Below are 144,179 nucleotides of genomic sequence, written 5' to 3' on the forward strand. Positions count from 1 at the left end.
ATGATTACAATTATTGGTGGTCTTTATTGGCCTGGAGATCGGCTTTAAGGCAAAGTGACTGAACATTCCAATTTTAGCACTGTTGCAATGTTTTTGGAAAATATTTGAAGCCTACTTAGTGCCTGGAATTACTTTTTGACAATTTTACAATTTACATAAATAACACACTATGCTCAAATAAACAGCAGTATGTGTTTTGTCCAAATAATTGGTACCAGATCTATGTGGCTATTCCTTTTAGAGGAGGAACCAGAAAATAACTTGTATATGTAACAAGTTCTGCCTGGCATTTTTATTAAAAGACTTTGCCTAGATGTGTATGCTAAGTTTAAAAATGCTCAAACAAGTGTAGCAATCAAGGACTGTTTACTGAAAAATTTCAATTCAGCTCCAAGGCCCTATACTTTAAAAACGAATTGATAAAATTTCTATCCACCCAAATGTAAAATCTGGTATGCATAGTATATATTTTAGATAACCCAATGATAAATGCTCCTTCTCATAGTTGGATCTATTACCACGCTTCTGAGAGTTTGTACTGTTTCCACCCATTGTGGGTGTTTTCGTTCTTCCTACCCCATTCTCCCATATCTAAAATGATTTGATATTACCACAGAGAGAAAAGACCTCTTTGTAATGACTGCTGCAGGTGTGCAGAACTAGTAACTCAAGCACGCACAGCTTTTGCAAGAAGAGTCTCTGAAAAATGAAATGTTATGTGGTTTTACTCTCCAGCATCTGCTAAATACAGATTGAGTAACACTATAAGCAAAATATAACAGGTAGTATATTATTTGTAAGAGAAAATCTGACCTTCAAAATATTGTCCCTTTCTACTTTAACCTTTAATCCTCTAAAACATCAGCTAACAAATATCTACTAGTCTAGTCCTCCATGGGATTGGACAAATCCTTTCTAGCCTACCCATAGCTTGGACGGTTATACAGTAGAATATAGTTGCATATTTTCTAATCTGGCATTTGTCTCTGTGTTCTGGAAGAAATTGCAAACAAAACGTTATTTAATCTTCTTAGATTTAAGCTGAATTTTACGCATATCTAAAAGAGGCTTATCCTTTTCTTTTTTTCCCAGAATCCTGACTCACATTTATCTGTTTAACAGTTATCAAGTTTTACTCAGTGCTGAACTCTATTTGTCAAGTAAATATACAATTTAGGAGTTGGAGAATTTGTAATATACATTTATTTCTGTACAAAATCCTCTTACATTAACATAATTCATTTTAGGACAAAATTAAATAAACACACTTTATGCCATCAGAATAATGATTTGTTTTTAATATGGAATGTTCCAGCCTACAAGCTTGCAACAGTCAAACTGTTTCAAAATCAAATCAACGGCTGTTTTTTCCATACTTCTGGCTGTACAGCTGGCAACTGACACAATTAGGTGGAAAAATGTTTGTTAAGGTATGCAATTTAATTTACTGCAATAAACATTTTATTATTGTAGTAGTAAAAAAAGTGCTTGAAAAATAATAATTTCCTAAAATGTTCATTATTAAATATTTAAACAAACTAAATACAGTTGAATAGTCTGATTTTTTTTTTTTTTTTCTGATATTGGGTATCTGTGAATATGACTGAATTCACCACAATTCACTGGAACTGGACCTTTTTTTATTAAACAAACTGCATGCTGACAGAGGAGTACAAATGGTCTATATACTAAGGTTTACAAACGCTGTTTTACTGGATTTAACGGAGGTTTATAATAATAGTAATTGGAACATGTGGTGCTGGAAGAGTCCCACTGACCATATTCTATGTTCTGATTGGAATTAAAAACAACTGCGATTAAAAACAAAACAATGCCCATGCTTAGCCTAAATTACAATACAGAGTTTGCTTTCTACTTGTCCAATTGTTCCTTAATTGTTTATTCTAATGGCTCTACTTATTTTATACCTCTAGAAGTTGCCAGCTACAAGGTCAGTACTAGGTTCTCCACTATTTTCTTTTTACACTGCTTGTCTGGGAATAAGTTGGTTAGGAGCCTTAGCGTTTGATATTATGCTCCATTACACATGTCTGCACATAATCGTCCATCTAATAATTAGATATGGGCCTCATTTTCCAAAAGAAAATGCATAAATCAAGGTGAAACCTCTATGAAATGCTTTTGTTACAGTAAGTAAGAGCCCCTTAATTTATCTGCTAAAGAATACACTTATGCACAGTACATATACTGCAGTGCCATTTTCTTTATCATCCATTGAAGGAATTGTAGAAATTCTTAAACAGTTGGGTTATACTGCTGTCTACAGGGGTAAGACACCGGCATACAAAAAAAAAAAAAATTGTAAGGCTCTGTATAGCCCCACCTCCAACTAGTTTTGCTAGTGTCCCAAGTGGCTGGATGCCCTTTCTTCAGCTCTGCTTAAAAAAGTATAACTATATTTTTATTGGCCTTTTTAATCTTATTTTTTCATTGTAATTTTTCCTCAGTCAAAATACTCGATACACCATAAACATTTTTTTCTTTGGTGACTTCTAAAATACTCTGACAAAGGTGCTTTCTGGATCATTGTAAGCTTGGTAACAGCTATGGAGGCTGTACCTGGAGCACACTGGACTGAATATGGAGGAGCTAGCCAGGAATATGATCTTTATACACAGCCACAGCCTCTGGTGTGACCCAGTCTCTGAAGACTCAAGTAGTGAGTAGGCCTCTAAACATGTTGAGGGTAGCCTAAAATGTGACCTTCAAGCACTGGATTCTGCATTTTGGAGCTTTTCTGACCACTCTGTACTGTGTTAGCTACAAAGCGCGCTCCAGGTTAAGAACCATGGTACAGCCTCTGGTGTGACCCAGCCTCTGAGCACTCAGTGAATAAGGCCATTGAAACTGAAGCACCAACAGCCATAATTGGTACAGTAAAGCTCTATTTAAAATTTACCACCACTATCATCTTACAGCAGTAATGGCTAAGGCAGAACTGAGTGCTAAAGTCATCCGCTAGCTGGAGTGTTCTTTCTCTCAACAGCCTAGAGAAAGCATGATTCCAATGCTGCTCCTGCTTCTGAAGCACCTCATTGACCATGCAGACTCTGGTCTCATTCAACTGTATGCCTACAATGACTTGGTCAACTCTGGCCACCTGTGATTATCATCAGCACCAGCTTCTTAGGTTTGTGAGTATACAAGGGCTTGCCTCAAAGACTGCCCCACTGTAACAAATTACATCAAACTATACTATTCTACTGCTTCTAGGGGTGATTTCTCTGTATGCCAGAAGCATGTCAGGACACCTAATATTATGTAGATACCAGGACCCCTAATATTATAAAGTCATTCTTATCAGAGTCTTTTTATGTCTTCAGACTTTTTGTCAGTTTGTAAGCAATTAATAGAGCAAATTGGTTGCAGAGGCTCTAAGCATGCTCAAATCTTAGTGTGCCCGAGGACCCTAATACCCTCTCTAATTCAGATTCACTCACAGCCTGCTCCTGAAGAAAATGTATTTAACAAAACAACATATGACTCAGGTTTACATAGAATGGTTTCTAACCTGATTGATGCTTCCACCTTGTTTTTTAAGGATCAGCCTGCTATTTCAGGCCTAGAGTCTTTTAGAGCTCTTATGACTGCAAATACCTTTCCAATATACTTAGTATTTAAAACAGTCCTCTATGAACACTGGAAACAAGCTATGGAAATTATGACACCTTCTGCCAATGTGGCAATTTATTGCTAAGTGGTCCCTACCCAACACAGATATTCCAGTCATACACCTTGATAAGAATACTGCTAAACAGATTGATGGGTTATTCTTACCTTTAGGGATTTCACCAAAGGACAGTCTGACTCCTGACTTAAGTCTCAGTTTGAGTTAACTCTGTGACTCTGACCCTGTTGGCAGTGACTATTATTTATGAAACAATAGGCTACATTCACGAAGATACACACTTCTCAGGGCCCTGGCAGAAGTGAGCAATGGCTGAGGAAAGCTCAGCAGAAGAGAAGCCAAACATTCTGGATCTGGTGGAGCACATGGTAAACTTATGAACAGCCTCATTTGTCTTAGCAGCTAATGCACTTTCATGTTTGGCATTTGTTTTTATCTGGATTTTTTGCCTTATTTCTGGTGCATACCCTGCTTGTGGCACATGCTTGTTCTGCATTAGATGGCTCATTTCTGCATGCTTAGACCCCTTTTAGCTGTACACTTCTGCTGTGTCCCTCACTGCTTGCTGCACACATGTTTCTGCTTGTTTGGTCAAAAATACCCAGTGTGAATGTTCAGCCTTTCTTCCTCATTTGTTTGGACTTTTCTTGTTAAGGTATTTACTCCTGCCCAAACAAACCTACTTCATATTTCTCCATCTAACTGTGCACAACTTTGTGATTCTCTTGTAGTTAAGGATGAATTATCCACAAAAAACACAGGAAGGATGGGCTTGGTAAAACCAGAAAAGTTTATGGTAAACAATAGGTGGTATTTTTACATGTCAAATATAAAAGTAATTAATCAGCAACTTAAAAGCATCTTTGTGTTTTTCATACTGCCTCAAAAACATTGTCCCAGAAGCAAGCCATCATGGAATCCACAGGTCGCCCAGCAAGTCTTGCTCACCTGGAAGGAACAAAAAGCAAGGTTAGTCTAAACCTCTGAGCATGTTAAAGTCAAACAAGTAAACCATGTTCTTAATGTCCTGTATAGACATGTGCAATTCATTTCGGTCCAAATCTAAATTCTGACAAATTTTTGGTTATTCGGATATTCCAGTGCATCCGAATTTCCGCATAACAATAATAATGAATTTTGTTAAAATTAGTTTTGTTTTTCTTTAGTTTATTCATTTTCTAACTAATTCCAAATTTTCAGAATATTTTGAATTTGAAACAGTTTAAAATGTATCAACCAATCCAAATTCTGTGTGAAGAATAGCTGGTTGTTAAGGAGCGGGTCGTGAAGCCGGCCGCCACATCCTCAACAATCGATAACTCATCAGCTGTGAGCAGGTTTTCCCACTGACAGCCTAATGTAAACAAAAGAATGCCTGCAATGAAAAATAAATATAAAAAAAACTGTATGGGCCCCCCCATCCATGTCAGGCCCTTCAGGTCTGGTATGGATTTTAAGGGGAACCCCATGGCAAAATAAAAAAAATGTAGAGGAGTCTCCCCCAAAATGCATACCAGACCCTTATCCGAGCATACAGCCCGGCACGCGCCCCCATCTTGAACCATACCAGGCCACATGCCCTAAACATGGGGGAGTGTTTTGCGGTGGGGGGCAAGGGCCTCTTCCCCACAACTCTGGCTGGTGGTTGTGGGGTCTGCGAGTGGGGGGCTTTTTGGGAACAGATCCCGGCCCTGCCCCTTAATGAATGAGTAGGGGTACATTGTACCCCTACTTATTAAAAAATAAACAAGAAAAAAAGACAGTTTTTGACAATTACTTTATTGTAAAAAACAAAAACAATGTCCCCCTAAGTAAATCCAATGTCAATCACAATGAACGCCACAGCCAACCCATGCTCCTTAGTTATTTAAAAACTGTTAGACGGCGGAGCTGTCAGGCGGTGGGAGCCTTCATCGGGTGCGGACCTCTCTTTTCTTTTTGGGTTGGTGGCAGCGTTCATCATGATTGATGCTGGATTTACTTCAGGGGACATGGTTTATATTTTTTATAACAAAGGAATTGTCAAAAACTGTCTGTGTTTTTATTTTTTTTTTTACACTTTTTTTGGTGAATGAGTACAATATACCCCATACTCATTCACATAGGGGGAGGGGCGGGATCTGGGGCTTCAAATAAGCTACCTGCTCGCAGACCCCAGCAACCACCGACCAGGGTTGTATGGAAGAGGCCCTTGTCCTCATCAACATAGGGACAAGGTGCTTTGGAGGCGGCAGAGCCACTCTACTCCAAAGCACTCCCCCCATGTTGAAGGCATGTAGCCTGGTATGATTCAGGATGGGAGTGACGCTCGCTAATCCCCCTCCTTTCCTGACCTGCTGAGCTGCATGCTCAGATAAGGGTCTGGTATGGATTTTGGGGGAGACTCCATGCTATTTTTTAAAAAATTTTGACGCAAAGGGCCTGCTATGGATGGGGGGGCAACACTGTTTTTTTCCTTTATTTTTCATTGTCAGCATTCTTTTGTTTACATTCAACTGTCAGTGGGGAATCTGGTCCACTCCTTAACAACCAGCTATTCTTCACACAGAATTTGGATCGCTCAATACATTTTCAACTGATTCAAATTTGAATCATTCTGAAAATTTTAAATTCAGTAACAAAACTAAATGAGACTAAACCGAAACAAATTCACAAAATAAAATTAGTAACATAACAAATTTATCCATAACGAAACACATTTTTCCATTCTGCACATGTCTATCTAGTCCTCTAAATCTCTCAGCAGATTTGTCATTGGCACGTTTCCACCATCTTGGCAAGTGACAAAGAAGATGAGTCTCAAAGGCCAACTATTCAAGAGAGAAGTAAACACTATTTAACTCTGAACCAAGTCAACTACACAGCTAGCAGTACAGAAGTGGATGATGAAGATGCTGACCAAACTTACATGCCCTGTGTGGAGGAACCCTCAACTGACAGCAGTGATGCTTGCACGAAGACCGCTCTCTCAAGATACAAGAAAAGCAACATAATGAAAGTTCCGGTGACAGCAGTTTTGAGCAAAAAGCCAATAGCCCTAACAAGAGGAAATCTTCAGATGGTCGACAACAAAATCTGAAGTTCACATATGCAGAGAATGTGGCATTGGTTGAGAATTTGGCTGCTGTGTTTGACAAGTCGGTGGTTCTCCACATGCTTAAGGGTGACCAAGCCTGGAAGAAAAAGCAGTGGAAAAAAATTATAAGAGCTGTAAATGCAGTGGGTGTAGCACCCCGTAGTGAACTTAATGTGAAAAAGACATAACAAGACACCAAGGGCAACATCAAGAGGAAAATGGCATTGATAAGGAAGGCAGGTTAGTCTGATGATGTGTACTGACATTAGAAAGCATGACTACAGATGTCTTGAATTTGTCTCAAGTAAATGGCACTTCATCTTTTCTACTGTACATCTTACTGTAGATGTCTAACTTGTTTGCATCATTGCTTATCTCTTTTCTTCTAGACAAAAAACTGGTGGCAGATTACAAGCTTCTGTTGAGATGTTGGACTATGAAAAAATGTTGGTGCCTTCAATCCATGAAGAGACAGTTTTAGGGCTGGCCAAAGGTTTCGATACCTTGCGCAACAAGAGAGGTAAGTAAATTATGTTCACAAATATTCTAGATGCTTGTTCAATTTTGATGCTGGGTTCTCCCAGGCACTCCTATTGTATGCTGGCAGGAGGAAATCCCCCCTCCTTTAGAATACAATGCTCTTTAGACAAACTTTCCCTAGAGGTGAACATAGAGCATGTTTGGCGAGCGCTGGATTTATCATGGACTAAATGTTCAAGATGGGGAGGACATGGGCCATCTTTGACTTAATCAGTATCTGTTCTCTTGCAGATGACCCCACAGAGAAAGGAAACATCTTACTATTTTCTGAAGCAGCAGATGTTCAAGATCTAGGCTTCTCTGCATCTGACAAGAATGATGACATCAACCAGTCTCAAGACCAGGAGCCTAATGACAGTGTTGAGGTAGTCAATCTTCTGCCACCATCTTCAAGTTGCCAAAATAAAGAAATCTATTTAAGTCAAAGTGTAGCAGATGCTAACACCAATTTGGGAGGTGCACATACTATATGTTGTACACGTAATTTGGACCGAGAACAACTTGTTTATGAGCAACAGAAGAGTGAGAGGTTCCTCCAGGCACAGATAGAACATCCTGAAATCTTAGGGGGTCATTTAAAGCCCATTGAAGACTAAATTAGGGGCATGAAGGCATGAATGCAGGAATTGTTTGCAAGTAAAACAGACTATCACCAAAAGAAACTTGACTTACGCAGACAGTGGCTTAACAAGTCTTCTGGTGTTTATCCACCACCTAATTTTGCCTCTCCCTCTGCTGTTGCCTTTTTTTTTATAAAGTTAAGTTCTAGCCACCAGTTTTTTGCATAATGTGTCTTTTTTATATGTGACTTTTGTATTGCACTGCAAGAAATTGTAACTTAAAGGTTTTTTTTTTTGTATTTTTTTGGATACAGCAGACAGGGGTTAGAATATCTGTCCTTTTTTTGCTGTCTGTGCCCTGTTAGGAAGATTCCCTCTGTTTATTAGGGATGAGCCGAACACCAGAACATGCGAACAGGCAAAACGAACAGTAGAACCCTATTAAAGTCCATGGGACACGAACATCAAAAGTGCTCATTTTAAAGGCTTGTATGCAAGTTATTGCCATAAAAAGTGTATGGGGACCTGGGTACTGCCCCAGGGCACTTGTATCAATGCAAAAAAAAAGTTTTTAAATTGACTGTTTTTTCAGGAGCTGTGATTTTATTAATGCTTAATGTGAAACAATAAAAATTAAATATTCCTTTAAATATCTGTGCAGTGTATAGAACAGTGCCGCAGCAAAATTACATTTCTAAAGGAAAAATGTAATTTAAACTTACTTGCGGGTCCCGGCAATATAAATTAAAAATTAAGGAAAAAATCTACGTGGGTTCCCCCCCAAAATCCATACCAGACCCTTATCCGAGCATGCAGCCCAGAGGACAGGATGGGTGGGCGAGCCCCCCCCCTCCTGAACCATACCAGGCCACATGCCCTTAACATGCTTTGGGGTCTTTGTCCCCATGTTGATGGGGACAAGGAACTCCTCCCGACAACCCTGGCCATTGGTGTTGAGGGCAAGTGGGATGGTATGATTCAGGAGGGGGACTCTCGATTGCTAAGGGTCTGGTATGGATTTTGGGGGGGACCCCATGCCAATTTTTTTTTACATTTTGGCATGGAGTTCCCCTTAAAAACTATGCCAGACCCAAAGGGCCTGGTATGGATTTTGGGGGGACCCCATGCCATTTCTTTTCTTAATTCTGTCATAGGGTTCCCCCTAACCACTTCAATGCACTGTATTATATACTCTGCACTGACTGCACTGTATAAATATATATACTAGAGTGCCTGCACTGTATATATAGTCTACACTGAATGCACTATATATATATATATATATATATATATATATATATACACACACATATATACTATAAATCCAATCTAGCTCAAGTTATTTCAATCTCTCCATGTTATCACACTACATACGGCCGCCGTGTAAGTAGCCTTATATAGTGTGGTGGGACATGAACTTAGCCCCCTGAGCCACGATTGGCCAAAGGCACCTTGCCTTTGGCCAATCATATCTCTCCAGGCAGATCGCACTGTGATTGGACAAAGCATGCAGGTCAGGTGCATGCTTTGGCCAATCAGCAGCCGTCAATGCACTGCGATTTCGCAGTGCATTATGAGGCGCTCTGTGGCACTCGAATTTGGCGCAAATGCCTCATATGTTCGGAAAACTAGGAAAGGAGGGACCAAATGTGAAAACACCACATCCCAAATATTTAGGCAAATGAAAAAAATGGGCTTTGAGGTAACCAACCTCGGGGTTTATATCTTAAATATCAAATCAAGAATCTAGGTAAAACAAAATTTATTTATTTAGACAATGTTAAAAAAAATCACAAGACATGATTCGGTACAAAAAATTCGTAAAATTCAGTGAAATATCACAAGAAATACCACTTTTTTCAACATGTTTCGCTCATTGGAGCTTCTTCAGGAGACTTTTCATGTGGCATCATATTAGACTAGAAATTACGAAAATACATAAAGTAAATACTTGAGTTTAGATACAGACCCATAAATCCAATGTGCATCAATTATTATCATAATGATACAAAGGCATATAAATGGTATAATAGATAGAAATTTAAATATTAAATGAGAGGACATACAAAAAAATATATAAATAAATATGTAGTACATACCTAGATTCTTGATGATTTGATATTTAAGATAATAAGAAAATAATAAACACAATTAAAGTCCCAAGGTTGGTTACCTCAAAGCCCATTTTTTTCATTTGCCTCATATGTTCAGTTTGTTTGCGAATAAACACCCGATGTTCGAGTCGAATTTACGTTCGATTTGAACATCGGGACCATCCCTACTCTATATTTCTAATGTTTGTCCTTATCAGTGAGAGTAAAAGGACTCTAAAAGCCTAAACTTTGTTTTGTCATCCAAACAATAGAGAGCGAATCTCAACAACGGGACCCAGATGGGGAAAACAGACTGATGTGGGTTTTAGCACTACATTACTGTATCCAAAATGAAAAAAAAATGGTTTTGCCCTTAGTTACACATTCAAGTCCTTTGGGATGCTCTTTTTGTAATTGCTGTATGCGGTGTGCTTGCCACATGTGTGCTTTTTGGATATGGAGAATAGGCATTGACTGCAATTTACTAAAACTGGACCACAGAGAATCAGGTGCAGCTGGTCATACTAACCAATCAGCTTCTACATTAAGCTTGTTCTATGAAGCTTGAACACCTGTATGTGCTGCAGCTTTAGTACATCTCCAACATTGCCATTCTAGACAATGTTGAGCCTAGTTCTTGAGCCTAAACATCGCCTCATCATTAAGATGAGGTGATGTTTAGCAGTGAGTATCAAAGTGGGGTGGGACATTTACATTTCTTTGGCATATACTTCAAGACTAAATACAGTGGATTTGCACAGTTCTGCTTTAACACTGTTGTTTGACCTAATAATATTATTGCTGGCTAACATATTGCTTTTATCTTTTTATTTCTTTGTTTTTGTAAGCAAACATACAAGAATGGTTTTGTGTGGTGTATATTTTCACCTAAGATATCTCCAAAGATCAGTACATATCACATATGTTCAAGCAAGGGCTCAGAACTTCAACACAAGCTGCTGAAACAAGCAGCTTGTGTTGAAGTGAGAGGGTTACAGTCCAGCCTGATATGGGGCCACTTTCTGTGTTCCTTTGTAACAACCACAGCCTTTTCACTACATGGTAAGATATACAGAATAAGAATTGATGCATACCTTGAAAAATAGCTTTGTATGAAGCGCTGTCAGACTTGATGGCCACGCTCATTATGATAGGATTCAGGGATTGGTGGAATAGGGTCCCCATCCAGGAGCATTCCTGCGCGCGATGGGCTAAGTTAGGAAGGACGCAGCAGGCCGAAAACATGTCATCAACAATTCAGGGCTGTAGCGCAGAAATCCACCAGATAGTGAGATGCAGTGGAACCTGCTTTTAAGAACCCCAAAGGTCCGCTCAATGACACGTCTTGTCTGGTTGAGCACCTCAAGAATGCTGTTAGCAACCAGGGCAGACAAGGATAGCCAAAATCACCTACAATACAGTTTCAACATGCTATTTTTCTAGCAGCAATAGTGTATCTTGATGAGTGGATAATAACAGTAACATTTCTTCACTACATCTTGTTTTTCATTTCTGAACATGATTGTAATGTGAAGGCCTTAGGCCATATATAAAGTGGCTTAGTTGGAAATGGTACACCAGGTTGAGTATCTGGTTTAGCCATTTCTTAAATAGCCAAGGCCTAAAATCTGCTGTGTATATTTTGTGTGCAAGGTGTGAGGAGTGAACACAGTGGTGTGCCAGGTGTGAGGAGTGAGCATATACTTTCATGTATGATGTATGTGGCAAGTATTGAGACATATTTGGTACTAAAAGTTTTTCTTACCAAGAATCCAGCCTCTGGTTATACTATTAATGTCAAAATGGTGGTAGAGCTGTGATTGCCTTAATATGTAGGCATCGTGGACAGATCAGGGGCGGATCCAGAGTCTAGTCTCGGGAGGGGCACTGCCAGAAAATAAATTTTTTTGGGGTACATTTATCGGGGAAATGGCTGGTGTTGGCGCTTCAATCATCACGGCACCATGGTTGTTATGGTGTCAGGATGATTGAAGCGCATTATTACCATAATTACATTGTTATAAAAAATTAAATAGTTTAACTCACCATAATGCAGAATCAGTGGGAGCCCCGAGTGTGTCACTTGCCACGTCACCTGTCACTAGATGCAGATTGTCACTTGCCACGTCGCCTGTCACCAGATGCAGATTGTCACTTGCCACGACGCCTGCCACGTTACAGATTGTCATTTGCCATGTCACTTGCCATGTCGCCTGCCACTGTGCGGATTGTCACTTGCCACGTCGCCTGCCACGTTGCGGATTGTCACTTGCCACGTCGCCTGTCACCAGATGCAGATTGTCACTTGCCACGTTGCCTGCCACGTTGCGGATTGTCACTTGCCACGTCGCCTGTCACCAGATGCAGATTTTCACTTGCCACGTTGCGGATTGTCACTTGCCATGTCACTTGCCACGTAGCCTGCCACATGTTGCGGATTGTCACTTGCCACGTCGCCTGTCACTTGCCACCTGCTAAGGTGGTCTCTTGTGTCCCAGAGACAGGCAGCAGAGAGATGATGTAATCTCTCTGCTGCCGCAGCTGCCTGCATGGAGGGGGGGAAGTTGAACTGCAGGGATGCAGGGCGGGCACCGAGAGATGATGTCATCTCTCTGCTCCCCCGCCCACCGGCTCCCTGATTGGTCAGCAGGCAGCAGCCCGCCCACAAACACATTGAGCGGCGGCTCTCCCTCGCCTATGGAGCCGCCCGGCGGCTCCCTCACTTACTCCCTCATTCACCGAGCCGCCTAGCGCCTCCTTCAGTCACCGAGCCGCCCAGCGGCTCTCTTAGTCATGGAGCCGCCCAGCGGCTCTCTTAGTCACGGAGCCGCCCAGCGGCTCTCTCAGTCACCAAGCCGCCCAGCGGCTCCCCCAGTCACCGAGCCGCCCAGCGGCTCCTTCAGTCACCGAGCCGCCCAGCGGCTCTCTTAATCACGGAGCCGCCCAGCGGCTCTCTCAGTCACGGAGCCGCCCAGCGGCTCTCTCAGTCACCGAGCCGCCCAGCGGCTCTCTCAGTCACCGAGCCGCCCAGCGGCTCTCTCATTCACGGAGCCGCCCGGCGGCTCTCTCACACACCCTGCTCTCAGTCACCTGCATTTCTCGGAGGGGGCAATTGCCCCGTTGCCCCCCCCCTGGATCCGCCCCTGGGACAGATCCTGGGAAGCCGGTGACGACATTTCTGATGAACATATTTGCATCACAGACAACCTGTATATTTAGTGAGTGGTACCCCTTTCTATTGCGATAGATGTGTTCTTTATCAGAGGGGGCAATATCATGACACCCTTGACATTGGGAATCCTAGCTACTGCATAGAAATCGTTCTTAATCTGATTCCACTTCTGATGTGTGGTAGCCAGGTAGGTATATTTGGGGGCAATTTGCCTGAAACCCTACAGGGCCTTAGCAAGAGAACAGGAGAAAGATGGCTGTGATACCCCCACCACCTCTCCCACTACCATCTGATAGGAGGCCAGAAAGTGCAGGACAGTCAGCAGCTTGGTTGAGGGTGGTATGGCATTAATGCGCAGTGTGGTGGACTGCAGAAAAGGTCTTAATTACCCAAAGAGAAGCATAATGAGGTCCTTAGATAGATGAAATTTAGAGAGCACTTCTGCTTCAGGAAAATCATCCAGTAAGGTGCGCTGCTTAAAGGAGCTTGGACGCATGACAACCATCCTTCTTCTCCTCGCCCTTCCTAGAATGGCCTGAAAATCCAACAAATTAGCCTCAAATCGCTCTATTAGGGATGTAGGGGAGAACAATGCAATGTATAGCTGGAAAATTAGGTTATACTAGCCAAATGCTCATTAGATTGTGATTTGATGCCACTTTTTAAACATTTCCATGCCTTGTCCATTCAGGTGTGATGATGAAAGTCATCACTTCCTTCATTACCGCATACCTGGACCACTACTTAATTACTGCATGCATTTATTTATTTCCATGTGTGAATTGAGTTTAACGCCTTTTCATACAGAATTTACCGAGTGTTATTAACGTTTTTCAGGAAATACCGCAAAACGGCATAGTGAATTGACTGTTGCAGAATCGTATGCAATATTTAGGAAAAATGTGTCCGAACACCTAAACACAGCATGCAAGATGCATTTGTGAATGGAGCCCAATGTCACTATGGATCCTTCCATCTCAAAGGACAAACCTTCATGTCCTAGAGTTTTTGAAACAAAGGCTTGGAGCCCTGCGCTTCAGCTGTGATGGCCTCTTACAAGCATCCATACTTGTGTCTCACATTGGTGTGATGTCTGTTCGTATGTGTAAGGCACTTTGGCTACATACCTAGGACATCAAGGATTTGTACAAGGAACAAGGAACATCTGATTTTCTTGTCCTATAAAGATAAGTTTATCTTTGGACCTGCCCTTGGTAACGTCATTCCTGATGCTACTGGTGTTCTGAATATATGCCTTCTTCAATGCAGGTGATCTGTGGATAGGACAGAAGAACATCTACTACTGCAGTAGCACCTTGAAAGTAAGCAGGGCCTACCTCCCACTCATGATACAGATTGTGAAGCCAGAAGCCCTCTATCCCATCTGCTCAACCTTCTGCATGAAGATGCAGCTCCAAGTTATTAAGTAAGGACCTGTTTGTTCATCCTACTGGCTCTCTTAGATACTTTACCTCCTTATATACATAGTTACATAGTAGGTGAGGTTGATAAAAGACACAAGTCCATCTAGTCCAACCTATGTGTGTGATTACTTAGGCTTCCACCTGTAGCTTCTCCTTTATACCCATTCATTTCCCACAACCTGTGATCTTTGATTCCTACTCTGACAGGAGCCTATCTTTGGCAATAGTGTCCAATTCAAACTCATAGTCCTTGCTTCAGAAGAGTACTTTTCCATCATGGATGAATGCACTTCTTGTAGTACTTCATTCTTATCAGCCTTAGCCCTCTCCTGAGGAATCGAGGCCTCTCTTGAAGAGAGTCAGTTCCTAGATTTTCATTTTCAGTTTGTACAGGCTGAGAGTTCTATCATCTACAATACCTGTCTAGATATGAATTACCATCCTTTTGGGGGATTGTTTAAGGAATTCTCATTTACCATGGTCTTAGACATTTTTTGATCTGCACCTGTGAGTTAAGGGGTCTGAAATTTGAAGGCACCAAGCTACTCTGGATGATATCAGCTGGACTCTGACTAGAACAGGTATGGTCCTTCATCCTGGAAAGACTCCCCTATTGGAGATATCCTCTTGACTAATCCTTGAGCCAAACTCTCCAGAAGAGACCGTTCTGAATTTGTTTTTGTTGGGGGATTCCCCTGTGGAACGTTTTTTTTTATCTGACCTCTGCTGCACCTTCAGAAAAGATTTAAGTTCTCCCTTTGCATTACATTAGGTGACCTACTCCCTATGCTGGACAGTTTTGATTGACCACACTTTCTTTCCTAGAGTCAAGATGTTAGCTTTCAGATCCTTTCTTCTAATGATCCCCACTTTGTACAGTGAGGTTTCTGCACGCATGCACCTCTTTTCTTGCCCGCAAGGAAATGTTGATTATTAGATTGTCCTGTAGGGTCAATCCTGGAGGGTCAGCAACCAGGAAACACTGTTACCCTGCTACAACCCCCCCCCCTTTTACCCCAAGTGGGATGGGCTTGGAATTTAAACAATGATGGCTTTTAAATTCTTGGATATAATCACTTTAAGAAATTAGTTATCTATCAGGTAACATCCTTTCTTATCATGGATCTCCATGTCCTTGATGTCTAGAGTTAGGAGTGTTCAACCTAAGTCTTGGGCTGTTGTTGTTCTGTCAGTCCAAACTTTCTTTCCCCAAAGTAAAGGGTTAGGTATGCTAGGCTTAAGCATTTTCTGTAGTTGTCCAAATGTTTTTTTTGCTATTGGAAATATGGTTGTGTGGTGCTGCTTAGAGATCTGTTATTTCCTTAGGACTTGGCCCAGGAAACATTTATTTTATGTTAACCACATTAAATGTTGGTTGAGTTTCCCCCATTTAAGTAGTGTGTTGTTTTACCTAGTGTTGGCTGGTCCTGGCCTATAGGTCTTTGAGGTAATAGTTTTTCCCCTTAGTAGTGATAATTTCTCCCAGTCTGGAGAACTATGTTCACCCTAGAAGTCCACCCATTGGTCATAGAAATTTTCATATTGGCTGGCCCTTCTTCATCTAGTGTTATTTCAGGTGTTGATTCCTTCAGACACGCTTGTAGTATGATCTCCACATACTGTATGTTAGATCTCTTAGAGGGGAATTTATTAAAACCAGAGCAGCCAGAACCAGGAGTGCATGGTATCCAATCAGCTTTGATCTTTCATTTTCAAAGCTTAACTGAACAAGCTGAAGCTGATTGGTTGCCATGCATAGCTGCTCCAGATTCTAGTTTTTCGAGTTTTGATAAATTCCCACCATAGCCAGGGGTGTATTTCACGCGAGGCAAACAAGGTGTTTGCTTTGGGCGGCATTTTTCATGGGGGCACCATCGCTCCCAGCCTGGTTAACCATTTATCCAGCACAGCAGACCATGGTGACAGGCAACAGGGCCAGGACTAGGGGGTGTGGAAGGGGCAGAAGCTAGGGGTGTAACAATTTACTGGAGGAGGGGCGTGGCACAAGTGAAGTGCAGCATACATTCAGCGCCTGTGCTAAAGTCTCCTGGCTGAAGATGCACAGACACAAAGCAGAGCTGCAGCAGGGGCCTGAGTGTGCTTCTGCACCTGGGACCAGTCTAAACTACTGTACATACATTGCATTTTCTGTCAGGAGGAGATCACTGACAGGTGACTTCTAGTCTGGCCTCTGACGTGACGTCATTCAGATGGGACAGGAAGGGAGAGTGGCACCGATGCTGATAAACTGAAGTAAGAGCTAAGTAATAAAACTTTGCAGCAGCAGATCCTGCTTGTATGCTGTGGTATATGGAGAATGTGGGGCCGGAGGAGCTCTGTGTACTAGAGGGCTAAGGGGTGGGTAAGCTCTGTTCTGGGGTTGGGAGGAAAGGGAGAGCACTGTGTACTGGTGGGCTAGGGGTGGTTGGAGTTCTGTAGTGGGGGGGGGGAGGGGGAGCTTGGGAGTGGGGGAAGCTCTGTGTACTGGGGGGAGAATGGGGGGTGAGGCACCTCACAGCTCACCAGCACTAAATCACTTCACTCCCCCTGCCCACCCCATCGAAAACCATTCTTAGTGACACTGCAACTATTGCTGCTTAGCTATTAAGCAACAGTAGTTGCAGTGTCACTTAGACTGCTTTTCTATGGGGTGGGCAGGAGAACTGGAGTGATTCGGTGCTTGTGTGCTTTGAGGTCATGCTCCTCCTGCAAAGGTCCTGCCCACATAGCATCATGCTGATGTACACATTCTCTGGCAGAAAGTTGGGCACCCCAGCTGTAGCACAAATAAGACCTACATTAAAGTAGAACTTTAGTCCTTAGCTGTAAAATGAGCGAACAGGAAGGAATTTTAATGCAGAAGAGACATGCTTTTGTCTCTTCTGCATTAAAGTTACTTGCCTGCCTGTCCATTGCTATACAGTATTCCACGCACGCCCTCCGTGAAGCCCACTCTGCTCTATGGGCGATCGGATGTAAAAGAACTCTGCTGTCCGTTTACACCCAACTGCGATCTGATCCAATCCGCCCAGATGGAGGGGAACAGATCCCCTTCCGTTTGTTTTAGCAGACTGTATTGGATTGGTGATTACACCCGCTGCTCCATAGAGGAGATTGGAGGGTCCAATTGGGTCCACCTGAAAAACAGACTGGCAAATCCAATTGGACTTCTCATGTGAAAGGAAGTGGTGAGACAAATTTAGATGGGGAGTCGCTCGATTTTAGTCTTGCCTAGGGCAGCACGAAACCAAAATACACCACTGACCATAGCTGCAATTGTCCACCCCTCAGTTGCACTGTTAGACTGTTCAAAAATTTTGATAAACCCTGTGCCTCTTAATGGATGATAAAGATGATAAGATGTTTGTAGTTACCATAAATTCTTTTTCTTGAAAGCAAGTCAGGGAAACAGGCCTCATCCTTCTCTGTTATTTTTTGTATAAGAAGGAGAGATCATATCTCATTCCAGCTGCCCCACATGTACCTGTCATATACTATCTTCCCAAAGTGCATAAGAATCCTATACAACTTCCCAGACGGCCAATTATTAGTGGCATTGACTCGCTAACTTTGAGAATTGGGAAGTATGTAGATTAATTTTTACAGTCACGTATTCCTAAAATTCCCTCTTATTTAAAGGACACTACCCCTACCCTGAATCTCTTGCAGGAAGTGGAATGGAAGGAGAACTACATCCTAGCTACTAAATGACCACATGGTTAGTTTTGAAACCAATCTCATCAGCAAGAAGTCGGGCAAATTTGAGAGGGACAGATTAGACTATCTGTATGGGCGTGAATTTGAATGGAAAAGACCTACTGATGGCGATGGCTCTCCTACACAAAATCCAAAATCACTCCCTCGAAATGACATGTGCCCCATGAGTCCTCCACGCCACACGAAACACAACACCAACAAGGGCAACACCACAAGTCAGAGATCACACAGAAACTCTCAACCACAAAAACATCCAAATAACGTTCAAGGGAAAAGGAAAGAGGGGTATCTTCTGACCCGGTGAGACCACCAGATGACAGCAGCCTACAATCCTTCATCCCACAACGACAAAAATAAATGGGCTAAAAAATTAGACAGAGAAAATGGCCGAACTCCATCATCAGGAGCCAAAGCCCAGCAAACACAAGGACATACTAATGACTCTGCCACCACTTCTACAAAAAGCATGAACCACACTCTACCGCCAGGTACCAACACAACCGACTATCACACCAGCCAGCAGATGAACAATACACCTACCCAGCTAAAACCGATGGAAAACACACTACCTTGTATTTTTTTAGAAGCGGGAGCTGTGGGAAGCTGGAACCCCACGGCTCAACAAGAAACCCCTCTGGAAATTCAACAGAGGTTGGTGAGAAAAAGAGAAGATGGAGAAGAAGAGGTCGACGGGGAGTAAAGAGCAACAAAAAGAGGGAAAAGATAACTCCAACACACACTACAATTAAGATCTTTAATCTATCTAGTTCAGTCTTCGATGACACAGAACTCAATATTCTTCGTAAGGGTCTCAACTTTGCCCCTAAAAACCCCCCAAACCTTTTTGAGATCTTTGTGGACCTAAATAGGTACACGAGAAATCTTACGATAAAAAAGGTATTTCGCCCTTTGCGAATCACCCTCTGAAGCACCATCCTCATCCGAAAGTACTCCATATGACAACATTGCACTAAATACGGACAACGCACTCCAAAATTTAGAGAGTCTATTTCAGGAGGGAGCCTGCTAGGACTATGAAACAGAACCGGAACTCTTAGCCCTCATGGAAAAACAGATCACACACAGCGACTTCAAACCCAAGTCTTCCTTCCATCCCCATTGGGCAAAAGGAAAATTCATTCCAATCTTCTATGAGACAGTGCTAGATGAAATTAAAAGGATCTGTCAAAAAAAAACTGCTTCAGTGACAAATCCGTAAACATAAGGATCACAAAGTCCCCAAAGAAATCCTTAAGAAATTCCAGGACAGAGAAGACATCATTATCAGGCAAGTCGACAAATACGGTGGTCTAGTAATCCAAAATCGAGATGACTATTTGGCAGAGGCCTTGAGACTCCTTGGGGATATCGACACATATGAGAAATTCCCTGCTGATCCACTACCATCTTTTTCAACCTCCCTTGAAGTCCTACTAAATCAAGCTAGGGAAAATGGAGTCATCACGAAAAGCAAATTCCTCTTCCTAAACAAACAGCATCCACTAACTCCCCACTTCTACCACATCCCCAAGATTCATAAGAACCAGACAAATCCACCAGGCAGACCCATTATTGCTGGGATCGACAGCCTAACTACCAATCTAGGTTGTTACATTGACCACTTCCTACAAGACTTAGTAACACAACTACCATCGTACGTAAAAGATTCTGGACATATGCTCGACATCCTTTCATCATTCTCATGGCAACCGCATTTTAAATGGCTCTCATTGGATGTCTCTTCTCTCTACACCTCCATTGAACACAAATATGGCATAGAAGCAGCCAAATACTTTCTTTCCAAGAGTGACATACACCCTTTACAGACCAAATTTCTCCTCGACTCCATCGAATTTTGCCTCACCCACAACTACTTCTCCTTTGTGGGTGAGTTCTTTCTTCAAACCAGGGGGACTGCTATGGGAGCAAAATTTGCCCCTAGCTAAGCAAATCTTTTCATGGGCATGTGGGAAGACCTGTTCATCTGGGCCAACAACCCCTTCAAAGATCAACTTGCCCTCTACACCAGATACATTGATACATCATTTGGAACGGATCAAATACGGATCTAAACAAATTTCTGGAACACTGCAACTCCAATCCATATGGTATCTCCTTTACCCATGTGGTCGACAACACATCACTCATCTTTTTGGATCTAGACCTGCAAATCGATGAAGGAGGCATGATTATGTATAAAACCCATTTCAAACCCAGTGCTGGAAATTCCTACCTCCATGCCAAAAGCCACCACCATCCCAAGTGGATCCACAACATACCCTACGGGCAATTCTGCAGGCTAAAGAAAACCTGCACTAAAAGAAGCGGCTATTAAAAGCAAGGGTCCATTCTAAAAAAGAAATTTCTCGAGAAGGGTTATGAAGAATCTCTCATCAAACAAGCTTTCTATAAATATTGGACACAGTACGACGAACATCCCTCAGTCACTATGGCAATGAAGGCCAACAAAAGAAGTCAAAACAAGCGTACTACTGACAGAAATGTCTCTAACTCCATCAGATTCAGTACACAGTATAATACCAAAGCATTCGACATACAGAGAGTTATCGAGAAGAATTGGAACATTCTCAAGCAAGATCCCATCCTCAACCTAGTTCTACCATCCAAACTGGTAGTTGTGTTTTGAAAATCAAAAGACCTTAGAAGTCTAATAGCTCCAAGCAGAGCACGAAAACCTCAGAGCTAAACTAAGACCCCCACTGGCCATTGGACATCCATCTTTGACCAGAAGGGCAACTACAAATGTGGAACCAAAAACTGTGGAGCCTTTGCCTTTATGGCACACCGTAAAAAATAAATCATGGGGTCCGATGGCCAGAACCACAAAATCAAACAGTTCATCAACTGTGGCACCACCTATCTAGTCTATGTCCTAATCTGTCCATGCGGCCTTCTGTATGTTGGGCGCACAACACAAGATTCAGCGAACATAAATGCAGCATTATCAATAGCAACATGTACCATCAGTCCATTAAAAATAAGAAAAGCCACAGCTATTCAGTACCTAGGAATTTCAGAGAACATCATAATGGCAACCCAACAGGCCTCAAAGTGTTTGGCATTGAAGCCATCAAAAAAGACACTGATAATGGGAGGAGATTTAGAAAACTTTGTAAACAAGAATCATTCTGGATTTTCACTTTTGGGTCAATGGTTCCCGATGGAATGAATGAAGATTTAGAAATCCACAGGTCTATCTAGATGCAGGATCATTACCATCATGCTTTGCCAACATCCCCTCCCCCTATTCCCCCCCCCTCAGAGTCATCCCCCCTCCCCCCAGTCCCTGTGTTCCTTTCCCTCCCCCCCTCCCGAGTATCATCACCAATTATCATTCCACCATACGGTATACCCTCTATACTTCTGTCCCTGCAGTCTAAGCACACCACCTCTCCCTACATCATTTACTTCTGCCGCATTTACACAACCAATATAGCGTACTACGTAATACCACTGTTTTACCTTATAATTATATCACATAGCTATACTATATTTACATTACATCATTGTACACAGTAAAATTGGTTGTAACAATGGCCATTTTAACTCCTTTATACGTCTATGTTGCAAGCACACTTGAGGGTGTGTGTGTGGCTCTGTGCATCTGATACCTGCACGTCACACGTGTGTCAGTGCACTGAACACAGATCCCCCTGTGCTTGAAACCACTCCTCCACCCTCCTCTGAGCCGTCCTCCTCTCTATGCTCTTCCCGGGGGCTAGCTGATGTGAGTCGCATGAGCCTGCCGTCTATCACGACGGCTCAGCTCATGCACGGGAAGATCTCTGTCAGCCCACCCTACCCTGGGAGCCGACAGGTGTCATACTAGTGCCCCTTAGAATGCACGACCACGCCCACTCACACGATGGCGTGCATTCCAATGGCAGGCCACACCCACCCCCTCTTGCTGGCTACTCTCACTCCCAGCCCGCCCCCAGACCCGCCCCCCAGAGACTTTTAAACCCTCCAGTACATCCTCATCACAATACTTGCCTATCCCAGGCAGTAAGACACATCTTGTTCAGGTATCCACAGCTGCAGCTACCTTAAGGACACCTCCTCCCCCCTCCAACTTCCAGGATCACACGGCTCTTTACCCCGAAGGACTTTTACAGACTGCAGCTGCTCCTACATACCCACTGGAGACAGGTCAGTTGCAAGGTCTCCCCACCAACTTTGTACCTCCCTTATCCTGTCAATCCACCAGTGTCCTAAGGGACCCCCCTTCAGGTTGCACTCCGTTTCTCCCTTGCTCATCTTCTGTTTTCACTACAGGCACATCTGACAGCCAAGTACCACCACAAAGGAAAATACAATTATATACATTCTTATTACATTTGTAGATAGGTGCGATCCCTCATCAGTCTACCTGTCTGCCACTTCCATTTTTGGCTACCAGTACCACTATATTCCTGTACTTCCACAGCCTACATGCACCCTCATACTCCAACGCATTCACTTCCGTCACTTTCTGCCATCATGCTGCATAAACTGTATATTCCCACCCCACTGTTATGACATGTCTTCAACATAGGCACATGATATGTGTTTATAGGTGGGCTCTATCTTTATATGTATATTTATATATTTCTGTGTGTATATGAATATATCTATGTTTTTTGCACAACTACACGGTCATTTCTGTGCCTCCAGATGTGCTTTCTGTGAGCATTGGCATACATCCACACTTTGTTCCTGCACATCGATTCATGTGCTGGCAGAGATGTCTTTACACGCATGCGCATGTCCTTTGTACAGAAGCACAACTGGTTACACCATGTGGCGAAAAAAGCGTTTCTTAGCGTTTCTCTGTGCATTTTACATCATTCACTTATGTCCCCTCTTTATATATATATTTATATATTTTTATCTAGAATCTCATATTTTTTGTTTCAATGTCTACTACCTATCATTAATTCCCTGTATTGATATGGTATCTTTTATTATTTTAAGTCTACACATCTGACCTTTTTTAATGTATTTTTAATGTAAATTTATTTTACGTCTCCAGTCTGTAGTGTAAGGTATATACTTGCCATGTGCTCCATAGTATACTGTTCTGATCTGTATTCCACCTAGAACGCCTGGACGTGGACTGGTATGGAACTTAGAATAACTAATTATCCATCACAGGACATACCCTCCTACTAGCCACTCCTTCCCATGTACACATGTCGGCCTACTGGCCCATACAGACTGTGCTCCTGTTCTCCTGGTTCTGATGAAGAGGTTACCCTTGAAACGCGTCAGCCTTTTTAAATACCTGCCTCAACATGGGCATACCCCAATTTTAATTTTTTTAGTGCCTATTTTGTTACCTGTTTTTATGCAACGTAGTATTTGTATGATTCAATATTTATATGTTTGTATTCCTTATACATGATTAAACCATACATGTCTTGATGTAAGCGTCTGATCACGCGCCCTCCATCCACCTCCTACTAAACAGTCTTTTCCAGACCACCCCTGGTCAGTTAAGGCAGCGGGACACGCTTTACCATCTCCTCCAGTCCTTCCACTTTCTACAATATTACCCTTTCCTTACAACTAACGGCCTCACAAGCGCAGGAGTATTTCTCACCATACCCTGTCTACATTTTACATCCTAGCTACCACTGATGTAGCTTCTCTGTACACAATTATTCCCCATAATCTGGGTTTAGAAGCAGTGGGGTATTACCTTGACAGAGAGGGTTCTTTGCCGATAAAACAAAGGGATTATATTATCCAGTGACTTGATTTGCCATACGACATAATTTCTCTTGGTTTGGTGGTTCTTTCTTTTTACAGAAAGAACCATGGCAGCCAAATTTGCCCCTAGTAAGGCCAATTTTTTTATGGCCAAATGGGAGGAGGATGTCATCTTTAGTAACTGCCGACCTCAGTTGGTGTTTTGGTGAAGGTTCATCGATGACATTCTCCCCCTATAGGATGGAGACCTTGGTTCCCTCAAATCATTTATTCAGGTTCTCAATGAGAACAACAGGGGTATAAAATTGGACTTTACTGCCAGTGATCAACAGGTCTCCTTTTTGGATTTAAACTTAGTTGTTGAGGGGGATAAAATACTTACCACGACACATTTTAAAGAAACCGACTGGAACAGTTTCATTTCGGTGGATAGTTGCCACCAAGCCTCTTGGCTTAAGGCCCTGCCTAAAAGCAAGTTCATGCGCTTGAAGTGGAACTGCTCCCTTAAAAAGGATTATTTTTCACAAGCACACAAACTAAGGTCCTGCTTTTTGGACAAGGGTTACAATGGGAATATGTTGGATTCTACCATCAGAGAAGTAGGACTTATAGAGAGAGTGCTCATTTTGAGTGGTACCAATAGAAGGGGAGGTTCAGATGAATCCTTCAAAAGTTCCTTTATTACCTCTTACTCAACCCAACATTTTATACTGAAAAGGATTATCAAAATGCATTGATGGCATTCTGGGATTCCAGAACAACCCCCATATCATCTTTAGGGTGTACCTTCTTTTTCGGGTAGGATGTGAACCGTTTTATCAATAATAATTAACTTAGTCCACCCTCCCTCCTTTTAGATTTTTTCACATTACACGTTTAGTAAATTTGATGTTTTTAGCGCTGTACTTTGCTTTTTGGGATATATTGTATTGGTTATGATCTACTAACCTGTGCTAGCAACTTTTCAATGGTATACACATTTTTTTATATTTTGGTCTAAGCACAGATTTTTTTGGATTTATATTGTTTGTACTGCTTGCACACAAAACTGAAGTATGGCAGGATTATAGGGGAGCTGGATTAATGTTTATTGTTTACCAGTGTCTGAACCTCCTGTAAGCAGCAGTATAACCCGACTGTTAGAATTTCTACAAACCTCTATGTTTCCAATGGATTTGAAGAAAAATATATTATGGGAGGTACAAAAATCTTATTTTTGCAGTGTGCATTTAACATTTAAATAACACTGGCCTTGCATCATATTATCAGATTCAGTGAACTAAGTAATCTATACGATAAGGTTCTGTCTTAAACAAAAACACAGAAATGAAACAAGCACCCTCTATATTCTCTAATTTAAGATAGGTGCACTCAACAAAAGAAAGGGCTGCTAAAAGCAAAATGCATGCAATGTACTCTTGAAGCAAATATCGCAGCTCAAATATGGGTATTTATCAGTACAACATGCATTTGTAAGTAGCAGCTTGTAAAATTATGCACATTTGCACTGTGATATATGCACTATAGTTTTTTGTATTATATGACTTTTTACTTTCACTTTTAGTAATATCAGGGCATACAACTGGTGCAATAGTTTCTGCCTAAAATGTACATGCAAAATAACTAGCAGATATCAAAGAGACCCAAAGATAGCTGAGAAAATCCCATTTTTATTTATATATGCCCCCAATTGATGTACATTCAAAAGCTGAAGTTTACACAACTTAGCAAACCCCATTTGGTAGTGAATATCCTCCATGTATACTGTATCTGATGCATGGGACTCCACATGAATCGTAAATATGGTAAGAATATGACTGAGTTGTTCATCTTAGTTCACAGAGGCATTAATGTGACAACATACTGTACATGTACATTTTCCTTAGGAAATTATATAAAACATTATATTTCTTCTCATTAAGGGGCTCCCTTTTTAATTCTAAATGACTAGAAATGCCATATTCCACTAACACATCTGTATCTGAATCCTCTCTTACAGTAAAAATGTATTATTTACTCCCTCAGAACAAGCAAGCATCCTATGGATAACATTTCTGTCTATAGTCCTTCCATGTCATAGCTCAAAATCGGACTGTTTTCAGCTGAATAACATCTCCTACATCTCAACAACTTTTAAATGAGCCACATAAACCTGGGGATCAAAGGCACCTACATCCCGATAAAACATAATTTGCAAATAGCACGAAAAGGGATTTTATTGGTGCCATAACACACAAATTTGTAAAAACTTGAATTTTTATTTCAACATAATTTTAAATGGGCAATACAGTTGCTCCAAAATGTTAAAAATGTTATATGCAATCTCAAATACAGATTTTGTTATGTTGTTAACAATGGTTGTTGCTTTCCATTTTTTTTTTGTTATGTTGTTAACAATGGTTGTTGCTTTACATTTTTTGCTTATCTGCGTCTTCAGGAGCTGCAAAGCATATATGTATAGTCACAACATCTGTATTCACAAAATTCACTAAATAGGCCCTGCCAAGAATCCCTAAAGTTGGTAAAAAGGAGGAGCCACCTCCATTGGTGTTAAAAGACTGAAGGGAGAGCAGATCAGGGCCAAAATTACGCTTGAATTGATGCCTACTGTATGGCGGGGGATCCGATGCACGTCGCGATAGCGGGAATGAGAGCCACAATGGGGATCTGTCAATGTAAACAGATTCTGACAGGGGAGTTAGAGAGAGATCTGCTGTTCCTAGTGATTAGGAACAGCGATCTCTCTCCTCCTCCAGTCAGCCCAGCCCCATACAGTTAGAAACACTCTCAGGGAACACACTAAACCCCTTACCTGCCAGTGACATTTATACAGTAATCAGTGGCTATTTTTAGCTCTGATCTCTGTATAAATGTCAATGTTCCCAAAAATTGTCAAAAGCATTTGATCTGTCTGCCGCAATGTTGCAGTCCTGCTAAAAATTGAAGATCACCACCATGTATTTGAAGCCGGCGATCACCCACTAGGAGAAATCAGGTCTTCACCTTCACTGGTCCAGGGATTTGAAATCCCATGGCTTTCGCTCTTCTTCTCCCCCCTGACAGGACGGGTTAGGCGGGTTCTGATTGGTCGTGCCATCCACATGAGGGCGTCGACCAATTAGAATGCCTCCTATACATAACTTTATAAGGTACGTTTAGGAGATTAAGCCACAGGGGATTGCCGGATTCAGGTACAGCGGGACCGGGGGATGGGGAGGGGGCTGAGTGTAAGTTCACCTTACAGATTTTCTGTAAGGGTGAACTTACCCTTTAACTTATATGCTAGTGTGAGTGGATCTCCCAAGCTAGTCTTGCTGGTATTACATACCATATTAATCTTGTTAATTAAAGTGGATGTAAACCCTCACATATACCCAGGGAAGTGAATAGCCTCAGATGATACAGAAAAAAACACAGCAATAACCCAGCGCCAATGGTAGACTATCTGGAGAGCTCTAAACAGGACATGTGGTATATGACTTGTATATTTACCTTGCCATGTACTAAGACATTTTGTATACATATAACATAACCTATACAAAAGAGTGGAGGGAGGAAAAAAGGACCACCCGTGCAGCTGGACCAACCGTAGCTGGTAGATACAGATCAAAACAGAGAAAAACAAATAAAGCCCAGCGCTCAGGATATATTAAAAGCAAACTGCAACAGTCATAAATCAATACAATAAAGTAGTTTAATAAACCAATAATGAGTGTGAACTGACAGTAATAACTACTGAATAATAAAACCACAATGTAGAAAACTGTTGCAGAAAACACCACAGTAACACAATATTAAAAAACCACAATGACACAATATTAAAAAGTTAAATGGTATAGCACTAAGTTTCAACATGTAGAAGGCACTTGCAGTAACAGACAGTCAGCCTTAGACCAACAGGAAACCAGCACGGGAGGTCCATCCAGAAAAATCCCCAACAGAAAACAATGGGCGAAATGGTGGAAGCGGAACACAGTACTTACAACAGAAGGCAATGGGTGGAATGATGGGAGCGGAAAGAAGTGGAGAGGAGAACACTCACAACTACCCCGTGGGTTGGGGAGTCTGGCACCGTGCAGGGAAGAGGCTGCTCTCCTCACGGCGGAGCTTTGGCTCAGTTTATGCCACAGTCATCCTACAGCTTGCTGGAGCCGGCGAGCTTCCCTGCACGGTGCCAGACTCCCCAACCCACGGGGTAGTTGTGAGTGTTCTCCTCTCCACTTCTTTCCGCTCCCATCATTCCACCCATTGCCTTCTGTTGTAAGTACTGTGTTCCGCTTCCACCATTTCTGTTGTTTTCTGTTGGGGATTTTTCTGGATGGATCTCCCGTGCTGGTCTCCTGTTGGTCTAAGGCTGACTGTCTGTTACTGCAAGTGCCTTCTACATGTTGAAACTTAGTGCTATACCATTTAACTTTTTAATATTGTGTCATTGTGGTTTTTTAATATTGTGTTACTGTGGTGTTTTCTGCAACAGTTTTCTACATTGTGGTTTTATTATTCAGTAGTTATCACTGTCAGTTCACACTCATTATTGGTTTATTAAACTACTTTATTGTATTGATTTATGACTGTTGCAGTTTGCTTTTAATATATCCTGAGCGCTGGGCTTTATTTGTTTTTCTCAGATGATACAGAGATGAAACAAATCTCCCTACATAAGTTTTACTTGTATATCTGCAGTCTTCCCTTTTCTACACTCTTTGAAAAGTGCAGATCATGTTAGAAATCTTTCTTCGTGATTCAGCAGTGAGTGGAGAGTCTGGGCTTACACTGTGTGTAAGCTGATTGGAGGAAAGGCAGACAACCCCCCTTCACTTAGGCAGAGGAACAAAGGAACTTGCAGAGCTGTTGTCTGAACAGAAAAGCTCTCTGCTTATCTATCACTCAGCTCCCTCCCCGACACAAGTTTTCAGCTACTGTTATCTCATGTGTTGGAGAACTTGTCAAAAATGACTCTGCTGATAACAAAGGAACGGAGCACCAGAGACAAACGGCACTCAGAGCTTTGGAGAGAGATAAGTAAATACTTCAGATATATATGCCTAGGTCAGATTTCATGAATGGGGTTAACAACCACTTTAAGGTACTAAACTGACCAGGCTCAAGAGGAAAGAGAGATTTAGACACATGTTTAAATCTACCCTTAATGAATGCATTATTTATTAGTAAAAGCTCTGCCTACTTCAATCTGCTGTATATAGAGCCTCATTACTTCCCCCTAGACTTAACCATTTAACCTTGCAGTTTCCTCCTCCCTCGCACTACAAGGGTAAGTATTGCCTAATTCCCCAGAAAGGGTAGTTTTATGTTATTATTCAGTTTTAAGCAAGTTGCAGTCAGATGGTTATGCTTTTTTTATATGTTAATCTAATTTGGTGTGTCTCGGCTGGGGTGGCATGTTCCTGCGCCTTCCCCTTCCCGCTAGATATGGAATTTCCATGCCCAACAGGTGGGAAGTTAACCTCATATGATGGGGTTGAGACAAATGTTGATACTGCGGACAGAGAAAACCATTTTTTCTCCTGTCCCCCAGAGCTCCTAACGGGCTCCTCTCTAAATGTTCCTCTTTCTTTTTTCCTTGCCAGTACTTACCTCCTTTCTCTTTCAGCCGCCTTCCGGGAGCCATGTCTCTACGCCGTTCAATCCAGGGACCACACTTCTCATTGGATGAATCTTGGAGTGCATTACAGGCGCTTCTCTGAGGTGAGTGACAGAGTATCTTGTGAGTGCCTTATCCCTCTGCTCAATGGCTGACAACACTCTGCCCTCTCCTCCTCTGCACATTGCCTCATACAATACGCAGGGGATGAACTCCCCGGTAAAGCACTGTAAAATTTTACAATCTATGCATTCCCATAAAATAGATGTCATCCTACTACAAGAGACAGACTTCCCATGGCAATATAACCCTTCTTTTCTACATGCCAAATATTCCACGTTCTTCCTTCCAAATGCTAAAGAAAAATCCAAGGGAGTGGCAATTCTAATCTCCAATAACTGTAAATTCACGCCCCAACTGGAACACAGGGACTCAGAGGGCAGATTTATTCTTGTAAAGGGCACTATAGATGACCAATTGTATACCTTTATTTCATACTATGCTCCCAATCAGGGCCAAGCTGCATTTTTCCAAGCGATGCTTAAGACCTTAGACCTCATGGTGGGAGGGACGGTAGTATATGGAGGTGACTGAAATACTGCCCTTGACCAAAGCCTTAAAATAGCCAAACTAATATTCCAGCACAGTTTAGTCGATGCGTGGAGAGAAATGAACCCAACCAAGAGGGATTACACGCACTTTTCGTACCTGCACCAATCCTACGCCAGGATTGATCACATATTCCTTTCCATAGTTAACATCCCAGCCATAGTCAAATCATACATAAGGGATATGGTGTGGTCGGACCATTCCATGGTTATTCTCACTCTAAAGAGAAAATCCAATAGCTCCACTCTCCGGCAATGGAGAGTTAACAAATCAATTCTCAGTGACCTGATTAGGGCTCTGGAAATAGAAAAGGCCATTAAGGAATACTTCCTCCTAAATAAAGTGGAGGGGGGTGTCAGCGGAAACTCTTTGGGCGGCCCATAAAGCCACCTATCCGGGGCAAACTAATTCAAATTTCCTCCCAAATTAAAAAGGTACGTTTAATAGATATTGATAGACTAGAAAAAGATTTTAAATGTATGAGAAATTTACATAAACAGGACCCCAAATAGGTTCCCACAGACAGACTAGAGGCAGCGCTCCTGGCCCTAAACCTAGCTCTCACAGCCAAAGCTGAAAAAAGAATTAGATGGAGCGGAGATAAATTTTACCACCAAAGAGATAAAATAGGCCATATATTAGCGACCAAATTGTCTCTCCAGCCACGACAGCACACCTTACCCAAAATATGAGTCCTGGGAGGGAATCACACTCTGAATTAACAACGCATCATGGAAACCTTCCATGAGTTTTATGGGAAATTATACAAAGCAGGGAGCAATGATAGCAAAGCCCATATGAATTCTTTCCTGTACTCACTCCCACTTCCTAAACTGGAAACCCGTCATAGGGATGAACTGGAGGCCCCCATATCAGTAGATGAAGTACTCTTTGTCATTAAAAACCTTAAACAGGGCTCCACCCCTGGTCCAGGTGGCTTCTCAACTCTGTATTACAAAACATTTGCACAAACTTTAGCACCGCATCTGGCATGCTTCTTTAACTCCAAAACCTCTGGGGACCCCCTGGATAGACAGCTTAATGTGGCTTTCATCTCCATGATTCCCAAACCAAAGACCCTGAAGAGGAGGAAACTACAGACCCATTTCCTAATCAACAACGATTTAAAGATCATGACCAAGATCCTAGCAAATCGCATGGTGTCCTTTATCGGTCTATATGTCCATAAGGACCAAGTGGGTCCATCCCATTTTCGACAGGGTCCTGTGTATCTGTATATCTATCCTGTATATCTTTACTACAATCGAGTTGGGCTGGGGAGAACAATTGAGAAGGACTGCTCATTACGATTGACCTCCAAAAAGCCTTTGATTCTGTCTCATGGCTTTATCTGTTCAACATTATGCACCGCTGGGGGTTTGGCCATAAGTTTCTGGGACTCATGGAGGTGCTCTATTCCTCCCCAGAAGCACGAGTACACCTTCAGGGATACTACTCGGAACTTAAAATAGCTAGAGGGACAAGACAGGGATGCCCCCTCTCACCCCTAATATTTGCAATAGCTATAGAAACCCTGGCGATAGCCATTCGCAACCATCCTAAGATCCAGGGGGTCAACTGTGGACAGCAGACACATAAATGTGCCTTGTTTGCAGACGACCTACTGCTGTTTGTCACATCACCAACCACCTCACTCCCAAACATCTGCAAATTTCTGGAGGACTTTACCAAGGCTTCGGGGTTACGGGTTATGGGTTAATCTCTCGAAGTCCCAAATTCTAAAACGTACCAGTCCCACACATGATTGCACAAAACCTTAAAAGCTTCTTCCTATTTGAATGGAGTGACACCACCATTCCATATCTGGGCACAGAACTCTCCCCGAAAATGTATCTACTTTACCAAGCTAACTTTCCCCCAATGTATAAAAAACTTGAAGCAGATCTCAAAGAGGCTGGGCGCTCCATAAACTGTCTTGGCTGGGGAGGATAAACGCGGTCAAAAGCGTTACTTCCCAAATTGCTCAGATCCCTCCCAATCCCTCTAAGGAAAGATCATCTAAGAACATTTCAAAGCAAAATCTTAAAATGTATCTGGGGTACCTCAGGATACCGTCTCTCGCAATGAACTTTGTTTAGACCAAGAACACAGGGAGAACTGAGGGTCCCTAACTTACTATGGTACTACCAAGTGGCACGCTTAGCACAATTATCGGTCATCTACTCGCGCCTGGAGAAACCTGATTGGGTGCATGTAGAGTGGCAAGCGGTCCCGACACACACGTTAGACTTCCTTCTCTTGTGCCCTCCAAGAGATCGCCAACCTATTATGTCTCCAGTGCTCTCACACTCTATATCCCTTTGGGATAGCCTGAAAGGCCGTTCCTTCCTCACTTTGGATATGCAACCGTTAGCACATATTTTACCCCAGATTCCCACCTCGAATAAACATTAAGGCCTTCAGATGGTGGTTGGATAAAGGGGTATATCGCATTGGACCCTACCTAACTCCCCTGGGCCCGATCTCGCTCAGCTATTGCAAAAATAAACTGGAAATGCCAGAATCAGAGCGGTATAGATTCCTACAAATCTGCCCCTTCTTACACTCCTTATGGAAGAATAAACCTGAACCCCCAAGATTGACAGCCTTCGAACAATGGTGTGGTCAGACCACAGAGCAGAGAGTGGTATCTCGGCTATCTATCTGTCGTTTGCATCAGATAACACTTTATTACCTTACATGCACACTTGGGATAGCGAACTCCAGGTCAGCTGGAATGCAGAAACCTGGCATAAAAACTTTTTTCGGGCCTACAAAGGCATACACAATAAAGCACTAATTGAAGCTAACCTCAAAGTAGTTACCAGGTGGTATCTAGTCCCAACAAGGCTGGCAAAAATGTTTCCTTCTTCCTCCCCGCTTTGTTTTAGAGGATGTGATTCTCAGGGTTCCATGCTCAATATCTGGTGGGAACGCCCGAAAATCAGAGGCTTCTGGAACAGAATTTTTCACATGATCCGCAAGGTAACAAGCTGCCAAATATCGAAAGACCCCTCGGTAGCACTGCTCAATGCACATGTACCCGACACCAATAGAGCTACCCGGGACTTAATCTTTTTAATATTTTTGGGTGCAAAATTATCCATAGCAAGAGTTTTAAGGAGTTGGGAGCCTGGTCACCAATCAGGCTGCCAAAAGAACATGAGGGCATTTGGACTATTGCGGTACAATAAAAATTAATATACAGAAATAGATAATCAGCAATAATATAAAAATTATACAGTTGATTTTATTGATGCGGAAAAAAATCAGCAATTACACGATAAAACATGACATAACAATACAGATATATAACCAGTAAAATCATTAGCCCCAAAGAGGAATTATACAGCGGAACGATTGATCACAGAATAAATTATCCTCGACTAGTTTCGCGGACCATATCTACTTCATCAGGAGTGATTCTGTAGATAGGTTTCAATCATGTCCCCGCAGACATCAGGCGCAGGAACATGACGTCGAAGAGTGATCTCCCGCGGCGACCCGGGGGAGCTATAAGCATGACAGATAAGGATCTGGTGCTGGTATAAGAATGAAGTGTTGCCGGGAGGGTACCACTTGAAAGGCAGATGCCGAAGTGTGGCCATCAAAAGTAATGCTAGGGACTGCCAGTGGGGGGTGGAAACAAATTAGAAGGTAACCACCCAACCCGGGGTACTAAAGACTGGCCACTACGTGTAATCCCGGGTATAGGAGTCCATAGCAAGAGCATGGAAACAACCAAAGGTTTTCTTTTCGGCTGCTAAAAGAAAAATTTCCTGGATAATGGCCCAAGAGAAAATGGTTGGTTCTTTGAAAGATACAGTTGCTAGGTTTGACCTGGAAACCCTGGGCGACATATATAGGAATTCCTGCATAAACATATGCACCATGTAAATGATGATGGAAAAAGCTTTCCAGACTACTTTCTTCTTTGCCTTCTTCTTTCTTTCCTTATAATATTTTTCTGGTGCACTCTCTAGTAGTGCATTTTAGTCTCCACTTTAGACCAAAAGAGCAAGGACCAATTTTACGGAGGTCTCTCTTATATGGCACTTATTGCACACAAGTAAGGCTCAATGATGCTATAATCTCGAACTGGTTGACCAAGTTTACTGTTTTATTTACTCTATATAAGAATTCTCACTTTTTTACATGTGATTGAGAGTTGAAGTTGCAATAGTGCCTAAGACCTATCTTTGCATGATGGCCTTGAGGCATTTCATGAGGCCTCTATGATTATCCTTCTATATATATCATCCTTGACATGTACTGCTTGTTCAAATTTTCATGTGCGGAAATTTTTGATTGTTATGTTTAATCATACTTTTAATAAAAACTTATTGAAAGACAAAAAAAAAAAAAAACAATAAAATTGCCATAAATCTATTCCCAAATTTGTAGATGCTATAAATTTTGCGCAAACCACTTAACATATGTATTTGGGATATTTGTTATATGAAAAATTAAAAAATATTGTGTTTTTTTTTTCAAAATTGTCGCTCTTCTTTTGTTTAAAGCACAAAAAATAAAAACTGCAGGGGTGATCAAATACTACCAAAAGAAAGCACTATTTGTGGGAGAAAAAGGTCGTCAAATTTGCCGTATCGCAAAAAATGGCCTGGTCAGGGAGAGGGTAAATTCTTCCGGGGCTGAAGAGGTTAAAAGGGTTCACATACTTTTTGTAAAAAATGTAAAACTAACTAACATTGTGAGAAAGCCACTGTAATGAGAAAAGATTACATTTTGCTAGATTCACATCCTCTACAGAACAGAGATCAGCACCAATTAAAAAGGATGGATAGGGGTTAAATTAAAGGAAATATGCTAAGGATCTGTTCACCTATAAAAAAAAATGTAAAATGTAAATGTTACACTGGGTGCCAACTATATGGTGGAATTAAAGAGTTACTAAAGATATACTTGAAACTATCAGTATAAAACGTAATACTATGACATTTCTTCTGCAGCTGTCAACTATGCAAAGCTATGTATACTGCAGCATAGCCTTGAGGTTTCCTTGACAACCAGCTTCACTACCTTGGTGACAATATCTTACAATATGATGTCAATGGACTAACAATATTATAAGCGGATGCCAAATGTTTTTCTTCAAAAGAAAGCAGGATACATTTGTTAGAGTCAATGTTTTATCCATGGCATTTGACACATTTATGTGTAACTCCACCTGTTCACCTAAATATTGTGATTTTCAATGTCATTTTTTTGTGTGTTTTTTTGCCCCCCTTGTCATATTTCAGACTCTGTTTTCTGAATTTTCTTAGCATAAACAGGTTTACATAAATACAGTATTTAGTACTTCGCTATGAATGGGAAGTAATGACTATAATAGTGTTCTTGCAAATTTAGGGAACATATATAACTAAATTGATAATACCATTGTGATTTTATTATTCTAAACCCCAATTTTGAAAAAAAAAAAAAAAACTAATAAAAGTTAGATGTATACAAAAAACGTCCCCTGGAAAACCCCCATATTCATCTTGTAACACAAATTTACAAACATTCCCCAATTCCACCTATCACATACAAATGCTAAAATAAAATGCCTCGGACAAATGTGCCTTAAAGTGGTCGTAAAGGCAAAAGGCTTTTCATCATTCTATGCATTAAAATAAAAAACCTTCTGTGTGCAGCAGCCCCCTCAGCCACCTAATACTTACCTGAGCTCCAGCTAGATCCAGCGACCTTGCAGGAGTGTCTTGGCTGCCCAGGACTCCCCTCTTCATTGGCTGAGACAGCAGTGTGGCGCCATGGGCTCCTGCTATTGCCAATCAAAGTCAGTCGGCCAATGAGAAGAGAAAGGGGGCCGGGCCTCGGCTGCATGTCTGAATGGACACAGGGAGCTGTGACTCGGCTCAGGTGCCCCCATAGCAAGCTGCTTGCTGTGGGGGCACTCAACAGGAGGGAGGGGCCAGGAGCACCAAAGTGGGACCTGAGCAGAGGAGGATCTGGGCTGCTCTTGCAAAACCAACTGCACACAGCAGTTACTGTAAGTATGACATGTTTGTTATTTTTAACTAAAAAAAACGAGACTTTACAATCACTTTAAGTAAGAACTATCTGCCCTTCCTATATATTAATATTTAATTTCAGAAAAGTCTTTACGTGGCTATAGACCAGGGGCGTAACTAGAAATCACAGGGCCCCATAGCAAAATGTTGTATGGGCCCCCCCTGCATACAGCCGCCCCCCCACAAATAAAATTAACTAATGCCATTGAAAAACAGATTACCACACCCATGTGGCACAGTACCCAGGCAACAACTTATATTAATTTTGAACAACAAAGTATACAGTATACTGTATGCAGCCCCTGAAGGACACACATTGCTGACCTCCAGCCTTCTAACCAATTTCTGTTCTGTTATATAAAATTAAATAGTTCAACTCACCATAATGCAGAATCAGTGGGAGCCCTGAGCGTGTCACTTGCCACCGTTGCCTGCCACCAGATGCAACTTGTCACGGAATGCCACTTGCCACATCACCTGCCACACGTTGCGTATTGTCCACTTGCCATGTCGCCTGCCACCAGATGCAGATTGTCACTTGTCACACGTTGTAGAATGTCACATGCCACATGTTGCCGATTGTCCACTTTCCACGTCCCGGATTGTCACTTGCCACGTCACCTGCCACACATTACGGATTGTCACTTGCCACGTCCCAGATTGTCACTTGCCACGTCACCTGCCACACATTACGGATTGTCACTTTCCACGTCACAGATTGTCACTTGCCACACATTACGGATTGTCACTTGCCACGTCACCTGCCACACATTACGGATTGTCACTTGCCATGTCCCAGATTGTCACTTGCCACGTCACCTGCCGCAATTACGGATTGTCACTTGCCACACATTACGGATTGTCACTTGCCACATCCCAGATTGTCACTTGCCACATCACCTGCCAGACATTACGGATTGTCACTTTCCACGTCACAGATTGTCACTTGCCACACATTACGGATTGTCACTTGCCACGTCGCCTGCCACATGTTACGGATTGTCACTTGCCACATCACGGATTGTCACTTGCCACACATTACGGATTGTCACTTGCTGTGTCACTTTCCTGCTGTGTCAGGCAGCAGATTATCAGTCAGGCAGCAGAGAGATAATGTCATCTCTCTGCTTCCCGAGGCTGCCTGCACATTGAAGGGGGAACTGCACTGCAGGGATGCAGGGAGGGCGCCGGGCAGTGAGAGATGATGTCATCTCTATGAGCCCCCACCTGCCAGCTCCCTGATTGGCCAGCCCACTCACACACGAGCCGCCCAGCTGTCTCAACAAGCAAGCCGCCTGACAGCCCTCAGAGCTCCGACGCGGAGCCGCCCACTCTCATCTACGGAGCTGCCCGCTCTCACCCACGGAGCCGCCTGTTCCCACCGGGCCCCACTTGGCTGCGGGCCCCATAGCGCCCGCGTGTGTCGCTATGGCGGTAGTTCCGCCACTGCTATAGACATACTAACGTGGGATTGGTTTCAGATATACATTTATTGCATTTTGGTTGCAGTGAAGCTGTATTTGTGCTTCATTGCCAAAAGTAAATATTGTATTAGTAGGGGAAGCATGGAGTAGTAGTGGTCTAGTGGAAGAGTGCTTTCTATTCATGTGTCACTATTATCTTCTGGAGTTAAAGTAGAAACTTTAGGCAAGACTTTTTTTTCATTTTGGATAGAGTAATCGAGGGTTATAACCCCTGTCAGATTTTGTTTCCCTCTGTATCCCATTGCAGAGATTTCCCTTCACTTCCTGTCCCATAACCAAACAGGAAGTGAGAGGAAATCCCTGAAAATGAAGGGAATCTCTTGGGGTCCCCCAGGTCACCTGAACTAGTGTACCCATTAAAAGATTTCCCCTCTTTTCCTTTTCTGGGGACACCTAAAAGTTGGATAATGGCAAATGGGACAAACAGAGAGGGTGAATCTCCCTAATGAAGACAGAGACAGCAATAAAAACTGACAAGCATTCTAATCGCTCTGCACTCTATCCAAAACTAAAAAAATATGTTTTGCCTTTAGTTATACTTTATATGCTCTCCAATGTTCATGTTTGTTATCTCCATACAATAGAGGGCGGTACCTATCTCCACAATAGGCTGATGGATATACCATATATGCTCAGTCAACTTTAAGATAATATGAGGGTGCAATAAGGACAGCTAAGATAGAACATGAAAGACACATAGCGGAGGAGAGCAACAAAAAATCCCAAGAAATTCTTTAATTATGTTCCTAATTTTTACTGACAGTATACTGATTGGAATGGTATCACCCGATTGGAGAAAAGCCAATGTAGCATGAATATTTAAAAAGGGCCCAAAATACATCCCTGGGAATTACAGACCAGTTAGCCTAACATCAATGAATGTGTATACTCTTGGAGGGGATGATAAGGGACTATATACAAGATTTTAGTAATGAGAACGGTATCATTAGCAGTAATCAGCATGGATTAATCAAGAATCGTTCTTGCCAAACTAATCTACTAACCTTCTATGAGGAGGTGAGTTGCCAGCTAGATAAAGGAAGGACGTGGTGTATCTGGATTTTGCAAAAGCATTTGACAGAGTTCCCCATAAACGTTTACTGTACAAAATAAGGTCCGTTGGCATGGACCATAGGGTGAGTGGGTGGGTGGATTAAAAACTGGCTACAAGGGAGAGTTCAGAGGGTGGTGATAAATGGGGAGTACTCGGAATGGTCAGTGGTGGGTAATGGGATCCCCCAGGGTTCTGTGCTGGGAGCAATTCTATTTAATTTGTTCATAAATGATCTGGAGGTTGGGGTAAACAGTTCAACCTCTGTATCTGCGGACGATACTAAGCTAAGCAGGGCAATAACTTCTCTGCAGGATGTGAAAACGAAAAAGATCTGAACAAATTAATAGGGTGGGCAACTACATGGCAAATGAGGTTCAATTTAGAAAAATGTAAAATAATGCATTTGGGTGGCAAAAATATGAATGAAATCTATACACTGGGGGGAGAACCTCTGGGGGAATCTAAGATGGAAAAGTCCATTAAATCCAACACATAGGTTGGATTTGATGGACTTGTGTCTTTTTTCAACCTCACCTACTACGTAACTATGTAACTATGAGGTGTGCTTAAAAAGTTTGGTGAATGGTCTGATATCTCAATGGCAACATGGGCCAGGTGCACGCACATGCACATGGTTATCCAGAGACACGTCAAAAAGCGTCACCTGCCGTGGAGTACACGTGACCATAAGGGTAAACCCGCTGTGGGCAGTTGAACATAGTCAGCGTGAGAGGTAGGGTTATAGTGCAATGGAGCAACGAGAGAACATCAACTTCTACTACAAATTGGGAAAAACAGTGACGGTTTATGAGGCACATGCCAACAGACTAACAGTAAGCAAAACAGATGGAAACCTCTGAAGATTTACCATGCTTTACCATGTGTGACCAGGATCCATCCTTTCTGCGAACCATTGTCACAGTGGATGAGACCTGGTGCTTCCAGTTTGATCCGGAATTCAAGTGACAGTTGATGTAATGGCACCCGCTGACTTCTTTCCGTTTCCCCGTCTGAAAAGCGACATGAAAGGCACATGTTTTGCGGATGTGTTGCAGCTATCCAAAATGTGTCACAGAAGTTCTGCAACCAATTCCTAAAGAGGCCTTTGCTGACAGTTTCCAGAAGCTTTATGAATGTTGCCAAAAGTGTGTTGTAAAGGATGGCGATTATTTTGAAGGCCAATAAAGGTATTTTGTTTGTATCTTCTGTTTTGTTTGTTTTCTGATACCATTCACCAAACTGTTTAGACACCCCTCGTATAAGCATTAACAATGTAATTTCAAAAATTGCATTAAAACTTTTTTTTTTTAAATGCAGCTCTCATTAAAAAAATATCTGGTGATCCTGCCATGAAGATCTTTGGGCACTCCCTGTTCTGGTCTGACAACTGTCTCCTAATTGTACTCTTGTGTTGTCATATTAACACATTTGCCCTTGTTCGAGACATCAGAGCCAACACACATTTTGCAAGCGTGGTCCACCATTGACACTCACATCAGAAAGCTGGTGCAGAGCAATAATGTGCAATTGACGTTAGAGAGAGTGCATGGACACAGTAATAGATCAGTAGTATTATATGTGTGTATGCAGTATATCTCAACTAAATGTCATCAATTTAGATTTTAAAATCCACGTGAATAATCAATCCCCCGTTCCTGCTGATCAAGGGCCTATTTAGACTATGTGTGGGTGTAATGCCCCGTACACACGATTGGACATTAATCAGACATTCCGACAACAAAATCCATGGATTTTTTCTGACGGATGTTGGCTCAAACTTGTCTTACATACACACGGTCACACAAAGTTGTCGGAATCTCCGAACATCAAGAACGCGGTGATGTACAACACATACGACGGGACTAGAAAAGGGACGTTCAATACCAAGTGCACCACCCTTTGGGCTCCTTCTGCTAATCTCGTGTTAGTAGAAGTTTAATGAGAGACAATTCCCGCTTTTCAGACTCGTGCTTTTGAGTCCATTACTGCTCTTCAGTTTGTGCTTGTGGGTTTGTATCTGGTTTTCAGTGCATGTAGTCAGTTCGTATCTGTTTTTTCAGTGCGTTCTTGTCCGCTCGTATCTGATTTTCAGCTTGCTCTTCTCAGGCCTTGCTGTTTTTCAGTGCGTTCTGTTCGTTCGTTCTGACCAGCCGACCGTTTTGAAGCCATGTTGCGGTTACGTACTCATCGTAGAGTTCGTGCTATGCAGGGGCTTGGTTTTGGGATTCTTACTTTGACCCAAGCCCAGTCCATGAACAGGGCGGGAGGAGGAGTTCATGCTTGAATTTTTTAAACTTCCTTTTATGTCCTTCATGCATATTTGCCTTCACTAACCTCCCCAGCATGCTATTCTGGGCCCATACACACCTAGCCTAATCACTTAACAATGTATTTTGGCAGCTCCATTGTAATGCTTTACCCTAAACACCTCCTAAAATGTGTACAAAAGTTATTTGTGTGCTTAAATTCATGCAGAGTGCCAGAGGCTTTTTTTTGGAGTCCCAAAATAATTTGTAACCCTCCCTCCCCCAACCGCTAAGTCAACCGATACCAATCCCCTATCTGCTGACTTTGCCAAACCCATACACACTATACCTACCTATTTTGTGTTCATATTTATAGATGAATTCACCAAAGCATGTAGTGAAAGGGCCTGCCTGAATACTTTCAAATGGTACTGTTTAAAGTTTTGTTCTCCTATTATCTTGATAGGTAATTGCAGAATGTAAAAATGTGCTTCCATTTGTACAGTGTGTATTTTTATTTTTTGTATTATGACACTTCTTACCTGTCCAGTGGGCTGCCAATAGTGTAAGTAAGGAGGGGCTGGTCAAAGTAACACACATTATGTATGCATTCAGCTCTCAATGAATTGTAGAGGGTTACCTGTCCAAAAAAACCCCCCCCCTCAAATTTTTACAATGGGTCATCAGAGGGGGTGAGGAATCTGATAAGTGGACCTTATACTTTTGTCTTTAAATACTCCTTCAAATAGATGTTATACTGATGTTGGCCAAGAATGTCTGTGTCTAATCTGCTTGCAGTGTTTATATGTGCAAAATTACTATTTTTTTTCTTGTTTGACTGCACAGTTTCCTTCAACGCCACAGGAATGGCAGACTGTGGCATCCCACTTTGCCGATCGTTGGGACTTTCCCAACTGTGGAGGGGCAATTGATGGGAAACATGTGCACATAGTTTCACCCCCCAACTCGGGGAAATACTATTATAACTATAGGGGGTTTAATAGTATTGTAATGTTGGCGGTGGTGTCGGCGACACATGAGTTCCTCTATGTGGATGTGGGGAAGAATGGCCGGATGTTTAATGGTGGAGTCATTGGCCAGACGGAGTTCTACAAGCATCTTGGGATGGGCTTGGGATTGCCACCTCCGGAAGAGAACATGGAAGGACTCCCGTTTGTCTTTGTTGCTGATGAAGCATTTGGGCTGGGTGAACATCTGATGAGGCCATTTCCCATGAGGACCCTCACCCCAGACCAGAGGGTTTTAAATTACCGGCTGGCCAGAGCCAGAAGAGTGGTGGAGAACGCTTTCGGGATAATGGCCAGCCAGTTCCGCCTATTTCTGACACCAATCCACATAGCGGAATATAAACTTAACCATATTGTGCTTGCCTGCTGCATTCTGCACAATTTTCTTTGAAAAAATGCAACAAAATATGTGGCCTCGGTTGGGACTGAGGCCGGCTTTCCTAATACGTCAACGCTGACGGCACTTGAAGCTGGCCATCCTGGCTTGCCCCCCCCAAAGCACCTGCGAAGTGAGAAAAATATCTGGAATTTTTTGCAGGTAGGAGGGCCATTGATATGCCAGCAAATGTCTGAGGCATTTTTTCAATAAATATTTTTTAGAATCTGAAATAATATTTAATTTGATTTACTGCTTGTGTTTCTTTTAGCTGTCTCCTAGGTTCTCCAATGGGCTTTTTTTTGCCCATTTTCTTCAAAAGTGCAAACGTAATTTCTTTGATACATGAGGTGAAAATCTCTTCTTCAGCGAAATATTATGTTGTGGGTCTGCCACACACACACCTTGTTTTTGTTGTTAATGTATGTAATGCATTAATGCTAAAAATATTCATAATTGTAAGCACCATGAAGTAATTTTTGGGAGTCATGAAAATGGCACGATTGTTGGAAATTATAAAGCACTGTGGGTGCTAGTTACTAAAGGAAAATCCACTTTGCACTGCAAGTGCACTTGAAACTGCACTGAAAGTGCACTTGTAGTGCAAAGTGGATTTGCCTTTAGTAAATAACCCCCATTGTCACTGTAAACACCAACTTACTCCAAAAAAATGCTTTTGAGCATTGAAATAAGAAGCCACACATTGTTGAGTCTAAAACTTTTTACTCAAAGCACATTCACATGTGTGTTTATAAAAGGGTTTTTGAACAAACCAACATCTTTGTTGTATAACATTATTTTTGTCACATTAATTAGAAATAGCCTTTTTTGGTTAACCACTGTACCCAAATGAAATTGTTATAATTTTTTCCCCACAAATAGAGCTTTCTTTTGATGGTATTTGATCACCTCTGCAGTTTTTATTTTTTGTGCTAAAAACAAAAGAAGAGTGACAAGTTATTTATTTTTTACTTTTTGCTATAATAAATATCCATTTTTTTTTTAGAAAACAAATTTTTTCCTCAATTTAGGCCGATATGTATTCTTCTACATATTTTTGGTAAAAAAAAAATCATAATAAGCGTATATTGATTGGTATGCGCAAAAGTTATAGCGTCTACAAAATAGGGAATAGATTTATAGCATTTTTATTATTATTTTTTTTTTTTTTACCAGTAATGGTGGCGATCTGCGATTATAATCCCGATTGCAATATTGTGGTGGACATATCGGATACTTTTGACACATTTTTGGGACCATTCACATTTCATTCATGCTATAAAAATGCATTGATTACTGTATAAATGTGACTGGCAGGGAAGGGGTTAACACTAGGGGGTGATTGAGGGGTTAATTATGTTTCCTAGGGAGTGATTCTAACTGTAGGGGGCGGGGCTCACAAGGAGAGGAGACCGATCGATCCTCTGAGAACACACCATCGGTCTCCTCTCCCTTGACAGGACGTGGATCTGTGTGTTTACACACACAGATCCACGGTCCTGCTCTGTTACCGGGCAATCGCGGGAGCCCGACGGACATTGTGGCCGCCAGGCACGCGCATTGGGTCCCCAGTGAAGCGGCGGGCATGCGCGAGTGCCGCCGGCAGCACGCGCGCCCCCTGGTGGACCGGGGAGGCAAGATATGACGCCCTCCCAGAATGAGAGCCGTGCCGCCTGGCCGTCATATGACAGCCGGCGGGCAGCAAGCAGTTAAACAGGCATGTTTCAAAGCATAACATACACAACTCAGGAACTTACAAAGTTCAACTTTGATAAAGTGAAGGCAATATCAGACATTAGTATGTCAAAACTGTATTGATCTTGCCTTCATCAGATGGGGTGATGTTACCCCTGTAAAAGCCAAATTTTGAAGATGCACACAAATTGAGGGTCAAAATAGGGATTTCCCTCCTGATCCCATGCCTAATGTCAACATATGCTAGCTCCCATCATGGGGGATCAATGGACGTGTTTTGGGGGTGCAACCCCTTCCTCTCAGCTACTTTAGTTGGGAGGAAGGGGTTGCACCCACAAAACGCTTACATTGATCTCCCGTGATGGCAGATAGCACATGTTGACACACTGTGTGCAATCTCCTCCGGTATCGGGACGTTCGTGGCTCCGGGCTTCGTCGTCCTCATTGCTGAGATGAGTCTCCGCCATGTGCTCTCTCTCCCCACTGTGCCGAAAGACAGGGGGTGGGGAATAGACTAGAAAAAACATCAGGGGCAGGCGCAGATTCACACATGCGCAGTGTATATAAAGTGTAACACGCATGCATCGTACGTACTATCTGTGAGCGGAGGACGAAGTAACGGAAGCGATGAAACCAAGGTACAATTTTAAGTTGGTGCATCACTGGCCCTATACTATTTATAGATTGAGGCCTATATTGGGTCAAGATTAGGAGAGTTTATCCTGACATTAGGGTTTGTCTTGTGTTGTGTCTTGCAGAGAAAATGGATGGGTTCAAAGACCACAGCTTTCTCCCAATCTTCATAGACAGGTACAGGGAGCTGCCCTGTCTGTGGCAGGTGAAACATCCACAATATTATAACAAAATAAAGAGGCAGGCAGCAATGAAGAAACTGCTGGAGTTGGTGAAGCCGCACGTCCCCATGGCAAACATTCCCTATTTAAAAACAAAAATTGGTTGTCTGAGGAGCACATATCTTAGGGAGCGCAGGAAGGTCCAGGATTCCCAGAGATCAGGAGCAGCAGCAGATGACATTTATGTACCCAGGCTGTGGTACTATGAGAGACTGAATTTTCTGTCAGACCAGACTGAAGTCAGGCCATTACTCTCCACTCTTCCTTCCACCCTTCCTTCCACGCTTCCTTCCCCCTTAGCTGAGGCTTCCGACATTCAACCTGGGCCTTCCAGCCAGGAAGAAGTGGAGGAGTCCAGCTTGAGCCAGGTATAGCATTGTTCAACATATTTCTTGTCAAAAAAGTTAATGATGTTAACTAGATGTTATTATTGATCACCAGTTGCTGATTTAATAAAGTGTTTTACATATCAATAGACAGTAGTGGCCAAAAATGATTTTGACAAGCATGAAAAATGCTGGGGTCAGAATGATAGTCTTTTCTATTTGTTAACATTTATTTTGCAACAGTCATGAGCTGAAAACTGTGTGTGATTGATGACCAAAAAACTAAAACTATGTCCCTTTTTCATACACAGGAAAGCCTCAGCCAGTAGGAGGCTGTGGAATGTGGCAGCCAGAAGGAGGCTGTGGAATGTGGCAGCCAGGAGGAGGCTGTGGAATGTGGCAGCCAGGAGGTGGCTGTGGAATGTGGCAGCCAGGAGGTGGCAGGGGCCCAGTAGCCTGACAGAATCACAGGTCCCTCCCCTCTGCCTTCCACCAAAAAGGCCCAGGAAGGGGAGGAACATGGAGGAGTCAGCGCTCAGGCTGATTGGGGAGGCTTCCGCAGCCCTCAGAATCACCCCCACTCTTCAAGAGGCCTTTGCCTCCATGGCTGCATGCAAACTGCAGGAAATGGAGGAGAGCCAATACCTCTTGTGTGAGGAAATCATGTACCTCACACTAAATAAGGGTTTAAGGGGCGAAATCACCAACAAAACCCACCTGTGTGGACCATCCTCCTCCTCCTTCTGCCATACCTCCAACACCTCAGCCACAGCCTGGGTCTAAGCCTGGAAGGAAGAGTGGAAGGAAGACAAGAAAATGATGGCCTGGGTTCAGTCTGGTCTGACAAAAGACACAGGCTGTTGTATGACCACAGCCTGGGGACATATATGTCATCTGCTGCTGTTCCTGATCTCTTGTAGTCTGGGACCAGATTGTGCTCACTATTATAAGGACTCCTCAGGCCACCAATTTTGACTGGCAAATAATTTATGTGTGCCCTTGGGTACAAAGGCTTCGCTAATTTCAGCTGTTTCTCCAGCGTTGCCTTCCTCTTTATTTGGTTATGACCCCTAATAAAGGGATATTTATTTTTCACAAATACTTGTGTTTTCCTTCAAAAAGGACAGTTTGTTTGTGAATAGGCAGGTGCATTTCAAAAATACAAAGTCAAATTAACAAGGGACACCCACACCAAACAACCTCCTTGAGGTTAAAAAATACAAGATAATAATGGTGTTGTGGTAACTTGACACACAAAACCCACCAAAAAATTAGGGAGATCACCAAAAAAAAAAAAAAATAAAACAGGATATTTTGATTATAAAAACAACCAAAAAAAAAATATTCTCTATAAAAACCAAAAAAAAAATTCTGGAGATCTGACGAAAATAAAACAAATTATATTCATGAAATCACAAGAAATAATAAAGAAATCAGTTTGTGAGAACTCTGTGTGAATATGAGCAGCAAAACAACTTCATTCTTCTAGCATTATAAAGAAGAAGAGAATGCGCTGCATTAAAAGATTTTAACATTTGCAGCGTGATGATTGTGCTACCTCAATTACGAATGGTAGTTTTACCAGAACGAGCGCTTCCGTCTCGTAATTTATTCTGAGCATGCGTAGCACTTTGTACGTCGGAATTGTGTACACGCGATCAGAATTTGAGCGAACTGATTTTGTTGTCGGAAAATTTGAGAACCAGATCTCAAATTTTGTGCGACGGAAATTCCGATGGAAATAGTCCGATGGAGCCTACACAACAAGCTCTGATCGCACATTTTACGCCGGAAAGTCCAAACGTGTGTACAGGGCATTACTGTGCTTTAAAGTTCACTGCATTAAGACAGCCGATTCATTTTTAAGATGCTGACATCACACCTTAATACACTAAAAAAACTTGACCATTATCTTTCCACTACACCACATAGCGTATGTGTGGGTTCCCTGCCTGCTACTATAATAGTGTAATTATTTGAGTACTTGGGTTCTGGGTAAAATTATTGTCATTACGATGCAGTGTAAATCACAGGATGATATTAATGAGCCCTTAAAATAAGATTCTTGTACTTATTGTTTTGTCAGTGCTGTCAATCAGCTGTCTTGAAGAGATCCTGTCACTTAAAAATACTGAAAGCTGCTGAAATGAATCTCAAAACCACCCCCCTGCTGTCCGCCGGTTGGTCCTCTGGCATATACCCCATCTAGGTGGCGGACATCTGAGGGGCAGCAGCGGGGGCATCTGAGAAACAGCGGTGGGGATCGGGCATCCAGGCATTCGCTGTTGCAACACACCTGGGTTGGCTATGGATGCATCTTCTGCGACCCGAGCACACCCTATTTTGAAGCCTATTAGAGCCTATGGCGCTAATTAGGTGCTTCAAAAAAAACCTGGCCGCTGTAACTCATGCACCCAGTGCCCTGAAAGGGGCAGGACAAATTGAACGGGGAGCGGCCGCGGCGGCCATGGATAGATTCATGCTATGCATGAATCTATCCATTGCATATAGGGGGTGGCGAGGAGAGAGGGGCCGCCCCTGATATACAGATATGGATATACTCTGCTTGGCTAAATTGTGATTGGGCATAGCGCACCCCCTCCTGCATTCCAGACTCCTATTAGCCATTGAGGCAACTCATCATAGCCTGAACTTCATATCTGTCAGCAGCTATTAGTGACAATCTCTTATAGACTCTTCTTCCATTTCAATGCACCCAAGAGGGCCCCTGAATGCACAGGACCCTAAACACTGGCACCACTCGGTGCAGCCATGTTTAACCACAGTCTGCCATAGATTTTGACAGGCTGTGGGGATGGATGCTTGCGCCTGTCCCTCCCACATGCACTAAAACACCTGAGTGGGAAATAATGCAGCTAAATGGCCCCTGTGTGCAAGGTGTCTTAAAGTTACCATGCACTTTAACGGCTTAAGGACCGCCCCACGTACATATACTGTGGCAGGGCGGCCCTTAAGCACAAAATCACATACCTTTACGTGATTCCCATGATCGGCTCTGGGGCGCGTGCGCATGCGGCGCTAATGCACCCACTTCCGCTGTGATTTGACACAGCGGGAGCCAATCAGCGGCTCTGGCAGCCACGACTAGCGATCATTCACAGGAGAGGCAGCACGGCAGACTGTCATTCTGCCAGAGGAAAATGGAGATCTTGTGTTTCTGCTAAGCTAACCCCTTCCCTGTCATTTATACAGTGACAGTGCATTTTTGTTTAGCTCTGATCACTGTATTGGTGTCACTGGTCCCCAAAAAGTGTCACTTAGTGTGAGATTTGTCTGCCGCAATGTCGCAGTCCCGCTAAGAATCACTGATCGCCACCATTACTAGCAAAAAAAAATCTAAAAAATAAAGTCCCTAAATCTATCCCAGACGTTATAACTTTTGTGCAAACCAGTCAATACACGCTTATTGGGATCTTTTAACCAAAAATAAGTAGCAGAATACATAATGGGCCTAAATTGATGAAGTAATTAGATTTTTTAATTTTTTTTTAACTGGATATGTTTTATAGCAGAAAGTAAAAAATACTGTTTTTTTTTTTTTCAAAATTGTTGGTATTTTTTTGTTTATAGAGCAAAAAATAAAAAGCGCAGAGGTGATATAATACCACCAAAAGAAAGCTCTTCATGGGGAAAAAAAGGACATCGATTTTATTTGGGTACAGCGTTGCACGTCCGCGCATTCAAGTCAGTTAACCACTTCAATACAGGGCATTTTCACCCCCCTTCCTGCCCAGACCAATTTTCAGCTTTCCGCGCTGTTACATTTTGAATGACAATTGTACCCATATGAAATTTTGATAATTTTTTTTTTTGCAAAACAGGGGCTGAAAAATTGGCCTGTAGGCACTGGTGCTGGTGCGACAACACTGCAATCCCTCACAGATACTCTAGTTGGAGCGCAGGAACAAGCCCTGCTGCAAAATATTGCATCAAAAATTGTAATTACATGCCACTGGGTCTTAGGCACTGGTGCTGGTGCCACAACACTGCAACCCCTCACAGATACTCTAGTTGGAGCGCAGGAACAAGCCCTGCTGCAAAGTATTGCATCAAAAATTGTAATTACATGCCCCTGTTAAACAGGGGCTGAAAAATTGGGCCTTAAGCACTGGTGCTGGTGCCACAACACTGCAACCCCTCACAAATACTCTAGTTGAGCGCAGCAACGAACCCTCCTTGCAAAATATTGCATCAAAAATTGTAATTACACGCCCCTGTTAAACAGGGGCTAAAAAATTGGGCCTTAGCCACTGGTGGCGGCGCCCAGAGGCAAAAATATTCTTACAAGCTATCAGCATGATCATTGAGGAGGAAGAGGATAGTCACTCAGCATAACAGGATAGTCACTCAGCATCAGCATAGGCAGTCTTGAAGGGATCTGACATTTCAAAAAAAATTATTCGGTTACATCAGCATCAGGTGCTTGGTAGCTGGTGGTGATCCAAGACTGATTCATTTTTATGAAGGTCAGTCGATCGACCGAGTCGGTAGACAAGCGCACCCTGTGATCGGTTACAAAACCTCCAGCAGCACTGAATGTGCGTTCCGAAAGAAAGTTCCGAAAAGAAGGAGTTTGTAACCTCCCAGTCTCTGGGAACACGTTGCACAGACCTTTCTGCAAGGCCTCCCGAAGATGTTTCATCGTCTGCTCTCTCTGCGACGGCAAGATAAGGTCCGCAACCTTACCCTTGTAACGTGGATCAAGGAGGGTTGGCAGCCAGTATTGATCCCTCTCCTTGATACCACGAATTCAAGGATCCTTCTGCAGGCTTTGCTGGATCAGGGAGGCCATGCAGCGTAGATTTGCTGAGGCATCCGGTCCGGAGTCCTCTGGGTCACTAAGGACGACATGAAAGAAATAATTACAAGGGGTGAATGGTGCTACCTAATGATAACGAGAATATTGCGGACACATTAACTGTGACTTTGTTTATGTGACATGTGCAAAAAGTCCATATATATAAATAATAGTCCATATAATATGCATATAAATGTCTTCAAATGATGTGACGTAAAATTGAAGAGTGACTTGAGTGCTCTCAATATCTTCTGGTGACACTGTGCTCCCCACCAGGGTTCCCACTCACCAGATCCAATAGCCCCCACAGGGGCAATGCGCATATAAATGCAATCAATGCGATTACTCCTCCATAGTTGTTTGCGATATCCAAGGTAAATATACGCCTTCAGATGAAATGTGGTATATTCTGTGGTTGGTTCCTCATAAAAGGAAGGAGATGTTGACTCTCATAGTGTAGTAAATCATTAGGAATTTATTAAAAAAACATCAGCGTAAAAAATATATAAAAAACACTTGACCAGTGTAGTCAAAATGACCCCCATGAATTAACTGTTATGCACCTAAACTCCAACCCACTTTAATATCCACTTATAATAATTGAGACCACACCTTGTTTTGGAGTATAAATGGCCATAACAGCTTTTATTAAACAAACCAACCAAATAACTCCACTATCAAATCAACATAAAACACATACCATAACATTTTTTCCCCAGTCCGTTGGTCTCTGACAGCGACCCACCTTGTTTACCCAATATGTATACCAAAAATATATATACCACCACGCACTGCGGGTACCATTTTGAAAACTGCTAGGCCTCCTGCTGTAGCCGCTCGGAGACACCCCCTTTCCCGCAGTGCCACCATCTCCTTATTCCATCCACCATGATGGAATACACCGGAGGGGCTGATCTTGCCGATGAGCCCCCCACCCCTTTTGGATTACCTACTTCTTACTGCCACCGTCAGAGACCAACAAGCAACTCTGCCACAGCCTGAAAGAGTGACCAACTTACTCTTAAAGACACCTCCACACCCACAGGGCCCTTTGAATCCCTTCCTGTAAGCCCAGTCTAGAGGTCAATCCTCACATCTGAAAGATGAACTCCATCCTTTATCAAATAGAGCCCAACACTGGTCTCTAATTCTTGATGCCTAATGACTAAACCTCCATTCTTAACCACGACCTCCCCACCACTTTGTTTATGTGTATGCATGTTGTCTGAATGCTAGTCACTGATCTAGCCCATCGCCAAACTGTCCGGGCAACTATGTCCGACCATAGCAGCAGAGTACCCGGAAAGTCAGTCTTTAACTGCAGAAAATTAGCCTTCATGTCTGCGATCAGCTCCCTGACTGGACGTACCCCCCAAGCCACTACCCCCTGCATGGATTACCAAAACATCGGGAGGTCTGTCCAACTTGCATATCACACCACTTCCCGAAATACTCTCTCCCACCTCATACCAGGCGTACCCAACCACCGCAAATAAGCTTCATTCCGCGAAATGCCCAATTCTAGCACACATAGAAATGACCGAGGATCCAAATGAGGCGTGTGGAACCTCCATCTGAAACGAGACGACAAAACATACAAGGTAGCAACACTCCAGCATATCCCCCACATACTGACAACCTCATTTAAAACACCCCGTAAATCCGGTTTACCTCCCCCTGTTCTCTCTCTTTAAAATTTTTTTTTTTTTAACCATCACTTCCGACCTAATATAGGTACGGAATCTCCTTGATTCCCACCTCCCGTTCCTTCGCAACGCCGCCTCATCCAACCCACATCTGGCAGCTTCAGTAGCCGCCCCTATGCGGAAGGAGTGTGAAGCGTATTGTTCCCCATCCAAGCCTGCCCTGAAAAGGCATTTGCTGAACACCAACATAAATTGTAATTTTTGATAAATAGGACCCATCTTTATGCCTTAGTCATAACATGCCAGCGAAGACACTGCAGTAAACAGTAAGACCTCATAGCTTGAGATACATACTGAACTCAACATCCCACATATGGCCCTCAGATTGGCAAACGTGACAGGCCATCTCATAACCAATCTCATGTGACCCCTCCGGAAAACCCCTTTTTCTTTTTTTTTTTAAAGCCTGTTTCACCCAAACTCTTTTGCTGTGTCCTCCTCCCCCATCAGTTTTAAAAATCCTGACAGGCCTGCCATCTTCCGCTCGATGGCAGAAACCGATCCCCCACGTTCCATGTTCCTAGACACAAAATACAAAACCCACAACCTTACCTCCGCCCTGTCCTTACCAATCCTGGCCTCCTGTACCATTAACAACCACTCCTTCCATACATTAGTGTAATGCGCCCACGTGGCTACACTCACTGACTGCCGAATCCAACCCGCGGTGACTCCAATGCCAGCTCCCAGATCCAATCCGTGCAAGGGACTCCCTTCTGCTCTGCGCCCGGGGTCAACTCTCTGAATCTATCCCACTGAAAGCGAGACCGTGCGTCAGCCAGTGTATTATACACTCCAAGTATGTGAACAGCATACAAGAAAATGTGCAATCCCAAGCACCTCAACACCAACCTACGCAATAGCCTTATTACAGGTGGTGATGACGCCGACATGCGGTTGATCACCTGGACCACTCCCCTGTTGGCACAATTCAGTCTCAATTTCATATTCCTACAAGCCTCACCCCCAAAGTTCCAACGCCGGTACTACTGGAAAGAGTTCCAGTAACACCAGGTTACGCGAACCCTGCCTCCACCCATACTTGCGGCCAAGGACCCGCACTCCACTGCCCTTAAAAAAAAAAAACGCCCCATAACCCGTAGATCCTGCCGCGTCTGTACTTAAATCCATGTCACAGTTACTCACCGGGCCCGACATCCACACTGATCTGCCGTTGTATGACTCCAGAAACTCATACCATACCTTCAAGTCCTCCCGGTGTTCCCTATTAAGCCTGACCAAATGCGTAGGTGCCTTGACCCCTACCGTAGCTGCTGACAGCCGTCGACAGAACACCCTCCCCATTGGGATTATCCTATAAGCGAAATTCAACTTACCTAGTAATGACTGCAAAGCCCTCAACTGGACTTACCGCAGTCTGTGGATCCCGCAAATTACTTTGTGTAAGTCCTCCAACTTACCTCTGGGCAGGCGACATTCCATTGCTTCAACGTCTACCACTATCCCCCAACAAACTGAGTTCCTTCGTCGGGGCTTCTGTTTATCCTCTGCTAAAGGCACTCCAAAAACCTGCCCGCGAAGTGCTGCAACGTGGATAGCAGAATCGCACACACGTCGGAGGCAGGGGGGCCCATGCGCAGAAAGTCATCCAAATAAAGTATGACCGAATCTAAGCCCGACACATCCCTAACCACCCACTCCAGAAATTAGCTAAATGCCTCGAACATGGCACCAGAAATGAAGCAACACATAGGTAAGCATTTGTCTACATAAAACTGTTCTTGCCAATAACAACCCAACAGCCGGAAACTATCCTGATGCACCGGAAGCAAGCGGAAGGCGTATTCTATGTCCGACTTGCCATCTGTGCCCCTTTTGCCATATTTCCTCACCCACCGTACTGTCACGTTGAATGACGTGTAAGACACAGTGCATGCTTCCGGATCAATAAAATCATTCACCGACCCCCCTTTGGAAATGACCAATGATGAATAAGTCGGAACTTGTTCGGTTTCTTCTTAGGCACCACCCCCAAGGTGAAACAACTAAATCCTGTATAGGTTTATCCGCAAACGGCCCCCCATCCGACCCAAAGCCACTTCCTTCGGCAATTTTTTCCCCCACTACCCCCCAGGTGTTCCAATGCAGCCTTCAAATTTCTTGTCAGTGGTGGAACCACTGCCCATGAACACGGTATGCGAAAACCTTCCCCAAACCCCGTGACCAATAGCCTCGCCGCTACCTTGTCCGGATACCTACTTAGAAAAGGCTGCCTCCTTTTCACCTTTTCCGGCGTCGTCCCTTTCATGTGCAGGCTCGCTGGGACGCTTCCCTTTTTTGAAGCATCGGGATGAAGGGTGGGCTCCCCCGCAACCTGACCACTCGTGCCTATACTTACAGGACCCCACAAATTTACAAGCCATCATTGAACCGCCAGCACACCCCCCACTTTTTTCCGGCCGCAAGTCCTGAGGTATTAGCACTCCCAGCCCCCTCTTGAAGAAACTGTGACGGGGTCCTCGCTGATGACATAAGTCGCATCCAGAGACTGATGTCCTTGTGGTCCCAGCGAAGGGAAGGACGAACCGCCCTGCGCTGGTAAAACTGCTCCTCGTACCGTAGCAAAGCCGAACCACCGTATACCCTGTGTGCCTCCCCGATTGCGTTCCTGTCCCAAAATAACGCCGAGCAATGCTCGGGGTTCTTGTCCCCAACTACACTTCCCATACTGGCAAATCCTGTAGCCAATTTGTAAATGTCCGCAGAATTAGTCTGTACCTCCTTTTTCTTCGTCCTCCTTGGAATTATCCGGTTTTACCCTATCCAGGTTAAATTTTTCCAGCAGCAATAGGGAAAATATCTCCACATACTCACCCTTGACAATCTTATCCCGAACCTCCTGCTTTAAGTGTGTTCCCAGTGGACCCTCAAAGCACACATATACCTCGCACTTCGCCGCATCCGCAATCCTCACCACATCCACTCTGGCCGTTGTTGCCGCCCCCTCTTTAGCCCCCCCTTTTTCTTGACCCGCTCCTTCTGCTGCCGCCCCCGAGGGGTCCGGCATCCTCTGCACCCTTACACTAGTCGCCATAGCACCTCTTTCCCCCATCCCGGTTACCGTTCCCATCCAAGGGGCCACCTGCGTCGGCTGTTCCTGTCCCAGTTCAAATCTACCCACCAAATTCTGCAATCCTTCCAATAAACCCTTCAATTGCGCCCCTGATCCAGAACTGGCCGGCCTGTGAGCCGCCAATTGCTGATCAGGCGCCCCCCCATTATCCCCACTGTACCCACTGTTACGAACCCTAATAAGTCCTGTAATGCATTAGTCAAAGATAAATCATTCCTCGACTCACCGGGCTGTCTGGGAGCTCGCCCCCACTGCCTCCGATTGGTCTCTCCTGCTGGCACTTGTTGTTCTTCGCCGTCGGACACCTCACCTTCGCGATCGCCCTGCTCCCTGACAGTTGGCGTTGTCAGCCCCCCGGGTGAAGAGGCCCCGGAAGCCGTGAAGATCTGATTGTATAAGGGCCGACTCTCTCCTGCCGCTATACTTCTTCCTGAACCGCCACTAGGAGGCGCCCTGGCTGCACACCGACCGGCCTGCTTGTGACCACCACTGCCATCCTTCTGTCCATGTGCCAGTCTGTTGGATAAGCCCCGCCCACTTGCAGCCTTGCTGGCCGCTCTAGTCCCCACTCCGGTGGCCACTGTGTCCTCACTACTCCCCCCCTTAGCCCCCCTGCCTGCTCTGCTGATCCCCTGTGTTAAACCCTTGCTCTGGGCCTGTGCAAACCCCGACGGGGAAGCGGCACTATAACGTCCCGTAGCCCCGCCCCCCGAAGTAGGCCTGCGGCGTGCGGACCGCCCGGGCCCTGTGTTATCCTGTGTTATCCTGTCGCTGTGTCCGCTTCGCTGGGGGCGCTGATCGGTCCCCCCGAGGGCTCCGTGCCGCGATGGCGGGCCAGGTGAAAAGCGTGCCGGAGGTCGCGACCTCCGCACGCGATGGGTCTCTTCCACTGTCCCTGATCCGCCCTCCTCATCCAATATCAGTGCCCCGGCTTGCCTCTTCAGCCAATCCGCTCCTCTCGTCACCGCCGCAGCCCTCAGCCTCGCCAGGATGGTGCCATGTCCGCCATGCTGATGCTGGAGGAGCAGTGAATAAAACTACCTCCTCCTGTGTCTTCTTTCTCTCCACTGCCCCTTCCTGGCTCCACCTCTCCCCTTAAGTAATGCCACTCCCCCTTTCACAAGTTCCTATCTTCCACCACCCTTCTTAGACACTCCCATTCCCCATTTCTAATTAACCCCTCTTGTGTCTCCTTCTCCACACTGTCATGCCTGGCCCTCCTTTATCATTCCTTCATCATTTTCACACCGGGCCTCACTGTATATAAAAAATAAATGTTGTAAGGAAAAGTCCCAGTATCGGCTTGTAGAGCTAACCAAAAGGTCCTCCAATTCACTAATGTGAATAGTGAATGTATGCTAGTGGAGATCAAGCCTAGTTTAAAAAAGGAAGGTGAACGCTAAGCCACACATTGGAGACAGCAGCTCCGCTTTGCATACCATCTGCGTTCCACTCATTTGTAAAACAGGAAATGACATAGCGTGCGTGGCGCCGTCGTACGCGTTTCGTCATAGACGTCCTCAGCGACGGTGCCAGCACGCCACGTACCACGTCATTATATGGAAGAGTCTCCATGCCTGTCCCGTCCCCCAATAGCAAGGCAGCCAATCACAACTGAAGGATAGGCGGGGCATTGGGTGTGCAACTCACAGTCCAGTGTCCGCAGTGCCTGCTAGTTATGAGAGGTGACAGTGAAGTACAATAAAGTTAAACTGTAATATCTTATAATAAACATCATGGTGGATTCTCACTAATAGGACATAGCCTAATAGATATATACATAGACCAACTTAAATAGTTCCATACTGACATATATTTACTTTGATACAAAGAGAAACCCCCTAGTGTGGGCAGTACATAACTACATTGCATACCATCCCGGATATTTGCCTACAAAATCACATAACTGAGTCCTTTGGATGCCAAGCCTAAAATATCATGGCCTAACTGACTGTAAAAGGGGGCTAAATCAGGATAATGTGTGTGTAGGTATTTAATTATAGCACAAAATATCCGTGATATGGAATATATGGCATACCTATTTTTACCTCATGTGCCCCCTAGTGGGGTAACTCAAGACTGCATGTTCTGCTATCATAGGCTCTTAAGATACACACATTAATAGCCCAAAACTGTACTGGACCTAGGCTATCATACCCGTCCCACCTAAATGGAAAGAAGGCTGTATCAGGATAGATATGCATGTAGATGGTAGATAAACATATAAAAACATAAATATAAATACAATGCAACCATTTGGAGGGAGTGTCTACCATGTCATCTGTGAACTAATATGTGATTTCTGTTACATAATCTCCTACTCCTAAAATGATATGCAAAAATATGCAGTGAATGGCTAACAGAGTATATAGGGGACACCCCATGTGTATTGTGAGAGGTCATAACACTACTAAATAAGGGACAAATGCTAACCAGGACATTAAGAACTGACTATAAGGTTAATGATAGTGGAGGGGTCCACTTATAAATGATTATTAAGAATGAGAGGTAAGGAAGTAAAAAATTGTTATTATTCACCCTCCCAAAAGATGTTTAAAGGGTAAGGGGCATGCCCATCATCAAACCCACTTAAGTTAACGATCCCAACCTTATAATAGGGTACTCATAGCTTTATCGCATTAATTGAGCCCAGGACATTTGTATTACAGTGCTCAAGGGTTAGCTATAAAGCAATTTAAATCGATGTCTATGTTGAGGCCCCTTGGGGCAAGGGACCCCAACCGGTATATCCAGGCAGTTTCATTTTGCGAAATACGTATGGTTTTATTACCACCTCTCCAGTGATCCCTAATGCAGGTATATCCAGGTATTCACCCAACAATTCAGTATTCTCCCGGTTGGGTGAATACCTGGATAAATTCCTCAAACCATTGGTGTGTAAGGGGAAATCCTACCTACGAGATAGTGCCCAACTTCTAGAGGAATTACAACAAATAGATGGAGCTCAGGATTACTTACTAGCTACTATAGATGTGAATTCTCTCTATACTAGTATTGTCCAAAAAGATGGAATATTGAGTGTAGAAAAAGCCCTTCACGAGCTTACCGCTATGAAGCAAGAACAGATCGATTTCATACTTGAAGGTCTACAGCTCGCCATGACATGCAACTACTTTTGGTATAATCAAGAATACTATGTCCAAACTAAAGGAGTTGCTATGAGCGCACGGTATGCCCCAAGTGTAGCCAATCTCCTGATGACCATGTGGGAAGAAGAGTATGTTTATGCTAAGAACATCCCCCAACTAAAGTTGTACTGCAGGTACATAGATGATCTTATTATATTATGGGATGGCACACCTGAAACCTTTGAAGATTTCCTGCAGAATTTAAATGTTAATAGGTATGGCCTTACTTCCACCGGAAAATGGAATTACCATAAGATTGAATATTTAGATCTTGAAATCTTAAAGAGGGGGAACAGTTTGCATACGAAAACTTATTTTAAGACAACGGACAGAAATGGGTATATCCCAATAACCAGCTGTCATTACCCCCAATGGAAGGGGAATATCCCCAAAGGCCAGCTTATTAGGCTGTGGAGGAACTGTGTTACAAGGGAGAACTACCTAGAACAAGCAGATATGTTGAGCGAGCGTTTCCTTGAGAAAGGATATAAGATAGATCAATTGGCCAAACTTAAGGCGAATGTAGCAAATATGGACCGGAACAATCTGTTCATCAAATCTAAAAAAGAGGAAAACAAACTAAATATGGCGTTTGTCACAGGGTTCAACACTCAATATAAGGAATTTGAACACATCTTAACCAAATACTGGCCTATCCTAAAAGAGGACCGGATTCTTGGAAACCTATTACCAAACAAACCTAAGGTGATATACAGAAAAGCTCCAACATTGAGGAACTACCTAGTTCACAATGCAATCAATCCACCCAGCTCCAAAAAAATCTTTCCGGACATGAATGGGTTCTACAAATGCCAATGATGCCTACCATGCAGGGTTAGCAAAAAACAACCCAGGAAAAAGGAAACCTTTAAATCCAAAACTGATCATAAAGAATACCGTATCAGGGAACTTATAACGTGCCAAAGCACACATGTAACTTACATTATAGAGTGCCCTTGCCAGTTACAATACATGGGCAGAACCACACGCTCTCCGTATGTACGTATAAGGGAGCACATCAAAAACATCAGGAAGGGGTTTCCAAAGCATCATCTCTCACGCCATTTCGATGTAGTCCATAATCGTGACCCTACCGGCCTAATTTTCTATGGAACTGACTGCATTAGGGATCAATGGAGAGCTGGTAATAAAACCATACGTATTTCGCAAAATGAAACTGCCTGGATATACCGGTTGGGGTCCCTTGCCCCAAGGGGCCTCAACATAGACATCGATTTAAATTGCGTTATAGCTAAAACTTGAGCACTGTAATAAAAATGTCCTGGGCTCAATTAATGCGATAAAGCTATGAGTACCCTATTATAAGGTTGGGATCGTTAACTTAAGTGGGTTTGATGATGGGCATGCCCCTTACCCTCTAAACATCTTTTGCGAGGGTGAATAATAACAATTTTTTACTTCCTTACCTCTCATTCTTAATAATCATTTATAAGTGGACCCCTCCACTATCATTAACCTTATAGTCAGTTCTTAATGTCCTGGTTAGCATTTGTCCCTTATTTAGTAGTGTTATGACCTCTCACAATACACATGGGGTGTCCCCTATATACTCTGTTAGCCATTCACTGCATATTTTTGCATATCATTTTAGGAGTAGGAGATTATGTAACAGAAATCACATATTAGTTCACAGATGACATGGTAGACACTCCCTCCAAATGGTTGCATTGTATTTATATTTATGTTTTTATATGTTTATCTACCATCTACATGCATATCTATCCCGATACAGCCTTCTTTCCATTTAGGTGGGACGGGTATGATAGCCTAGGTCCAGTACAGTTTTGGGCTATTAATGTGTGTATCTTAAGAGCCTATGATAGCAGAACATGCAGTCTCGAGTTGCCCCACTAGGGGGCACATGAGGTAAAAATAGGTATGCCATATATTCCATATCACGGATATTTCGTGCTATAATTAAATACCTACACACACATTATCCTGATTTAGCCCCCTTTTACAGTCAGTTAGGCCATGATATTTTAGGCTTGGCATCCAAAGGACTCAGTTATGAGATTTTGTAGGCAAATATCCGGGATGGTATGCAATGTAGTTATGTACTGCCCACACTAGGGGGGTTTCTCTTTGTATCAAAGTAAATATATGTCAGTATGGAACTATTTAAGTTGGTCTATGTATATATCTATTAGGCTATGTCCTATTAGTGAGAATCCACCATGATGTTTATTATAAGATAGCACAGTTTAACTTTATTGTACTTCACTGTCACCTCTCATAACTAGCAGGCACTGCGGACACTGGACTGTGAGTTGCACACCCGATGCTCCGCCTATCCTTCAGTTGTGATTGGCTGCCTTGCTATTGGGGGACGGGACAGGCATGGAGACTCTTCCATATAATGACGTGGTGCGTGGCGTACTGGCACCGTCGCTGAGGACGTCTATGACGAAACGCGTACGACAGCGCCACGCACGCTATGTCATTTCCTGTTTTACAAACGAGTGGAACGCAGATGGTACGCAAAGCGGAGCTGCTGTCTCCAATGTGCGGCTTATCGTTCACCTTCCTTTTTTAAACTAGGCTTGATCTCCACTAGCATACGTTCACTATTCACATTAGTGGATTGGAGGACCTTTTGGTTAGCTCTACAAGCCGGTTCTGGGACTTTTCCTTACAACATTTATTTTTTTATATACAGTGTTTTTTATATATTTTTTACGCTGATGTTTTTTTAATAAATTCCTAATGATTTACTACACTATGAGAGTCCACATCTCCTTCCTTTTATGAGGAACCAACCACAGAATATACCACATTTCATGTGAAGGCGGAAATTTACCTTGGATATCGCAAACAACTATGGAGGATTAATCGCATTGATTGCATCTATATGCGCATTGCCCCTGTGGGGGCTATTGGATCTGGTGAGTGGGGACCCTGGTTGGGAGCACAGAGTCACCAGAAGATATTGAGAGCACTCAAGTCACTATTCAATTTTACGTCACATCATTTGAAGAAATTTATATGCATATTATATAGACTATTACTTATATATATGGACTTTTTTGCACATGTCACATAAACAAAGTCACAGTCAATGTGTCCGCAATATTGCGGTCTTATATTGTTCACGGCACTTTTTAAGTTAGTTTAATTCTTATCTGTGTATTAGACCTACAGGTGATACCTTATGCATGTAGATCGTTTTATAAAGTCCTTTCCTCGAAGTAAGGTCATATAAGAACCAGAGTACGTGTAGCATGCCATTGCTCAGGGGCCATATATGCAGTGGTTGAGCCTTATGTCTATGTTTTTTAGCTCATATATATTCATCTACTTTGATGTTGGTGCACCACATGCCTGCATGCCACTGCAAGGTTACACACATATCTACCCATAACACGCTTGAATTTACTTATTGGGTTTGAGCCCATACATCTTTATTTCTATGTCTGTGCACTAAGTGGATGTATGCCACTGGAAGACTACACACATATATACCCTCAATACGTCTCAATCTCGTTATCATTAGGTAGCGCCAATCACCCCTTGTTATTATTTATTTCTGGTGTGGAGATCCCCTAGGGGAGCTCTATTAGGGGAGGCAGCAGACCTACGGTGTATCCTAAGCGCAATCTTGCACATTTGCTATACTAAGGACGACATGATGCGCAGCCACCTCCTCCCAGCCACGTACAAGTCCATGGGTTTCTTTGGACTGTAAATGATCCCTTAAAGATTGCTGCTGATGCTGAGTGCCAGGCTCCACCTCCATGCTGACACAATCCTCCTCTTCCTCCTCCTCCTCATCCTCGTCCTCTTCCTGTGTGATCGGCGGGCATAAATGGATCTGGATAAATCTGGATAAAGGGGGCCTTGAGAGCTAAGGAAGTCCTCCTCTTCCTGCCTCTGTTCTGCCTCAAGTGCCCTGTCCATTATTCCACGCAGCGTGAGCTCCAACAGGTGGACAAGGGGGGCAGTGTCACTGATGCATGCACTGTCACTGCTCACCATCCTTGTGGCCTCCTCAAATGGTGACAGGACAATGCATGCATCCCTGATCATGGCCCACTGGCGTAGAAAAAAAAAAAACAAGCTCTCTTGACCCTGTCCTGGTGCCATAGTCGCACAGGTACTCATTGATGGCCCTCTGCTGCATGTGCAGCCGCTGCAGCATGGCCAACGTTGAGTTCCACCTGGTGGGCATGTAACAGATTAGGCGGTTCTTGGGCAGGTTAAATTCCTTTTGGAGGTCAGCCAGCCGAGCACTGGCATTATATGACCGGCGGAAATGCGCACAGACTTTCCTGGCCTGCCTCAGGGCATCCTGTAAGCCCGGGTACCTGCCCAAGAACTGCTGCACCACCAAGTTAAGGACGTGAGCCAAACAGAGCACATGGATCATATGTCCCTGTCGGAGGGCGGAGAGGAGGTTGGTGCCATTGTCGCAAACCACCATTCCTGCCTTAAGTTGGCGTGGCGTCAACCACCTCTGAACCTGCCCCTGCAGAGCTGACAGAACCTCTGCCCCAGTGTGGCTCCTTTCCCCCAAGCACACCAGCTCAAGCACCGCATGGCATCTTTTGGCCTGCGTAGTTGCGTAGCCCCTTGAACACCTGCGGAGCACCGCTGGTTCTGAGGACAAAGCACAGGAAGAGGCCATGGAGGAAGAAGAAGAGGAGGGGGTGGAGGAGTGAGGTGTGTCAGAATCACCAGTAGTAGCATTTTGGAGGCATGGTGGCGGAACAACCTCCAACACTACTGCACCTTGTCCTGCATCCTTCCCAGCTGCCAGCAGAGTGACCCAATGCGCCGTGAAACTTAGGTAACGTCCCTGTCCATGCCTGCTGGGCCATGAGTCAGCGGTAATATGCACCTTGCCGCTGACCGCCCTGTCCAGCGAGGCATGGACATTGCCTTCCACATGCCAGTAGAGAGCCGGAATCGCCTTCCGTGAGTAAAAGTGGTGTTTGGGTACCTGTCACTGAGGAACTGCACATTCCACAAACTCACGGAAAGGGGCAGAGTCTACCAACTGAAAAGGTTGATTCCATTGAGCCGAGGGAAGAGGCCGGGTTGGCAGATGCTTTGCCAGACAAAGTACCCTGAGCATGGGTGAGAGAGGATGAGGAGGATGAGGACGGCTTGGTCATCCACTCGACCAAGTCTTCCGCATGTTGCGGCTCAACACGGCCAGCTGCCGAAAAAAAGGCCAAGCATGTCCCACGGCCACGTGCTGATGAGGATGCACCGTGTCCACGACCAGCACTGTTGCTTCTAGACACAGAGCCTGCTTGCCCTCTTTTATTGGCTTGTGACTGTCTGCCTCTCCTTGTTAGCCTTCCAGACATAATAATGGCCTGCAGTGAGATGTAGCTGCACTAAGCTGGGATATATATATATATATATATATATATATATATATATATATATATATATATACTGATACTGCAGCTAGCAAAATCAACTGCCTGCCTGTAGTATTATTAGTATGAGAACACCACCAATCTTCTATAGGTAGCTTTAGATGAACACTTTGCAGAGGTTGCACTACACTAACTCGTAGCTTTAGCTGAACACTGTGCAGAGGACGCACTACACTAACGTTTAAATAATGTAGCTGCCTGTGGTAATGATAGGATCAGGAAAACACCACCAGCCTTCTACAGGTAGCTTTAGCTGAACACTGTGCAGAGGACGCACTACACTAACGTTTAAATAATGTAGCTCCCTGCGGTAGTGATAGGATCAGGAAAACACCATCAACCTTCTACAGGTAGCTTTAGCTGAACACTGTGCAGAGCTCGCACTACAATAACTTGTATCTTTAGCTGAACACTGTGCAGAGGCCGCACTACACTAACTTGTAGCTTTAGCTGAACACTGTGCAGAGGTCACACTATACTAACTTGTGGCTTTAGCTGAACACTGTGCAGAGGTCACACTACACTAACTCGTAGCTTTAGCTGAACACTGTGCAGAGAACGCACTACACTAACGTTTAAATAATGTAGCTGCCTGCGGTAGTGATAGGATCAGAAAAACACCACCAATCTTCTACAGGTAGCTTTAGCTGAACACCGTGCAGAGGTCGCACTACACTAACTTGTAGCTTTAGCTGAACACTGTGCAGAGGTCGCACTACACTAACTTGTAGCTTTAGCTGAACACTGTGCAGAGGATGCACTACACTAACGTTTAAATAATGTAGCTACCTGCGGTAGTGATAGGATCAGGAAAACACCACCAACCTTCTACAGGTAGCTTTAGCTGAACACTGCAGAGGATGCACCACACTAACGTTTAAATAATGTAGCTGCCTGCGGTAGTGATAGGATCAGGAAAACACCTCCAACCTTCTACAGGTAGCTTTAACTGAACACTGTGCAGAGGTCGCACTACACTAACGTGTAAATAATGTAGCTGCCTGCGGTAGTGATAGGATCAGAAAAACACCACCAATCTTCTACAGGTAGCTTTAGCTGAACACTGTGCAGAGGTCGCACTACACTAACTTGTAGCTTTAGCTGAACACTGTGCAGAGGATGCACTACACTAACATTTGAATAATGTAGCTGCCTGCGGTATTGATAGGATCAGGAAAACACCACCAACCTTCTACAGGTAGCTTTAGCTGAACACTGTGCAGAGGACGCACTACACCTATGTTTAAATAATGTAGCTGCCTGCAGTAGTGATAGGATCAGGAAAATACCACCAACCTTCTACAGGTAGCTTTCACTGAACACTGTGCAGAGGTCGCATTACACTAACTTGTATCTTTAGCTGAACACAGTGCAGAGGTCGCACTACACTAACTTGTAGCTTTAGCTGAATACTGTGCAGACGTCGCACTACACTAACTTGTAGCTTTAGCTGAACCATGTGCAGAGGTCGCACTACACTAACTTGTAGCTTTAGCTGAACACTGTGCAGAGCACGCACTACACTAACTTGTAAATAATGTAGCTGCCTGCAGTAGTGATAGGATCAGAAAAACACCACCAATCTTCTACAGGTAGCTTTAGCTGAACACTGTGCAGAGGTTGCACTACACTAACTTGTAGCTTTAGCTGAACACTCTGCGAAGGTCGCACTACACTAACTTGTAGCTTTAGCTGAACACTGTGCAGAGGTCTCACTAAACTAACTTGAAGCTTTAGCTGAACACTGTGCAGAGGTCGCACTACACTAACTTGTAGCTTTAGCTGAACACTGTGCAGAGGTCGCACTACACTAACTTGTAGCTTTAGCTGAACACTGTGCAGAGGTCGCACTACACTAACTGGTAGCTTTAGCTGAACACTGTGCAGAGGTCGCACTACACTAACTTGTAGCTTTAGCTGAACACTGTGCAGAGAACGCACTACACTAACTTGTAAATAATGTAGCTGCCTGCGGTAGTGATAGGATCAGAAAAACACCACCAATCTTCTACAGCTAGCTTTAGCTGAACACTGTGCAGAGGACGCACTACACTAACTGTAAATACTGTATCTGCCTGACTGTGGTACTAATAGGATCAGAAGAACACCAGCAATTTTCTTCAGGTAGCTGTAAATACTGTAACAACACCTGCCTGCCTGTCAGTAGGAAGAGAATGACAAGAACAGATCTAGCTAAACTGAATACAGTGTATATATATATATATATATATATATATATATATATATATACACAAGCATATATATACACAATACACTGTAACTCACTCTAAGTGACTGACTGTCCTGCCTAATCTATCTAAATCAAATGACACTGTCTCTCAACGCCGGAACACACTACACAGGGCCGCCGTGCAGGCGGCCTTATATAGTGTGGGGTGTGTACTAAACCCCCTGAGCCATAATTGGCCAAAGCCACCCTGGCTTTGGCCAATTACAGCTCTCTGTACAGACGGTGCTGTGATTGGCCAAGCATGCGGGTCATAGTGCATGCTTGGCTAATCATCAGCCAGCAATGCACCGCGATGCCGCAGTGAATTATGGGCCGTGACGTGCCACTCGAATTTGGCGCAAACGGCCCATATCATTCGCAATTTGGCCAACAACCGAAAAGACGATGTTCGAGTCGAACATGAGTTCGACTCAAACATGAAGCTCATCCCTAGTGTTGAATTGTTTCCGAGCATGCGGTTTTTTTTGCGCATCGAAATTGCATACAGACGAACGGAATTTCCGATAGGAACTTTTTCCGACGGGAAAATAGAGAACTTGCTCTTAATCTTTTGCTGGCTGGAATTTCGCCAGCAAAAGTACAATGGAGCATACACATGGTCAGAATTTCTGACCAAAAGCTCACATCCGACTTTTGCTGGCGGAATTTCTGATCGTGTGTACGGGGCATAAGAGTTTTGTCTGGTACATAATTAATAGTGATGAGTGGACCAATTCACCTGAACCTGAATCTGGTTGGATAAACAGTTATGGGATACTTTAGGTCTCATATAAGTTTACGACTCCTAGCTGTCATTTACAGGAAGGCTGTATTTCAATTCAGATCAGCAAATGGGATTCCCAGTCATCAGCCACTCTTACTTTTCAACCTTCCCCCTCATGGTGGAGTGGATTTACAGGGTTTGCACAATAGAAGCTAGGCACAGCTGGGTCTGCAGAGTGAATATTTTGGAAGCAGGACTGAAGATATTTTTGTAGATGGCTGCCACTCAGGGGAGTTTACTAAATGTGAAATTATTGTTTAATTTATCTGTAGACAGCAGGATCCCCTGGTCACTGTTTATGAAGGAGTTGCATTTTGATTTTACCATTTAACATTTAATGTAACTAAATAGTATACTCAGGCATGGCCACATAATTTTCATCAGTGAGACCCTGGAGCAACAGTTTCACCAGAAAAAGTATGCATTTCAAAGTTTCTCAGAATGATCAGAGTGGGCAGGTAAATCTTGTTGTGTTGATATTTCTACATTCTTAATAATATCTACTCCTAAAATCTCCATTCATATAAAATAGATTTTATTTATGTTGTATCACCTTAAAAATGTAAAACTGTAACATCATATGGTGGTCTGTTCTTAAATTTGTAGGTATATAAAAAATAAATATAACTATATATACACACACACTGTATATCTGAATTATACAGTCCTACCTTTCTAACTGCAGATCTGCACAGAGGGAACAGGCTGAAGTTTACTCCAATTGCACCTCACTCCCTTTTGCCAGATCCCAGTAGATGAACCAAATTTGTGAACAACACTTTTGTACCAGAAACCACTTTATACAGGTAATATATTATTCAGCATCAGTCTCTACATCACAAGTTTTTCTAGAAAATTATTTGACCCACTTATTTTTATCTGCCAGGTATAAATGCATTCTCTAGTGGGTAACCAGTTATCTTGCATAACCCTGTACATCTTCAGCGCTTCTGTATGTTTAAGGAGGATATGATTATTGGTTATAAAGGCACAAGGTTTTTTTACCTTTAAGTGATATTAAAAACTTTCTTAAAAAAAAAATAAGCATGTCATACTCACCTGCTCTGCGCAGTGGTTTTGCACAGAGTAGCCCTTCCCTCCGGGTGAGTGCCCCCAGGGCAAGCAGGTTGCAATGGGGGCACCCAAGCACGCCAGATTGCTCTGAATGTCCACTCACACACAGAGCCACGGCTCGGCCCTTCCCCCTCTCTCTCACTCATGGGCTCACTGGCTGTGACTCCCACTGCTGTCTCAGCCAATGAGGAGGGAGAGTTCCCAGAGAGCCGAGGCTCTCTTGTACATTGCTGGATGGAGATGGGGATCAGGTAAGTATTAGGGGGGCTGGAGGGGCTGCTGCAGAGAAGGTTTTTTACCTTCATGCACAGGAAGCATGAAGGTAAAAAACCCTGAGCCTTTAGAACCACTTTAATACATTCTCTGCATTAATATTTAAAACCTTTAGCCATTTGCTAAAATCATTTAAGTTCATTTTTTTCCTCATTAATGTACACACAGCACCCCATATTGACAGAAAAACACAGAATTGTTGACATTTTTGCAGATTTATTAAAAAAGAAAAACTGAAATATCACATGGTCCTAAGTATTCAGACCCTTTGCCGTGACACTCATATATTTAACTCAGGTGCTGTCCATTTCTTCTGATCATCCTTGAGATGGTTCTACACCTTCATTTGAGTCCAGCTGTGTTTGATTATACTGATTGGACTTGATTAGGAAAGCCACACACCTGTCTATATAAGACCTTACAGCTCACAGTGCATGTCAGAGCAAATGAGAATCATGAGGTCAAAGGAACTGCCTGAAGAGCTCAGAGACAGAATTGTGGCAAGGCACAGATCTGGCCAAGGTTACAAAAAAAAATTCTGCTGCACTTAAGGTTCCTAGGTTCCTAAGAGCACAGTGGCCTCCATAATCCTTAAATGGAAGACGTTTGGGACGACCAGAACCCTTCCTAGAGCTGGCCTTCCAGCCAAACTGAGCTATTGGGGGAGAAGAGCCTTGGTGAGAGAGGTAAATAAGAACCTAAAGATCACTGTAGCTGAGCTCCAGAGATGCAGTTGGGAGATAGGAGAAAGTTGTAGAAAGTCAACCATCACTGCAGCCCTCCACTAGTCGGGGCTTTATGGCAGAGTGGTGCCGACAAAAGCCTCTCCTCAGTGAAAGACACATGAAAGCCTGCATGGAGTTTGCTAAAAAACACCTGAAGGACTCCAAGATGGTGAGAAATAAGATTCTCTGGTCTGACGAGACCAAGATAGAACTTTTTGGCCTTAATTCTAAGCAGTATGTGTGGAGAAAACCAGGCACTGCTCATCACCTGTTCAATACAGTCCCAATAGTGAAGCATGGTGGTGGCAGCATCATGCTGTGGGGTGTTTTTCAGCTGCAGGGACAGGACGACTGGTTGCAATCGAGGGAAAGATGATTGCGGCAGAGGATCCCCAAATCCAGGTGTGAAAAACTTGTTGCATCTTTCCCAAAAAGACTCATGGCTGTATTAGAACAAAAGGGTGCTTCTACCAAATACTGAGCAAAGGTTCTGAAAACTTAGGACCATGTGATATTTCAGTTTTTCTTTTTTAATAAATCTGCAAAAATGTCAACAATTCTGTGTTTTTCTGTCAATATGGGGTGCTGTGTGTACATTAATGAGGAAAAAATGAACTTAAACGATTTTAGCACATGGCTGCAATATAACAAAGGGTGAAAAACTTAAGGGGGTCTGAATACTTTCTGTCCCCACTGTATATATATATATATATATATATATATATATATATATACATACACAGTTCATTGCAAAAGTATTCACCCCCTTGGCTTTTTACCTATTTTGTTACATTACAGCCTTTAGTTCAATGTTTTTTGAATCTGAATTATATGTGATGGATCAGAACACAATAGTCTAAGTTGGTGAAGTAAAATTAGAAAAATAGATACATAAAACTATTTTTCAGAAATAGAAAACTGATAATTAGCATGTGCGTATGTATTCACCCCCTTTGTTATGAACAAAAGCCTCTGGGGCAACCAATTACCTTCAGAAGTCACATAATTAGTGAGATGATGTCCACCTGTGCGCAATCTAAGTCTCACATGATCTGTCATTACATATACACACCTTTTTGAAAGGCCCCAGAGGCTGCAACACCTAAGCAAGAGGCACCACTAACCAAACACTGCCATGAAGACCAAGGAACTCTCCAAACAAGTAAGGGACAATGTTATTGAGAAGTACAAGTCAGGGTTAGGTTATAAAAAATATCAAAGTCTTTGATGATCCCTAGGAGCACCATCAAATCTATCATAACCAAATGGAAAGAACATGGCACAACAGCAAACCTGCCAAGAGACGGCCTCATACCAAAACTCACGGACTGGGCAAGGAGGGCATTAATCAGAGGGGCAGCACAGAGACCTGAGGCAACCCTGGAGGAGCTGCAGAGTTCCACAGCAGAGACTATCTTTACATAGGACGACAATAAGCCGTGGGCTTTATGGCAGAGAGGCCAGAAGAAAACCATTACTTTCAGCAAAAACCAAAATGGCACGTTTTGAGTTTGCCAAAAGGCATGTGGGAGACTCCCAAAATGTATGGAGAAAGTTGCACTGGTCTGATGAGATTAAATTTAACTTTTTGGCCATCAAAGAAAACGCTATGTCTGTCGCAAACCCAACATATCACATCACCCAAAGAACACCATCCCCACAGTGAAACATGGTGGTGGCAGCATCATTCTGTAAGGATGTTTTTCAACAGTTGGGACTGGGAAACTGGTCAGAGTTGAGAGAAAGATGGATAGTGCTAAATACAGGGATATTCTTGAGCAAAACCTGTACCACTCTGTGTGTGATTTGAGGCTAGGATGGAGGTTCACCTTCCAGCAGGACAATGACCCCAAACACACAGCTAAAGCAAAACTTGAGTGGTTTAAGGGGAAACAAGTAAATGTGTTGGAATGGCCTAGTCAAAGCCCAGACCTCAGTCCAATAGAAAACCTGTGGTCAAACTTAAAGATTGCTGTTCACAAGTCACAAGTGCAAACCATTCAACTTGAAGGAGCTGGAGCAGTTTTGCAAGGAGAAATGGGCAAAAATCCCAGTGGTAAGATGTGGCAAGCTCATAGAGACTTATCCAAAGTGACTTGGAGCTGTAATAGCCGCAAAAGGTGGCTCTACAAAATATTTACTTTAGGGGATGAATAGTTATGCACATTGACTTTTTCTGTTATTTTGTCCTATTTGTTGTTTGCTTCATGATTAAAAAAAAAGACCTTCAAAGTTGTGGGCATGTTCTGTAAATTAAACGATGCAAATCCTCAAACAATCCATGTTAATTCCAGGTTATGAGGCAACAAAACACAAAAAATGCCGAGGGGGGTGAATACTTTTGCAAGGCACTTTATACACACACACACACACATATATATATATATATATATATATATATATATATATATATACACACGCTATATGACCAAAAGTATTAGGACGTCTGCCTTTACATGCACATGAACTTTAATAGCATCCCAGTCTGTGGGATTCAATATTGAGTTGGCCCACACTTTGCAGCTATAACAACTTCAACTATTCTGGGAAGGCTTTCCACAAGATTTTAGAAGTGTGTCTATGTGAATGTTTGACCATTCTTCCAGAAGTGCATTTGTGAGGTCAGGCACTGATGGATGTATGATGCATTAGGGTGAGGTCTGGACTCTGTGCAAGCCAGTCAAGTTCCTCCACCACAAACTCGCTCATCCATGTGTTTATGGACCTTGCTTTGTGCACGGGTCCAAATCATTTGGTGGAAGGGGGATTATGGTGTGGGGTTGTTTTCCAGGGGTTGGGCTTGGCCCCTTAGTTCCAGTGAAGGGAACTCTTAAGGCGTCAGCATACCAAGACGTTTTGGACAATGTCAAGCTCCCAACATTGTGGGAATAGTTTGGGTATGGCCCATTCCTGTTCCAGCGTGACTGTGCACCATTGCACAAATCAAAGTCTATAAAGACATGGATGAGCAAGTTTGGGGTGGAGGAACTTGATTGGCCTGCACAGATTCCTGACTTCAACATGATAGAACACCTTTGGGGTAAATTAGAGCGGAGAATGTGAGCCAGGTCTTCTCGTCCACCATCAGTGCTTGTCCTCACAAATGCGCTTCTGAAAGAATGTTCAAACAGTCCCATAGACACACTCCTAAACCTTGCGGACAGTCTTCCCAGAAGAGTTGAAGCTGATATAGCTGTATAGTGTGGGCCAACTCAATATTGAACCATACGGACTAAGACTGGGATGACATTTTTTTTTTTTAATAAATATAATTTGCTCTCGGTAGGGTGCGATCCACGGGGTCAACCCCAACTAGGCGAGGAACAAGGAAGTGAGAGCAAGTCTGCCCCAAAAAAGGCATTCGCTGCCTGAAAAAATATGGCTATGTAGGAGGAGAAGCGAGAAATAGAAAGATGCTAAGTGTAATTTTGAACTGGAGTTCAGAATTCCTTTAGTCTAATCTAGCTCAGTAACTTAGAATGTAGTGAAGCCAAAGCAGCTGCATGAAAGTCAGTAAATTAGCATTTTCAGAAGGAAAGTTCAGCAATGGCAGCCTACATGTTTCTTCTGTGAAAAGTTTCCTTTAATACGTACATTTCATTTGAAGCATGTTTTTTCAATACACAAAGTGAAGTATAGTAAACATATTTACAGATGTAAAAAGGCTCGAGAAAACTTAACTTTTTTTTTAAATTATCTTTGTATAATTTAAAACCTAATGTTAATAAAGAAAAAAATACTTCATTTTGAGATTGTCAAACCTTTGTGGCATATTTTTAAAGAGGTGAATATACAATTCACTATATATTTACTGCAGGTGAATGTTTCTGGTCAATTTGTTGTAATATACAATGACAGATTCAGCACCCGTGAATGTCACGTTTACTGCTTTATAAATATGCTCCTTAAATATAAGTAATTTTACATATTCAATACATATGGATCTTTTTTTATTAAGGTAGCGCAACAAACAATGGTTATGTGCCCAGAACAATAACCCATACCGCCCAGTATGATTTCAAGTATATGTAATCATAATCTTTAAAATCTCATATATCCTTGAGAGTGTCGTGAAGTAATTTACTATTTTTTTTTACTCTGGAGCCATTCAGACAGCCATCATGAATAGTTCTCATAATATCTCTAATAGGTGTATTTGCTAGGGCTGTCAGCGCCACCTAGTGGTCATAATGTGGTACTTTCTTGAAATAATTCAATCAAGAAAGTACAGCATCAGGCCCACTATTTGGAGCTGATAATCTTAGGAAATACACATATTAGGCACATTATGGGGATTATTTGTAATGGCTGTGCTATTTAGGTTTTACATTTAAATACAGGAGAAGAACATTGAAACATGGTTCATGTTTGTATATGTTTGTTCATTAGGAATTCCTACAACATCGAAATGAACCTTTAACCACTTCAGCCCCGGAAGGATTTACCCCCTTAATGACCAGGCCATTTTTGCGATACGGCACTGTGTTGTTTTAACTAACAATTGTGTGGTCGTGCGATGCTGTACCCAAATAAAATTTATGTCCTTTTTTTCCCAAAAATTGAGCTTTTTTTGGTGGCATTTGATCACCTCTGTGGTTTTTATTTTTTTCGTTGTAAACAAAAAAAAAAGACAATTTTGAAAAATATTTTTACTTTCTGCTATAAAACATTCCCAATAAAATCTTTAAAAAAAAAATCTAATTTCTTCATCAGTTTAGGCCAATATGTATTCTGCTACATATTTCTGGTAAAAAAAAAGCCCAATAAGCGAATATTGATTGGTTTGCGCAAAAGTTATAGCGTCTACAAAATAGGGGATAGAATTATGGCATTTATTATTATTATTTTTTTTTTTTTTACTAGTAATGGCGGCAATCAGCGATTTTTAGCAGGACTTCAACATTGCGGCGGACAGACAACTAACTGATATTTTTGACACTTTTTTTGAGGAACCTGTGACATTATTACAGTGATCAGTGCTAAAAATATGCACTGACATTGTACTAATGGCATTGGCAGGGAAGGGGTTAACATCAGGGGTGATCAAGGGGTTAACAGTTTTCCCTCAGTGTGTTTCTAACTGTATGGGGGATGGGCTGCCTGGGACAATGCACAGATTCATCTTCCTGTATAGCAGAAAGATAGGATCTCTGTGTGATCTCCGCTGTCAGAACGGAGATCTGCCTTGTTTACTGTGGCAGATCCCCATTCTGTCTCTGTGGGGAACGATCGCGGGCAGCCGCTAAGTGGCTCCGGTGGGGCGCGCGCCCACAGATCGCCGTGTATGTGCCCAATGTACACCTATGGCGAATCGTGCAACCGAGCCAACCTTCCGCAGTATAGCTGCAGCGGCTGGTCGGCAATCAGATAACTTTGAACAGCTGTCATGGGCATATATATATAATGCATTCATATATTTACCATTGAGATGTGTTTACCAAGTGATCAGCACACGTTACAACATGGTCCTCTGAATGTTCTCTGCATGTCTAGCTATATAGCGTATGTATATATAGCGTAAGCACAGCTAGCCTTGCCTACAGTATGTATACTCTGCCTCCACCATGTGCTAAATCATACCGTTCACGCACTGCAGATACTGTACCACAGACCAGATGACCATGATTAACAGTCCAATCTCTGTAGATGGTTGTTACCACTTAGTAACAGTGCTGGCACCTAGTAAAGGTCAAAGCCACCCAGAAATGATATAGCTTCTACAGGTAGACAGGTACAGGTAGACATTGCTTTCTTTACTCAGCTGCTGTTGGTAGCTTGCTGCATTAAGCAGAAATTCTTCTTGTAGTTTGTAGCTCTGCTGTATTTTACAAATACAAAAAGAAGGCTTTTACAGCTAGATTTACCAGCTATTTGTCCGGATTATGCTACAACATGCTATGCCTCCCTGTGATCAGATTCCTTCAGCCCCAATGATTTATACAGTTATCAGATCAGAATGACCACCTTTGCAGAGTAAAACTAATAGGATAAAATATGCCTTTGCATCCCAATTTGGTAATAAATACCCACAAGTAAAGAAAATTTGAATAAACGCTGGCCAGTGCTGAAAATGGATCCAGTGTTAAAAGGGATAATAGATGAAGTCCTCCTATTCTATACAATTATTATTAATAACCTTTAAGCGATATCAAAACCAGAAAATGAATACACTGCAGCTGCTTTCCCATCCTTAAAGAGGAGCTCCACCCAAAAGGGGAAGTTCTGCTTCAAGGCCCCCCCCCCTCTTCTTCATGAAATGGTACTTTTTTGAGGGGTGGGGGGACTGAGAGAGATGAGTTGTACTGAGGGGGGAGAGCTGTACTGGGGGACCAGAGCTGTACTGAGAGAGATTAGCTGTACTAAGGGGGGAGAACTGCAGTGCCATCTTATCAAGGGTTCGGTTCCAATCTAGGGGGATGCAGTGGTCTATAACTGCACTGTATGCAAGTTACATAGCATTGCTTGGGGGGTGCGGGGGGGCCAGACCAGGAAGGAGTTGTTGTAGTGGTTGCCGTCGAGCCTCCCCTCCATCGGTACAGAGGGGCAGCTGCAATGTGACAGGGGAGAGGTGGGCTGTGGGTGTATTTCCCCCCGCTCACACCCTCCCCTTTCTCCTGTCAGCCAAATAGGAGAAGAGAGAGGTTTCTGGATGGTTCCCCATGACGCCGCCAACCTTCCTGTCCGCTCTTCCCATTCCCATTGGCCACAGCAGAGGGCCAATCAGAAGACACTGGGGAAACATCATGGGAAATGTAGTCCCAGAAGATTGGCAGCCCCAGATGTGTCCACAGACCACAAGCTGCAGACCCCAGCATGTCTGCACTCTGGGGGGAGAGAGAGAGAGCCTGGAACCCGGAATAAGCATAGGAATTGAGTGCTACAGAAGAAGAGAAAAAGAGAGGACTATGCTGAGGAAAGCCAGAGAGAGCCCGCACCACCAGAGAGAGAGCCACGCTGTACCTGCACCACCAGAGAGAGCCACGCTGTACCCGTACCACCAGAGAGAGAGCCTATGCTGTACCTGCACCACCAGAGAGAGCCATGCTGTACCCACACCACCAGAGAGAGCCACGCTGTACCCACACCACCAGAGAGGGAGCCACCATGTACCTGCACCACCAGAGAGGGAGTCATGCTGTACCCGCACCACCAGAGAGGGAGCCATGCTGTGCCCACACCACAAGAGAGCCATGCTGTAACAGCATCACCAGAGAGGGAGCCACACTGTACCCGCACCACAAGAGAGCCATGCTGTAACAGCACCACCAGAGAGAGAGCCATGCTGTACCCGCACCAGAGAGTGAATCACACTGTACCCGCACCACCAGAGAGAGCCACACTGTACCAGCACCACCAGAGAGAGCCACACTGTACCCGCACCACCAGAGAGGGAGCCACGCTGTACCCGCACCACCAGAGAGGGAGCCACGCTGTACCCGCACCACCAGAGAGAGAGCCATGCTGTACCCGCACCACCAGAGAGAGAGCCACGCTGTACCTGCACCACCAAAGAGAGAGCCTACGCTGTACCTGCACCATAGAGTGAATCACGCTGTACCTGTGCCACCAGAGATAGCCACATTGTACCAACACCACCAGAGAGGGAGCCACGCTGTACCCGCACCACCAGAGAGAACCACGCTGTACCCGCACCACCAGAGAGAGAGATACGCTGTACCCACACCACCAGAGAGAGAGCCTACGCTGTACCCGCACCACCAGAGAGGGAGCCACACTGTACCCGCACCACCAGAGAGTGAGAGCCACGCTGTACCCGCACCACCAGAGAGAGAGAGCCACACTTTACCTGCACCACCAGAGAGAGAGCCACACTGTACCCGCACCACCAGAGAGCCACGCTGTACCCGCACCACCGGAGAGAGAGCCTACACTGTACCCGCACCACCAGAGAGAGAGCCACGCTGTACCCACACCACCAGAGAGAGCCACGCTGTACCCGCACCACCAGACAGGGAGCCACGCTGTATCTGCACCACCAGAGAGGGAGCCACGCTGTATCTGCACCACCAGAGAGAGAGCCATGCTGTACCCGCACCACCATAGAGGGAGCCACGCTGTACCCACACCACCAGAGAGGGAGCCATGCTGTACCCGCACCACCAGAGAGAGCCATACTGTACCAGCACCACCAGAGAGAGCCACACTGTACCTGCACCACCAGCGAGGGAGCCACGCTGTACCTGCACCACCAGAGAGGGAGCCACGCTGTATCTGCACCACCAGAGAGAGAGCCACGCTGTACCCGCACCACCAGAGAGGGAGCCACGCTGTACCCGCACCACCAGAGAGGGAGCCATGCTTTACCCGCACCACCAGAGAGAGCCATACTGTACCAGCACCACCAGAGAGAGCCACACTGTACCCGCACCACCAGAGAGGGAGCCACGCTGTACCCGCACCACCAGAGAAAGAATCACACTGTACCCGCAGCACCAGAGAGAGCCACACTGTACCAGCACCACCAGAGTGAACCACACTGTACTCGCACCACCAGAGAGGGAGCTACGCTGTACCTGCACCACCAGAGAGGGAGCCACGCTGTACCCGCACCACCAGAGAGAGAGCCACGCTGTACCCGCACCACCAGAGAGAGCCACGCTGTACCCGTACCACCAGAGAGAGAGCCTATGCTGTACCTGCACCACCAGAGAGAGCCATGCTGTACCCACACCACCAGAGAGAGCCACGCTGTACCCACACCACCAGAGAGGGAGCCACCATGTACCTGCACCACCAGAGAGGGAGTCATGCTGTACCCGCACCACCAGAGAGGGAGCCATGCTGTGCCCACACCACAAGAGAGCCATGCTGTAACAGCATCACCAGAGAGGGAGCCACGCTGTACCCGCACCACAAGAGAGCCATGCTGTAACAGCACCACCAGAGAGAGAGCCATGCTGTACCCACACCAGAGAGTGAATCACACTGTACCCGCACCACCAGAGAGAGCCACACTGTACCAGCACCACCAGAGAGAGCCACACTGTACCCGCACCACCAGAGAGGGAGCCACGCTGTACCCGCACCACCAGAGAGGGAGCCACGCTGTACCCGCACCACCAGAGAGAGAGCCATGCTGTACCCGCACCACCAGAGAGCCACGCTGTACCTGCACCACCAAAGAGAGAGCCTACGCTGTACCCGCACCATAGAGTGAATCACGCTGTACCTGTGCCACCAGAAATAGCCACACTGTACCAACACCACCAGAGAGGGAGCCACGCTGTACCCGCACCACCAGAGAGAGCCACGCTGTACCCGCACCACCAGAGAGAGAGATACGCTGTACCCACACCACCAGAGAGAGAGCCTACGCTGTACCCGCACCACCAGAGAGGGAGCCACACTGTACCCGCACCACCAGAGAGAGAGAGCCACGCTGTACCCGCACCACCAGAGAGAGAGCCACACTTTACCTGCACCACCAGAGAGAGAGCCACACTGTACCCGCACCACCAGAGAGCCACGCTGTACCCGCACCACCGGAGAGAGAGCCTACACTGTACCCGCACCACCAGAGAGAGAGCCACGCTGTACCCACACCACCAGAGAGAGCCACGCTGTATCCACACCACCAGAGAGGGAGCCACGCTGTATCTGCACCACCAGAGAGGGAGCCACGCTGTATCTGCACCACCAGAGAGAGAGAGCCACGCTGTACCCGCACCACCATAGAGGGAGCCACGCTGTACCCACACCACCAGAGAGGGAGCCATGCTGTACCCGCACCACCAGAGAGAGCCATACTGTACCAGCACCACCAGAGAGAGCCACACTGTACCTGCACCACCAGCGAGGGAGCCACGCTGTACCTGCACCACCAGAGAGGGAGCCACGCTGTATCTGCACCACCAGAGAGAGAGCCACGCTGTACCAGCACCACCAGAGAGGGAGCCACGCTGTACCCGCACCACCAGAGAGGGAGCCATGCTATACCCGCACCACCAGAGAGAGCCATACTGTACCAGCACCACCAGAGAGAGCCACACTGTACCCGCACCACCAGAGAGGGAGCCACGCTGTACCCGCACCACCAGAGAGAGAATCACGCTGTACCCGCAGCACCAGAGAGAGCCACACTGTACCAGCACCACCAGAGTGAACCACACTGTACTCGCACCACCAGAGAGGGAGCTACGCTGTACCTGCACCACCAGAGAGGGAGCCACGCTGTACCCGCACCACCAAAGAGGGAGAAAAGTGGAGCCACTGCCAGGGTACAGACGTACTACACTACTGACCAGAGAGAGCCTGGCAACTCAGAGTAAGCAAGCGTCCAGCCGGAAAGATCACTGCTGCGGTTTCGCTGGGTCTGGTAAGAGGGCCTGATGGCCAATATCCATTATTGTTCCTAGGGACTGAGCTATTAGAAAGTGCCTAACCTGCTATCCTCTAGGCCTTATTGACCTCCGGCCCCAAAATAGGGGAGCGGGGGGTGACACCATTTTTACCGCACCAGGAGACACCAACCCTAGTGACGCCACTGCTTTAGTCTTAGCGGGTAGCAGAAGCACTTTATGCTTGTCATCTCCCAGCTGTTACCTCTGATTATTACCGCATGCCTGTCTCAGCGGCTCCACTCGCCCCCAAGCTGGGAGTCCGTGCACATTGCTGCTGACTGTGGAAATATCTCACTCACACAATTTGAGTAAGATATCAAGAGAAAGGAATTCCCTACCTACTGTCACCATCCACAGCCCTACTTACTGCCACCATCCACAGCCCTACTTACTGACACCATCCACAGCCCTACCTACTGTCACCATCCACAGCCCTACCTACTGACACCATCCACAGCCCTACCTACGGACACCGTCCACAGCCCTACCTACTGACACCATCCACAGCCCTACTTACTGACATCATCCACAGCCCTACTTACTGACACCATCCACAGCCCTACTTAGTAACACCATCCACAGCCCTACTTACTGACACCATCTATAGCCCTACCTACCGTCACCACCCACAGCCCTACCTACTGTCACCATCCACAGCCCTACCTACTGACACCATCCACAGCCCTCCTTACTGATACCATCCACAGCCCTACTTACTGACACCATCCACAGTCCTAGTAACTGTCACTATCAACAGCCCTACTAACTGTCACCATCCACAGCCCTACTTACTGACACCATCCACAGCCCTACCTACCGTCACCATCCACAGCCCTACCTACTGTCACCATCCACAGCCCTACCTACTGACACCATCCACAGCCTTACTAACTGTCACTATCCACAGCCCTACTAACTTTCACCATCCACAGCCCTACTTACTGACACTATTCCCTCCCCTACTTACTGACACCATCCACAGCCCTACTAACTGTTACTATCTACAGCCCTACTAACTGTCACCATCTACAGCCCTACTTACTTTCACCATCCACAGTCCTACCTACTGTCACCATCCACAGCCCTACCTACTGACACCATCCACAGCCCTCCTTACTGACACCACCCACAGCCCTAGTAACTGTCACTATCAACAGCCCTACTAACTGTCACCATCCACAGCCCTACTTACTGACACCATCCACAGCCCTACCTACCGTCACCATCCACAGCCCTACCTACTGTCACCATCCACAGCCCTACCTACTGACACCATCCACAGCCTTACTAACTGTCACTATCCACAGCCCTACTAACTTTCACCATCCACAGCCCTACTTACTGACACTATTCCCTGCCCTACTTACTGACACCATCCACAGCCCTACTAACTGTCACTATCCACAGCCCTACTAACTGTCACCATCCACAGCCCTACTTACTTTCACCATCCACAGCCCTACCTACTGTCACCATCCACAGCCCTACCTACTGACACCATCGACAGCCCTACTAACTGACACCATCCACAGCCCTACTTATTGACACCATCCACAGCCCTACTTACTGACACCATCCACAGCCCTACTTACTGACACCATCCACAGCCCTACTTATTGACACCACCCACAGCCCTACCAACTGTCACTATCCACAGCCCTACTAATTGTCACCATCCACAGCTCTACATACTGACACCATCCACAGCCCTACCTACCGTCACCATCCACAGCCCTACCTACTGTCACCATACACAGCCCTACCTACTGACACCATCCACAGCCCTACTAACTGTCACTATCCACAGCCCTACTAACTTTCACCATCCACAGCCCTACTTATTGACACCATTCCCTGCCCTACTTACTGACACCATCCACAGACTTACTAACTGTCACCATCCACAGCCTTACTAACTGTCACCATCCACAGCCTTACTAACTGTCACCATCCACAGCCCTACTAACTGTCACCATCCACAGCCTTACTAACTGTCACCATCCACAGTCTTACTAACGTCACCATCCACAGCCCTACTAACTGTCACTATCCACATCCTTACTAACTGTCACCATCCACAGCCTTACTAACTGACACCACCCACAGCCCTACTAACTGACACCATCCATAGTCCTACTAACTGTCACCATACTCTGTCCTACTAACAGACACCATCCACTGCTCTACTGAATGACACTGTCCACTGCCCTACTGACACCGTCCACTGCTCTCTTGACCCCTATAATCTGTCCTACAAACTGCTGACTCCTATATTCTGCACTACCTACTACTGGCCTCTTTACACTGCCCTACCTTTACTGACCTCTACACACCACCCTACCTATTACTGACCTTTACACACCGCCCTACCTATTTCTGACCTCTACACACCGCCCTACCTATTACTGACCTCTACACATCGCCCTGCCTATTACTGACCTCTACACACCACCCTACCTGTTACTGACCTCTACACACCACCCTACCTATTACTGACCTCTACACATCACCCTACCTATTACTGACCTCTACACACCACCCTACCTATTACTGACCTCTACACACCACCCTACCTATTACTGACCTCTACACACCACCCTACCTATTACTGACGTCTACACACCATCCTACCTATTACCGACCTCTACACCCCACCCTACCTATTACTGACCTCTACACACCACCCTACCTATTACTGATCTTTACACACCTCCCTACCTATTACTGACCTCTACACACCACCCTACCTATTACTGACCTCTACACACCGCCCTACCTATTACTGAACTCTACACGATGCCCTACTTGTTACTGACCTCTACACGACGCCTTACCTGTTACTGACCTCTACATACCACCCTACCTATTACTGACCTTTACACACCGCCCTACCTATTACTGACCTCTACACACCACCCTACCTATTACTGACCTTTACACACACTACCTATGACTGACCTCTACACACCACCTTACCTATGACTGACCTCTACACACCGCCCTACCTATGACTGACCTTTACACACTGCCCTGCAATTAGGCCTGAAACTAGTTGCTCACTGAAGTCAACTTTTAAGGTAAGCTAAGTTAATATTTTTACAATGACATTAGTTTTATTATAATTTTCAAGTAGATCTCCACCTCTCAAAGGTTTCCTACCCCTGCTCTAAATGCTGCATTACCCCCCCCCCCCCCCCCGCTGTGGGGAACTTGCAGCTCAGACCATTTTTATTTAAATGGGTTGCGTTTGGTGAGCAGTAGTGCAGGCTTTTGGGGGCCCCAGTGCATTACTTTGCCCAGGGGCCCATGATGCTATTAAGATGGCCCTGGAGAACTGTACTGGGGGGAAAGGGAGAGCTGTGCTGAGGGGCCAAAGCTATACTAAGGAAGGAGGGGAAGAGCTGTACTAAGGGAAAGTCAGAGAGCTGTATTGATTGGGCAGAGCTATACTGATGGGAGAGAGCCTTACAGGAGGGAAAAGCTGTGCTAAGGGGCCAAAGTTGTACTGGGGGAGAGCTGCAGTGGGGGGGGGGGGGGGGGCAAAGCTGTATATGGGGAAGGGGGGAGCTGTACTAAGAGGGGGAAAAAAACACAGAACACCTGGAGCACTGCGAGTCTAGGGGCCAAGTAAAGTGCTCTGATGAGGAGTAATCAGATAAGTGGATCAGACCCAGTGCAGCCAGCACAGCATGGAAAGAGATGCGACAGTCAAAGAAAAAAAAAACACAAAATGCAGCGCTCTGAAAGAATGATCAAATAATTTCCAACATAGTACTGTATGCATAAACAGTGTTATTTATTCCATAAAGTAAAAAAATGGTTGAACAGTCAAAGTTTAAAATAAATGGTAGAGAACCTTACCAGTGACCTCAGAGTGGATAAGAGGGAAACAATCATCCGGGAAGCTTGCCTGGAGATGGTTTGAACATCAATCACCATCCAAGGAAATGGAGGGGAGAAAATTCAGTTTCCAGTGGGGGGAGCTTACTGGCTGCTGGCAAAGCCTGCCAGCTCCAGGTGGATGCCAAAGGCAACCTATGTGATGTAAACAAGCCCCAGAGGGAACAACCAAGCTGAGCAGGGTCAATATTCTCAGCGCGCCTATGCCCCTTCTGTGACGCTATTGCTGTGCCGGAGACGAAGGGGAAAGGTGTCCTGAAGTCAGTTGTGTAAGCGTTCATTGTTCTGTCGCCATGACTTACATGTTTTGCGCGCATGCGCTTTGTACTAAGAGGGGGTGCTGTACCAAAGCTGTGTTGAGGGGGCAGAACTGTACTGGGGGAAACTGCACTAAGCTGTATTGGGGTGGGGGAATCTATACTGGAAGGGGAAAACTGTAGTGGGGGTGGGCTGTACTGAGGGGGCAGAGCTGTATGGGGGGGGGGGGATTGAGGGGCCAGAGCTGGGGAGGAGAACTGTACTGAGAGGAGAGATCTGAACTGAGGGCGGAAAACTGTATTGTGGGGGGTGGGGGAATCTATACTGGAAGGGGAAAACTGTAGTGGGGGTGGGCTGTACTGAGGGGGCAGAGCTGTATGGGGGGGGGGGGATTGAGGGGCCAGAGCTGGGGAGGAGAACTGTACTGAGAGGAGAGATCTGAACTGAGGGCGGAAAACTGTATTGTGTACAAAGTATAGAAACCGATGGCAACCACCCCAATTTATAACTAGCCTTTGCAGTAAGGTGCACATGGAAGGGCAATACACAACACAGACAAAAATTTTCTCAGCACACTTACCAGCTAGCCTTCAAAAAACAAAAAAAATTGACTCTGTATAACAATTCACGTTAAAACAGAGGTATTAGTTGCACACATTTGCAAATATATATGGAAGCCGCAGTGCCTACGTCAAGAAGGAGGGGGCTCTCTCCAGGCAAACCTGTCATTAATTTTTCTACTGCTATATAAGATTCAACTCTCAAAAATATAGTTAGGACCGCAGTACTCTGAGGAGCCTAGACATAGGCCCAGCAGCTTCCACATATATTTGCAGTGGTCTTAATGCAGAAGGTTATTCTTTTAAAAAAACCTTCGGCATGCAGCTCCCGCTGCCCCCCCAAATATTCACTTGGGCCCAATCTCGATCAAGCGATGTGCATGAGAGCAGAGGCTCCCTTGGTGCTCTCTATTCTCATTGGTTCAGATACAGCAGCAGGAGCCATTTTCACAGCCAGTAACAATGTAGCGGGGGGCAGGGCTTGAGCCATACTCTATGTGTCTTATGGACACAGAGCAGGGTTTGGGAGCAAACATTCACAAGTGCCCCCAGAGCACTTGTTATGGAGGGGAAGATTGCTGGCAGGGGAGCTGAGAAGAGGAGGATTGGGGCCACTCCATGCAAAACCATTGCAAAGAGCAGGTAAGTATGATGTGTTTGTTATTTTAACAAAAAAAAAAAAAATTACAATCACTTTAGGAGTGGACTCAAAAAGTTATGTGGAGGTCATAGCAAATGCTAATCTAGTTTAAGAATAGTAAAATAGGCTGAATTTCTGTGGAGGGTGGAAACAGTAGCAAAAAGCAAAAAATGGATTTAGTTTAGCCATAGTAACCTTGATATTTGGTAATGTATACATGCATTTTTTGTATTTTTAGATGTGTAAAAATGCAATTTATGTAACTTATGTAACTTATGCATCTATTGGAAATTAACCTATATGATGTTACAGATGGCCTTGTGTGTCAATTTATATATTTTGTGCAACGTGATATAAATAAGTAGGTATGCTAGGGATGTTTTCCTAGTAGTAGTTGTAAATATATGTGATATGAGGTGCAGAATCAGACACTCTTCATTATTGTCTAAACAAATATTGTCTAAATACAGGAGTCATGTTTATTCTTACAAAAAGTGTAGCTGCTGACTTTTAATAAACAGACACTCACCTGTCCCCCGGTCCAGCGATGCGGCCACCCAGAGTTTAGATCAGCTTCTCCCAACCCTTGAAAAAGCCTTGAAATAACGTTCAGGTATCGATGAACACTTGCTAATAAATAATTTTCAATAATAATTATAAAATTATGAATGGCATAATAATCATGATAATAATACATGCCATAAAATAAATGTAAACAGCCAGGGCCGTCTTTAATATTGACTGGACCCTGGGCAAACATTTTCTTGGGCCCCCATTTCAATGCAATTTCGCTCTCCACATGCTCTGAGACATACAATAAATAGCAGCTAGACTCAAAATCAGTTTACTGAATCAGATCAGGCAGCGATTGAGATTGGTTGCCAGAGATTACAGTGTATCATTACCGCTCACTGTCTGGCTGCTAGAGGTTACAGCACACATTATGGCTTACTGTTTAATTTCTTACAGCACATGGCTTCTGCTTGTTGATTGGTTGCTAGAGATTACTGTACATCAATACTGCTCACTGATTAATTGCTAGAGGTTACTGGACATCTATACCACTCACTAATTGGTTGTTAGAGGTTACTGCACATTATTACTGCTCACTGATTGGTTCCTAGAGGTTACTGCATATCCTTACCGCTCAATAATTGGTTGGAAGAGGTTAGTGCACAGCATGGACTGGGGGGGTGAGAGGACCCATCAATAGACAGAAAACTCCTAGGAATCCTAAGACTCCTGGGATCAGTGGCAATGCTGGGGGAGGGGGGTGTGTGATCAGTGGCAGTGGTGGGGGGTGGGGTTAGTTAGGAGGCAGTACACTGTGGCAGATTCTGAATCGTGTAGAGCAAAGCTGGAAATCTTTGGAAAATATATAATGGGGGATTCTACCAATGTAATGGAGAATTTACAATGACCATCAATGCCGCAGTCCAGGACTATTTACATTTTAATGCTGACACTATTTACATATTAATGCATGTTATTTACATGTAAACACAGGGTCTGCAGGTGAGTCATCTGTACATGGCAAAAGGGCAGAGCTGGGCAGCAGCAACAGAACTTTACACTAAGGGAATTTAAACTGGGATAGTTGGCAAGTATGAGGCAGCTGCTTTGGGTCCCACAACAATGATGGGGCCCAGGGCAGCTGCCCCTTTTGCCCTGCCTTAAAAATGATCCTGTAGACAGCAAAAATTGGACTTCTCCCTCACATTGTGGTAAGTGAAGTTTCCTATTTATTTAATTAGTGGTCAGTGTAAAAAGACCTCCTTATATTTGTGGCCAATGGGCGCGTTTACAATGCTGCTCAGTGGGAAGAATTATCCTTACACAGGGCTTTTTTTTTCTCAGAGAATAGGCGCAAGAACTCACCCTTCCTGGCCAACTCCCTGCCTCCTTAGAGGAAAGAAGTACAGTGGTGCCAAATAATGGTGCCAAATAATGGTAATAAGGTAAACCTTAGAACTGCGTATTATACAAGGCGCATGGTTCAGGAATTTTTAACACAAAATATACAGGACTCAGAAGTGCATGACACAAAGGGCTCAGGAGTGTGTATTGTGCAGTGGTGAGAAATGTGCATCACACAAGGTAAAAAAACAAGGGAAGTGCAAAGCGTCCCTTGTGCTCAGGAATATGCAACATATAGCCTTGTGTACAGAGTGCAAGGGTCAGGAATACGTAACATAGAGCCCAGCACACACAGTACAGCAGTAAAGTGTATGTAATATGCAGTCCAACATACAGAATGAAGGGATAAGAAGTATGTAACGAAAAACTCATTGTACAGAGTACAACATTCAGGAGTACCATCCAGAGGCCTTTAATATGTAACATACAACTGCAAAAGATATGTAACATACAGCAGGGCATAAAGAGTATAGCGGTTCTGAGTATGTAATGTACAAGGTATGTTACAAAATTCTCACCCTGCATGCTGTGCCATACATTACATACTCTTGGTCACTGAACTCTGTCCCTCAGCAAATTTTCCTGGCCTTCCCTAAGCAAAAAGCCCCCTACCCTCAAGTATCTCACCACACCCCAAAGTAACCATCAAATGCTCACCTCTGCACATCTCTTTTCTAACCTCTGGGTCCCCTATAAACAGCTCACCTCTGCAATCCTCATCCACACCTCACCTCTGCACCCCCATCCACATTTTCTCTACCCCCTTCCACATTTCACTTCTGCACCCCCACCTAAAGCTTACCCTAATTCACAGCTTTCACCTCTGCCACCCCCACTTTCACCTCTGCATCCCCAGCTTCCCCCACAGCTTCACCTCTCCTCAACCTGCCCCCCCTCCACAGCTCTCATTTTGCTCAACCTCCCACATTCCCCCACAGCTCTCACCTCTGCACCACCTGCTCCCCCAACAGCTCTCATTTTGTATAACCTGCCAGCCCCTCCCCCTCCACTGTTCTCACTTTGCATAACCTGCCTTCTGCCTTCTACAACTCTCACCTCTTCACAAATCATCCCCCCTCCCAGTTCTCCTCTCTGCACAAACTCTTCCCCCCAGCTCTCCTTTCTGCACAAACTCACAACTTTCTCCCAGTTCTCCTCTCTGCAAATCCCCTCCCTCCAGCCCTCCTTTCTGCTAACCCCCCCCCCCCCCCCATTACCTCTCTGTACAAATGTCCTCCCCCCTCACTTTCCCAGTTCTCTCTTTGCACAAATCCCCCTAACTCTCCTCTCTGCTAAATCACCCCCACCCCCTGCTCTCCTAGAACATCCCCCCTCACTTTCCCAGTTCTCCTCTCTTCACTAATCCCACCCCCAGCTTCTCCTCTCTGCACAAATCCCCCCCCACCCTAGCTTTCCCCTCTGCCAAAATCCCCCCCCCAGGCTACCCCACTCTGCACATATCTCTCCACTTTCCCAGCTCTCCTCTCTGTACAATTCCCCCCCCCCCCCACCCAGCCTCCTCTCTGCACATATCCATATACCCCCCCCCCCCCTCAAACACACACTTTCTTGTTTCTCCTCTCTGCACAAATTCACTCTCCCCAAAGCTCTCCCCTCCTCCCCTTTTTTATTCACAGCTCCCTCACCTCTTTAGGTTGTTAAGGACACCAGCAGGTGCTGGTTCTGCTATTCACAGGTTGTTAAGTAGCCAGCCCCAAACCCTAAAGCTGATCTTACACTGATATTTTCTTTTTGTTAAGCTATACAGCGCCCCCACTGTGGCTATTTTAATTGTGATAGCCAGCCCCATGGGCTGTCAAAATACATGAACTGCAGCTGCATCTGATTGGTTGCGGCCACTGTTCTGCCAAAAAATTTCCAGCAAGGATTCTTACACCAAACAATCAACTTCTGAGTAATGAAGCAGGGCCGGCAAGGCCACCTACTAAGAGAATTTGGGTTTGTAACCGAGGAACTGACGGTGTCCGAGGTACTGTGAAAATACATGAATTGCAGCTGCATCTGATTGGATGCAACCACTGTGTGGCAAATAATTTTCCAGCAGGCCCTTTTGACAAGTCAATCGAATGTAACAACAAATAGAGTGGGGCCAGCAGTGAATTTCGTCCAGTTCCTCAGGATCTGGTTGAACGTCGCACAGTGTATGGCCAGCGTACTTCTCCAGTTTCCTCCCACACTCCAAAGACATTGTGGTAGGTTAATTAGCTCCTGTCTAAACTGGCCCTAGTATATGTATGTATGCATGTGAGATATAAACCTTAGATTGTTAGCTTTTAGAGGGCAGGGATTGACTTGAATGTACAAAATATGTAAAATTGTGGGCTCTATTTAAATACCTGTAATAACTAACTAAAACAAAATAAAGCCACTTCCATTTAGCACGATGAAGGGATATCCTTTGTTATGAATGCCTGTAACATGAGTTGTTATTTATAGGAATCAAATGTTAACAGGGCTTATGCAGAATGTACTGCCATTAGTATATTACCTTTAAAATGGAAGTATCTCATGAGCATTCCAATATGCATTATGTAACCAGCATCTGTCCTTATCACCAAAAAATTCAATACAATGTATCTCAGCTACTTATTCAGCTGTGTATGTATTTTTAAAAAATACAAACAATGAGTGTAAACTAAAAAATGATAACAGCCGAAAGCCATGTTCAGGTTATTTTTAAAAAAATTACATTTGTATAAAAGCTCTAAAATAGTTAAATGAATGTCATCCTATAAGCACATTAGAATTGTGAAAAACTGCTTACACTCTCATTTTGCAATTCCAGCATAAATATTATTTATCAGTGACACAAGTCAGGAAAAAAAAACACCTTTCACCAAGTGTTAACAATTGTCGTATTTGTAACAAAGCTATACCCTGAAAAACTACACCATATTTGCTTCATCTATCAATAGATGTGCCACCACTCACAACTGGTGTTTGACAAGCCAAACCAAATCAACAACACAAGTACAGTCAAATATATCTTTTTGGCTTTGTACATAACATAATGTTTTGAGAAAAAAAAAAAACAAGATAAACCTTATATATAAAAATAAGAGTATCTGACATAATAAAGTCAGCGAGTCATTCGATTCAATGATAGACTGCACAATTCTGATTCCACTTAGGACTTTGAAACTGGTAAAATCAGTGGGAATTCCCTGTAAGGCCCCCAATCCCACCCACCCATTTCTTACGACGTAATAAGAAAAACCATGTACCAGCAACACAACAGTTTGAAGGCACAACATTCAGCACAAATGAACCTGTGCTCATTTTCAAGGTGATCTTGCCCACAGCCAACAATGCCAACCCTATTAGCCAACAGACACTATGGCATCCCTCTTACCTTGATCTGTTCTCTCAAGGCTTGTTGGGGACACAGCTTGGGGAATGTTAGACTCACTATCACTTGTTTTCCGTTTCTTCGACATCTGCAGGGTGTAGATGTGATATTGTCTTGGTGGTGCTCAGGGGATGATGAACTGATTGAGTAGTGAGAGATAAAAAAGAAAATGCTTTGCTATGGGGAGAAAGAGACTTTGGAGTGGCTAGAGAGCAAGTAGGAGGCAGGGACTAAGAGGAGAAATTCTACAAATCACAATTCCATCAATGCAATTCTCAGTTCTCTTTTATTCTGTTTTTTTCTCTCCAGCTACCAGCAGGTTGCAAGAAGGCGGGGGGGGGGGGGGGGACATAGGAAGGCATGGAAGGGAAACCACAGAGATTTTACATGCCGTCACTGAAAGGTGGAGTACAGGTGAGGTTAAAGCTAAAGATCATGTTAATCAAATTCCTCCGCTTTTCCGATGAAATTCCTGGAAATGGGTCATGTGCCTTGCTCACAGTAATGCATTTCAAGGTTCTCTCTGCTTAATGAACCCAATGTAGGACAGAAAGGTGATTGAGTCCCAATTCCTCTTCCAAAGTCCCCCATGCCAAAGTTCAGAGCAGTTCTGTGACGTGCACATGACATGGGAGTACATTGTGATGGTCTTCCTGGATGTGGCAACATGTGCAACCTCTGTGCTTCAAGCTGGATCTATCATGTTGTCATTGGTTCTCCTTCCATCCAAAGAAAACACTCTGTGGGAAAAAAATCTATCAACTAAGTTTTGATTTTGCATGTTGGTAAGTTTACCCTATCATTTCTAAATTTAATTTTATCAGGCTCTAATTATCTATTTATTAGAGGTATTTATATAGCACTGGCAATTTACACAGTGCTTTACATACTGTACATTTATATCAGTACCTACCCTCAAGGAGTTTACAATCTACAGTTTTAATCTAATGGTGGACATACACAGAACAATTCTATATACAATTGTATTGTCGACCGATTTAAGCTCATCTCACACATTACAATCTGACTGTACAATATCCTTTAGATCTAGCAATAACTATGTAGTTCAAGACCCTGCCTGATTGCATACAAATTGACTGAAAAGTGTAGGTAGGTCCTCATATTACATCGTTTTGATAAATCTGAAGATGAGTGTACAGATTGTATGGCCAAATTGGAACCTGTATAATAAGCTTTACAATCTGGGGGAAAGATATGGTCATAAGTTTGAAAAAAAAAAATCCTGTGCAGTGTGACTGACTAACAATCGCATTGATCTATCTGCTTTCCTACAAATGGATTTTCCATCCAGATTGATCAGAATAATTTTGATGCTATCCATCGGTTTTTCTCAAAATTGAATGTTGACATGGCATATGTCTTTTTGAAAATTCACAGAGTCAATCATCTGTTTCTGTGATTATTTATTCAATTTGATTGTTGCCTGTATTGTTAAGTGACAGGGATTACTTTAAACATATTGTCTGGCATGATCATGCATTGCAATATATGGGAATCATATATCATTATTTTTAGACAAACATTTGCTAGAGGTATGTAAGGGTATATATAGTAGTGTTCAAAAGGGCAATTAGAATTTAAATCTGATTTGTGTGTGTATATATATTGATTAGGTGGATTAACTTCGACACTATAACATGCATACATACATTCCATAGCCAATTTGGGCTGGAGGCAATTAACCTACCAGCATGTCTTTGAAGTGGAAACCTACACAAGCCCAGGGAGAACATACAAACTCCATGCAGCTAGTGTCCTAACTGGTATTCAAACCTGGGACCCCAGTGCTGCAAAACAGAAGTGCTAACCACTAAGCCACTGTACTGCTCCCATCATCAGCAATGCTTAGCAGACAGACTTTTCAAACAGCATGGATGCAAGCACATGGAGCTACTTGTTTAAAAAGCTTCCCCCTCCTCCATCCAAACACACAATAAGCCAGAGTTACCTGCAGAAGTGATGGAGCTCCCCTTGTCCTCATCCGTGAAATGAATGAGCTTGGATGACAGCTGAGATCCTAAAAGTATGCCTGTGTATCACCATTCATGCATACAGAAGTACTGGATATCTACTCATCAGGCAGAAGAATGAGAAGAGCCAAAGATAGTCTTGTGATTGCTGTCCCTTGAAAAGGACTGACATCCCTGGGGAAGTTAGAGTTCTTCTTGTAGAACAAGCTGAGGGCATGTCTCCTATCCAACATGAGTCAATGACGTCAGCAGCTCCATTGCTACGACTGCGATTCATTGAAATGTTAATAGAGCTCAGACGTCAGCAGCCTGGACCATCATCAGCATGTCAAGTGCTAGCCAGCACTTAGAGATCTGGAGCTGATCAGGGCCAAACAAAAACACACAAGTGTTAGATGATGTAAGCACACTTATAGCAATCCAAAATAATATATTGTATAACCATATAAGAGTTGGATTACAAAGGCACTCTGTATAGTTAACACATTGCATAGGTTCATACAGTATATTTATAGAACAAACTGAACTCATTTTCCCCTTTTTTTTCTATAGATATGGGAGATCTGGCTCTCCAGATGTTTGGTGGATTAAATGGTAAGAGGTCATTGCTGCAGACACTGATGATGACATTTTGTACATTATTGTGGGATTTTAGAAGCAGAAGTTGAATGAATGGGAGGTGTGATGGGTGCTTTTGTGATGCTGTGCCTGCCTCCTCTGTGTGCAGCTTGTGCTAACGTCAGCGATGTCTGCGTCAATGCTGCCTCCAGTGACATAAATAGACCCCCTCTCCCTCTCCTCTTTCTCATTGAGAACTTAATGGATTTTTTTTTATTATGATCATCCCCATAAATCAAATGATTTCTCCTGCTTGCTGCCCATGCACTTAGCTGTATCTGGCATTTGACTACCTTTTTACTGATTTGCTGCCATTATAACATTTCTAGTTTTTAAATACATGTGCTATATAAGTGATCTGATTTACTGCAGAACAAACAGAACAATAGTACTTGTACAGACATGATATCAAAAGTTCACGTCCAATACTTCAAAAATAAAGTGACACATGGTAGAAGAGTTAAGTACTATATGCCACCCTATCCAGAATTCATGTAATTGGCTAGACCTTGGTAAAAGTTCAGAATCAAAGCAGACCTTTACTCCCTAGCTCTATTTTAGCTCCCTCCACTGTCTTTCCCTAACAATACCAAATACAATTTTTTTTTTTTTGTTTACTTAAATGGTATACTTACTTGCTCTGTGCAATGGTTCTGCACAGAGCATGTAATAGTAGGGTGATGGGGTAGTCGTCACTTCCTCCATGTTTCCCTCCTCGTTAAGAGCCAAGCAAGGGTCAAATTAGAGGCCTACCCTGGGGTGGGTTCTTCTGGGCTATGTTAGGAACTTTGTATAGGGTCACTGACGTGCACATGGGGTGCCTTTACTTGAGCCACGCTCACGACCCGGTAGATTGCAAACAGGAAAGAACTCTAGTAAATGCTCTTGATATCATGTACACCAACATGATCACTTGAGCATTTTGGTGCCCAAATGCAGGGCCGATCCTAGGGTCACCGGCGCCTGGGTGCAGAAATATTTCTGGCGCCCCCACATGGGCGTGGTCATCTTACCAACTCCTCCCCTTTACAAATGTTTCTATGGCAATGACTCAAACACAGAGATGCTCTCCTAAGAACTCTTTGTTACCCTAGGATCCTCCCATGATCTTTTAACAATAAAAAAAAATACAGGAAGAGCGTACACTAATGAGACCTGGAGGGGAGTCTCTCTGATGCACACAAAGAGGGCTTCTGTTAGAGAGTCTGTTAGAAAGAACCCCCAGACATAGTACAGGAGATGGTCAGAGACTGCAGACATAGTACAGGAGATGATCAGAGACTGGAGACATAGTACAGGAGATGATCAGAGACTGCAGACATAATACAGGAGATGATCAGAGACTGCAGACATAATACAGGAGATGATCAGAGACTGCAGACATAGTACAGGAGATGGTCAGAGACTGCAGACATAATACAAGAGATGGTCAGAGACTGCAGACATGATACAGGAGATGATCAAAGACTGCATATATTGTACAGGAGATGATCAGAGACTGCAGACATAGTACAGGAGATGATCAGAGACTGCAGACATAGTACAGGAGATGATCAGAGACTGCAGACATAATACAAGAGATGATCAGAGACTGCAGACATAGTACAGGAGATGATCAGAGATTGCAGACATAGTACAGGAGATGATCAGAGACTGCAGACATAATACAGGAGATGATCAGAGATTGCAGACATAGTACAGGAGATGGTCAGAGACTGCAGACATACTACAGGAGATGGTCAGAGACTGCAGACATAGTACAGGAGAGGATCAGAGACTGCAGACATAATACAGGAGATGATCAGAGACTGCAGACATAGTACATATTGGCCGATCGGCCCTCTCACCTGACCCAGCGATACAGCAACGGTTCCTCTGATCAGGAGTCAGCTCACTCTGAATTGCCCATGGTGAATCCGCTGTATTCCTGCAATGACTCCATTCCTTTCAATGCCAGCGATGGCGCAAGGCTGTGTGGCTTTCCCTCTGGTGGTGCAGGGCAGCAGGGTTCTCTCTCCGATGGTGTTCTCTCAGCACTGTCCTCTCCCTCTGGAGTCCTGGGTGTACTTCCCTGAAAACTTTCCCAGGCTCCTGTCTCTCTCTCTCTCTTTCCCATTCAGCTGAGCATGCTGTGTGGGCTGCAGTTTCCGTGTTACAGTGGGGCTGCCAGTTCTCGGGACTATATGTCCCACAATCCTCTTCTCTGCTCCTTTTTTCTTTTCCAGACCCCCCAGGACAGACCCCCCTCCATTAGTACAGACCCCCCAGGACAGACCCCCCCTCCATTAGTACAGACCCCCCCCCATTAGTACAGACCCCCCTCCATTAGTAGAGACCCCCATATTAGTACAGACCCCACCATTAGTACAGATCCTGCCTCCATTAGTACAGACCCCATTAGTACAGACCCCCCCTCCATTAGTACAGACCCCACCTCCATTAGTACAGACCCCCTCATTAGTACAGACCCCCCATTAGTACAGACCCCCCAGGACAGACCCCCCTCCATTAGTAGAGACCCCCATATTAGTAAAGACCCCCCCTCCATTAGTACAGACCCCATTAGTACAGACCCCCCCTCCATTAGTACAGACCCATTAGTACAGACCCCCCCTCCATTAGTACAGACCCCCCCTCCATTAGTACAGACCCCATTAGTACAGACCCCCTACCCATTAGTACAGACCCCCCAGGACAGACCCCCTCTCCATTAGTACAGACCCCCTCTCCATTAGTACAGACCCCCCTCCATTAGTACAGACCCCCCAGGACAGACCCCCCAGGACAGACCCCCCTCCATTAGTACAGACCCCCCAGGACAGACCCCCTCTCCATTAGTACAGACCCCCCCAGGACAGACCCCCTCTCCATTAGTACAGACCCCCCAGGACAGACCCCCTCTCCATTAGTAGAGACCCCCATATTAGTACAGACCCCACCATTAGTACAGACCCCCCTCCATTAGTACAGACCCCATTAGTACAGACCCCATTAGTACAGACCCCCTCTCTATTAGTACAGACCCCATTAGTACAGACCCCCTCTCCATTAGTACAGACCCCATTAGTACAGACCCCCCCATTATTAGTACAGCCCCCTCCATTAGTACAGCCCCCCTCCATTAGTACAGCACCCCCTCCATTAGTACAGCCCCCCTGCATTAGTACAGCCCCCCCTCCATTAGTACAGCCCCCCTCCATTAGTACAGCCCCCCTCCATTAGTACAGCGCCCCCTCCATTAGTACAGCCCCCCCTCCATTAGTACAGCCCCCCTCCATTAGTACAGCCCCCCTCTCCATTAGTACAGCCCCCCTCCATTAGTACAGCCCCCCTCCATTAGTACAGCCCCCCTCTCCATTAGTACAGCCCCCCCCCTCCATTAGTACAGCCCCCCTCCATTAGTACAGCGTCCCCTCCATTAGTACAGCCCCCCCTCCATTAGTACAGCCCCCCCTCCATTAGTATAGCCCCCCTCCATTAGTACAGCCCCCCCTCCATTAGTACAGCGTCCCCTCCATTAGTACAGCGTCCCCTCCATTAGTACAGCCCCCCCTCCATTAGTACAGCCCCCCCTCCATTAGTACAGCCCCCCCTCCATTAGTACAGCCCCCCTCCATTAGTACAGCCCCCCTCCATTAGTACAGCGTCCCCTCCATTAGTACAGCCCCCCCCTCCATTAGGGTACATATATACACCCGGGCGGCAGCTGAAGAGGAGAGAACAGTGTGCAGCCAGCCGCGCCGCCTGGGTGAAGAGCAGCAGAGTTTAAAGTAGGCAGGAGTGGGAGACACAGAGCAGAATGTGTCGGGCACATACCGCTCCTCCGCCCCCCCCCCCCGCGTGACATCACTGTGCGGCTGGTCTCTCTCCACGCAGAGACCAGCCGCTCAGGAGGGAGGGGCTTGAGCAGCACACACAGCGGCGGCGGCGCCTTTCTTCTTTTAACACTGGCGGAGAGCGCAGCCGCCGGACGCAATCAAGAGGAGGAGGAGGGAAGAGAGCACTTCGGCGCTTCAGCGCCCCCACCTCTCTGGCGCCTGGGTGCACTGCACCCCGTGCACCCCGTCTAGGACCGGCCCTGCCCAAATGCCCAATGCCTTCTCTACCTGTCCAGTGTAACACCACTACCTCACTCCCAATAACAGTATGGGGTCCCGCTGTGCACCTAGTGTGGACTCCATGTGTGCACTTTACTCTTCCATACCTGTGTACTGGTTGAGGGCCCCAGTGCTGCAGATCTGCTCCCATTGCTATGAGAAATGGATCGCGGCCAAATGAGTGCTGACATCTCTCTCGCTGCAAGAGAGCTGTACACATGTACATTAACGACAGGTTGCATGTGAAAACTTTGTTACCCCTGGTAACCACTTGTGTCTTCATACTGTATTAACTCTTGAACTACTGTCTTCATACTCCAATTTGTTTAGAAACCTGAGCTGTAGACTACTGCATATGTGCCAGTTACTTACATTCCACTCCTTTAGTAACTTCACACCAGGCAAGGGCAAAATTTCAAAAGCTTTACTTAAGGAATAAATTAACATGATGGCAATCACAAGCAACAGATTGGAATAAAGTGCAGACATTTCCCTAACATACCTAGTCCATGATTCAGGCTTGTGGCTGCCCCAGCATACCTGCATAGGTAAAAGTCTACTTGGCAGAATCCAAGAATTGGCATCTTCAGGTAGGACTGCAAGTTCCAGGAATCCTCCTACATCTTGCTGGCTGTGTTCGTCTTTTCATGTTGACTGCATGTGTGACTTCTCTCCCACCAACAGCAGCCTCCTCCACTGGATCCAGATCCCCTGTCCCTTTTATACAACACAGGACCAGGTGGGTAGGACTCAAGAAAAACTTGCCAAAATAGAAAAACATGGGAGTTCCCACTGGGGCAGCAATACCCACTACCTGTCTACAAGCAGCCCCAGTCCTTCTTTTCTGGGGTCCCTCACTGGCATTCCTGGCTCCTCCCTAACGCCAAATACCCCATAGCAAGCTGCTTGCTATGGGAACACTCGTGCAGGCTCACTCCCTAGCCATGCCCTGTGTGTCCTTTGACACAGAGTGTGGCTTGGCCCTGCCCGCTGCTCCCTCCTCACTAGCTGTGATTGACAGCAGCTGCCAATGGCTCCTGATGCTGTGTCTGAGCCAGTGAGCAGAGAGAGAGAGAGAGCAGCAATGCTGCTCTAGGGCACAGTGCTGAACCGACATTGGGCTGAGGTAAGTATAAAGGGGCGTGTGGGGGGGGGCTGTACACAGAAGGTTATTTTTACCTTAATGCAGAAATTTCCTTTTTCCCACCCTGCTCACCACCATTTTCACCTAGAAAAAAACGATGCATCCCTGCTCCTGTAGTCTCCTGGGATATCCTTGTCACAAACTGTATTGTCACATGGCCACCAGTGGGAAGACTTGGACACGAGTCATCAGGAGATGGTTGCAGAACCTGGAAGAAATGGCTGCCAGTGATGTCAGAGAAGAGGATGGTGGTTTGGGACCCAGAATGTGGCAGCAGATCAGCAGATTACAGTAGGACGATGCCAGATTTGTTCAGCAAGTGAGTGCTTTATTCTGTTGAGAAACTAGCTCAGGTAAGAGGAAATATTAAAACATTGAGAAGGGGGTGAAATTCCTCTTTAATTACATAAAACCAGAGCACCCAAAATGAAATTAAATAATTGCTGGGAAAACTGCAGTGCTACTGGCTCACTACTGCATATCTGGTCCTCCTTTTTGGGAATATGTATTCTCCCTTCTTTCCTGCTGCAATACTCCTATAGCATGCAACTCAGAAACAGCTCTCTTCCTCCTACATCATGAATCCTGGAGCCCTATTTACAGACCCTTTACAGTCCACTGTATAATTGCTGCCAGGAAGGCCATTGCTACGGCATGGAAACAATCGGACCCTCCCAACAGAGTTACCTTCCTTCAAGATCTCAATACACAAACCCCTATACGAAATTATGTTTACAAAAAAAAATGGTGTACGCGATCTTTTGGAAACGATGGAATACCTGGCTACTCCATCCAGCGTGTACTGTCCGCTTGCAATAACGACTATAATTAACATACATTGACACCCCCCACCCCGCACTTACCAGTTCTAGTTTACCTTAAAGCAGTTGTATACCCGCACAGACATTTTTTTTTTTTTAAAACAAAAGAACCTGTAAGTCAAAGGCATAATGAGCTAGTATTGAGCGCATACCAGCTCATTATGAAATAATTACCTTAGAACGAGGCCTCGGCATCTGATTCCGGTCCATGCTGATGGAGCTGACATGTTCCCTTGGCGCTTCTTCCGGGTTCGTGGCTCTGGTGCTGTGAGTGGCCGGAGCTGAGATTATGTCACTCCCGCGCGTGGGAGTCTTCTTCCCGGCTAGGTCCGGCAGTGTCTGCCGGACCTTCAGCCGGGCCTTCACAGCGCATGCACCACTGAGGGACCCAGACTACCTGGTGCGTGACATACAAAGTGGTAGCTATACTCGCACCACCAGGAGCACAACCACTTCTCCAAACCACCATCAGCTCTGTGGCCAATTAGGTTTACACTTACAAATAATAAAGTACTCTTTTGAATGTGCATATGCTCGCCTTTGCCTAAGGCCACATTCACACTTGGGTGTTGCTGGAACATGGGCAAAAACGTGGATTTCTGCCCGTGTCTGTCAGACTTCCCACTTACCAGACCGGTGAGTCCGCTTGGGCAGAGGGTAGGCTCCCTTACGTATCCGACTCGCGGCTCCTGGTAGAGCAGACAGGAGGCACCAGAGTGCGGAGTGGTATGAGACCCTAGTGCAGTAGTCCAGGTGCCGGAAGAAACTCTTTGTTACCCTAGGATCCTCCCATGATCTTTTAACAATAAAAAAAAATACAGGAAGAGCGTACACTAATGAGACCTGGAGGGGAGTCTCTCTGATGCACACAAAGAGGGCTTCTGTTAGAGAGTCTGTTAGAAAGAACCCCCAGACATAGTACAGGAGATGGTCAGAGACTGCAGACATAGTACAGGAGATGATCAGAGACTGGAGACATAGTACAGGAGATGATCAGAGACTGCAGACATAATACAGGAGATGATCAGAGACTGCAGACATAATACAGGAGATGATCAGAGACTGCAGACATAGTACAGGAGATGGTCAGAGACTGCAGACATAATACAAGAGATGGTCAGAGACTGCAGACATGATACAGGAGATGATCAAAGACTGCATATATTGTACAGGAGATGATCAGAGACTGCAGACATAGTACAGGAGATGATCAGAGACTGCAGACATAGTACAGGAGATGATCAGAGACTGCAGACATAATACAAGAGATGATCAGAGACTGCAGACATAGTACAGGAGATGATCAGAGATTGCAGACATAGTACAGGAGATGATCAGAGACTGCAGACATAATACAGGAGATGATCAGAGATTGCAGACATAGTACAGGAGATGGTCAGAGACTGCAGACATACTACAGGAGATGGTCAGAGACTGCAGACATAGTACAGGAGAGGATCAGAGACTGCAGACATAATACAGGAGATGATCAGAGACTGCAGACATAGTACATATTGGCCGATCGGCCCTCTCACCTGACCCAGCGATACAGCAACGGTTCCTCTGATCAGGAGTCAGCTCACTCTGAATTGCCCATGGTGAATCCGCTGTATTCCTGCAATGACTCCATTCCTTTCAATGCCAGCGATGGCGCAAGGCTGTGTGGCTTTCCCTCTGGTGGTGCAGGGCAGCAGGGTTCTCTCTCCGATGGTGTTCTCTCAGCACTGTCCTCTCCCTCTGGAGTCCTGGGTGTACTTCCCTGAAAACTTTCCCAGGCTCCTGTCTCTCTCTCTCTCTTTCCCATTCAGCTGAGCATGCTGTGTGGGCTGCAGTTTCCGTGTTACAGTGGGGCTGCCAGTTCTCGGGACTATATGTCCCACAATCCTCTTCTCTGCTCCTTTTTTCTTTTCCAGACCCCCCAGGACAGACCCCCCTCCATTAGTACAGACCCCCCAGGACAGACCCCCCCTCCATTAGTACAGACCCCCCCCCATTAGTACAGACCCCCCTCCATTAGTAGAGACCCCCATATTAGTACAGACCCCACCATTAGTACAGATCCTGCCTCCATTAGTACAGACCCCATTAGTACAGACCCCCCCTCCATTAGTACAGACCCCACCTCCATTAGTACAGACCCCCTCATTAGTACAGACCCCCCATTAGTACAGACCCCCCAGGACAGACCCCCCTCCATTAGTAGAGACCCCCATATTAGTAAAGACCCCCCCTCCATTAGTACAGACCCCATTAGTACAGACCCCCCCTCCATTAGTACAGACCCATTAGTACAGACCCCCCCTCCATTAGTACAGACCCCCCCTCCATTAGTACAGACCCCATTAGTACAGACCCCCTACCCATTAGTACAGACCCCCCAGGACAGACCCCCTCTCCATTAGTACAGACCCCCTCTCCATTAGTACAGACCCCCCTCCATTAGTACAGACCCCCCAGGACAGACCCCCCAGGACAGACCCCCCTCCATTAGTACAGACCCCCCAGGACAGACCCCCTCTCCATTAGTACAGACCCCCCCAGGACAGACCCCCTCTCCATTAGTACAGACCCCCCAGGACAGACCCCCTCTCCATTAGTAGAGACCCCCATATTAGTACAGACCCCACCATTAGTACAGACCCCCCTCCATTAGTACAGACCCCATTAGTACAGACCCCATTAGTACAGACCCCCTCTCTATTAGTACAGACCCCATTAGTACAGACCCCCTCTCCATTAGTACAGACCCCATTAGTACAGACCCCCCCATTATTAGTACAGCCCCCTCCATTAGTACAGCCCCCCTCCATTAGTACAGCACCCCCTCCATTAGTACAGCCCCCCTGCATTAGTACAGCCCCCCCTCCATTAGTACAGCCCCCCTCCATTAGTACAGCCCCCCTCCATTAGTACAGCGCCCCCTCCATTAGTACAGCCCCCCCTCCATTAGTACAGCCCCCCTCCATTAGTACAGCCCCCCTCTCCATTAGTACAGCCCCCCTCCATTAGTACAGCCCCCCTCCATTAGTACAGCCCCCCTCTCCATTAGTACAGCCCCCCCCCTCCATTAGTACAGCCCCCCTCCATTAGTACAGCGTCCCCTCCATTAGTACAGCCCCCCCTCCATTAGTACAGCCCCCCCTCCATTAGTATAGCCCCCCTCCATTAGTACAGCCCCCCCTCCATTAGTACAGCGTCCCCTCCATTAGTACAGCGTCCCCTCCATTAGTACAGCCCCCCCTCCATTAGTACAGCCCCCCCTCCATTAGTACAGCCCCCCCTCCATTAGTACAGCCCCCCCTCCATTAGTACAGCCCCCCTCCATTAGTACAGCCCCCCTCCATTAGTACAGCGTCCCCTCCATTAGTACAGCCCCCCCCTCCATTAGGGTACATATATACACCCGGGCGGCAGCTGAAGAGGAGAGAACAGTGTGCAGCCAGCCGCGCCGCCTGGGTGAAGAGCAGCAGAGTTTAAAGTAGGCAGGAGTGGGAGACACAGAGCAGAATGTGTCGGGCACATACCGCTCCTCCGCCCCCCCCCCCCCGCGTGACATCACTGTGCGGCTGGTCTCTCTCCACGCAGAGACCAGCCGCTCAGGAGGGAGGGGCTTGAGCAGCACACACAGCGGCGGCGGCGCCTTTCTTCTTTTAACACTGGCGGAGAGCGCAGCCGCCGGACGCAATCAAGAGGAGGAGGAGGGAAGAGAGCACTTCGGCGCTTCAGCGCCCCCACCTCTCTGGCGCCTGGGTGCACTGCACCCCGTGCACCCCGTCTAGGACCGGCCCTGCCCAAATGCCCAATGCCTTCTCTACCTGTCCAGTGTAACACCACTACCTCACTCCCAATAACAGTATGGGGTCCCGCTGTGCACCTAGTGTGGACTCCATGTGTGCACTTTACTCTTCCATACCTGTGTACTGGTTGAGGGCCCCAGTGCTGCAGATCTGCTCCCATTGCTATGAGAAATGGATCGCGGCCAAATGAGTGCTGACATCTCTCTCGCTGCAAGAGAGCTGTACACATGTACATTAACGACAGGTTGCATGTGAAAACTTTGTTACCCCTGGTAACCACTTGTGTCTTCATACTGTATTAACTCTTGAACTACTGTCTTCATACTCCAATTTGTTTAGAAACCTGAGCTGTAGACTACTGCATATGTGCCAGTTACTTACATTCCACTCCTTTAGTAACTTCACACCAGGCAAGGGCAAAATTTCAAAAGCTTTACTTAAGGAATAAATTAACATGATGGCAATCACAAGCAACAGATTGGAATAAAGTGCAGACATTTCCCTAACATACCTAGTCCATGATTCAGGCTTGTGGCTGCCCCAGCATACCTGCATAGGTAAAAGTCTACTTGGCAGAATCCAAGAATTGGCATCTTCAGGTAGGACTGCAAGTTCCAGGAATCCTCCTACATCTTGCTGGCTGTGTTCGTCTTTTCATGTTGACTGCATGTGTGACTTCTCTCCCACCAACAGCAGCCTCCTCCACTGGATCCAGATCCCCTGTCCCTTTTATACAACACAGGACCAGGTGGGTAGGACTCAAGAAAAACTTGCCAAAATAGAAAAACATGGGAGTTCCCACTGGGGCAGCAATACCCACTACCTGTCTACAAGCAGCCCCAGTCCTTCTTTTCTGGGGTCCCTCACTGGCATTCCTGGCTCCTCCCTAACGCCAAATACCCCATAGCAAGCTGCTTGCTATGGGAACACTCGTGCAGGCTCACTCCCTAGCCATGCCCTGTGTGTCCTTTGACACAGAGTGTGGCTTGGCCCTGCCCGCTGCTCCCTCCTCACTAGCTGTGATTGACAGCAGCTGCCAATGGCTCCTGATGCTGTGTCTGAGCCAGTGAGCAGAGAGAGAGAGAGAGCAGCAATGCTGCTCTAGGGCACAGTGCTGAACCGACATTGGGCTGAGGTAAGTATAAAGGGGCGTGTGGGGGGGGGCTGTACACAGAAGGTTATTTTTACCTTAATGCAGAAATTTCCTTTTTCCCACCCTGCTCACCACCATTTTCACCTAGAAAAAAACGATGCATCCCTGCTCCTGTAGTCTCCTGGGATATCCTTGTCACAAACTGTATTGTCACATGGCCACCAGTGGGAAGACTTGGACACGAGTCATCAGGAGATGGTTGCAGAACCTGGAAGAAATGGCTGCCAGTGATGTCAGAGAAGAGGATGGTGGTTTGGGACCCAGAATGTGGCAGCAGATCAGCAGATTACAGTAGGACGATGCCAGATTTGTTCAGCAAGTGAGTGCTTTATTCTGTTGAGAAACTAGCTCAGGTAAGAGGAAATATTAAAACATTGAGAAGGGGGTGAAATTCCTCTTTAATTACATAAAACCAGAGCACCCAAAATGAAATTAAATAATTGCTGGGAAAACTGCAGTGCTACTGGCTCACTACTGCATATCTGGTGGTCCTCCTTTTTGGGAATATGTATTCTCCCTTCTTTCCTGCTGCAATACTCCTATAGCATGCAACTCAGAAACAGCTCTCTTCCTCCTACATCATGAATCCTGGAGCCCTATTTACAGACCCTTTACAGTCCACTGTATAATTGCTGCCAGGAAGGCCATTGCTACGGCATGGAAACAATCGGACCCTCCCAACAGAGTTACCTTCCTTCAAGATCTCAATACACAAACCCCTATACGAAATTATGTTTACAAAAAAAAATGGTGTACGCGATCTTTTGGAAACGATGGAATACCTGGCTACTCCATCCAGCGTGTACTGTCCGCTTGCAATAACGACTATAATTAACATACATTGACACCCCCCACCCCGCACTTACCAGTTCTAGTTTACCTTAAAGCAGTTGTATACCCGCACAGACATTTTTTTTTTTTTAAAACAAAAGAACCTGTAAGTCAAAGGCATAATGAGCTAGTATTGAGCGCATACCAGCTCATTATGAAATAATTACCTTAGAACGAGGCCTCGGCATCTGATTCCGGTCCATGCTGATGGAGCTGACATGTTCCCTTGGCGCTTCTTCCGGGTTCGTGGCTCTGGTGCTGTGAGTGGCCGGAGCTGAGATTATGTCACTCCCGCGCGTGGGAGTCTTCTTCCCGGCTAGGTCCGGCAGTGTCTGCCGGACCTTCAGCCGGGCCTTCACAGCGCATGCACCACTGAGGGACCCAGACTACCTGGTGCGTGACATACAAAGTGGTAGCTATACTCGCACCACCAGGAGCACAACCACTTCTCCAAACCACCATCAGCTCTGTGGCCAATTAGGTTTACACTTACAAATAATAAAGTACTCTTTTGAATGTGCATATGCTCGCCTTTGCCTAAGGCCACATTCACACTTGGGTGTTGCTGGAACATGGGCAAAAACGTGGATTTCTGCCCGTGTCTGTCAGACTTCCCACTTACCAGACCGGTGAGTCCGCTTGGGCAGAGGGTAGGCTCCCTTACGTATCCGACTCGCGGCTCCTGGTAGAGCAGACAGGAGGCACCAGAGTGCGGAGTGGTATGAGACCCTAGTGCAGTAGTCCAGGTGCCGGAAGAGAGGTGATCCTCAAGCAGCAGGTAGTAATCAGGAGCACAGGCAACAGATGCTGAGCAGGAGCAAGGCAGGCAGGTCACAACACAGGCAGGGTTCGGCAACAGGCGGGCGGCAGAGGTACAAAAGGAGCAGGCAGAAGCGGAGTCAATCAAGCCGGGGTCATTTACAGGCAGAAGTCAGGGGAATCCAATAGGCAAGCCGGGTCGTCAGGAGATCAGTACACAGGAACACAGGAACACGGAAAAGGCAACGGGAACTATGGCACAGGAGCTGTTGATCAGGCAGCACCAAGCAGAGTGTGCAGCAGGCCTAAGTAGACTGATTAGCGCCAAACGCCGCGCACGCCCCCGGACACCGGCACGCATACCAGCACCCTCAGGAGCATGCAGACCAGCGCCCACGCGCACACGCATCCGGGCACCACCGCGCACACCAGGGTCAGCCGGACCATACACACCAGTGCTCACAGAAGCGCACACACAGGAATGCGCGCACCGACGCGCACCGGCGCCCAACCAGGTAACCTCTCTGACAGTGTCTCTGCAAGCGTACTAAAACACGCGATGCACTTGCGGTGCCATTATTTCTTAATGGTACCCCAAACACAGGTAGCAGTCGCAGGTTTTGCTACATGTTTTCTGTGCAACAAAATATGCACAACGCAAAACACACTTGGCTCATGTCCAAAATTCTGTACATGAGCTTCTGTACCACATTTTTGGAGCTAAGGGAGGCCCATTCAAATGAATGATACCTCTCAAAAAATGCAATGTGGATTATGAAAAATATTCTGGCTACCACCACTAGTCTGAAAGTCCCTCTAACTATATCTTTTACCCAGAGGGGGACGTGTTCCAGCTCTATCCTGTCTTCATGATTCAATGTGTTGCACATAGAACTGGACTGGATTTGAAATATATATGTGTAGCAGCCGGCCCAGGCTGGGGAAGGGGTTAAACATTTTTGGCTCAGTTGCCGGGGCTTTGGTTTTGGCGGGCCCACCTGTGATATAAATAGGGAGGACAGCCAGCATCAGAGACAGCATGGGCGTACTGACCGGGGTTGGAGAATGGAACGAGGACACCTGTGAGTGCAGTGTGGCACTGAAGGTACAAGGAGTCACGGACAGCATCCAAGCCATGGACAATGCCTATAAGGACTCTGACCTCACGGAGGCATGCCTGGGCCACTACGCAATTTTAGTTAGGTTCAGGGGTCTTGTAATAACAGAAAGAATTCCTCGCTATGGAATAGATAAAATTATGCAGCTGCCTGCACCAGATAGACTACCGAAAGTAGAATATTGAGTGACTGAATGAATAGTGGTGTGGTGCTGCTAGTGTTAATCAGTAAAAATTGAAAACCGAACTACAATGCACCTACCCCTAAGTGTATACATAAACGTGTTGATAATGTGGCCGTGTTCAATGGTAAAGTTAGGTGTTGGAAAGCTCCAGGGGGCAGAGTGAAATGCGTTGGAGGCATGGCCTGGTCGGAGTCCAGGCTGAGTTTGCCACTCCATTCACTGCAGTAGGACACCATAGATGTGCATCTTCCAGGGGTTACCCTCCCTTTTTTAATCACATGACACTCTCAGACACGACCAATCACTACCCGCAAACTTTTTGAAGACCCCGTGTAGTAATTTGAAATTGTAATCCTGATGGACAGAGATGGAGGAACTATGAGTCAGTATGATATTTTTAACCACTCATCCTCTGAGAAGATGCAGCCTAAATCCTTCTCCCACTCCACGAGGTCAATCTTCCCCCACAAAAGGCCATAAAAGACCCAGAGGGCATGATCAGTTATTTCAGAGGCTACACATAAATAATCAAATTGCATAGGAGACATGAGAGACAATCCCTAGATTTCACAGATTTTTTTTGAATACCCCCATTCCCCATTACATCAAAACAATTTTCAGCAATAATCATGAAATTAAACTAATACCACAAATAGGCAGAACAAATTGGGACACTGAAGATTTTATTAAACTGAGTGCTGTATAATTAATGATGTTGGTATAAGAAAAAAATGAAAAAATGAAAATTTTAATTTTAATAATGGCGGACACAGTGACAATATGCAGGGAACAAACTGGCAATTGTTATGATATCTGGGCAACAGACAAGAAATCTTAACAATATGCAGGAAACAGATGAGCAGTCATGACAATACACAAGCAACTCCCCCAGTACCAATGCAGCCATCCCTATAAATATATTTTTACCTCTAAGAAAAAAACCTCTCCATGCAACAAAGATCTCCCTTAATTTCGCTACAACAGCAGGCAGCATCTAAACCAATTACAAAATCATGAGATGAGATCATGGCCAAAGACAGAGGTCAGGGCAAGTGGCACACAGTATTCATGGTCATAGGTAAGTCAAGTTGTCAAACACAGTTAGAATCTGCAGCAGGAAATCAAAGCGCCAGTTCAGAGAACCTAGAGCCTAGGAAGACAATCACAGTTGAGGTCTTTGCTCATGTAGCTTTCTGGAGCTGAGAACTTCTTATCAAGCACTTAGGGCCCAGAGCTTTGCGCTGGTGGTAGTGCCTGCCACCTAGCTCCCTATCTGTTGTGCCCTGCCTGCTATGTTACCTTTCATTTGAATTTATCATTGCTAACCCTCTCCTTATACCTTGACTACTTTTTTGCAGTGACGCCTGACATCATCTCAGTTTGTTTACTGGATTATGCTTGCCCACTACCTGCTCTGATCTCGGAATTGTTTACTGGATTATGCTTGCCCGTTACTTGCCTTATGCTTAGCCTTAAATCTGTATTTTTATACTATGCTTGCCTGTTTCCTGTCTTAACCTTGGATTATCCCAGGATTATGCCACCAGTCACTGTCTTCTGCCTGACTAGTCCAGAGACTCCATGTACCCTCCCCTGCAAGTTATTGGAAATGAAAAGGGTATGGAGGCCCGGGTCCTGCCCTGGGGACATGTACCAATGCAATTTTTTTTTTTTTTAAAAAGATTGTTTTTAACGGAGCAGTGATTTTAATGCTGCTTAAAGTAGAACAATAAAAATGAAAAAAATCATTTAAATAATAGTGCCTGGGGGTCCTCTAATGCCACCTACACACAGTCGGATTTTCCGACGACAAAATGTTCGATGGGAGCTTGTTGTCGGAAATTCTGACAGTGTGTAGGCAGACATTTTCCGTCTGAATTTTCAACAAACAAAATTTGAGATCTGGATCTCAAATTTTCCGACAACAAAATCCGTTGTCGTAAATTCCGATCCTGTGTACACAATTCCGACGCACAAAGTTTCACACATGCTCGGAATCAAGCAGAAGAGCCGCACTGGCTATTGAACTTCATTTTTTTGGGTTCAATGTATGTGTTGTACGTCACCGCGTTCTTGACGTTCGGAATTTCTGACAAGATTTGTGTGACCGTGTGTATGCAAGACAAATTTGAGCCATCATCAGTTGGCACTACAGTGAGCAAGCCTTATGTGAAGAAGACAAAAGAGGGTTGCCAGCCAATAATGATCCTTCTCCTTGATGCTACAAATTCTTGGGTCCTTTCGCAAGCAGAATAAGGGACCTCACGCACTGCAAGTTTGCGGAGGCATGAAAAGCAGAGTCCTCTGAGTCACTGAGGATTACAGTATCTGGAACTTCCTCCTCCCAGCCACGTAGTACTCCCAAGGTTTCTGGGGACTGAAAATCATCACGTGAGGTTTGACGTATATCTTCCTCTGCTTCTATGCCTCCAAAACTGCCTCCTTCTCTTCGTCCTCTCTCTCCTCTTGTGTCTTCTGTGGCATCCCAAGAATGGTGTCTGCATAAAGCGGGCCTTGAGAGGAAAGGAAGTCCTCTTCTTCCTCCCGCTGCTCTGCCTCTAGCGCCCTGTCCATAATGCCATGCAGAGTATGCTCAAGCAGGAACACAAGAGGATTGTGTCACTGATGCATGCATTGTCACAGCTCATCATCCTTGTCGCCTCCTCAAACGGTGACAGTACAGTGCATGCATTATTTATTAGCAGTCATTGGCGTGGGGAAAAAAGCCAAGCTGGCCAGAGTCTGTCCTTGTGCCATACTTACACAGGAACTCATTGATGGCCCTCCACTTCATGTGCAGCCACTGCACCATTGCTAACGTTGAGTTCCACTTGGTGGGCATGTCACAAATTAGGCAATTTTAGGGGCTGGTGGAATTCTCGCTGATTGTCAGCTAACTGAACACCGGCTGTGTACAAACGCCTGAAATGGCTAAGACTCTTCTGGCCCGCCTTAGAAGATCCTGCAAACCTGGGTACCTGTTTAAGAAATGCTGCACCACCAAATTGAGGACATGTGCCAGGCATGGCACATGTGTCAACTTTCCCTGTCGAAGGGCGAACAGAAGGTTAGTGCTATTATCGCACACCACCATTCCTGGCTCAAGCTTCCGTGGCATGAACCACCTCTGGACCTGCCCCTGCAGAGCTGAAAGAATCTCTGCTCCGGTGTGGCTCCTGTCCCCTAGACAGACCGGCTGAAGCACTTCATGGCATCTTTTAGCCTGACTCATTGAATGGCCCCTTGAACACTTAGGGGGTACTGGTGGTTCATAGGACAAATTAGCAGAGGAGGGCATGGAGGAGGAAGAGGAAGGGGTAGAGTCTACAGATCTTGCATCATCACCACCAGCTGTATGGAGATGTGGCAGCAGAAAAAGCTCCAGCACTGAGCCCTGTTCTGCATCCTACCTAGTAGCAAGCAGAGTTACCCAGTGTGCTGTGAGCAAAATATATTTTCCCTGACCATGCTTGCTGGACCACATGTGGACATGTGGACCTTGCTGCTCACTGCCTTGCCCAACAATGCAAAACATTGCCTTCCACGTGCTAGTACAGAGCTGGAATGGCCTTACGTGCAAAGAAATAGCGACTGGTAACCTGCCATTGTGGTACAGCACATTCTGCAAATTCACAGGAGGGGGCAGAATCCACCAGACGGAAAGGCAGGAGTTGTAAAGCCAGCAATTTGGACAAGCTGGAATTTAGACACTGGGCATGTGGGTGGCAGGGAGTATATTTTTTTTTATGGAAAATATCCAACCAGAAAACAAACCTTTTCTAGGATTTAGTGTTTATTTGGCTTCTTTAAGGTTTTCTTATGCCCTGTACACACGATCGGACATTCCAACAACAAAACCGTGGATTTTTTTCAGAAGGATGTTGGCTCAAACTTGTCTTGCATATACAGGGTCACACAAATGTTGTCGGAAATTCCGAACGTCCAGAACGCGGTGACGTACAACACGTATGACGGGACTATAAAAAGGAAGTTCAATAGATAGTGCGCCACCTTTGGGCTCCTTCTGCTAATCTCGTGTTTATCTCGTGTTAATAGAAGTTTGGTGAGACGCTTTTCAGCCTCGTGCTTTTCAGTTCGTTTCTGCTTGTCAGTTTGTGCTTGTGGGTTCGTATCTGCTCTTCAGTGCGTGTTGTCAGTTTGTTCCTGTCTTTCAGTGCGTTCTATTTAATAGTTTGTATCTGTTTTTCAGTGCGTTCTTGTCCGCTTGTTTCTGATTTTCAGATCGTTCTTCTCAGGTTCTTTCTGATTTTCAGTGCGTTCTGTTAGTTCGTTCTGACCAGCCGACCGTTTTCTAGCCATGTTGCGGGTACATACTCGTCGCAGAGTTTGTGCTTTGCAAGGGCTTGGTGTTGGAGTTCTTACTTTGACCCAAGTCCAGTCCATGAACAGGGAGAGGAGGAGTTAATGGACGAAGAATTGGTTGCTCCAGCGTGACCAATTCTCTCATATGCCTTTGTTGCGGGAGATCTGGGAGAATAATCCTGATGGTTTCAGGAATTATCTCCAGATGACGGACCCCGTTTTTTACCGTCTGTTGGCTTTGCTGTCCCCTTATATTACCAAGCAGGACACCTGCATGCGGCAAGCCATCACTCCCGAACAAACTCGTCACCACCTTGTGGTACTTGGCGATGGGGAGAAGTCTGCAGGACATCAAGTTCTCGACTGGGATCTCTCCCCAGGCTCTGGGGATCAGTATTCCAGAGACCTGTTCTGCCATTATTCATGTCCTGCAGAAGGACTATATTAAGGTAAGTTTTATCCTTTAACATCACATTCTATGTATTTAATGTTTGCTAATGTATTGTATTTATTTCATCATTCCATAATTACCATGATTGTAATATGCTGTGAATGTCCTCTTTGTCCTCATGCATGCTGGAAGCTTTTACTGCTCCTTTTTTTTCCTTTATGCATATTTGCCTTCACTAACCTCCCCAGCATGCTATCCTGGGCCCATACACACCTAGCCTAGTCACTTAACAATGTATTTTGTGAGAAAAATATTGACTCGCGCTCAAAGCAAAAAACTAACATCTGTATGACTGGAAAAAGAGTACTCAGCCGATAATAAGTAAATATTGTGAAAACATATGATAAATGTGACAAGCTTGATATTAGATTGAAAAATTGATCCCACTTCCCCTAAAAGGAATATATTCAATAGCAAATCAAATTCGTACATAAACCGTAAGGGATAGCGGTGTATATAAAGGGTAATGTCTTAATTTGAAGAATAATATGAAAAAAAAGGGGGAGGGGAAAGTCCATATACAAAAAACACCCTGCAAGTGCTGTGGTAATGCAAAAAAAAGCGTCCAATTAAAATGAAATCCCAGACGTGTGGGTCCACCACCGTAAATGAAGTGACTGGCCGCTTACCGGAACCCCATGACCCCCCGTTACAGAGGGTCTAAATGGGCATTGTAGTCATGCTGCTCGGATAACTCTGGAACTGGAATGATGACCGGATTGGAACCTCTCAAACTGTATTGGGGCTGTATAGCGAATGGATCTGTCTCCATGTGTTCATCTCTAGAGCACTCTGGAACTCAAACTTTGGAACCCCCCCCCCCCCCCCCCAACCGCTAGGTCAGCCGATACCAATCCTCTATCTGCTGACTTTGCCAAACCCATACACACTATACCTACCTCATTTGTGGTCAGATTTATGGATGAATTCACCAAAACATGTAGGGCAAGGGCCTGCCTGAATACTTTCAAGTGGTACTGTTTCAACTTTTGTTCTATTATCTTGATAGGTAATTGCAGAATGTAAAAATGTGCTTCAATTAGGACAGTGTGTATTCCTATTTTTGTATTATGACACTTCTTACCTGTCCAGTGGGCTGCCAATAGGAATGAACCGAACACCCCCAGTTCGGTTCGCACCAGAACATCCGAACATGCCAAAAAGTTAGTTTGAATATGTGAACACTGTTAAAGTCCATGGGACTCGAATGTGAAAAGTCAAAAGTGCTAATTTTAAAGGCTTATATGCACGTTTTTGCCCTAAACAGTGTTTGGGGACCGGGTCCTGCCCCAGGGGACATGTATCAATGCAAAAAAAGTTTTAAAAACGGACGTTTTTTCGGGAGCAGTGATTTTAATGATGCTTAAAGTGAAACAATACAAATTAAATATTCCTTTAAATATCGTGCCTGGGGGTGTCTATAGTATGCTTGTAAAGTGGCGCAGTTTTCCTGTGTTTAGAACAATACCACAGCAAAATGACATTTCTAAAGGAAAAAAAGTCACTTAAAATTGCTTGCGGCTGTAATGTATTGTTGGGTCCCGGCAATATACATGAAAATCATTGAGAAAAACGGCATTACAGACCATTACAAGGATCTTTGGGTCTGGTATGGTTATTAAGGGGAACCCCGCACCCAAATTAAAAAAAAATGGCGTGGGGGGGGCCCCAGGCACTATATACTCTGAACAGAAGTATATATACTATACGGCCTGCAGAAAATTGGGCCTTAGGTGTTGGTGGTGCCAGAACACTGTAACCCCTCACAGTTATGCTTGTTGGGCGCAGGAATGGGCCCTGCTATGAAATATTTGATCAAGAATTGTAATTACATGCCTCTGTTAAACAGGGGCAGAAAAATTGGGCCTTAGGCAGTGGTGGTGGTGCCACAATACTGTAACCCCTCACAGTTACGCTTGGTGGGTTCAGGAACGGGCCCTGTTATGAAATATTTGATCAAAAATTGTAATTACATGCTTCTGTTAAACGGACAGAAAAATTGGGCCTGAGGCAGTGGTGGTGGTGCCACAACACTGTAACCCCTGAGTTACACTTGTTGGGCGCAGGAACGGGCCCTGCTGTGAAATGCTGTGTCCTCTCCTTACACTGAATCATACAAGATAATAATGGTGTTGTTGTAACTTGACACACAAAACAACAAAAAATATTAGGGAGATCACTATAAAAAAAAAGTAGATCACTACAAAAAAAAAAAAAGATTATTCTGGAGATCTTGCGAAAAAAAACAAACAAAAACAAAGACTATTCAGGAGATCACGAGAAATAATAAGAAATCCGTTTGTCAGAACTCTGTGTGAATATCAGCAGCAAAGCAACTTCATTATTCTAGCATTATAAAGAAGAAGAGAATGCGCTGCATTGAAAGATTTCAAAATTTGCAGCATGACGAATGTGCTATCTCCATTACGAACGCTAGTCTTACAAGACTGCGCGCTTCCGTCTCGTACTTGAATCTGAGCATGCGTGGAATTTGGTGCATCGGACTTGTGTACACACGCTCGGCATTTCCGACAACAAAGTTTTTGATTGGAAAATTTGAGAACCTGCTCTCAAACATTTGTGTTCGGAAATTCCAACAGCAAATGTCCGATGGAGCATACACACGGTCGACCTTTCAGACAACAATCGTGTGTACGTGTCATTAGGATGCCAATATACTGTATAACTGAATGTCAATGATGGAAGTCAATATTGGCTAGGAAGAGGCAAGGCTGTAAATAGGTGGTTGCAGTGGCTGCATGGAGTCACAGAACTCAGAAGACAAAGAGAAGTATTGGTTTCATGAAGGATATCCATATGGAATCAGAGTGACAGCTGAAACTGAAATGACACAGATACTGGACCCTATTATAACTCGTAGTCACACGAGAAGAGGCACTAGATGAATCCAGAAGCCAAGGTGGTGCTGCTAACATTTAAAAGGACTGTGGATTCAAGGGTTCAGGAGAATTTCTCTTTCAAGGGAAGCAGAGACAAAGTTATAAGCTGCACTAGGGTCAATTAATTAATGCTTCCACTGTGAATGCAACTGATGAAAATGAAAGGAGGTTTAAATGGAGGGGGGGACACATGGAAGAGAGTGACAGTCTAGCAAGCCCCCCCCCCCCACAGGAGCACAGGAGCACTAGATGTGAAATGTGCTGAAGTACTGGAAACCTCAAGTGGACACAAGGACACTCAGAAACAAGAGATGATTTCTGGAGCCGCTAAACCTTTAAGATGACACTCGTCGGTGGATTGGCTGCCGTGCTAGCCACTGATTGACTGCATGCCATCAGCCTTGCACAGGTGAGTGTGGCACTTTTCAAGCAAAATTGCAAACTTGAGCATGAATAGTGGCTGTTAGATGAGAATCATAAAAGGGTATTCTGAATGCAAATAATGAGTGTTTTTTCACACAGAGATTTTCCAAAGCGTTAGAAAATAGTTTCTGGTAGCATGGAGACTCAGGAGAAGTTAAGCAAGTCTCTCACTACCTATTGCTTTTAATAGGACAGCTGCTCTTCTATGGCTACTCATTGACATTAGCCACTTGCCTTAATAAAGCTAGGTGACAAGTCTAAAGCCTCGTATACACGATTGGATTGTTGGCAGACAAAGCGCCAGACTTTTTTCTGAAGGGCGTGTGCCGTGAACTTGTCTTGCATACAAACGGTACACAGTTGTCGGCCAACAAACACGAACGTAGTGTTGTACTAGACGTACTACGAGCCGCTAAAGAGGAAGTTCAATTGTCAGGCACCACCCTTTGGTCTCCTTCTGCTAATTTTGTGTTAGTAGAAGTTTGGTGAGTGTTGATTTGTGCTTTTCATTTCGCACTTTTCATTTCACGCTTTTCATTTTGGGCTTTTCATTTCGTACTTTTCAGTTCGTTTCTGAACGGCTGTTCATCAACCAGCCATGTTGCGGAATCGGGGGAGATAACGTGTTATTATTGGCCTTGGAGTTATTGCTTTGACCCAAGTCCAGTCCAGGAACAGGAGGAGGAAGATTTACTGGACCAAAAATTGGTTGCTTTATTAATCGTGACCAATTATGTCATATGCCTTTGCTGCAGGAGCTCCAGGAGAATAATCCGGATGATTTTCGGAATTATCTCCGGATGGCGGACCCCTGCTTGAGGCAGGACACATGCATGAGGCTTTTATTTTATTTTTTGGTTGAATAATGATTTGATTTGTTATATTTTCTATATTTTTGGATGCATAGAATGCACTTTTTGGTTAAATCCTATTGGCAGATAGCATGTCTAATTTTATTTGTTTTCTTTTTTTAATGCGTTAATGTGTTTTACTTCAAATGACAGTTTGGGAGTAGGCAGTTACATTTTAAAAAATACAATGTAAAATTAACAAGGGACACCAACATAGTTGTATCTTTGATCTTAAAAACTATGGGATAATGGTGTTGTGGTAACCTGCAGCAAAAAAAAAATAACAAGCATAATAATATTATTCTTGATATCACCAGAAAAAAAAAGCCTTTGAAAATTTGTTTGCCATAACTCCATCAGTATCACCAGCAAAGCAGCTGCATTATTATGGGAGAATGTGTGCTGCATTTCGAGATTTCATAATTTGCTACTTCACGAATGTTAATTCTCCATTACGAACATCCTTGCTTCTGAGCATGAGTGTTTGTACTTTGTACTTTTGTGTGACGGGCTTGTGTACACGCGATAGGAAAATCTGACAACAGACCGTTGTCCGCTGAAAATTTACTAGCCTGCCATCCAACATTTGTTGGCGGAAAGTTGGCCAACAATTGTCTGATGGAGCGTACTAACGGTCGAATTTTAGGCAATCAGTCTGTCATCACACAATTCCCAGACAAAAATGTGATCATGTGTATGAGGCTTAATTCAAAATCCCCAAGATAGGGCACATAGAGCCTGTTCAATGCAAATCCCCCCCCCCCCCCCCCCCCAACCTGGAAAGCCCAGGTGCTGCGCCTAGCTGCTTTTAGACATGAATGGCTGTGCACAGTTGTACACTGGGTATATGCCAGTGCATATGCACAAAATAAAGAACATTTTCTATTATTTGCATACATTACATTGAACGTGCTCAGGCGTCCACGTGCAAGAGCCCATAATGTTAGTGGCAGAGTGTCTGCTTAGTGCATAGCCATACGCATTTATATAAACAAGTATGCAGTGACCAGCATCTAATGTCTGTAGCCAGCTTTGAACCACTACCTTTAATAATCTGCTAAACATTAATCAGTGGACAGATTGCGATATCTGTTCCACCTGTCAAGCATTTGCTCCCAAAGACAAAGCAAAGTGCAGGAGTTTCATACATTTCTATGCTGGAGTAAGGCTGTGGGTTATATTGTAGAAGTGACCCTGCTGCTATACTGCTGCCCAATTGTTTATTTACACAGTCCTTTTTCTGTGTTGTGTAGCAATGTAGGATATGAGGGAGAAAACACTGAGAATAGCAGGGAACTAGGAGATGAATATTTCCGGAAGTGATGGGTTACCATCAGACTTCAATGATTCCTCCTTAACAGAGCAGTGTTTAGTGGTGTGGGCAGAGGGAGGGATAAGTATTTATTATTTTTTAACAACAGCTTTCATGCAATTTAATTTTATTGACAACTTTATTTTAATCTTATTTTGAAGGGTGAGCATGCCTATGTTAGATGGGGTGGATCGCACATTAAACAAGCATTATTCTACTTGTTAGGAATCTTTTTGTATTATCATTCATGCTGGAATTGTTTGTAGTTGTTTAAGAACTGTGCCTGACTGCAAACCCTTTTTGCACAATCATTTTGTCCTGAACACCACACTTAGGCTGTGTTCACACTGATCCGTCATGAAAGTCGCATAACTTCTGATCCAACTTTGCCCTGTGACTTCATATCCGACTTCCATGTGACTTCACTGAACGGGATCCGCCTTTGATCCGACCATACCAGGCCTTTTGAGTCTGGTATGAATTTTAAGGGGGCCCCCCAAAATCCATACCAGACCCTTATCCGATCATACAACCCAGCAGGTCAGAATGGGGGGGGACAAGCAAGCGCCCCTCCTTCCCTCCTGGATTATACCAAGCCACATGCCCTCAACATGGGGGTGGGGCTCTGCATCCCCCCACCCGAAAGCATTTTGTCCCCATGTTAATGGGGACAAGGGCCTCTGCCTGACAACCCTGGGCAGTGGTTGTGGGGGTCTGCAAGCAGCGGGCTTATCGGAATTTAGAAGCCCCCTTTAATAAGGGGGCCCCCAGATCCCTGCCTCCCCATGTGAATGAGTATGGGGAACATTGTACCCCTACCCATTCACCCCAAAAAAAGCAGTGTAATGTAAATAAAAACAAGAGACAGTTTTGACAAATACTTTATTAAAAGTGAAGAATGTCCCCCATCATAGCTCCAACATGTCTTCTTCCTCCGGTCTTTTCCTCCGCTGCTGTCTTCTCCGCCACCGACTCGGTCATTCTTGTGTTATCTGCGGTGTTTGCCAGTTCTTATACAGCCATGAGGAGTAGCCATTCAGTCACGTCACCATGAGACCCCGCCCCTTGTGACGGCACAAGTCGCATGCCACAAGTCGGATCAGTTAAGATGATGATCCCGACTGCAAATCAGTGGGCTAAAATCTTGCCCAAGTTGGACCAAAGTAGTATAGGAAGCATTTTCAAAGTCGGACCAGTTAAGACGGCTCTCTATGGGGACCAGTGTGGACCGGCGCTTAATTAAAACTTTATTTTGTGTCCCTTATACTTTTTTCCTCTACGAAAAACCTGTTTTTTACCACGCTTCAGCCCCGGAAGATTTTACCCCCTTCCTGACCAGAGCACTTTTTGCAATTCGGCACTGCGTTGCTTTAACTGACAATTGCACGGTCGTGCAACGTTGCACCCATTGCAATAAGCGTATATTGATTGCTTTGCGCAAAAGTTATAGTCTACAAAATAGGGGCTAGATTTATGGCATTTTTATTATGATTTTTTTTTTATTAGTAATGGCAGCGATTTTTATCGTGACTGCGACATTATGGCGGACACTTTTGACACTATTTTGGGACCATTTTTAATTTTTAATTATTTCTTTTTACTAGTAATGGTGGCAATCTGCGATTTTTATCAGGACTGCGACATTATGACGGACACATCGGACACTTTTGACACTATTTTGGGACCATTGTCATTTATACAGTGATATAAAAAATGCACTGATTACTGTGTAAATTACACTGGCAACGAAAGGGTTAACCATTAGGAGGCAATGAAGGTGTTAAGTGTGTCCTAGGGAGTGATTCTAACTGTGGGGGGTGGGCTTCAAGTCACATGACAGCGATCACTGCTCCTGATGACAGAGAGCAGTGATCTCTGTCATGACACAAGCCAGAATGGGGAAATGCCTTGTTTACATAGGCACTTCCCCGTTCTGAGGCTCCGTGACACCGCTGGACCCACGGGCAGGTCACTCTGTACGCAGCTGGCGTGCTTGCTATCCCCGCCTCTTAAAAGGGACGTACAGGTATGCCCATTTGACAACCACCGCCGTTGTGCCAACGTATATCGGCGTGCAGCGGTCGGCAAGTGGTTATGTCCTAATTTATAGATGTACCTAATATTGTGATTATTAACCACTTGCCGACCGCCGCATGTACATATTTGTCGGCAGAATGGCACAGACAGGCAAATGGGCGTACAGGTACGTGCCACTGGCGCGAGCTCTGTGAGTGAGTGTGATCGCGGGTACTGCGGATACCCGCAATCGTCTCACGGAGAGGAAGAACAGGGAAATGCTGATGTAAACAAGCATTTCCCATTTTGCCTAGTGACACTGACACTGATCACTGCTCCCTATAATCGGGAGCAGTGATCAGTGTTGTGTCACACGTAGCCCCTCCCCCCACATTTAGAACACATCTCTAGGACACATTTAACCCCTGCAGCGCCCCCTCCTGGTTAACCCCTTCACTGCCAGTCACATTTACACAGTAATCAATGCATTTTTAATCGCACTGTTCGCTGTATAAATGTGAATGTTCCCAAAATAGCACCAAAGGTCCCAGTCACAATAAAAATCGGTGATCGCTGCCATTACTAGTAAAAAAAAAAAAATTATTAATAAAAATGCCATCAAACTATTCCCTATTTTGTAGACGCTACAACTTTTGTGCAAACCAATCAATAAACACTTATTGCGATTTTTTTTTTTACCAAAAATATGTAGAAGAATACGTACCGGCCTAAACTGAGGAAAAAAAAAACATTTTTTATATATTTTTGGGGATATTTATTATAGCAAAAAGTAAAAAATATAGCTTTTTTCAAAATTGTCGCTCTTTTTTTGTTTATAGAGCAAAAAATAAAAATGCAGAGGTGGTCAAATACCACCAAAAGAAAGCTCTATTTGTGGGAAAAAAAAGGACGTCATGTCGCACAACCGCGCAATTGTCAGTTAAAGCAACGCAGTGCCGAATCGAAAAAAGTGCTCTGGTCTTTGGCCAGCCAAATGGTACGGGGCTTAAGTGGTTAATTATGTTAAATTTCCTCTATATACTGGGGATTATTTGCTAAAGAAAAAATCCAGCATCTTCACAAAACATTTCTCAAAAAACTGTAGTGTACAGTGAAATGAAGAGCTTCCTGGATTTGTTACTTAAAGAACAAGTCTACTCTCATTAGGCACCTATTACGCCAGGTTGTTGAGGTAATGCACCATGTGTGCATTGGTGCATTCATTTTGAATGACACCCCAACGCACCTTTGCTGCAATACAAGAACAGAGCTGGGGCTGTCAATCAGCTGCAGATCTCTCCCCGTCACCTTTTTTCTCTTGGTGTCAGGAAAACATGTCAGAGTGATTTATGGTAATAAATGAAGGAGCAGACATAAATGACATTTAGTGCTCTTAATTGAGACACACTCAAGAGGGATATGCTTTGTTCATATTTCATGTCTGAGGTTTACTACCTCTTTAAGTTGGTATACCCCGAAAATGTGTGGGTTGTGGTATATGGCATTGTAAATGAAACTTGGAAGAGAACTATGGGTCCCCTCCCCCCTTTATACTTACCTAGGTGGATGCAGCATGGGACCGATGCTGCATCTGTCCCCTGGGATCTCTACACTGAGAACCGAGCCATCAAATACCGTCTTAGGACCATTAGGAGAAGCCCAGCCAAACGACCTCAGGCTAGACTTTTCCTTTAAATGTACAATAAATCCACCCTCCCTTGACCTTCTGTAACTATTTCTGCTATAAACCCTCCACTCAAAGTGTTTACTTATTACTTTGTTTACAACCTTCGACTACGACCCTCTGTGCAGAGGTATAGGGCCATCACTTGAATGTCTGCACAATTGATTAATGTAATTTTAATGAAATTTACCCCTCTTCAATTCAGATGTTGCTTTATGATTTATAATGGATTCAGCACAGTTCCATGAATTGTGTAAGGCCCCTTTCACACATGCTGTCCAATCAGGTCCACCTGTCTGTTTTTCAGGCGGACCTGATCAGACGCGCCATTCACCTCTATGGAGCGACGAATGTCAGCTGTGACATGTCCGCTGACATTCGCCGATATCCGATCCGCCAAATCCAGACAGATGGAGACCCTATTTTCCATCCGTCTGGCGGATCGGATTGGATGGAATTGGATGAAAACGGACAGGTGGATCCATTTTCATGCGATCTCCCATAGAGGACAGCGGGGCTCTGACAGGTCCGTCTCAGCACAGTGAGCGGAGATGGACCTGTCACCCGCCTGCTCAGCGGAGATCAACAGATCAATCTCCCACTGAGGAAGGATCTGTCAAAACGGACATGCCCTGTGTGAAAGGGGCCTTAGGGTTACATCCAAACACTTTGCCTGAACCCATGGTGCAGCTTCTATATGTTCCAGCAGGGATGCCCTTTAAATGGCATTCTGTGCAAGATTTGTTTCCTGACGCCTTCATGGCAGCACACACTGGGGTTGTGACGCCGCCTCAACAACCTGACAGGATTGGATAGCTATAATAGTTGAAGACAAGCAGAAAAAAAGAGCAGCGCCGCTCTAAGGGTAGTAGTGTGTATAAAAGACTTTAATAATGTTTAAAAAATGCACTCACATTTAGGCTGATAAAAACAGGCATGTAGTGTTACTCTTTGACATCATGAGATCACATCCGGTGGACCGCTGGGCTGTGGAGGAGTCATTCTCAGTCAGAGCCTCAACCCTAGACCACCCAACCTAAGCAAATAAGACATGGAAATCGCAAACGTACAAATACCACCAGGACTGCAATGCCCCCCAGCACAACTAAGTCCACCATAAATCATTCAGTTACCCCCATCACTCCACGCAACCCTTCTCCACCAGACACCAGTGCCATTGCTGTATCCAGTTCTCTGCCTCGTACCATAGGCTCACCCCCAACAACCACACAAGCTCATCCAGTTAATTCAGACACCACAGACCCTTCATTCACCCTTGAGCCTTCTTTTTTAGCCAAACCCCCCCCAACCTGCCCAAAAAAGAAAATTAGGAGAAGAGGCAGACGAGGGGGGAGAAGAAGACACATGGAAAAAAGAGAAGCTAGCCAAACAATAAAAATCTGCAATTTATCCTCACTAACCCTCAGCCTTGAAGATACGTCACTACTTAGCAAAGGCCTCAACTTTGCCCCCTCAGTAAACCCCTTTACCTTTTTCAGAGACTTCAATAAATTCATCTGAGACCTAACTGTAAAAATGTTTTTCAACATTAAAGCCACAGAAAATCCCATCACAGACCCTACATTCATTGAATCCTGTGATGACCCCACCACTGACAACACAATGGATACTTCCTGCCTAGCTCTCCTTGAAGACCTATACACCGGAGATGGCGAAACAGATGCCTTTTCACCATACTTCACTCAACTTCTTTCCACCTCCCCAACCATTCAACATACCTCCTTCCGCCCCAAATCCATCTTTAACCCTACCCATGTTAAAGGCCTATATTTACAAAGTTTTTATCAAGTAGTCTTCTCTGAAATCAAACGCCTGTGTAACCAGACCCCGACCCCCACACATAACCACAATCTCTCATTCCCTGAAAGGGCTTGTCTGAAGGCCCTATCCAACCATACAGACTACATTATAAAAACAGCTGACAAAGGAGGTGGAATTGTCATTCAAAACAGAGACGCATATGTCAATGAGGCTCACAGACTTCTGTCAGATGACAACACCTACAAAAAACTATCAATAAGGAGCAGCGCTGTGAAAATAATGGTTTGTATGATAAAGCCCAAATAAACTGAGTGAATATTAAACCCAAGGTTTAAATTAATTAATGAAAAAAGTTCATAATGAAGTTCATATTAAACCAATAAGAATATAAAGTCCTATCCGGAATCAATTTCAGATAAGTAGATGATGTGAAGAAACGTAGATACAAGCCCCAATCGACAAGTGGGAATGCAAATAAATTAAATATGTCCTTCACCGCACCACTGTGGTAATAGTAGGAATGCGCGCTTACCAAACGGCAAGCTTGGGGGAGCTTGCGACCTTAACCCGGTCGAGGCCTTTCTGGAATGGAGACACCAACACACCACTTCCGCTTGAGATAAGCACGCTGTCCACCAAATATCAAGTAATCACTGTACTGTGGAGATATTACCCCCTAGCTATTTGTGCATGATGGCTTCTCTTTTTAATTTCCTCCAAGAAAAACTATGGAACTCCTCTGTACAATTGCAAATACATGTGAAAGTCACAAGCCAAAAACAAGGTGCTTCTTGGTTGTCTCCTTTTTCTGTGTACAGTTCAGCGTGGAGGATCCTTCTTTAACTCTCAAGGAAGCTTTACATCTCCGGGATACCCAGGGAACTACAGTCCAAACATGAATTGTAACTTCACCATCACAGCTCCTACGTTTTATGTGTTGATCTTATCTTGGCCTCTTGCTCTTCTGACTTTTGCTTCAAAAGTCAGAATAGCAAGAGGCCAAGATAAGATCAACACATAAAACTTAGGAGCTGTGATGGTGAAGTTACAATTCATGTTTGGACTGTAGTTCCCTGGGTATCCCGGAGCTGTAAAGCTTTCTTGAGAGTTAAAGAAGGATCCTCCACACTGAACTGTACACAAAAAAAGGAGACAACCAAGAAGCACCTTGTTTTTGGCTTGTGACTTTCACATGTATTTGCAATTGTACAGAGGAGTTCCATAGTTTTTCTTGGAGGAAATTAAAAAGAGAAGCCATCATGCACAAATAGCTAGGGGGTAATATCTCCACAGTACAGTGATTACTTGATATTTGGTGGACAGCGTGCTTATCTCAAGCGGAAGTGGTGTGTTGATGTCTCCATTCCAGAAAGGCCCCGACCGGGTTAAGGTCGCAAGCTCCCCCAAGCTTGCCGTTTGGTAAGCGCGCATTCCTACTATTACCACAGTGGTGCGGTGAAGGACATATTTAATTTATTTGCATTCCCACTTGTCGATTGGGGCTTGTATCTACGTTTCTTCACATCATCTACTTATCTGAATTTGATTCCGGATAGGACTTTATACTCTTATTGGTTTAATATGAACTTCATTATGAACTTTTTTCATTAATTAATTTAAACCTTGGGTTTAATATTCACTCAGTTTATTTGGGCTTTATCATACAAACGATTATTTTCACAGCGCTGCTCCTTATTGATTGTTTTGAAGTGTGTGTATCTCACCTTTAGCGGCTGCTTTTATTTATTTCATTCACTGATTTGTCACTTTGGTTTTTATTCATTTATTCATTTTCTTATTATGTTTTTTTAATGTAATAAGTTTCTATATATATATAGCGCGGTGGTCTTCCCTTTCCACCTACAAAAAACTGTCTTGTGACCCTTTACCCAAGTTCATACCTGAAGCCCACGCACTGGTGAATAAGGCAACAATGGAGGGAATCATCACAAAAACCGAAGCCGCATTCCTCAAACGTGATAACTACAACACCCCCTACTTCTACCACCTTCCCAAAATTCATAAAAGTCTTACCGAGCCCCCTGGACGTCCCATTGTGGCCACCATGAACAGTATCACCAACCCTTTCTCCATGTACATCAATCATTTCCTGCAACCTCTGGCCCAGAACCTACCGGCATACATCCGGATCGGCACCCATCTACTTAATACTTTACATAACTACCGTTGGGAACCAATCTATCTATGGCTCTCACTCGATGTTTGCTCACTATACACATCGATCCCACATGAAATCGGTCTAGAAGCAATAGAATTTCTCCCAAGAGCCCCAAATCAACTCCAGACAAGCAGAATTTATTGTTGAATCCACAAAATTCTCCCTTAACCACAACTATTTTTCCTTCGAGAACCAATACTACCTACAAACCCAAGGCACCGCCATGGGTGCCAGCTTTGCCCCCAGCTATGCCAACTTGACTATGGGGCTCTGGGAACAACGCTCAATCTGGCATAACAACCCCTACTCTGAGCACATCGTATTCTTTGGCCGATATATAGATGACATACTGATCATCTGGGATGGCACTCGATCTCGAGTTGACGAATTTGTGGCCTACTGCAACACCAACAGCTTAGGCTTATCTTTTACTTCTGTCTGCGATCCAGACACCCTCGCCTTCCTGGACCTTGAACTAAGCCACACAGATAATCTCATCCATGCTAAGAACTATATGAAACCCACTGCAGGCAACTCCTATCTCCATTTTCACAGCTGCCATCACCCTCGATGGATTTCAAACATACCAAAAAGCCAATTCTGCCGTTTGAAACATAATGTTTGGAAGACTACATTGAACAAAGCAGCTCATTCAAGAAAAAGTTCTCCGATAAAGGCTATCCTGCCCCCCTATTGGACGAAGCCGATAACCACTTCCTGAGCAAAATACCGCAATCCAGGAATCTAAAATCTCCCTCGCTCTCCCAAGCACCCAGACTTATCACCCAATTCCATACTCAACACAGAAAGGTGGAACACATCCTCCAAAAACATTGGGGCATACTACTAGAAGACCCCCATCTCAAAAACAGCCTTGATGAAAAACCCAAAATTACATACAGAAGAGCCTAAAACCTAAAAGAAAAAATAGCTCCTAGCAAACCCGCAGAACCCCAACCTTCTGCCACACCTACTTTCCTCGATATCAAGGGCATGTACCAATGCCGCAAGCTCAACTGCCTAACCTGCAAATTTGTACAGCACAAACAAAAACATTTCACTACTAAGCAAAAAACATTTCAACTTGGCCAATTCTTCAACTGTTCCACTGAATTCGTGGTATACTGTCTCTCATGCCCATGCAACCTACTTTATGTAGGCCGCACCACCAGGACATTACGCAAGAGATTTGGAGAACACAGACGATCCATTGAAGATAAAAAACGTCTGTGCGAGAGGGAGACCTTCTGGATATACACCCTAGACTGCCTAAAGCCAGGAGGCCTTAACGAAGAGATCGAAACCCATTCCATTCTATAAACTCCCTAGACACTTCCGTATCATCCGCATTCTCCCACAGCCATATTACCTTTAAACCCCCCCAACCCCCCCATTGTAAACACCATACACACAACCTTCTTTCCCCACAGTTACCCCACCCTTAACATCGCCCTCCAACTATATCATAGTCTAATTACCACCTGCCCCCGTACTTCTTCACTATAATCTATAATTAATCCGCTGCATATGTGCATGCATGCGGGTGCACATGTATATGTGCTTGCACTCATGTGTTTTTGACGCTTGCTGCATGCGTTCCCACATGCGTTATAACTTCCCCATTTCTCACTTCATCCTCATCATCCTTGCCATTTATATTCCTTACCATATTTATTTCCCCATAATATTCCCTCCATGCACTTATCATTTATTCCACTCATTCATATATTTCACCCATCTGTCACCTATAATCTATTAACTATTTCATTTTTTCCATTATCTCCCACTGCACATTAAAAAAAAAAAATTTTTTTTTTTTTTTACATTTTTTACACCTTACACATTTTTTTATAGATATCAATTCCTCTGTTTTTATTATTATTATTTTATTTTATTTTTTTATTTTTTTTAATTATTATTATTTTATTATTTTTTATTTTTGCATTTTTTACTTTTTAAATACTTTTTTAATCCTATTTTTTCTATATATTTTTTCATATATTCTAATATATTTTTTAATAAATTTTTTTTTTTCTTATTTATTTTTTATATCTTTTATATATATATTTTTTCACAATTTTTTTATTTTCTATTTATTTGCACAACCATCCCTTATCCTTCAGTTTTCACACGTACTTTCCCGCATTACCTTTCTTTCTTTCATTATTTTTTCCATTCTTATTTTTTCCATACTCCCCCCCCCCCCTTCACCTCTTTTTTCCCACCCTGCCATACAATCCACTTTTACACTCCCTTGCGAGCCATATGATCATTCCATTTGTCTACCTCATTGCAACTCCCTTTGCCTTACTACGATTGCACCAGCCTGCGTGTGTCTGACACACACACCAATGCTGCTTGACAGATCAATCTAACTCTGCACCCCGCCCCTTCCCCCTCCCCTTTTCCCTATATAATCAGGGCTTGTCATGGCCGTCACACACGCCTGATGAAGGAGCACGCATGCTCCGAACGCGAGCACTACAGCCCCGCCCCCCGGCTCTCCAGCATCTGTCATCTCCACCCACGGACCAGCTGACGCACTGTCTGATGGAACTACATACCTCGGAGCTTCGGACGGGGAATGACTCCTCCACAGCCCAGTCCACCCGATGTGATCTCATGATGTTAAAGAGTAACACTACATGCCTGTTTTTATCAGCCTAAATGTGAGTGCATATTTTAAACATTAGTAAAGTCTTTTATACACACTACTACCCTTAGAGCGGCGCTGCTCTTTTTTTCTGCTTGTCTTCCCCACAGAGTCCCTTCTGCTCTGAGAAGCCGGCTGCCGCCTACCCCATCCATCTGAACCCAGTACTGTAGGTCTAACGACCACCTCAACGGTTTGCCTCTTGCAAACACCACACTTCCTGATCCACACCACTGTCTCATTTTTCATTTCAATAGTAGCACCTGTCAGCGCTCCATTTCCCATTTGTTCCTGTATAATAGTTGAAGAGAGACCCCCCCCCCTTCTATTCTCTTTTTTATCCACATCTGACAAGATTGGATGGACATCGCAAGCCTCTTACCACAATCGCCCCAGCAGGGTCAAGCCTCTCCTGTTTGGAAGTCCCTTCTGTGCAGTCTCTAAAGGAGCTTCTATGGAGGGAACCCCGATCTGGTGGTCTCAGGGACATCTGCAACAGAATATCTGGCATTTAAGTAAGCTTTAAAGAAGCTTTATTTATTGCAGTGTTCTCCTTTTTCTGTATATATTGCACAGAGTTATCTATTTTCTTTTAAAACTTACTGGGACCTGTTGTCCCACAAGCACTGTGGCTGTCATGGCCACGGCATCTCTTCCTTCGCTCTGCGCATGAGAGGGAGGAGGGGATATGGCCGTTCAGAGCCCCTTGCCCTGTTCCAAAATTGCGCCAGCGTGGTCGCGACACTTCTGCGCATGCGCAAGAGTGTCATTTCCACCGCGGCAATGATTTTAAACAGCCCACAGTGTTTGTCAGTGACTCTGTGGTCACTGCTTTACATATAACGCTTTATGTTTGGCCCTCTATTTCAGGTATGTGAACCAGAATGATCTCTCCCTGTATATGCTGTTGGTTTTTTTCTTGTCTACTCTATTTTTTAACTATTAATGCCCTGTACACACGATCGGACATTGATGGGATCCATCTTATTTTTTCTGACAGATTTTGGGCCAAACTTGTCCTGCATACACAGGGTCGCACAAAGTTGTCGGAAAATCTGATCGTTCTGAACGTGGTGACGTAAAACACGTAGTTCGGGACTATAAACGGGGCAGTAGCCAATAGCTTTCATCTCTTAATTTATTCTGAGCATACATGGCACTTTGTGCGTCGGATTTGTGTACACACGATCGGATTTTGTTGTCGTAAAATTTTATATCCTGCTCTCAAACTTTGTGTGTCAGAAATTCCAACAGAAAAAGTCAGATAGAGCCCACACACAATCGGAATTTCCGACAACACAATCCGATCGCACTTTTTCCATTGGAAAATCCGACCGTGTGTACAAGGCATTATTCTGTTTCCAGGCTTCTTATTCTTCCTACCTATATTCTATCTGCACTGCTCATGGAGACCACTGCCCACGCAGACCACCCTCATCCAATAAGGTAAGAGGCTGTCCGTCATAACGGTAAGTATTGAAGAGAGAAAAAAAGAGAGCACAGCTATTAATATGGTACTTTCTGGCAGCCCTTCCAGGTCAAGACCAAGGCGTAAAGAACAATCAAGCCATGCCTCAAGTAGAAGATCCCGCAGAAGTTGATCAGGATCCACATCTCATCATAGACATTCACGCCATAGCCATTCATGCCATCGTCATTCACACCACAGTCTCTCTAGGCATAGCCGATCGCATCATAGGAGGTCACCCTCATCACATCACGATCGGAGCCTACACACCCGACCTGCAGCAAATGCCTCCTGGGTATGTGGCAGTGGTGAATTTAGGTTTTTTGCTGCCCTAGGCCTGACTAAACACGAGCACCCCCTAATTTAAATATGACCCACCTCTTCCTGTCAAGGCCACACCCCTTGCTGTTTAAGACCCACCCTGAAATTTTCGAGTGGGGACACTAGTTCTAAGGGCTGGGGGGGGGGGGGGGGCAATGGATTCCCTTAATTTTCATAGATTTCCTCTCACTTCCTGTTTGGCTATGGGGCAGGAAGTGAAGGGAAATCTCTGCAATGGCACAGGGATGGTACAAAATAAACTGACAGGGGCTATAACCCTCACTTATTCTATCCAGAATGAAAAAAAAACTGTTGTCTATAGTTCAACATTTCTTTTTTTTTTTTTTTTTTTTTTTTTATAAAATTCTGTTTATTAAAGTTTTAAAGACAAACAAACATACAGTGAAACAGGAGTGATCCCACCACAATACCGGCCACTCCATGACCAACATGGTCAACTTGGACATAACATTTCAATCTAACTAACATAGGTATCTGACTGGAAAAACTCCCCCCCCCCCCAACTTCCCAGACCACAGTTCACCACAATTCAGAAGAAGAATTTCCCGTCATATCACAGAAAGGGATATACTAGTATTCAGGCCATGAGTATATGTATGCGTTCATTGTACTTACAAAGCACTGCACTGTCCCTATCATTCGGCTAATCTAGTATCCAAAGAACATATCTGCCTTTAGCTACTTCCCATCCTCAGCCCATTAGAGAGGCTAAATGTGTTCAGTTAGCCCAGGCTCCCAGACTATTATTTATAGCAGATGAGACTTTGGGCAGAATTAGCCAGCCGTTAAATCCAAGTTGAGCCATGCCTGCCAGACTTTGTTAAACTTTTTCCTGCACCCTCTAGAGTGGTAGGTTGCCTTATAGTAAGGCATCATGGAGTTTACAATTCCCTTCCAAAAGGGTACACTAGGGGGAGTTGAATTCTTCCATTTAGGTAATATGGCCTTTTCTCCCATAAAAGAACAGGATGTTCAACAATGTTCTAAGAGCACTGGACGGAATCACCTCCTCCACCAGGCCCAACAAACATAATCATAGTTCTACTTTAAGCAAAAATTTCTGATAATTTTATGGAGAGGACTAACCATGCCACTGGTGCAGCAGAAAACATATAGCACAGTGAGGAAGGTTTGTGGTCCAGGATGATAGGACAGTCAAAATTAGAAGCGCCCCACACACACACACACACACACACACACACACACAGTTGTTGAATGCCAGCCGCCCGTATACCGGAAGCAGTGCGGCCGCTTTATGGGGGTGCTAGATTAATTTGCCTCTCAGCCCAGTCCGCTCTATAAGACTGGAACTACACTAACAGTGTAATGCATGCCGGTGGGGACTCTTTCCATGCTGCCCCCCTGCAAAGTGCTGCCCTAGGCTTGGGCCTTGTCGGCCTAGGCCAGGATAAAGCGTTGGTATGCGGCGCCCTCGCTTTGCAAGATAAATTGGCCTGCCGCACATGCATTAATGAGGCCACAAAGAAGAGGGAGTCGGATACCAGAGAGGTTACTGAGCTGATTTGGGAATCCGTGCGGGAATCCATAATGGAGACAACAACACCTGTGCCAGATAGACCGGCTCCAAGCGCATCAGCGGCTCCCCTCCATGCATCAGAATCCCCTTCCGAGAACGAATATCCAGGAGTACCAGCTGGTTTTGACTTTTCTCTGGTGGAACCCTTTGAAAAATCAGTCAAAGAGGCCATAGGTTGGGAAGAACCTGAAGAAGCGCCTCAGAAAATCCAAAAAATATTTTCCAAATTTAAAAGAGGGATCGAGAGACCTTTCCCTTCATTGAGGAACTAGAAGACTTTATTAAAGACGAATGGGAAAGATCAGACAAGAGGTCTATCCTTAATAATAGGCTAGCAAAAATGTATTCCTTAAAAGAACCTAGAGTTAACCCCTTAATTAATGCTCCAATAGTCGATGCTTCTCTAATGCGCCTGGCCAGACATGTTACGCTACCCATTGAGGACGCAGTTTCCTTCTTGGACATATTAGATCGGAAGATTAAGTTAGAATTGAAAAAAGCATACTCTACGGCGGGAGGCGTCTGTAGACCAGCAGTCACCACGGCGACAGTGGGTTGAGCCTCTAATATAGAAAAATAATTTCAGGAAGGAGTAGATCAAGAGAAAATAATTACTTCTCTCCAAGAACTCAAACTGGCAGGCGATTTTGTTGCAGAAGTTTCAGTGGACATTATCAGATCCTTGGCCCGGGCAATGTTAGCCTCAGTAATAGCGAGAAGAGCTTTGTGGCTAAAACCATGGATAGCCAACGCCGCATCAAAAACAAATTGCTGCAAAATTCCTTATGATGGCTCTAACCTCTTCAGCCCCAAATTGGGTGTAGCCATTTCCAAAGTTACAGGAGGCAAATCAGGCCTCATTCCCTCTGACAGGAGACCTAAAACCCAAAGGGTCATGCTTATAAAGCGCAACCTTCCCGAAAGATACAGGGAAGCAAAAACCTATAGACCAGGAAGAGAATTTAAGAGAAATTGGAGAAATATGCAGTCATCTTTCCTGAGAATGCAAAAATCCAAGACCACCCCGTCTGGAGAGCAGCAGAAGTCCTTTTGAGGGTAAGCCCGCCCATCCCCTAAAGATGGACGCCAGACTAAAAAATTTTGTACAAATATAGACAGATCATATCAAAGACCCCTGGACCCTTTCCACAATCAAATTCGGTCACAGATGGAGGTTCCTAAGCAGAATTCCCAAAAATCACTTTCATCCAACCAGGCTCTCGACTTCTCCGGACAAAAAAAAAATTCTACTAAAATATATAACAGAATTAAAACAAAAGGGAGCTATCCTAGAGGTTCTGTTATGTCAAAAGGGAAGAGAATTGTATTCCCCCTGATTTCTTGTAAAAAAGAAAACAGGGGATTTGCGACCAGTGATTTGCGACCAGTACTGGTTTTAAAGAAACTCTACAGAAGTATCAAGATAGAGACCTTCAAGATGGAAAGCCTCCAGTCCATACTGTTAGCAGTGAATCTGAAAGACTGGATGCTGTCTGTAGATTTGTCAGACGCTTATCTACATATACCAATACATCCTGCCTTTCAAAAATGTCTCTGTTTTTCAATTAACCACCATCACTTCCAGTTTCAGTACCTACCATTCGGCATCTCGTCGGCTCCCAGGACTTTTACCAAAGTTCTTCTTCTCACCATTGCATATCTCAGGGAAAAAGGACTAAGAATACACATTTATCGGGACAACATACTGCTTCTAGCAGGAAATCGCCAGACCTTGATCCAGCACCGAGAGATTTGGCTGACAACCTTACGGAATTTCGGCTGGATAGTCAACTGGCAAAAGAACAAGCTACAACCTACACAGAATATGGTATTTCTAGGGGCAGAATTGGACACCAACCTAAACAAAGTACAGCTTCCTCAGGAAAAAATTATACCTTTAATTCAGAAGATGCAGAGACTAATCTCAGCAACATGTTTACCAGCCGGGTTTGTATGAGTGCCCTGGGATCCATGTCTGCAACTCTGGCCATGATTCAGTGGTCCCAGTGGCACATGAGAGTGTTGCAAAACTCCTTTCTGAGGCAGTGGAATGGAGCATCAATGCTTCAGACAATTTACATCCACAGATATGTGAAACAATCAATATGGTGGTGCAACCTCAGGAGGCACAGACCTATAGTACCTCCACAGCCAGAAGTAGTCACATCGGATGCCAGTCAGAAGGGATGGGGAGCTCATTACCGAGACCAGGCAGCCCAAGGTCAGTGGCAGTTTCAAGCTCACAGTATGGCTTTGAATATACTGGAACTCAGAGCAGCTTTTCAGATGCTTACAGCTTTTGCTCCATACTGGAGGGGGAAGAGCGTTCTGAATCGGATGGACAACAGAGTTGCAGTAGCATATATCCAGAAGTAAGGAGGTACCAGGAGTCATACTCTAATGGAGGAAGTTCATCCCATCTTGGACTGGGCACAAGTACATCTGGCAGACCTGAGAGCAGTGTATGTTCCGGCAGCACAAAACATGTTGGCTGACTACATAAGCAGAGAACTTCTCTCTAATAGGGATGAGCCGAACACCCCCCGGTTCGGTTCGCACCAGAACCCGCGAACGGACCGAAAGTTCGCACGAACGTTAGAACCCCATTGACGTCTATGGGACTCGAACGTTCGAAATCAAAAGTGCTCATTTTAAAGGCTAATTTGCATGGTATTGTCCTAAAAAGGGTTTGGGGACCCGGGTCCTACCCCAGGGGACATGTATCAATGCAAAAAAAACTTTTAAAAACGGCCGTTTTTTCGGGAGCAGTGATTTTAATGATGCTTAAAGTAAAAAAAAAAAAGTGAAATATTCCTTTAAATATCGTACCTGGGGGGTGTCTATAGTATGCCTGTAAAGTGACGCATGTTTCCCATGTTTAGAACAGTCCCTGCACCAAATGTCATTTTTAAAGGAAAAAATCTCATTTAAAACTGCTTGCGGGTTTAATGTCATGTCGGGTCATGGCAATATGGATGAAAATCAGTGAGACAAACGGCATGGGTACCCCCCAGTCCATTACCAGGCCCTTTGGGTCTTGTATGGATATTAAGGGGAACCCCGCACCCAAATTAAAATAAGGAAAGGTGTGGGGCCACCAGGCCCTATATACTCTGAACAGCAGTATACAGGCGGTGCAAACAAGACAGGGACTGTAGGTTTGTTGTTAAGTAGAATCTGTTTGTAATTTTGAACATTTTTAACGTGTTTAGCTCCAGCCAAAAAATCTTTTCTAAGCTTTTTGGAAAACATAGGGAAGGGTTATCACCCCTGTGACATTTGTTTTGCTGTCTTTCCTCCTCTTCAGAAGATTTCACCTCACTTTTTTGTCCCAATGAAAAATGTTTTTTGAAAATTTGGGTTTTTTTGTGGAACAAGGATTGGAAAGCATCAGTGGAAAGGAGAAATTGTTTTCCCATATTAACTCTTACAGGAGAGAATTTCCCTTCCTAGGGGTAGATTTCATCTCACTTCCTGTTGTCTCCTTCCGTTTGCAAGTAGGAGTCGTTTGTAAGTTAGATGTTTGAAAGTAGGGTCCTGCCCTATATACTCAGCAGAAATTTGGGCCTTAGGTGTTGCTGTGGCCACAACACTGTAAGCCCTCACAGGGCCCTGCTGTGAAATATTAGATCAAGAATTGTAATTACATGCCCCTGTTGAACAGGAGCTGAAAAATTAGGCCTTAGGCACTGGTGCTGGTGCCACAACACTGCAACCCCTCACAGACACTCTAGTTGGAACGCAGGAACGAGCCCTGCTGCAAATTATTGCTTCAAAAATTGTAATTACACGCCCCTGTTAAACAGGGGCAGAAAAATTGGGCCTTAGGCACTGGTGCTGGTGCCACAACACTGCAACCCCTCACAGACACTCTAGTTGGAACGCAGGAACGAGCCCTGCTGCAAAGTATTGCATCAAAAATTGTAATTACACGCCCCTGTTAGACAGGGGCAGAAAAATTGGGCCCTAGGCACTGGTGCTGGTGCCACAACACTGCAACCCCTCACAGACACTCTAGTTGGAATGCAGGAACGAGCCCTGCTGCAAAGTATTACATCAAAAATTGTAATTACACGCCCCTGTTAAACAGGGGCTGAAAAATTGGGCCTTAGGCACTGGTGGTGGCGCCCAGAACCAAAAATGTTCTTACAAGCTATCAGCGTGATGATTGAGGAGGAAGAGGATAATTACTCAGGGATAGTCACTCAGCATCAGCATAGGCAGTCTTTGAAGGGATCTGAGATTTCAAAAAAAATTATTCGGTTACATCAGCATCAGGTGCTTGGTAGCTGGTGGTGATCCAAGACTCATTCATTTTTATGAAGGTCAGCCGATCGACCGAGTCGGTGGACAGACGCACCCTGTGATCGGTTACCACGCCTCCAGCAGCACTGAATGTGCGTTCCGAAAGAACGCTGGATGCAGGACAGGCCAGTAGCTCAATTGCATACTGTGCAAGCTCTGGCCAGTGATCCATCCTCAAGACCCAGTAACCCAGAGGATTTTCGGTGGGAAAGGTGTCCAAGTCTGATCTTGCCCCTAGGTATTCCTGCACCATGTAAAACAGACGCTGACGATGGTTGCTGGAACCGATCATACCTTGGGGCTGCGGACCAAAAAATTGTCTGAACGCATCGGTCAGACGGCCACCTTCTCCACCGCTCCTTCTTTGACTGACCGAAGCCTCAGCAACACGTTGTCCAGAAACAGGAGTTTGTAACCTCCCAGTCTCTGGGAACGCGTTGCACAGACCTTTCTGCAAGGCCTCCCGAAGATGTTTCATCCTCTGCTCCCTCTGCGATGGCAAGATAAGGTCCGCAACCTTACCCTTGTAACGTGGATCAAGGAGGGTTGCCAGCCAGTATTGGTCCTTCTCCTTGATACCACGAATACGAGGATCCTTACGCAGGCTTTGCAGGATCAGGGAGGCCATGCAGCGTAGGTTTGCTGAGGCATTCGGTCCGGAGTCCTCTGGGTCACTAAGAACGACATGGTCCGCAGCCACCTCCTCCCAGCCACGTACAAGTCCATGTGTTTCTTGGGACTGATCCCTTAAAGACTGCTGCTGATGCTGAGTGCCAGGCTCCACCTCCATACTGACACAATCTTCCTCCTCCTCCTCTTCCTCCTCGTCCTCTTCCTGTGTGATCGGCGGGCACGCAGGAACACTGTCTGGATAAAGGGGGCCTTGAGAGCTAAGGAAGTCCTCCTCTTCCTGCCTCTGTTCTGCCTCAAGTGCCCTGTCCATTATTCCACGCAGCGTGTGCTCCAACAGGTGGACAAGGGGGACAGTGTCACTGATGCATGCACTGTCACTGCTCACCATCCTCGTGGCCTCCTCGAATGGTGACAGGACAGTGCATGCATCCCTGATCATGGCCCACTGGCGTGGGGAAAAAAAACCAAGCTCCCCTGACCCTGTCCTGGTGCCATAGTCGCACAGGTACTCATTGATGGCCCTCTGCTGCGTGTGCAGCCGCTGCAGCATGGCCAACGTTGAGTTCCACCTGGTGGGCATGTCACAGATTAGGCGGTTCTTGGGCAGGTTAAACTCCTTTTGGAGGTCCGTCAGCCGAGCACTGGCATTATATGACCGGCGGAAATGCACACAGACTTTCCTGGCCTGCCTCAGGACATCCTGTAAGCCCGGGTACCTGCCCAAGAACCGCTGCACCACCAAGTTAAGGACGTGAGCCAAACAGGGCACATGGGTCATTTGTCCCTGTCGGAGGGCAGAGAGGAGGTTGGTGCCATTGTCGCAAACCACCATTCCTGCCTTAAGTTGGCGTGGCGTCAACCACCTCTGAACCTGCCCCTGCAGAGCTGACAGAACCTCTGCCCCAGTGTGGCTCCTGTCCCCCAAGCACACCAGCTCAAGCACCGCATGGCATCTTTTGGCCTGCGTACTTGCGTAGCCCCTTGAACGCCTACGGAGCACCGCTGGTTCCGAGGAAGAGGCCATGGAGGAAGAAGAAGAGGAGGGGGTGGAGGAGAGAGGTGTGTCACAATCAGCATTTTGGAGGCGTGGTGGCGGAACAACCTCCAACACTACTGCACCTTGTCCTGCATCCTTCCCAGCTGCCAGCAGAGTCACCCAATGCGCCGTGAAACTTAGGTAACATCCCTGTCCATGCCTGCTGGACCATGAGTCAGCGGTAATATGCACCTTACCGCTGACCGCCCTGTCCAGCGAGGCATGGACATTGCCTTCCACATGCCGGTAGAGAGCCGGAATCGCCTTCCGTGAGAAAAAGTGGCGTTTGGGTACCTGCCACTGAGGAACCGCACATTCCACAAACTCACGGAAGGGGGCAGAGTCTACCAACTGAAAAGGCAGCAGTTGAAGTGCTAGCAATTTTGCCAAGCTAGCATTCAACCGCTGGGCATGTGGATGGCTGGGAGCAAACTTCTTTCGGCGGTGCAGCAGCTGGGGCAGGGAAATTTGCCTGGTACAATCTGACGTCGGTGTACCAAAAGCAGATTGCCCACAAGTACTTGGCTGTGACACACCTAATTCTACACCTTCATTCCTCTCACTGCAGGTCTCAGAGAGGACTGAAGGTCTAGTGGGGTTGGAAATCTCAGCTGATGAGGAGCAAGGAGAGATCCTCTTTGTTCTTTGGTGTGGGTCTTTTAGATACGCTTGCCAACGAACTGCATGGCAGGTCAACATATGTCTGGTCAAGCATGTGGTACCCAAGCGGGAGATGTTTTGGCCACGCGAGATACGCTTGAGACATATGTTGCAAATAGCAGCGGTGCGATCTGATGCACTCGTCTCAAAAAAGGCCCACACCAAAGAACTTTTTGAATAACGCGCAGAGACTGCAGCGCCCTGCACATGTGGAGCTTTGGGGTGTGATGCAGTCAATGTGCTGCCCTTAGGCTGGCCCCTGGAGGGCATCCTGCCTCGTTGGTGATGTGCTGCCGCCTCCTCCTCCTCCTCCTCCTCCTCCTCCTCCTCTCTCCTATCAGGCACCCACGTTGAGTCAGTGACCTCATCATCCCCTCCCTCCTCATCACTGGAGCAAACCTGGCAGTATGCTGCAGCAGGGGGAGCATGACTGCCAGATTGCTGTCCTTCTTGGGCACCCCCTCTGTCTGCGCTCATGTTACTGCCTTCATCGAGCTCAGTATCGTCATCAGAGCCTTCCAAACGCTGGGCATCCTCCTGGAGCATGTACCCAACACTGTGGTCAAACAGTTCGAGGGAATCCTCATGAGGACATGGTGGAGCTAGGGAAGGAGTCACTGATGACATTGAGCTGAGGGAAGAGGCCGCTGCTTTGCCAGACAAAGCACCCTGGGCATGGGTGAGAGAGGATGAGGAGGATGAGGACGGCTTGGTCATCCACTCGACCAAGTCTTCCGCATGTTGCGGCTCAACACGGCCAGCTGCCGAAAAAAAGGCCAAGCGTGTCCCATGGCCACGTGCTGATGAGGATGCACCGTCTCCACGACCAGCACTAGACACAGAGCCTGCTTGCCCTCTCTTATTGGCTTGTGACTGTCTGCCTCTCCTTCTTGGCCTTCCAGACATACTAATGGCCTGTAGCTGCACTAAGCTGGGATAGAACACCTGTAATTTTCTTCAAGTAGCTTTATATACTGTAACCAGACAAGCCTGCCTGTCAGTAGGAAGATAACAGGAACGGATCTAGCTGAACACTGTGAGCAGGACGCACTGTACTAAATGTAAATAGTCTAGCTGCCTGACCGTGGTACTAATAGGATCAAATAGAACACCTGTAATTTTCTTCAGGTAGCTTTATATACTGTAACCAGACAAGCCTGCCTGTCAGTAGGAAGATAACAGGAACGGATCTAGCTGTACACTGTGAGCAGGACGCACTGTACTAAATGTAAATAGTCTAGCTGCCTGACCGTGGTACTAATAGGATCAAATAGAACACCTGTAATTTTCTTCAGGTAGCTTTATATACTGTAACCAGACAAGCCTGCCTGTCAGTAGGAAGATAACAGGAACGGATCTAGCTGAACACTGTGAGCAGGACGCACTGTACTAAATGTAAATAGTCTAGCTGCCTGACCGTGGTACTAATAGGATCAAATAGAACACCTGTAATTTTCTTCAGGTAGCTTTATATACTGTAACCAGACAAGCCTGCCTGTCAGTAGGAAGATAACAGGAACGGATCTAGCTGTACACTGTGAGCAGGACGCACTGTACTAAATGTAAATAGTCTAGCTGCCTGACCGTGGTACTAATAGGATCAAATAGAACACCTGTAATTTTCTTCAGGTAGCTTTATATACTGTAACCAGACAAGCCTGCCTGTCAGTAGGAAGATAACAGGAACGGATCTAGCTGAACACTGTGAGCAGGACGCACTGTACTAAATGTAAATAGTCTAGCTGCCTGACCGTGGTACTAATAGGATCAAATAGAACACCTGTAATTTTCTTCAGGTAGCTTTATATACTGTAACCAGACAAGCCTGCCTGTCAGTAGGAATTTAACAGGAACGGATCTAGCTGAACACTGTGAGCAGGACGCACTGCACTAAATGTAAATAGTCTAGAAGATAACAGGAACGGATCTAGCTGAACACTGTGAGCAGGACGCACTGCACTAAATGTAAATAGTCTAGAAGATAACAGGAACGGATCTAGCTGAACACTGTGAGCAGGACGCACTGCACTAAATGTAAATAGTCTAGAAGATAACAGGAACGGATCTAGCTGAACACTGTGAGCAGGACGCACTGCACTAAATGTAAATAGTCTAGAAGATAACAGGAACGGATCTAGCTGAACACTGTGAGCAGGACGCACTGCACTAAATGTAAATAGCAGGAACGGATCTAGCTGAACACTGTGAGCAGGACGCACTGCACTAAATGTAAATAGCAGGAACGGATCTAGCTGAACACTGTGAGCAGGACGCACTGCACTAAATGTAAATTGCAGGAACGGATCTAGCTGAACACTGTGAGCAGGACGCACTGCACTAAATGTAAATAGTCTAGAAGATAACAGGAACGGATCTAGCTGAACACTGTGAGCAGGACGCACTGCACTAAATGTAAATAGCAGGAACGGATCTAGCTGAACACTGTGAGCAGGACGCACTGCATTAAATGTAAATAGTCTAGATAGAAGATAACAGGAACGGATCTAGCTAAACTGAATACAGTGTATATATATATATGCAACACCTGGGATGCATATATATACACAATACACTGTAAGTGCAGCTAACTGACTGACTGTTCTGCCTAATCTATCTAACTCAAATCAAATGACACTGTCTCTCTCTCTCTCTCTATCTCTCAGCACACCGGAACACACACTACACAGGGCCGCCGTGCAGGCGGCCTTATATAGTGTGGGGTGTGTACTAAATCCCCTGAGCCATAATTGGCCAAAGCCACCCTGGCTTTGGCCAATTACAGCTCTCTCTACTGACGGCGCTGTGATTGGCCAAGCATGCGGGTCATAGTGCATGCTTGGCCAATCATCAGCCAGCAATGCACTGCGATGCCGCAGTGAATTATGGGCCGTGACGCGCCACACGAATTTAGCGCGAACGGCCCATAACGTTCGCAATTCGGCGAACGATCGAACAGCCGATGTTCGAGTCGAACATGGGTTCGACTCGAACACGAAGCTCATCCCTACTCTCTAACAATGAGTGGTCGTTGAACCATCAGGCCTTTTCTCTTCTTACAGAGACTCAGGGAATACCGGAGATCGACTTGGCGGCTACACCTGTGAACACCAAATGTTGGAGATTTCTGTTGAGAGCAACCTTCCCGTCGGCCGGGGGAATAGACTGCCTGATACATCCGTCGAATTTCAAGCTGGGATACATATTTCCACCAATTACCCTAATCGCAAGGTTTCTATCCAGACTCAGGAGATCATTGGTTATGATAATAGCAGTAATCCCTTTCTGGCTGAGGAGGCCTTGGTTTACAACCCTATTGCAACTCAACCCGCAACAACCACTGCCCCTCCCGGTAACAACAGACCTCCTATCCCAGGGTCATATCCTGCATCCAGCCCCAGAGAAGTTACACTTGATGGCATGGAAGTTGAGAGGACTAGGCTGTTAGAGCAAGGCTACTCACAAGAGGTAATTTCAACACTTCTACAGACCAGAAAGAACATCACTAACAAGACAAACACGCACATTAGGAGAAGGTTTTGTTCTGTGGCCCAACAAAAGAACTGGAATCCAATATCACCAGAACCCCCGCAAGTTTTGTAGTTCCTCCAATTAGGTATTAATAAAGGACTAAGCTCAAGTACCCTTAAAGTTCATGTATCCACCTTATCTGCAAAAACAGGCATTAGATGGGCGTTACACCCTCTAGTAATCCAGTTCATGAGAACATGCCTGAAGATCAGACCTCCGAAAAAAACAACATTTCCGGCATGGGACCTCTCAATAGTACTTGATGCCCTGGCAAACCCCCCTTTTTACACGGTTGAGTCAGCCTCTCTATGGAACTTGACTTTGAAGGTAACTTTCCTTATCGCCATTACATCTGCGAAAAGAGTTTGAGTCGCAAGCATTATGATAATGGAACCTTATCTAGTCCTTTATGCTGATAGAGTGGTACTGAGACCTTCGGACCATTTTGTCCCTAAAGTATCATCCTCATTTCATTATAATCAGGACATCATCCTTCCATCTTTTACTAACAATCAAGGTGAACCCGATGCATTGGATGTGAAATCAGTCATTATCAGTTATCTGGCAGCTACAGCTACTTTCAGAAAATCACTCTCCTGATAATTGCCCATGGGACTAGGAAAAGTCAACCAGCAACTTTTCGTACGATTGCATCCTTTTTGGTCAACTCTATCAAGAAGGCATATTCCATCCGTCAGCTGGCAATTCCGGAAGGCATCAAGGCTCACTCGACAAGGGCAGTGGCGACTTCGTGGGCAGCATACTGCAGAGTTTCACCAGAGACGATTTGTAAAGCGGCGACCTGGTCGTCTAGACGTACATTCATTTCTCACTATAAGATTGACTCTGCCCAACTAACAATGGCAGACTTTGACAGAACCATTGTTAGAGCCAATTCTACAGCATTATAAGGAATAAACATTATTTTTTCGCACCCACCCATATGGAGAGTTATTTCCCAGTGTGTGCTGCCATGAAGGCGTCAGGAAAGCGGAAAATTGTATACTCACCTTTCCATAATTTTCCTTTCCTGATGCATCTTCATGGCAGCACAAAGAAACCCATACATTCTTAGATGATAGATACAGAGAATAGAAGGGGGGGTCTCTCTTCAATTTTTATAGCTATACAATCCTGTCAGGTTGTGGAGGCGGGGTCACAACTGCAGTGTGTGCTGCCATGAAGATGCACCAAGAAAGGAAAATTATGGAAAGGTGAGTATACAATTTTCCGTTTTTCTGGACCCCCCATGGAAAGTACAGGGCATAGCAAAGTAATTTAACACAATTTAATAAACAATTATTATTCAAATGCAACAATATTATATCACGCAATATGATATACAGTGGGGACGGAAAGTATTCAGACCCCCTTAAATTTTTCACTCTTTGTTATATTGCAGCCATTTGCTAAAATCATTTAAGTTCTTTTTTTCCTCATTAATGTACACACAGCACCCCATATTGACAGAAAAACACAGAATTGTTGACATTTTTGCAGATTTATTAAAAAAGAAAAACTGAAATATCACATGGTCCTAAGTATTCAGACCCTTTGCTCAGTATTTAGTAGAAGCACCCTTTTGATCTAATACAGCCATGAGTCTTTTTGGGAAAGATGCAACAAGTTTTTCACACCTGGATTTGGGGATCCTCTGCCATTCCTCCTTGCAGATCCTCTCCAGTTCTGTCAGGTTGGATGGTAAATGTTGGTGGGCAGCCATTTTTAGGTCTCTCCAGAGATGCTTGATTGGGTTTAAGTCAGGGCTCTGCTGGGCCATTCAAGAACAGTCACGGAGTTGTTGGGAAACCACTCCTTCGTTATTTTAGCTGTGTGCTTAGGGTCATTGTCTTGTTGGAAGGTAAACCTTTGGCCCAGTCTAAGGTCCTGAGCACTCTGGAGAAGGGTTTCGGCCAGGATATCCCTGTACTTGGCCGCATTCATCTTTCCCTCGATTGCAACCAGTCATCCTGTCTCTGCAGCTGAAAAACACCCCCACAGCATGATGCTGCCACCACCATGCTTCACTGTTGGGACTGTATTGGACAGGTGATGAGCAGTGCCTGCTTTCTCCACACATACCGCTTAGAATTAAGGCCAAAAAGTTCTATCTTGGTCTCATCAGACCAAAGAATCTTATTTCTCACCATCTTGGAGTCCTTCAGATGTTTTTTAGCAAACTCCATGCGGGCTTTCATGTGTCTTGCACTGAGGAGAGGCTTCCGTCGGGCCACTCTGCCATAAAGCCCCGACTGGTGGAGGGGTACAGTAATGGTTGACTTTCTACAACTTTCTCCCATCTCTCAACTGCATCTCTGGAGCTCAGCCACAATGATCTTTGGGTTCTTCTTTACCTCTCTCACCAAGGCTCTTCTCCCCCGATAGCTCAGTTTGGCCGGATGGCCAGCTCTAGGAAGGGTTCTGGTTGTCCCAAACGTCTTCCATTTAAGGATTATGGAGGCCACTGTGCTCTTAGGAACCTTAAGTGCATCAGAAATTTTTTTGTAACCTTGGCCAGATCTAGATCTGTGCCTTAAAAATGTATGATTATTTCTGCGCTACCATGTGTAAAAAAAGAGAAACTTAATGGAAAAGCTGCCTACACCGGATAGGGTACACCCTGCCCCTAGTGGTTAGTGACAAACAAATTAAAACATGGTGCTGCGCTCATCCAACAAGAACATAGTACATAAAAAATGTGAAAATATAAAACCAAAGTGACAGTGCTAGTAATAAATACACTAGTCAAATAACCTAAAACGATGCAATAATACCATAAAAGTGACAGTGCTTATGATATGATAAGATTTAATACTAGTATGATATCATAAGATCTGTGCCTTGCCATAATTCTGTCTCTGAGCTTTTCAGGCAGTTCCTTTGACCTCATGATTCTCATTTGCTCTGACATGCACTGTTAGCTGTAAGGTCTTATATAGACAGGTGTGTGGCTTTCCTAATCAAGTCCAATCAGTATAATCAAACACAGCTGAACTCAAATGAAGGTGTAGAACCATCTCAAGGATGATCGGAAGAAATGGACAGTACCTGAGTTAAATATATGAGTGTCACAGCAAAGGGTCTGAATACTTAGGACCATGTGATATTTCAGTTTTTCTTTTTTAATAAATCTGCAAAAATGTCAACAATTCTATGTTTTTCTGTCAATATGGGGTGCTGTGTGTACATTAATGAGGAAAAAATTGAACTTGATTTTAGCAAATGGCTGAAATATAACAAAGAGTGAAAAATTTAAGGGGGTCTGAATACTTTCCGTCCCCACTGTAATATATCAATGCATAACAATCACAAGTACATTACAACTAAGGATGAGCCAACCCCCCCTCCCAGTTCGGTTCGCACCAGAACATACAAACAGGCAAAAAATGTTGAGAGCATGTGGCCTGGTACAGTTCAGCAGGGGGGTCCTCTCTCATCCCCCCCCTCTTTTCCTGTGGCCTGCCAGGTTGCTTGCTCGGATAAGGGTCTGGTATGGATTTTGGGGGGGACCCCTACGCCATTTTTTAAAAAATTTTGAAGCAGGGTTCGCCTTAAAATCTATACAGGTCTGGTATGAATTTTGGGGGGGGGGGGGTGCGCCATTTTTAAAAAAAAATTTGGCACAGGGTTCCCCTTAATTTCCATACCAGACCTGAAGGGCTGGGTATGGATTTTGGGGGACCCCCACACAATTTTTTTTTTAATTTTTGGTTTGGGGTTCCCCTTAATATTCATACCAGACCCAAAGGACCTGGTAATGGACTGGGGGGAACCCATGCCATTTTTTTTTTCAATTAGTTTCATCTATATTGCCGAGACCCGACAATTCATTACAGCCGCGATCAGTTTTATATTACTTTTTTCCTTTAGAAATGCCATTTTGTTGTGGTACTGTTCTAAACATGGGAAAACTCCACCACTTTAAAATTTCAGGTATGAAATGTAAAGGAATATTTCATTTTTATTGTTTCACTTTAAGCATTATTAAAATCACTGCTCCCGAAAAACCGTCTGTTTTTAAAACTTTTTTGCATTGATACATGTCCCCTGGGGCAGGACCCGG

General features: G+C 44.8%; 1 long non-coding RNA gene across 1 annotated transcript; it reads right to left on the reverse strand.

The window, feature by feature from the left end:
• Nucleotides 1-1,296: 1,296 nt before the first annotated feature.
• LOC141140386 (uncharacterized) lies at nucleotides 1,297-91,898 on the reverse strand. The gene is made up of 4 exons (XR_012243936.1): nucleotides 91,490-91,898; nucleotides 89,524-90,260; nucleotides 6,558-6,822; nucleotides 1,297-4,597 (listed from the first exon to the last, which is right to left on the reverse strand). It is a non-coding gene; the product is annotated as an uncharacterized lncRNA (long non-coding RNA).
• Nucleotides 91,899-144,179: the final 52,281 nt, after the last annotated feature.

Source organism: Aquarana catesbeiana, linkage group LG04 (assembly GCF_042186555.1).
Source record: "Aquarana catesbeiana isolate 2022-GZ linkage group LG04, ASM4218655v1, whole genome shotgun sequence".
Lineage (NCBI taxonomy): Eukaryota > Metazoa > Chordata > Amphibia > Anura > Ranidae > Aquarana > Aquarana catesbeiana.